Here is a 144,179-nt window from a genome sequence, read left to right as displayed (position 1 = left end):
ATTCATATGATGCGGGCTATGAATTGAAATTAATAGTATATGCAGGAGGACATGAAAACAGAGCGGCTGAACGGCATTTCGGCCCTCCACGAACAGAAAAAAATAACATTCGCGATTGGCGGGCTTGTAAAGAAAAACTGAATGCAAAATGGCCAAAACCAGAAGCTGACGTACTGAAATGCATTCAAGGACACCATAAAAATGGCATTGGAATTAATACAGAAATGATTGAAATATACGCTCGTAGGCTAGCGCTACAATGGATTTTAACAGAGTTTAACGGTGGAGTTGTTTGTCACCTCAGGTTTATGAAGCGTCATGGAATTAGCAATCGAACCAAAACCAAAATATCTCAGAAAATGCCACAAGAGTGTGTAGATAAAATATTCTCTCTCCATCGCTTCATTATTCAGCATTGGAAGAACGTCAGTGTGGAACTAAGCGAAATAGCGAATATGAACGAAACTCCTCTAACATTTGATGTGCCCAGTAACAGAACTGTTGCCATGAAAGGTGCTAAAACTGTTGCTATAAAAGCAAGTGGACTTGAAAAAATGCGCTACATTGTTGTCGTTTCGTGTGATGGTACTAAACTTAATCCACAGATCATTTTCAGGCTCAAAACAATGTTAAAACCTTATGAAATACCACGAGCTGTTGTTTTTTCACGTGCATAACGAGGGGTTGGATGGACGAGGCTGGTATGAAATTATGAAGTAACAGAGTGTGGAAGAGAAGGAGAGGTTCTTTATTGAAGAAGAGTTCTCTTCTTGTGCTAGATCAGTTTAGTAGTCATTTGAAAAATTCTGTGAAAGAGAAATTGAGGCACGGAAATACAGAGCTTGCTGGTATTCCGGGAGGACTTACTTCACAATTGCAACCTCATGATGTCTCAATTAATCAACTATTTAAAGTGTATATGAGAGAGGAAAGGAACAAGTGGATGATGGCTGAAACACAACCTGAATTCACTCTGAAGGGAGCTTTAAAACGACCTGCAATCAAACGAGTGTGTCAGTGAATAAAAAGGTATTGGTCTAGAGTGAGAGAAGACATTATTGTTGAATCTTTCAAAGAGTGCGGCATAAGTAACGCTCTCGATTTCAGTGAAGACCATCTTATATATGAAAAGGACAAGGGCGACGACGACGAAGAAGAAGGAGAAGGAGAAGAAGAAGGAGAAAAAGAAGAAGAAAGTCCAGATGAAGTTTTTCAGGGATTTTAAAGTTCAGTTCAGTTTCATAAACTAAAAACTAAACTAAAAACTGTTTTTTTAGTCTCACTTTGGAATCAAATAATAAAAATGGTAGAAATGTTATTTTAAAAAAAATTGCTTAAAAATTAAGGTGCGGCTTATACTCCGTAGCGTCTTATAGTCCGTAACATACGAGATCTTTTATAAGACAGTAACGCGGTGCCAGTAATCCTGTGGCCAGCAAGACCCTCGAATCTGTCACCGACATAGCATGCGTGTGACCAGCTTCGACATCAATTGTGTCCCAGTGTCAGTACTTAGGGTTTCTAGAGCCAATGAAGACAGCTGATGAGCCAGCTTGGCTATGCAGCGGATGCAACGGCCTTACAACACCCTTCCCAACCGAATCAGTAAATGCTTACAGGGCACAAGGGGTGTGTGGTCTTACTGACGATACAAGGGGTTTAAGGCCTTACTGACGGGTAGGCTCATACTGTCATGTTCTTTGTAAATTTGACCCAATTTTGTAATCACAGAGGCAACTTCACATACTCTTTCAATCCGTTAACTTTCATTTCATTTTATCTTCCCCTCTGACTGCTTCATTTATCAGGCAGTAACTTACATGACCTACCGAGCATTCTTTGGTGGGGATAAGAAGGAGTCTTCAAGTTACAATTATTGCTACTTGCTTGCGTACTCACAGCCAAAAACCCAACTTCCGTCACCAGTGATCGTCTTGTAGTGGTTCAAGCTGCCTAGGACTCATGCGCGATTAGGTTCTGATCGTCTTGATGCAGTCTTCTCATGTTCAGTCCTTGTGACAGAAGTCCATTCTTAAGGAAATGTAGTTCATCCACGAAGGAAATGTCTTATAAGGCGCGTGTTCGACTGATTCTTGAATATTATTCATCTATCTGCGATTCCTACCAGATAGACTCACAGAGGAGATACAGAAGATCCAACGAAGAGCGGAACGTTTCGTGACGGGATCGTTTAGTCGGTACGAGAGCGTTACGAAGACGCTCAACAAACCCCATTGGCAGACGTTACAAGAGAAGCGCTGTGCATCAGGAAGAGATTTACAACTGAAATTTCGAGGGAAGAGTCGGACAACATATTACCTCCCCCCCCCCCCCCCCCCGGCCCACATACGTCTCGCATAATGACCACGAGGAGAAAATTCGAGAAATTAGAGCCAATATAGAGGCTTACCGACAATTATTCTTCCAAACCGTCATTCGCGAATAGACAAGGTTGGAGGGCTCAGTTAGTGGTAAAAAAAGTACCCTCCACCACACACTATTAGGCGGCTTGCGGACTATGACGTAGACATAGCACATTTTTTTCTCAGGTCTCGGATGGCCTGTCTACAATCTTACGGAATCAGATCCGTCACTTTCTGAACATTTTCTGGTGTGAGCCCAGTTGACGGCCAACCGGAATCGTTACCATCCTCAGTCGATGTCTGCACTTTTTGAAACGCTTATAGCGCTCGTCTCCAAAAGCTTGAGTCATCGTTTGTCGCGATTCAGCAACGGTTTTCCCAAGTCTAAAACAAAACTTTGATCAAGCTTCTTCCAGCTCAGCCGTCGGAAAATTACAATTTCACGAAAACACGACGCTGTAAATGTGCTCACCAACAGGCAGTTAAAAGAAAGGGGTAGAATGGCAGAGTAGCTCCGCATAAGCCACGTTTTTGTAGTGGTGTAAAGAGCCACTGGACAATATACAGGGTGGTCCATTGATCGTGACCGGGCCAAATATCTCACGAAATATGCGTCAAACCAAAAAACTACAAAGAACGAAACTTGCCTAGCTTGAAAGGGGAAACCAGATAGCGCTATGGTTGGCCCGCTAGATGGCGCTGCCATAGGTCAAACGGATATCAACTGCGTTCTTTTAAATAGGGACCCCCATTTTTATTACATATTCGCGTAGTACGTAAAGAAATATGACTGTTTTAGTTGGACCACTTTTTTCGCTTTGTGATAGATGGCGCTGTAATAGTCACAAACATATGACTCACAATTGGTTCAAATGGCGCTGAGCACTATGCGACGTAACTTCTGAGGTCATCAGTCGCCTAGAACGTAGAACTAATTAAACCTAACTAACCTAAGGACATCACACACATCCATGACCAAGGAAGGATTCGAATCTGCGACCGTAGCGGTCGCTCGGTTCCAGACTGTAGCGCCTAGAACCGCAAGGCCACTCCGGCCGGCGACTCACATTTAGACGAACAGTTGGTAACAGGTAGGTTTTTTTAATTGAAGTACAGAACTTAGGTACTTTGAACATTTTATTTCGGTTGTTCGAACGTGATACATGTACCTTTGTGAACTTACCATTTCTGAGAACGCATGCTGTTACAGCGTGATTACCTGTAAATACCACATTAATGCAATAAATGCTCAAAATGATGTCCGTCAACCTCAATGCATTTGGCAATACGTGTAACGACATTCCTCTCAACAGCGAGCAGTTCGCCTTCCGTAATGTTCGCACATGCACTGACAATATACTGACGCATGTTGTCAGGCGTTGTCGCTGGATGACGATAGCAAATATCCTTCAACTTTCCCCACAGAAAGAAATCCGGGGACGTCAGATCCGGTGTACGTGCGGGCCATGGTATGGTGCCTCGACGACCAATCCACCTGTCATGAAATATGCTATTCATTACCGCTTCATCCGCACGCGATCTATGTGTCGGACATCCATCATGTTGGGAGTACATCGCCATTCTGTCATGCAGTGAAACATCTTGTAGCAACATCGGTAGAACATTACATAGGAAATCAGCATAAATTGCACCATTTAGATTGCCATCGATAAAATGGGGGCCAAATATCCTTCCTCCCATAATGCCGCACCATACATTAACCCGCCAAGGTCGCTGATGTTCCACTTGTCGCAGCCATCGTGGATTTCACGTTACCCAATAGTGCATATTATGCCGGTTTACGTTACCGCTGTTGGTGAATGACGCTTCGTCGCTAAATAGAACGCATGCAGAAAATCTGTCATCGTCCCGTAATTTCTCTTGTGCCCAGTGGCAGAACTGTACACGACGTTCAGAGTCGTCGCCATGCAATTCCTGGTGCGTAGAAATATGGTACGAGTGCCATCGATGTTGATGTAGCATTCTCAACACCGACATTTTTGACATACCCGATTCTCGCGCAATTAGTCTGCTACTGATGTGCGGATTAGCCGCGACAGCAGCTAAAACACCTACATGGGCATCATTTGTTGCGGGTCGTGGTTGACGTTTTACATTTGGCTGAACACTTCCTGTTTTCTTAAATAACGTATATATCCGGCGAACGGTCCGGACACTTGGATGATGTCGTCCAGGATACCGAACAGCATACATAGCACACGCCCGTTGCGCATTTTGATCACAATAGCCATACATCAACATGATATCGACCTTTTCCGCATTTGGTAAACGGTCCATTTTAACACGGGTAATGTATCACGAAGCAAATACCATCCGCACTAGCGGAATGTTACGTGATACCACGTACTTATACGTTTGTGACTATAACAGCGCCATCTATCACAAAGCGAAAAAAGTGGTCCAACTAAAACATTCATATTTCTTTACGTACTACACGATTATGTAATAAAAATGGGGGTTCCTATTTAAAAAGACGCAGCTGATATCCGTTTGACATACGGCAGCGCCATCTAGCGGGCCAACCATAGCGCCATCTGGTTTCCCCCTTCAAGCTAGACGACTTTCGTTCTTTGTAGCTTTTTCGTTTGATGCTTGTTTCGTGAGATATTTGGCCCTGTCACTATCAATGGACCACCTTGTATATTGTCCAGTGGTTCTTTACACCACCTCAATCGCCTCTTAGCATTGACTACAATAACGTTGTGGCTTACGCGGAGTTACTCTGCCGTTCTACTCGTTTCTTTTAACTCCCTGTGCACAACCATTGTGCTACCTGGACTGCTGGTAATATTTTGGAACTGAAGAGTAATTCCTACCGCCAATTTCGTGCGTTTCTTAGAACCACCTTCCGCAATCTTGCGCGGTACTCGTCCGTCTGTGCATGTGGCCTGCCTGCTCTTGGTTTAACTGCGGTTCTTCCTTCGCATTTCCACTTCTTAGTCTCACCACCAACAGTCTACAAGGGCAACTTTAGAAGAGTTGAAATGTCCCCGACTGACTGGATATTCAGCCTACATCCAATGGTTAGTCTACATCTACATCTACATCCATATTCCGCAAGCCACCTGACGGTGTGTGACGGAGGGTACTTTGAGTACCTCTATCGGTTCTCCCTTCTACTCCAGTCTCGTATAGTTCGTGGAAAGAAAAATTGTCGGTATGCCTCTGTGTGTTCTCTAATATCTCTGATTTTATCTTCATTGTGTCTTCGCGAGATATACGTAGGAGGGAGCAATATACTGCTTGGCTCCACGGTGAAGGTATGTTCTCGAAACTTCAGCAAAAGCCCGTACCGAGCTACTGAGCGTCTCTCTTGCAGAGTGTTCCAATGGAGTTTATCTATCATCTCCGTAACGCTATCGCGATTACTAAATGATCCTGTAACGAAGCGCGCTGCTCTCTATTGGATCTTCTCTCTCTCTCTGTTCTATCAACCCTATCTGGTACGGATCCCACACCGGTGCGCAGTATTCAAGCAGTGGGCGAACAAGTGTACCGTAACCTACTTCCTTTGTTTTCGGATTGCATTTCCTTAGAATTCTTCCAATGAATCTCAGCCTGGCATCTGCTTTACCGACGATTAATTTTATATGGTCATTCCATTTTAAATCACTCCTAATGCCTACTCCCAAATAATTTATGGAATTAACTGCTTTCAGTTGATGGCCTGCTATATTGTAGCTAAATGCTAAAGGATATTTCTTTCTACGTATTCGCAGCTTATTACACTTGTCGACAATGAGATTCAATTGCCATTCCCTGCACCATGCGTCAATTCGTTGCAGATCCTCCTGCATTTCAGTACAATTTTCCACTGTTACAACCTCTCGATAAACTACAGCATCATCCGAAAAAAGCCTCAGTGAACTTCCGATGTTATCCACAAGGTCATTTATATATATTGTGAATATATACTCCGCTGCGGCACACCTGAATCACTCTTACTTCGGAAGACTTCTCTCCATTAAGAATGACATGCTGCGTTCTGTTATCTAGGAAGCCTTCAATCCAATCACACAGTTGGTTTGATAGTCCATATGCTCTTACTTTGTTCATTAAACGACTGTGGGGAACTGTATCGAACGCCTGGCGGAAATCAAGAAACACGGCATCTACCTGGGAACCTGTGTCTATTGCCCTCTGAGTCACGTGGACGAATAGCGCGAGCTGGGTTTCACACGATCGTCTTTTTCGAAACCCATGCCGATTCCTACAGAGTAGATTTCTAGTCTTCAGAAAAGTCATTATACTCGAACAAAATACGTGTTCCAAAATTCCACAACTGATCGACGTTAGAGATATAGGTCTATAGTTCTGAGCACCTACTCGACGTCCCTTCTTGAAAACGGGGACAACCTGTGCCCTTTTCCAATCCTTTGGAACGCTACGCTCTTCTAGAGACATACGGTACACCGCTGCAAAAAGGGGAGCAAGTTCCTTCGTGTACTCTGTGTAAAATCGAAGTGGTATCCCATCAGGTCCAGCGGCCTTTCCCCTTTTGAGCGATTTTAATTGTTTTTCTATCCCTCTGTCATCTATTTTGTTATCTACCATTTTGTCATCTGTGCGATAATCTAGAGAAGGAACTACAGAGCAGTCAACGTTAGAAGTTGCAAAACTCTCCTGATCGACTCATCCTGTCGTCACTGCTTCGTCTATCTACATCTGCCTGGATACCCTGCAAATCACATTTAAGTGCCTGGCAGAGGGTTCATCGAACCACCTCCACAATAATTCTCTATTATTCCACTCTCAAACAGAGCGCGGAAGAAACGAACACCTAGATCTTTCCGTGCGATCTCTTTCCGTTATTTTATTACGATAGTCCTTTCCCCCTATGTAGGTGGGAGTCAACAAAATGACTTGGCTTTCGGAGGAGAAAGTTGGTGATAGAAATTTCGTAAGAAGATTCCACAGCAACGAAAGACGCCTATGCTTTAGTGGTGTCCACTCCAAATCCTATATCATGTCAGTGACACTCTCTCCCCTATTTCGCGATAATACAAAACGTGCTGCTCTTCTTTGAGTCCTATCTGATAAAGACCCTCGACCGCGCACTGTTACCCCAAAAGAGAACGGACAAACATAGTGAAGCCAGTCTCTTTAGTAGATTTGTTACATTTTCTGTTCTCCCAATAAAACGCAGCCTTTGGTTTGACTTCTCCACAACATTTTTTATTTGTTCTTTCCAATTTAAATTGTTCGTAATTGTGATTCCTAGGTATTTAGTTGAATTTACGGCCTATAAATTACACTGATTTCTCGTGTAACCGAGGTTAACGGAATCCTTTTAGCACTCATGTGGACGACCTCACAATTTTCGTTATTTAGGATCAATTGTCAATTTTCACGCCATTCAGATATCTTTTCTAAATCTTTTTGTAATTTGTTTTGATCTCCTGATGACTTTATTAGTCGGTAAACGATGGCGTCATCTGCAAACAACTTAAGACGACTGCTCAGATTGTCTCCCCAATCGTTTATATAGATAAGGAAGAGCAAAGGGCCGATAACATTACCTTGGGGAACGGCAGAAGTCACTTCTGGTTTACTCGATGACTTTCCGTCAGTTACTACGAACTGTGATCTCTCTGACAGGAAATGACGAATCCAGTCACATAACTGAGACGATATTCCATAAGCACGCAATTTCACTACAAGTCCCTTTTGTGGTAGAGTGTCAAAAGCCTTCCGGAAATACAGAATCAATTTGAAATCCCTTGCCGATAGCCCTCAACACTTCGTGCGACTAAAAAGCTAGTTGTGTTTCTCAAGAACGATGTTTCCTAATTCCATGTTGACTGTGTGTCAATAGACCGTTTTCTTCGAGATAATTCATAATGTTCGAACACAATATATGTTCCAAAATCCTGCTGCACATCGACTTTAATTACATGGGCCCATAATTTAGCGGATTAATCCTTCTACCTTTCTTGAGTACTGGTGTGACCTGTGCAACTTTCCAGTCTTTGGGTATGGCTCCTTCGTCGAGCGAGCGGTTATATATGATTGTTTAGTATGGAGCTACTGTATCAGCGTACTGTGAAAGGAATCTAACTGGTATACAATCTTGACCGGAAGACTTGCTTATGTTGAGTGGTTTAAGTTGCTGCCCTACTCTGAGATTATGTACTTGTAACAGTAAGTTACTCATGATAGCAGCTGTTCTTCATCCGATTTCTGTAATATTTACCTCATCTTCTATGGTGAAGGAATTTCGGAAGGCTATGTGTAACATATCTGCTGACAACACAGTACCCTCCGTTTCCTTTTATACCTGCGGGACAATTCCATATCACTACGTGGAACAGATAGAGCAGATGTACACGTAGAAGGAACTCGTTATGCACTACTGGAAGACTTCCCTCTTGCTCTTACTTTTATCCAATGCCCATTTACGGAGCACGAACACCAGATACCAGTAAAGAACGTACAAAAGCGCTTTTTTGAAACATTATGAGTGGGCTTTCGTGGGATAATTCCCATCTGTCTCCAGCGTCTGCAAGTTCAGTTTTGTCAGCATCTCTGTAATACACTCCCATCGGTCCAAAAAAAAAAAAATTAAAAAATATAAAAAAATTGTCACCGTACTTCAAAAATGTTCAAATGTGTGTGAAATCTTATGGGACTTAACTGCTAAGGTCATCAGTCCCTAAGCTTACACACTACTTAACCTAAATTATCCTAAGGACAAACACACACACACCCATGCCCGAGGGAGGACTCGAACCTCCGCCGAGACCAGCGCACAGTCCATGACTGTAGCGCCAGAGACCGCGCGGCACACCGTACTTCCTACGCTTCTTTGTATGCCTTCAGTACGCCCCGTCAGTCCTGTTGGTACGTATCCCACAAACTTCGGGAATGCCATTTTGTCAAATAAAGACATGTTAAATGAAATAAATTGTTGATAGAGTACAGCAAACAGCCACGAATTGGTTTTTGGTTACTTCATTTCAAAAGTACCGTTACCGGTTTCGAATTTTTCACAATCCATCATCAGACGGTTTTTTCATGCTTCCATTAAAACAAATTATACAATGATTTTCCTGTGAGTTGCCATGAAATGTCCATCTGGCGCCTTTGTTTTTGCAGTTTGGCATGGCAACTCACAGGAAACCAATGTATAATTTGTTTTGATGGAAACATGAAAAAAACCGTCTGATGATGGATTGTGAAAAATTCGAAACTGGTAACGGTACTTTTTAAATAAAGTAACCCAATACCAACTTGTGGCTGGTTGCTGTACACTATCAACAACTTGGGCAGTATTCTAGGATGAGTATCACGAATGTTGTGTAAGGAACCTCCGTTGTAGAACGACTGTATTTCACCAGTATTCTACCAAGAAACCGATGTCTGCCATGTCGCCTACTCAAGACTGAGACTATGCTATAATCCCATCTTATATTAATACAAATATTTGCAACCAGATATTTTTATGAGTTGACTGATTTCAGGTACGATCATTGGAATTGTAGTCATAAGATGCTACATGTTTCTCATTTGTTAAAGTGCTTAATTTTACATTTCTGAACATTTAAAACAAGGTGCCAAAGTTTCCGGGACTTTGACGTCTTATCGGGATCTGACTGAATATTCGTGCAGCTACCTTTAGACAGTACATCATTGTAGGTAACTACACCGGTGGCCAAAATTAAAGCAACAAAGGGAAATTTTGCAAGGTTGCGTTTATTTTGCCACAAAACAGTATAAAAATATGATAGTAAAGTAGAAACATTGTAAAGAATACGGACTGTAATCAGCCTCAACCTGCATAACGGTAGACAAAAATGTTCTTCGTTTTTTTTCCCAGCTTAACGGATTTGCACACACTTTCTGACATCTTGTTAATGTACTCATTATGGGGTGTGACCATCTCTGGCAACAATAAAGGCCTGACAACGACGGGACATGCTGTAAATGATGCCATCAGTCTCATGTTGAGGCAATAACGGCAATTCTTCCTGCAGAGATGCTCACAAGTCTTGGAGAGTGGTTGTTGTATGCTGACGTGATGCAACGCGTCTCCCTAGCGCATCCCAGATATGTTCTATGGGATTCGAATCGTGAGAGCTAGCAGGCCACGCCATGCGTGCAGTATCCTTACGTTTCCAAAAAAACATAACCCCTCATGCTCTACGAGATCGAGCATTATCGTCCTTCAATAATACGAAGTCTGGCCTTACAGCACCTCGCAACAACCGCGCATGAGATCCCAAGATCTCCTTACGCTACCTGACAGCAGTTAAATCTTGCTGATTCACCCTTACAATTTCGTGAAGAGGTATTCGCGTGGTCAACATTATCCCTGCCCACACCATTACGCGTCCCCCTCGATATCGGCCTCTTTCCACGATTTTTGGTCCCGAAATCGTGTTCCACGTGCCCTCCAGATGTGAATCCGTCGAGAATCGCTCTCTAGACCATATCGGGACTCATCTGTGAAAACAACATTGGTCCACCGTTCGACCATCCAGGTGGAATATTGACGGTTCCACTCTAGACGTTCGCTTCTGGAAAGACAAGTCAGAGATCAACAGACAACAGGTCTCCAACAATAACAGCCATTCTGCTGAAGCCTTGTGTACACCATTTGCCTCGATACAACTCGTCCAGGGGATGCTGCGAGGTCAGACACCCTTACATCCAAATAACGGTCCACTCTTTCTGATGTCACACGCGGTCGGCGCTCTCCTAGTCTCCGCGATACTGTTTTGGGCTGTATAAACTGTCGCGTCATCCGAGAAACAGCAGAACGATTCACATTAAGCGGTCGGGCACATCAGCTTCCGACACTCCTGCTTCCATTTTTCCTATGGCCCTCCACGGCAGAGAGCCTGTAGACGTCTTTTCTGTGCCATACTGCGCCGTCTGTGACTGAGTGCACAGCGATTCAGGATGCGGTACTGTCATGCAAACACTATTCCGCTTGATATGTGCCCTGACTTCATTGCTGGCGTGGTTGTCCGTTCATCAGAATGCCATATTCCGTGCAGAGCACGATCGTAACGGTATCAGTAGACAATTTGTATGATTATACCGTGAATTAGATACGGGACGAGTAAATAGTAGTTTGTTGCTTTAATTTTGGACATCAGTGTACATCGCCTGCAAAAAGACGCGTTACTTCAATACCTCTCGATGACTTTCCACGCAAGAGAACGTACTGTGTCCGCCCTATCAACAAATCCTCAGTCCAGTCATAAATTTCGCTTGGTACCCCATATGATCGTACTTTTGTTAATAAGCGTTGGTGTGATACAGAGTCACATGCTTTTCGGGAATCGAGAAATACTGCAACTACCTGACTGGCTTCATCCATGAGTTTCAGCATCAAAGCGCGAATTGGTTTCCGCACGACGAATTCATGCTGGCTGACATCGAGGAGATCATTCTTTCCGAGGTACCTCATTATGTTTAACCTCAGAATATGTTCGAAGCGTCTACAATAGATTAATGTCAAACCTCTTGCACGCTAATTATGTGGATCTATTCTGCAACCCTTCTTGTAAACGAGTGTGACTTATTCTTTCCTTCTAATATCGTTCACAGTTTTTTTATTCGAGAATTAAAGCAGGAGGAAGCTTAGTCGTCGATTCTGTATCGAATCTGACAAGAATTCCATCGCGCCTCACAGCTTTTTATCTATTTTAGTAATTTCATCTATTTCTCATTGCCGATGACCTTAAGATCCCAATAACTCACCTTTGCAGAGTGTACACCTACATGATTACACTGCTATTCACAATAAAGTGGCTGGCAGAGGGTTCAATGAACCACCTTCAAGCTGTCTCTCTAACACTCACTCTCGAAGGGCGCGCGGGCAAAACGAGGACATAAATTTTTCTGTGCGAGCGCAAATTTCTCATATTTTATTGTGATGATCATCAGGTCAGTATTCCTAGATCATCCTTTTGTAAACTAACACTTCTACACGGAGTTTCCGTTTAGCATCAGGGAAAGCATCTTCATTCCTCAAGATCTCGCTCTACGGGAACACCGTAGCATCGAAAACGTCGGTATGAAACATTCTCTCAGCAGCCGTTGTTTAGGTACTTTTTGGAGTATGATTTTCGTCGATGTATACTTCAGCTCTAAGATTAGGATGTTAACTAGATGCTGTCCCTCCATTACTGTGGGTAAAACGTAACGTTTCTATTACGCTCCTGAAGCCGACTTCCTCTACAGTCTACCTGGAAATCCAAATACGCGATGTATATTACAGTGTATTTGACGACAGTCACTTTTTTTGTACACCCGAGACATTTCTTGAGAAGCGACGCAGTTGCCTAGCAACATTATTTTTTGCTGAACGAAAATTAAAAATCGACGAGAATGTCGCCATTTATAAATTCTTAAGTGACTGGAGCTGATGTCTGCCAGTATCGGAATTCTCAGTGGGTGAGTTCTTACGAAATGATCTTCTCTATGTCCGTAGTTACGTTCATTTTCATAAGAAGTAATTCTTGTGTCCCAAAACGGTTACGTAAACGCCTTGGTCTCTTGCTGCTCCTTTTAAGACACAAAATACGCCAAAATAGTTAAAACAAATGGCAGCTACTCGCTTCTGTCACCCTCAGGATGCATATGTCATTCGCTGACAAGCTCTTGTTTCACATTACTGACTATTTATTTGTGGCCGTGTGGTTCTAGGCGCTTCGGTCTGGAACCGCGTGACCGCTACGGTCGCAGGTTCGAATCCTGCCTCGGGCATGGATGTGTGTGATGTCCTTAGGTTAGTTAGGTTTAAGTAGTTCTAAGTTCTAGGGGACTGATGACCACAGATGTTACGTCCCATAGTGCTCAGAGCCATTTGAACCATTTGACTATTTATTTAGCATCTTAAGATAAATTTCTATGAATAAGGTACTAGTAAACATTTTTTTCGCCAGTTTTTCTTGCATATATTTCACATGCTTATAGATCTGTTTTTGGTTATAGTTATGTGTTAGTACATAAATATACGTTTTAAAAACAAAATAACATAAACTGGTACACATTTTTGAGTCTGCTGCAATACGCGTACCATGAAACTATTACGTCTCGTTCAATATTTTTGTTTCATCTGAGAAAAAGTCATTGAATGAAGAAAAAGGACTTTCTAAGAGGAATCATATTAACTTCTGTTTGAGAATGTATCCCAAACTTCATATATTTGAAAGTAAACTGGTACACATTTTTGAGTCTGCTGCAATACACATACCATGAAACTATTACGTCTCGTTCAATATTTTTGTTTCATCTGAGAAAAAGTCATTGACTGAAGAAAAAGGACTTTCTAAGAGGAATCATATTAACTTCTGTTTGAGAATGTATCCCAAACTTCATATATTTGAAAGTAAACACTTGTATACTTTTATTGTCATACAACTGACGCTACTTTTGGGCCGAATTACTTTATTCTGAGATACTCCTAGCTTCACGCAGTTTCTTGTCGAATGGTGTGTATCCAAACTTTTATTAATTTTGCTTCTTTTGCAGTATGAATACTTTATTTGCAAACATTTCAATGTCCTCGAATTTCTATACCATAGCTCACTCCAGCATTAAAGTATGAAAAGTTTTCCATTACGAGAATCTTGGCAAAAACTTTTAAAACATGTTTAGGAGTTATATCTATCTCTGCACTAAAAAATATGTTCACGATTTGATATTTAATTACTGCATCATTGTCTACTGTTTCTCATATTCTGCTTTGTATCATTAAGACAATTTTGTATCAGAAGTTTAGGTGCCGTAAATTGCCGTTCACTGTGTCTTCCATATAAGTGAGATGATATTTCATTTATTATCGCCAAGGTAGATATTTCACGACACCGTTAAATACATAATTCTTTCGAATCAGTCAGCGGTTCAGTATTACTAGAGAAATACAAGTAGCATGATACATACAAATAACACAAATTCTCACTAGTTCACTGCCGATACATAGGACGTTCGGAGCCTCCCTATATCCGTAGGTTTCTTAAGTATAAAAGCCGACTGCATATCGATGACAAAAGATGCTACTGATAACAAATAGACGTTTGGTATTCGTTGCAGACACAGTGCATTTCAACACACCATAAAATTCTCATTCCATTATTCTCACATTGTATATGTACTCTTTGAGCGGATCTTCAACTTCCTCACCAGTAGAACTTCCACATTTCCGTCACATTCGAAGACCTATTCCGCAGGTATTAATACGTTTTGCAGTGTTGCACTCGCAAAGCCCCCAGTAACAAATAAGAATTCTGCATCTATACCCCGCAAACCACCTATCCTGTTTCATTCGCGTGTGGGGCGTGTGAGGGACTATTGGCGATAAACCTCAGTATGGAATTAAATTTCTCCGAATTTCTCGTCGCGGTCAGTTCGCGAGGCATATATAAAAAGGAAGTAATATGGTGGCCAATTCATCTTGGAAAGTACGCTCCAACACGTCCTACAGTAAATATCACCGTGATGCACAACGCCTCTCTTGCAGCATTTGCCACTGGAGTTTGTTGAGTATCTCTGAAACTCTCTTGCATTTATTAAACGATACCGCAACGACACGTGCCTTTCGTTTCGTCGTTGTATCTCCCCCCCCTTCTTCCCCCCCTCCTCCCCACCCCCACCGCGCGCCCTCGGTCTCTACTTTTAATCAGACCTGGTAAGACGCCATTTCTAGATAAACTATATTTCCTTAATGTTCATCTAAAAGATCTCAGCCTGACCTCTCCTTTTCTCACTCCTTGTTGCATTTAACCACTCTGCTTGAGATTGCGCCTATGTACGTCTATGTACCTTACGTTTATTACTATCTCATTAGTCTTGACAATAAGTCTTCCACTATGTCTCGAACCATGTTTGACACTAATGATTACACTTGGGTTGGACGCCAAAAAAATATATTTTCTTTATTTTTCATTCCTTATAACGCGTCTCGGTATCACCATCATCAGATCTGTGGTATCAAACTGTAGCATATGATAAAGTTGAGAAAATATTTTTACAGCGACGTAGTGAAGCTGAGTTACATACCTCACCTCCATAGATAGTACCTCGTCATTTTATAAACATTCCTTCATGAAGTCAGTTCGCATACTAACTCAAGCCGTATGGCACGTTACAAGGTAAACATCTTTGCCACTACGTGGCGTTAGCGACTTCTTCAGTCCTGACTACAGAAGAAGGTAGCTACAATACGTTACTCGCTTGATTCAACTATACGTAAACTTAAAATAATTTATACATGTTATGTCGATTAGAATAGCGTATTGCGACCGAAAAAGTTTTGCAGTATGTTAAGCGTCATTGCGTTGACACTACAATTTTACCAAAAATGAAAACGTAGTAAGGTGCGTCTATTTCTCAATAATTTGGCGGCGCACATCGATGGTCATCATGACATCTATCAGGAATACATTTTGCTTGTTGGTGGAGATAACAGCAGTTGCATTATTAATTTTACACTACGTGATGAAGTATTTCTAACCCTAGCAGTGTTTTATACTCATTAGGCCTTTTTCTCCAATCATATACCGGCGTCCCGTTATGTTGTCGTAAAAAAGTTCCTAATCCTTTGTTTCTTTTTAAAGTTAATTTCTTGTTTCTCACTGTAATTTGATGTCTTATGACAACAAGGTGCATACTGCTTTACATTACTTTTAATTTTATGCTCCGTGATAGAGTTTGTTTCAATCCTGGTAGTTTTTTACATCCGCCACGCCCTTTTTCAAGTGGAACAGGGCAATCAAGTATGTTGTAGTATTAAACACTCCTGGTTCCTCCTTCCTACTTTTTTAAAAATTATTTCTTGTTATTCACTTAACTTGATGTCTTGCGATAGCACTGTGCGTACCATTTTTATATTTCAATGAGCCTAAATTAATTCTTTTGAATATTTAGACATGTAGATAAGATCTGCATCATGATGACTATAGCTTGTCGTGTGTCCTGTGGCTGCTTGCGTTTTCATACTCATGCCGCACTCCATCATTGAGTTGCGGTATGTCACTGAGTTATCGTGATAAAATTAATGCTTTTGGTCCTTTCTTCCCATATTTCGTACTGCTACGTTTTGTCTTTCACTGCCACGCACGCTGTACTTCGATCGCTTGTTAAATCATTCCTTGTATTGTTTTGAACATTAGGTTTTATCTTGTTTACACGTACCTCTACAGAGCTGTATACGTACTTTAAAGATAAGTTTTGTTATTCGCTATCACTCATGATGTACTTACATGACTTGTTAAAATACTGTTTGGGACCGATGACCTCACCAGTTTGGTTCCTTATGAATTCACACACATTTAAAATACTGTTTGTATCATTTTCAACTTTAGCTTTCATATTTGTTTGCATAAATCCGTACAGAATCGTATACGTATTACCTGATATGAGGCTGGTTGTAGATTGTAAAATTTTAATGTAAATGCAATGATATATCACATACTACGAAATTTTTTTATTGCATTGACGTACGTTGCATAGATAGTGTTCAAACTACATATGACTGAACTGAGCGAGTAACATAAAACGTATATATCTTCTTTTGTCATTGAAAATAAAAACGTCCTTAACGCCACTTAGTGGTAAAGCTGATTACCTTGTAACATGCCTTCTGCATGAAATAATTTACTCACTAACTTCATGAAGAAATGTTTACGAAATGACACGATATTATTTATGAAAGTAAGGCATACTGATCAGTCAGAATATTATGACAACTTTCCTGATAGTCCGGCCGGTGTGGCCGAGCGGATCTAGGCGCTACAGCCTGGAACCGCGCGACCGCTACGTCGCAGGTTCGAATCCTGCCTTGGGCATGGATATGTGTGATGTCCTTAGGTTAGTTAGATTTAAGTAGTTCTAAGTTCTAGTGGACTGATGACCTCAGAAGTCAATTCCCATAGTGCTCAGAACCATTTGAACCATTTGAACCTGGCGGATAGTCGGTGTGTCCACCGGATAGCAGAGCCAATGAGTTGTGGCACAGAATCCATGGCGCCTTGGTAGACCGCTGGAGGGAGTTGGCACCACTTCTGTTGACACATAAGTCACCTGACTCGCTTAAATTCCGGGGAAGAAGGCGATGAGCTCCGACGCCACGTTCAATCACATCCAAGATGTGTCCGATCGGATTTAAATGTGGCGAGATGGAGGACCAGCACAACAACTGTAACTCGCCACTGTGTTCGTCGAACCACTCCATCACACTCCTGACCTTGACATGGCGCATTATCCTACTGAAAAATGCAACTGCCGTCGAGGAATAGGGTCGTCACGAAAGGGGTGTACGAGGCCTGCAACCAGCGCCGCCATTGTGCCTTGGACGAGCTCCACTGGGCCAATGGATACCCATGTGAATTTTCCTACTGAATATAACGGAGCCGCTGACAGCTTGTCTCCGTCCCACAATACAGGTGTCAAGGAGCTGTTCCCTGGAAGAAGACGGATACGCGCCCTCTCATTGGCATGGTGAAGAAGCTATCGGCATTCATCAGACCATGCAACACTGTGCCACTGCGCCAACGTCCAGTCAGGTGCCCATTTGAGTCGCAGTTGCTGATGTCGCGGTGCTAACACTGCCACATGCATGTGTCGTCGGCTGCGGACGCTCATCGTCAGGGATGTTCGGTGCACTGTGTGTTCAGACACACTTGTACTCTGACCAGCATTGAAGTCCGATGTTAGTTCCGCCACGGTTCACAGCCTGTCCTGTTTCATCAGTCCGCCCAGCCTACGACGTCCATCTGTAATGATGGATGGCCGCCCAACCCCAACGACGTCTGGACGTGCTTTCACCCTGGTTTCTCCACGTGTTGAAGACACTCATCACTGCACTCCTCGAACACCCGGCAACTCGTGCACTTTCCGAAATGCGGAGCCTTCAGGCCATCACAATCTGCCCTCAGCCAAACTCAGATAGATCACGCGCCTTCCCCATTGTACGCACGGACAGCACACTCACTGCTACTACATTCGTTCCCCGCCAAGTGACGCTGCTATCGACTCGACGGGATTATATCGATAGTAGGTCTGTGTTCATAATGTTCTGGCTGATTAGTGAATAATCACTATGCATGCTGTAACTAATCTAATGTCGTCCCCAAGATACCTGTGGGAGCGATATGTATGGGGTTTTAGTATATTCCTAGAGTCATCCTGTAAAGCCGGTTCTTAAAATCCTGTTAGTAGACTTCATCCGAGACAGTTTCCATCTATCTTCAAGAGTCTGTCTCAAAAATGGTTCAAATGGCTCTGAGCACTATGGGACTTAACATCTATGGTCATCAGTCCCCTAGAACTTAGAACGACTTAAACCCAACTAACCTAAAGATATCACACAACACCCAGTCATCACGAGGCAGAGAAACAAGAGTCTGTCTGTTCAATTCTTTCAACACCTCAGTGACACTCTCCCACGGGTCAAACAAACCTGTGACCATTCGTGGTGCCCTCCTCTGTATACATTGCTAATCGTACGGGTACGAATCCCGCACACTTGAGCAATATTATAGGATGGAAAATTTTAAACATGGCTGCGAATCAGCAACTGTATAAATGTGAAGAGGTTTAAAAAATAAGCCAACAAGTTGCAAACCAAAGGTTTTTTTAGCCCTTCACCTAGGTTTCGATATTAATAAAAACATTTTCTTCAAAATGAGTGGGCCGGCCAGAGTGGCAGTGCGGTTCTAGGCGCTACAGTCTGGAGCCGAGCGGCCGCTACGGTCGCAGGTTCGAATCCTGCATCGGGCATGAATGTGTGTGATGTCCTTAAGTTAGTCAGGCGACTGATGACCTCAGTTCTAGGGGACTGATGACCTCAGAAGTTAAGTCGCATAGTGCTCAGAGCCATTTGAACCAAGCCAAGCCAAAATGAGTGGGCCCTGTATATACGGTTACAAACTATTTTTACACATAAACAAAATATTAATAACAAAAAATATTTGTGAGGTAAGCATACTAATTTCTTGTCTGCCGACGGTAGCTTATTGGTCAGCGTGATGGATTGTCAATCCTCTGGGCCCGGGTTCGATTCCTGGCTGGGTCGGGGAATTTTCTCCACCCAGGGACTGGGTGTTGTGCTGTCCTCATCATCATCCTATCATCCTCATCGACTGCAGGTCGCCGAAGTGGCGTCAAATTGAAAGACCGGCACCCGGCGAACGGTCTACCGAAGGGGGGCGCTACCCATACGAATAAATAAATAAATAAAACTCACTTGTTGTCCATCCCCAGTAGCTGAATGGTCAGCGTGACGGATTGTCAATCCTCTGGGCCCGGGTTTGATTCCCTTCTGGTTCGGGGAATTTTCTTCGCCCAGGGACTGGGTGTTGTGCTGTCCTCATCATCATCCTATCATCCTCATAGACTGCAGGTCGCCGAAGTGGCGTCAGATTCAAAGACCGGCACCCGGCAAACGGTCTGCCCGATGAGGGCCCTAGCCATAAGAATAAATAAATAAATAAAACTCACTTGTTACATTACATGGTAATACATTACACTAACTGAAGCCGAGCGACTTTTGTCATGTATAAAACTGATACTAAAACCAGAAACATCACATGCCACGGTTTAAGACAGTTCCCAGATTATACTCAACGTAATTCAGAATAGATACAGAAATGTATTAGCCCATTAGTAAAGGATCTTGTCTACATAAAACTATAACAGGAGTCCAAAGAATAAAATATCTGAATAACGTAAGTATTCACCATACCGGAGACAAAGACCAAGTGTTCAAAGGTAGAGGCTCAAGTGGTAGGATAAAATTGGGGGCCGGCCGCGGTGGTCTAGCGGTTCTGGCGCTGCAGTCCGGAACCGCGGGACTCCTACGGTCGCAGGTTCGAATCCTGTCTCGGGCATGGGTGCGTGTGATGTCCTTAGGTTAGTTAGGTTTAAGTAGTTCTAAGTTCTAGGGGCCTTATGGCCTAAGATGTTGAGTCCCATAGTGCTCACAGCGATTTGAACCATTTTTTTTTTGAAAAAATTGGGGTGTAGAGGGCGATAAATACAAGCGCGTACGAATTACGCCTAGCTTGTTTTAAGTAACAGCTTTTTACATCATAGTAAGAAAGAAAATTTCTTCTTCAAGGTTAATAATAATGCAATACGTTTACAGATATACAGTTCGTATAAAATCTCTAATACATTTTCTGACAAAGTAATAATGTACCCGGGTTCCCGGGTTCGATTCCCGGCTGGTTCAGGGATTTTCTCTGCCTCATCATGACTGGGTGTTGTGTGCTGTCCTTAGGTTAGTTAGGTTTAAGTAGTTCTAAGTTCTAGGGGACTGATGACCATAGAGGTTAAGTCCCATAGTGTAATGTTGTTGCATTAATTTGTGGTGTAAGCGGTGCTGATATTCAATACCATAAAAGTGGGTTAAAAGCTGTGAGCTATGTGAGGAAGTTAACCTTGCATTACTGCGCAACTGTTTCACCAGGTATCCAGTCTAGCTTACCAAATTCCCAACGAGACTGACATTAATTATAATCTTTTAGTACTCATCTTACCATAACTGGTAATATATATATATATATATATATATATATATATATATATATATATATATATATATATATATATATATATATATAAAGACAGTTTAAATAAAAAGAAATAAATCAGCTTATATTTGGACATTTATTTTAACATTGATCATTGTTCCGTTAAAATTTCAGCATATCAAACTTGATTCATAACTAAACTGGTGCCTTATTTAGGATTGTGAAAATGTGAGTTTGTAATTTTACGGAACACATCAAATAGGGAGCCAAGATTGGGAGACTACATACAACACTGCATTCATAAAATAGCACACGAAGAACGTTGAAACATATCCAAGAGGAAATCAACCACAACCAACCGATTCAATTTTCACCCAAAGAACTTACGTTCGTAGCGCAATCCTGTCCGTCATGAAATTACCACACACTGGTATACTAAATTCATACTAACTCTCTGGGAAATCTTCCCGAAAAGAATAGCTGAGGGCTACTTTGATGCTTACACCACATGCTTCACGTGGTCAACTTGGCTTACACAAAGAGTGTAACTCCACAATAATTTTGATAATTAAAATAAATTACATCGAAACGCAATTTACAAAAGAAAAACCTCGAACTGGTTACTATCGTCTTACTATTAACCTGATGGGTCAAACAATTGTATAAGCACGTGGTACTGGTCTCACAAAGTACACCCCACGTGGATTGAACATAAAGAAAAGTTGCTATATTGAAAAATATTGTCAAGACGAGACGTTATAATCTCAATCACATTCGCATTTAAGATTGATGATCTTAGTTAGAGTTACTGATCGACACGTGGTTCCACTTTACTCACAAAGTAGTTACAAAGCAACTACCGGAAGATATTCTGAACTTCACACTCGAATTACACTGCGTTGCAATTTAAGATAACATTAGATATTTTAGAGCTAAACCTGAAATAAAGGTGATTAAATATTCAGTTAGGCTGAACTTAAGAAATCCATTGTCCTACGGACTTAGCCGACACGCGCTTAGCCGGAGAGCTTACCACTTCAGACGCTCGCCGCGGACAGACTGACCTGCGCTCCTACCGAGCGTGCTTCCCAGATACAAACGGAAGTGACCAGAGAGACAGCTTCCTATGCCAACATGACAAGGGATGGACAGGAACATACTAAGAATGGAAACCTCTCTGCTTTTAGAAAGCGTAGCTACCTGTTCCGACGTTGGTCCTACTGTTCTCTAGCAGACAGGCTTGTCTGCTACCATCAAGCATGCAACTAGAAATTCATCCTCTCACACAGAAGGGAAGGGGGATGACAGTATCTTATCATATACAGTATATAAAAGAAAGCGGATGTAGGTTCCGTATGAGACTGTGTGACATGAATTACATATAAACTGTGTTTATAGTGTAGTAGTGTGACAGCTCGTTCTTGTTTATGTGTAAAAGTAACACGTTTCACTGCTCAGTCTCCTCCCAGATAGAAAAACCACAGTAAATTTAGAAGAGGAATTTATGCCGTAAATGACAACAGATTTAAGAAATTAACATGAAAGGAATCCAACAGAGACCTTTCAATAGTGCTCAGAGCCATTTGAACCAATAATGTACGTATAATTCAGCATGCAGAAGCTAGAATTACAAAGGACCACTGTTGTAAATACGTTGGAGAGGAAGAGCAAATATGAGCTAAAACAACGTCACTACAAAAGAAAATTCTGCTTAATACTGCGGAAGCTTAAGCGCTAAGGAAAAATTGGAATCCATTGGGCCCTATATACATTCAAGCACCAAAGAAACTGGTATAGGTTGGGTTGTTTTGGGGAAGGAGACCAGACAGCGAGGTCATTGGTCTCATCGGATTAGGGAAGGACGGGGAAGGAAGTCGGCCGTGCCCTTTGAAAGGAACCATCCCGGCATTTGCCTGAAGCGATTTAGGAAAATCACGGAAAACCTAAATCGGGATGGCCGGACGCGGGATTGAACCGTCGTCCTCCCGAATGCGAGTCCAGTGTTTAACCACTGCGCCACCTCGCTCCGCAAACTGGTATAGGTATGCATGTTCAAATACAGAGAGAGATACTTAAACAGGCAGAATATGGCGCTGCGGTCGGCAAAGTCTATATAAGATTACAAGTATCTGTCGCAGTTGTTAGATCGGATACTGCTGCTAAAATGGCAGGTTATCAAGATTTATATGAGTTTGAATATGGTGTTATAGTCGGCGAACGAGCGACCAGACACAGAATCGCGGGGTAGCGATGAAGTGGGGATTTTCCCGTACGACCATTTCACGAGTATACCGTGGATGTAAGGAATCTGGTAGAACGTCACATCTCCGACATCACTGCAACCGGAATAAGATTCTGCAAGAACGGGACCAACGACGACTGAAGAGAATCGTTCAATGTCACGGAAGTGAAGCACATCTAGGGTGCCTTGCAACGTGCTCTTCAGAAGAGATCTCCGCCCCCTCGTAATCTTACAGATTTATGGACAGCCCTGCACGATTCATGTTGTCAGTTCCCTCTAACACATTTTTAGACATTAGTCGAGTCCACGCCACGTCGTTTTGCGGCACTTCTGCGTGCTGGTGAGGGCTCCAGACAATATTATGCAGGTGTACCAGTTTTCTTGACTCTTCAGTCTACATGCGCATAAGCTCTACGTCAAGTAACGTAATTTTACATTAAAGCAAAATGAAAATGTCTCATAGAAAGCCAGTAATAAATGCAATAATTATGGAGGTATACATCAAATATAACATTATCTGTGAAGCATTTATGCGACAGAGTGCTACTGTACGTAAATTTAGCGAGTAGAAGATGAGAATTCTATTACAAAAAATTCCTTTTGTTACAATAACGTGAAGGAAAGAGTGAAATGGATAAAGTTGCATCGTCCGCAGCTCGTGGTCGTGCGGTAGCGTTCTCGCTTCCCGCGCCCGGGTTCCCGGGTTCGACTCCCGCCGTGGTCAGGGATTTTCTCTGCCTCGCCATGACTCGGTGTTGTGTGATGTCGTTAGGTTTAAGTAGTTCTAAGTTCTAGAGGACTGATGATCATAGATGTTAAGTCCCATAGTGCTCAGAGCCATTTGAACCATTTTTTAAAGTTGCATCACAACATAAAAATGAGAAGCTTCTGCTTAACTGTACGGTGGCTTACGCAGAGAAAATATAAACCATATTACGAAATACAAGTTTTTGGAATACAATTGTAGGAAAATGTGCTAAACAGGCCACGAAAAATGAAACCCAGTGATGTGAAATGTCAGTAGCTCAGCAGTAGAGAGGAAGTACTTCGAGGAAAACGGCACATTCGTCGATGTTAGAAGAGATTGGTAAACATGGATCATGTGACCGTGCGCAGCAGTTAAAAGCCGTCAAGGAAGTGCTTACTCGCGAGTTGCAACTGATCGTTCAAAATATTACCGTCTCTCTTAGCAAGATGTCCATAAATTTCAAGTTCTTCTAATAAATACAATTTCCAGCCTTTTATTTCTTTTCGTAAAATTACGGTTTCTTCTATTTTTCTTCTGAGAATGGTCATAAATAAGTAAATGTTCAGCGAGAGAGGAATTATGAACTTTTCCCACTTTCTTAGCCAACAGGTGCTCCTTATATCTGGCTTTAATAGCTCTACCAGTATGCACTACATAATAGCTAGAGTAATCTTAACAGACGATTTTATACACGCCTGAATCTGTAAAAGGTTCAGTTTTTAATGTATGTACTAAATTTTTCTTTAACTGTTGTTAGTAGAGAAGGTTTGTTAGTAGAGAAGGTTTGTTAGTAGAGAAGGTAACTTTACAACCGTATTTTCTAGTCAGAAGACGGCCAATCCTGTAGGACATATTACCTAAAAATGGTATCGAAATGAATTCGCCATTTACCTCTTCATTCCTATTCCGTTTCTTGTCACTTAGTAACAAAAGGACAAACAAAAATTTTTCAACACTAAGTATCTGGTCGACTACGTCTTCTCTAGAAGCATTATTGCAAGCAATAGTCTTAATCAAATTAACTTCTTTCTGAAAATCATATGGGGATCGTGGGGTTGTTAAAGCAAGAGTTATTGCTGAATGAAAAGAACACAACTTTTATCATCTGCGAAAAGTCTGAGGTTACTATTACATTGTCGGCAAGATCACTAATGTACAGTATGGTCAGAAAGCGACCCAACACACTTCTCTGGGACACATCTGAAGTAACTTCTACATCTGTCGATGACTATCCATGCAAGGTAAATTGCTGCGTCCTCCCTATCAAGAAATACTCAATCCAGTCACAAATTTCACTTGACACCGCACACGTTCATACTTTTGATAATAAGCGTAGGTATGGTATTGAGCCGAATGCTTTTCGGAAATCGAGATGTCCTTTATATACCTGACTGCCTTGATCCAACGTTTTTAGGCCGTCATGTGAGGAAAGTACCTGCTGCTTTTACGAAGTCCACGCAAGTTGGCGTAGAGGAGGATGTTCTGTTCGAGATACTTCATTATATTTGAGCTCGGAATATGTTATAAGATTCCACAAGAGAATCTCAACGACGTTGGAGAGTTGTTTTGTGGATCACTTCTGTCTCCCTTATTGAAGAAAAGTGTGACATGTGCTTTCTTCCAGCCACTGGGCACCTTTTTTTCATTGAGAGACATACGGTGGACAATAGTTAACAGTGGGGCTAACTAATCATATTTTGGTTATTGAATCTTACAGGGTTTCCATCGGGTTGAGATTTCGTTCGGTTTTAATTATTTAATCTCTTTCTCAACGACACTGACACTAATATGAATAAATTGGTGCACTCCTGAGTGTTCGTTTGTAAAGGAACATTTGAAAACAGAGTTAAAGATTTCTGATTTTACTATGCTACTTCCAATTTCAGTTGCTGTTTTGTGTATGAGTGACTCGACACTACCTTTGGTACCACTAACAACCTTTATGTACGACGAGAATTGCTTCGGATTTCGTGAAAGATTTTTCGTCACTATTCTGGTACGGTAGTCACTCAAGGTTTCACCCATTAATCTCATGACTGCCAAACGCGTTTCATTCAGCATCTTTCTGTCTGTAGCCCTATGTGTTTGTATGCAATACGTTACATTTATTTACAGTCATGTTCATATTCACAGAACATTTACATTACTATGTGCTGCAGAATCGATTAGCATTTGAAACATATCGGCCCGCGGGTTCGATGTCAACATCCATATCGTGACGCAACACGACCTACCGGTAAAATGTGTCTGGGGCTCTCGCCGTCGCTATGAAGCGAATGTAACGGATCAGTGTGCTTGAGCAGACGTGCAAGATGTCTCGCAGACGTATGCGAGAATCGTACCGCCAAATCTGCGAATCTGAAAGAGGGCGCATTACTGGCATGAGAAAATGTGATGCATCCATCACGGAAATTACTGCCGAATAGCATTGCAGGACAAATCTGCGTCCTCCTCGGCCCTGGTGCAACACGGAACAGTACACCGTCAGGGTTGACAGTCCACAGTCCATCACCGTTTATTACGGCATGGGTTACGTGCGCGTCGTCCACTTCTCCACCTACACTACTGGCCGTTAAAATTGCTACACCAAGACGAAATGCAGGCGATAAACGGGTATTCATTAGACAAATATACTATACTAGAACTGACATGTGATTGACTGCATTTTCACGCAGTTTGGGTGCATTGATTCTAAGAAATCAGTACCCAGAACAACCACCTCGGGCCGTAATAACGGCCTTGATACGCCTGGGCATTGAGTCAAACTGAGCTTGGATGGCGTGTACAGGTACAGCTGCCCGTGCAGCTTCAACACGATACCACAGGTCATCAAGAGTAGTGACTGGCGTATTGTGACGAGCCAGTTGCTCAGCCACCATTGACCAGACGTTTTCAAATGGTGAGAGATCTGGAGAATGTGCTGGCCAGGTCAGCAGTCGAACATTTTCTGTATCCAGAAAGGCCCGTACAGGACCTGCAAAATGCGGTCGTGCATTATCCTGCCGAAATGTAGGGTTTAGCAGGGATCGAATGAAGGGTAGAGCCACGGGTCGTAACACATCTGATATGTTACATACACCGTTCAATGTGCCGTCAATGCGAACAAGAGGTGACCAGGACGTGTAACCAATGGCACCCCTTACCATCACGCCTGGTGATACGCCAGTAAGGCGATGACGAATACACGCTTCCAATGTGCGTTCACCGCGATGTCCCCAAACACGGATGCGACCATCATGATGCTGTAAACAGAACCTGGATTAATCCGAAAAAATGACGTTTTGCCATTCGTACACCCAGTTTCGTCGTTGAGTACACCAATGCAGGCGCTCCTGTCTGTGATGCAGCGTCAAGGGTAACTGCAGCCATGGTCTCCGAGCTGACAGTCCATGCTGCTGTAAACGTCGTCGAACTGTTCGTGCAGATGGTTGTTGTCTTGCAAACGCCCCATCTGTTGACTCAGGGATCGAGACGTGGCTGCACGATCCGTTACAAACATGCGGATAAGATGCCTGTCATCTCGACTGCTAGTGATACGAGGCTGTTGGGATCCAGCACGGCGTTCCGTATTATCCTCCTGAAGCCACCGATTCCATATTCTGCTAACAGTCATTGGATCTTGACCAACGCGAGCAGCAATGTCGCGATACGATAAACCGCAATCACGTTAGGCTACAATCCGACCTTTATCAAAGCCGGAAGCGTGATGGTATCCATTTCACCTCCTTACACGAGTCATCACAACAACGTTTCACCAAGCAACGCCGGTCAACTGCTGTTGGTGTATGAGAAATCGGTTGGAAACTTTCCTCGTGTCAGTACGTTGTAGGTGTCGCCACCGGCGCCAACCTTGTGTGAATGCTCTGAAAAGCTAATCATTTGCATATCACATCATCTTCTTTCTGTCGGTTAAATTTCGCGTCTGTAGCACGTCATCTTCGTGGTGTAGCAATTTTAATGGCCAATAGTGTAGGTGTAAACACGGTTAAAAGCTAAGTGGTATCATAGATTTCCGTAACTAAGTGAAATTCCGTAAGATCCTGCCTTATTACAACCTGTGGACATGCTCGATCTGTCATTAGATAGGTGTGCGACTGTGTTCATGTAGCGGCGAGTTTCAGCCTCAGTCCTGTTACATGTACAGCTACTTGCTCCGTAGGCATCTACATCTTCATCTACATGATTACTCTGCAATTCACATTTAAGTGCTTTGCAGAGGGTTCATCGAACCACAATCATACTCTCTCCACCATTCCACTCCCGAACAGCGCTCGGGAAAAACGAACACCTAAACCTTTCTGTTCGAGCTCTGATTTCTCTTATTTTATTTTGATGATCATTCCTCCCTATGTAGGTTGGGCTCACCAAAATATTTTCGCATTCGGAAGAGAAAGTTGGTGACTGAAATTTCGTAAATAGAAAAACGTCTTTGCTTTAATGACTTCCATCCCAACTCGCGTATCATATCTGCCACATTCTCTCCCCTATTACGTGATAATACAAAACGAGCTGCCCTTTTATGCACCCTTTCGATGTCCTCCGTCAATCCCACCTGGTAAGGATCCCACACCGCGCAGCAATATTCTAACAGAGAACGAATGAGTGTAGTGTAAGCTGTCTCTTTAGTTGATTTGTTGCATCTTCTAAGTGTCCTGACAATGAAACGCAACCTGCGGCTCGCCTTCCCTACAACATTATCTATGCGGTCTTTCCAACTGAAGTTGTTCGTAATTTTAACACCCAGGTACTTAGTTGAATTGACAGCCTTGAGAATTGTACTATTTATCGAGTAATCAAAAATGGCTCTGAGCACTATTGGACTTAACATCTATGGTCATCAGTCCCCTAGAACTTAGAACTACTTAAACCTAACTAACCTAAGGACAGCACATAACACCCAGCCATCACGAGGCAGAGAAAATCCCTGACCCCGCCTGGAATCGAACCCGGGAACCCGGGCGTGGGAAGCGAGAATCAAACGGATTTCTTTTGGAACTCATGTGGATCACCTCACACGTTTCGTTATTTAGCGTCAACTGCCACCTGCCACACCATACAGCAATCTTTTCTAAATCGCTTTGCAACTGATACTGGTCTGCGGATGACCTTACTAGACGGTAAATTACAGCATCATCTGCGAACAACCCAAGAGAACTGCTCAGATTGTCACCCAGGTCATTTGTATAGATCAGGAACAGCAGAGGTCCCAGGACGCTTCCCTGGGGAACACCCGATATCACTTCAGTTTTACTCGATGATTTTCCGTCTATTACTACGAACTGCGACCTTCCTGACAGGAAATCACGAATCCAGTCGCACAACTGAGACGATACGCCATAGGCCCGCAGCTTGACTAGAAGTCGCTTGTGAGGAACGGTGTCAAAAGCTTTCCGGAAATCTAGAAATACTGAATGAACTTGAGATCCCCTGTCGATAGCGGCCATTACTTCGTGCAGAAGTATCATGATCCCTTGAGACGTTTTCATTTTACATCTTTTCGCTCGTTTCCTTTTGAATGATCCTAACCGGTGTCCAATTGGGGCTACAGTCTGTCGTGCACCGCTTCGGTCTCCTGGGAGCTACAGGTGTCTTGTTCGGTGTGCTTGCTGTTGGCAGTGAGTCAGCCCGGGACAGTGACGAAGCACGCGCGCTTGTCCGGCAGGGACTGGAGGGGCCATGGACAAAATGGCGCAGTCGGCGGGTCTGGGGCAGTCGCCCAGCGAGATGGCGGTGCTGGCGGAGCGCGGCTACCAGCTGGGCAAGAAGCTGGGCGAGGGCTCCTACGCCAAGGTCTACGTGGCCGAGTACCGGCGCACCGGCAGTGCCGACACCCCGCAGGTGGTGGAGAAACTCGCCTGCAAGATCATCAACACAGCCGACGCGCCCAAGGACTTCGTCCGCAAGTTCCTGCCGCGCGAGCTCGACATCATCGCGCGCCTCCACCACCCGCACATCGTGCACATGCATAGCATCTGGCAGGTCAGCCAGCACTCCACTTGTCGGTCGCCGCACTCACTGGCATTGCCTACAGCAGTAACTATCCCCACACGCTTCTCGCTGAGCTGTTTCTGCACTGCACCTACGATTTCTAGTCCTGAACATAGGTAAGGCGACGGGGTGGAGGCTAGGAGCACTTGCACACGCACTTTAATACGGTACCTAAACGCACAGTCTAACATATCTGTTGCAACACTTGGTCTCATTTCTGTCACCCACGGCGATAGCAGCGCCCCAAGTGGCCATCAAGCGACATTTATGAGTACGATATTGGCTGAGAGCGAATATTAACGTTTATACAAATGAAATTATGCAATTTTGAAGACATTACTGGTCTCATACAGACATGATTGCATGTGTATAAACTGAAGTGGCAAGCGAAAATTTGTACCTTTTTCGGGAATCGAACCCGGATCTTCTGCTTACAGGGCAGGTGCGTTAGCCACTAAGCAACCCTCGCACAGTGATTCACACAACTGCTGGCACTCGCTACTTCAGTTGGTTGGTTGGCAGGTTGTTGTTTTTTTTTTTTTTTTTTTTTTGTGGGGGGTGGGACAGTGGACCAAACAGTGAGGCACGGAGGTCATTTGTCCGAGCGGATTATGGAAGGATGCGGTAGGAAGTCAGCTCCGCCCTTCTAAAGGAACCATTCTAGCATTTGCCTGAGGTGATTTAGAGACATCACAGGAAACCTAAATCAGGATGGCCACACAAAGGTTTGAATAGTCGTCCTCCTGAAAGGGGGGAAGTGTGCTAACCACTGTGCCACCTGCTTCATTCTATACACATTAGATCATATTTTTATGAGACTAGTAAAGTCTCTGAAATTGTGTCATTTCATTTCCATAGGTACCTGCACCTGCATTTTAAGCTGGGTTCCCCATTTACATTTGATGCTGAGGTGCTATTCCAGAACTTGGAGAGGCTCGGGAATTCTGTTCATGTGTAAAGGGGGAATTTCAAGTGGACTGGCATGGCACTGAGAATTTGGATCAAGGAGCGAGGCCTTCCAGGGTAATCCCTGCAGCTACACTATGTGATCAAAAGTATCTGGACACTCCCAGAAACATACGTTTTTCACATTAGGTGCATTGTGCTCCCACCTACTGCCAGGTACGCCATATCAGCGACTGCAGTAGTCATTAGACATCGTGACAGAGCAGAATGGGGCACTCCGTCGAACTCACAGACTTCGAACATGGTCAGGAGTAGTGGGGCAACCTTCGTACGGCCCCACTCTCCATTGTTGCCAAATTTATTCAAGATGGCGGCGATGACGTCATCCAAGACGGCGGCATGTCGACTTGGCAACAGTGCATGGCGTCATCCAAGATGGCGGCTTTTGGCAGGAAAATAGGCCAATTGGGCTATGTCCACTAACCTAACCCCAAGAAAAAATTACGGGAATTTCGAATTTTGGCGGGAAAATAGATCAATTGGGCTACGTCCACTAACCCTCCAGAAAAATTTGACACCAAATTCAAATTCCAACAAGATAATGCGTGCAAAACCGTACTTCTCTTCATTATTATTCATTATTAACATTCATTACCATTTATTATTATTTATTATCATTTACTATTATTTATTATTATTATTATTTCTTTCCTTTCTCAGACGTTATGTCTGGTTAAAAATGAAAAGTGACGCAGACCTTGATCAAGCGTGACTTCCTTTTAACTGTACGGTATATGTTACATTGCATTTAGGAACTTTCGGATAATTGAACATGTATCAATAATTACAGATTTCTGTAGTTGTATATATACATTTGGATGTAGGTGTATTGTGTTGACGTACTGGTGGATATTGTGTGGTATGACTCCTGTAGTTGATAGTATAATTGGTATAATGTCAACTTTATCCTGATGCCACATCTCCTTGACTTCCTCAGCCAGTTTGATGTATTTTTCAGTTTTTTCCCCTGTTTTCTTCTGTATATTTGTTGTATTGGGTACGGATATTTCGATTAGTTGTGTTAATTTCTTCTTTTTATTGGTGAGTATGATGTCAGGTTTGTTATGTGGTGTTGTTTTATCTGTTATAATGGTTCTGTTCCAGTATAATTTGTACTCATCACTCTCCAGTACATTTTGTGCTGCATACTTGTATGTGGGAATGTGTTGTTTTATTAGTTTATGTTGTATGGCAAGTTGTTGATGTATTATTTTATCTACATTGTCATGTCTTCTGGCGTATTTGTATTTGCTAGTATTGTACATCCGCCTGTGATGTGATCTACTGTTTCTATTTGTTGTTTGCAAAGTCTGCATTTATCTGTTGTGGTATTGGGATCTTTAATAATATGCTTGCTGTAATATCTGGTGTTAATTGTTTGATCCTGTACTGCAATCATGAATCCTTCTATCTCACTGTATAGAAGTATATTGCCTTTTCTTAGCCATGTGTTGGATGCGTGTTGATCGATGTGTGGCTGTGTTAGATGATACGGGTGCTTGCCATGTAGTGTTTTCTTTTTCCAATTTCCTTTCTTCCTATCTGTTGATGTTATGTGATCTAAAGGGTTGTAGAAGTGGTTATGAAATTGCAATGGTGTAGCCGATGTATTTATATGAGTGATTGCTTTGTGTATTTGGCTAGTTTTTACTCGTTCTATAAAGAATTTACTTAAATTGTCTACCTGTCCATAATGTAGGTTTTTTATGTCGATAAATCCCCTTCCTTCTTCCTTTCTGCTTAATGTGAATCTTTCTGTTGCTGAATGTATGTGATGTATTCTATATTTGTGGCAATGTGATCGTGTAAGTGTATTGAGTGCTTCTAGGTCTGTGTTACTCCATTTCACTACTCCAAATGAGTAGGTCAATATTGGTATAGCATAAGTATTTATAGCTTTTGTCTTGTTTCTTGCTGTCAATTCTGTTTTCAGTATTTTTGTTCGTCTTTGTCTATATTTTCTTTTCGTTCTTCTTTAATATTTGTATTATCTATTCCTATTTTTTGTCTGTATCCAAGATATTTATAGGCCTCTGTTTTTTCCATCGCTTCTATGGAGTCGCTGTGGTTATCCACTATGTAATCTTCTTGTTTAGTGTGTTTTCCCTTGACTATGCTATTTTTCTTATATTTGTCTGTTCCAAAAGCCATATTTATATCATTGTTGAATACTTCTGTTATATTTAGTAATTGGTTGAGTTGCTGATTTGTTGCTGCCAGTAGTTTTAGATCATCCCTGTATAGCAAATGTGTGATTTTGTGTTGGTATGTTCCAGTAATATTGTATCCATAATTTGTATTGTTTAGTATGTTGGAAAGTGGGTTCAGAGTAAGGCAGAACCAGAAAGGACTTAATGAGTCTCCTTGGTATATTCCACAATTAATCTGTATTGGCTGTGATGTGATATTATTTGAATTTGTTTGGATATTAAGTGTGGTTTTCCAGTTTTTCATGTTTAGGAACTGTATCAATTTAGGATCTACTTTGTATATTTCCAATATCTGTAGTAACTCTCAAAAGCTTTTTGGTAATCAATGTATGCGTAGTGTAGCGACCTTTGTTTAGTTTTAGCTTGATATGTCACCTCTGCATCTATTATCTGTTGTTCTTTACATCCTTGTGCTCCTTTGCAGCAGCCCTTTCGTTCTTCATTTATAATTTTGTTCTGTGTTGTATGTGTCATTAATTTCTGTGTAATGACTGAAGTTAATATTTTGTACATTGTTGGTAGGCATGTTATGGGGCGATATTTTGCTGGGTTTGCTGTGTCTGCTTGATGTTTAGGTTTCAGATAAGTTATTCCTTGTGTAAGTGTATCAGGGACTCTGTATGGGTCTGCAATGTAACTGTTAAATAATTTAGATAGATGTGAATGTGTTGAGGTGAACTTCTTTAGCCAGAAATTTGCTATTTTATCTTTTCCAGGAGCTTTTCAATTGTGTGTAGAATTATTTGCTCAGGTGACTTCATGTCGCAAAATTATCACTTCAGGCATTTGTGGTATCATCTTGTATGTGTCTGTTTCTGCTTGTATCCACCGTGCATATCTGTTATGTTGTATCGGGTTTGACCACATGTTGATCCAGAAGTGTTCCATGTCTGTTATGTTTGGTGGATTGTCTATTTTAATGTGTGTGTTATCTATTGTCTGGTAAAATTTCTTTTGGTTTGTGTTGAATGTTTGGTTTTGTTTCCTTCTATTTTCACTTTTTTTGTATCTTCTGCTTCTTTTCATCTAATTGCTCTATCGCTTCTTGTTGTGAGATTTTACCTAACCTTTTTCGTTTTTTGTCTGATATTTCATTTCTTATAAATTGTGTTAACTGTCCGATGTCTTTTCTCAATTTTTCTATTCAGATCTGTAGCCTGTGTTGCCATGCTGGTTTTGTGGGTTTATTCTGTGTTTTGGTTGGTTCTGATCTCTGCCTAGTGTGTATATTTAGTGTAGTGAGTGTTCCTACATAAACCAGTAGTTGTAACTCTTCCATAGTTGTATTTTCATTTATTTTGTTGTGTATGATTGTGTTGATAGTTGTTATTGTTGTTTCGACTTGTGGGTTATTTGGTGGTCTACGCAAGAAAGGTCTAATGTGTGTATTTGTGTCTTTGGATTCTATATATGTCAGCTGAAATTTTTCTTCTATATCTAACATGTGTGTCACTTCGTGTTCTATTTGTGCTTGTTCTGGTGGCTGTCTTAAGATTTCGTTTTCCTCTGATTGTTTAATTGATGCGTGATGTTCTTTGTTTGTTTGCTCTGGGATGTTTGAGTCCATTACTGTATTTTCTTCTTCTTTTGATTGCACATTATTTTGTTCCCGTATTTGTTGTACTTGTTGTTTGATGTTTTCTAATTCTGACTGGGGTATCCTGTTATTTTTTATTATTACACGGATCTGATCAGATTAAAAAACTTAATTCTGGGTTGTGTTGGTTCCTAAGTTTGTTGCTTGGTAATAACAGAACATGAGGTGTCGGTTAACTTCCTCTGATCATCTCATCCTCTGTCTTTGTTTTCCTTCTAGAGTAGTTGCAGGAAGCATATCCTGTAAAATACCTCTATTTGGATTTAAATCATTTTCCATGTGGCTAGCAGTGTCGTTACCATTGTGGACGGGCATAGGGTTCAAGCGTCGTCCCCGACCATGACAGCACTTGTCCGAGGCTTGATTAGTTCTGTCTTGAACCAACTAATCACACTAAAAGGGGAGTTAGTCCTATTAGTGGTTTGTTCTTTTCGTCGCCTTTTACGACTGGCAGAACATAATGGGGGCCTATTCTTTTCCCAGGCCTCCATGGGGTTTATTATTATTATTATTATTATGTGACCGAGAACGCCGTGCTATACTTTTGGCGCCAAAGTTTGCTCAATAGCTAAATCCGCCATGAGTGTACAAGAGCACGTTTGCGCCACGATACCCCTCGCTAAGTTAGTTGACTCTCTCTCGCGCATGCGTTATAGTCGGACACGCGCCCCGCGGACGTCCGACCGCTTACGTCACACACCCTCGATCGCCCCCTCCGTACACGTGACGGACATAGTTTTCTGTAAATATGCTAACACCCACATCGCCTACCTAACCTATCAATTATCTAAGTACTTAATTCCACTTCAATTTTAATCATATTAAATAATTCAATTTACAATATCATATACATATGCAAAGGTGTTCAGCTACCTACTTTCAAATACTTTTAGAGGACCAGACCGCAACCTCTTCCTAGCAACCCTCACCGAGTTTGAATTCTGTCAGTAAAGAAACGTCACTTGCACTTTCGCTACCAACCTAAGAAAATTGTGCTTAAAGAAAAGGCACTTGTACTAATCTCATCCACCCGACCAGCACTTCCTCCTAGAATCAGGCCCCAAGTGTGAAATCTGCCAGTAAACATAGCTCACTTGCGTCTTCGCTACCAACGTAAGAAAATTGCTGAAAACGAAGTGTACCTCCCCCACCACTTCCTAGGGGGCAGCTGGTAAAAGGACTAAACCCGCACTAGGCTGATGGAAGGACGAAGGAGTGTACTTTATTTATTTGGGGGCAATTTATTTAGCAATGGAGTATATGCATTACAAAACACACGCTCTGACATGCCGCACACCATACAGACCTGCAAACCACTAGCACATAACTCATTTGTCCGCAGCTCGTGGTCGTGCGGTAGCGTTCTCGTTTCCCCCGCCCGGGTTCGATTCCCGGCGGGGTCAGGGATTTTCTCTGCCTCGTGATGACTGGGTGTTGTGTGATGTCCTTAGGTTAGTTAGGTTTAAGTAGTTCTAAGTTCTAGGGGACTGATGACCAAAGCTGTTAAGTCCCATAGTGCTCAGAGCCATTTGAACCATTTGAACCATAACTCATTTATAAGGCTCTAGACACAAGCTTGCTAATTCTAAACAGTTAAAAATAAGGCATAGCACAGCTTATAGACATGCGAACTGCTCGTAAATAATGCAAAACATTTACGTCCAAACACCCAAACAACTCCTACTTTTCGCAAATAATTTCAGTGCAGACATGCAAACTGCTCCTAAATAATACAGCAGTATGATGTGTAGACACGCTAAGTACTCGTAAACTATTCAAATAGCGCATATGAAGGCCTACCGACCCAATTCCGAAATAATGCAATCAACGTGCACAAGCATAGTACAGTGAGTACACAGGAGGGAGCAACAAGTAACGTATACCTCCATACACGCGCACACCCCCTGCTCGGATTCCGCAAACATGAAGTGGCGGCACCTCCCTCATACGTAGCACCTGTGAAATTCCTATCCAAACACGTGCTCACCTACACACACGTGCTGATGTGATCGGGTGGGACTGCAACCCCGAGCTTCAGCCGAACGCAGGCCAAAGTTGTATATGGGCGCCGTTAATGACCGAGCTTTTACTTACACACACAACGCGCACTCCAAGCAGAGCCACGCGCGTTCGGCCTTCCTCACTCTAACTGCTGTCCAGCGAAAACGCTTCAGAATTCCATTCCACAATAGCAGAACCTGCTTTCCCCCCTTTGCAATTCTAACGGCCCATAAGTGACGACAGACTGATGCTTCACCAAACGCGCCACGACCCCTGCAAAGTGAGGCAGCCACAGCTTGCACCAGCCAGCCGCCGCCACCGAACACCGGTGAAAGTTGCATTTCAAGCAGCGCTCACACCAGACTCATATTCGAGGCATCTCCAGGTGCCTCTCGTCTCTGCTGTTGAATGCAAGGCCTGTTGACACACACACACACACACACACACACACACACACACACACACACACACACGTGGCCATCCTCTCTACTCATCCCATAACATAAGCAATAGTTACTTTACAATCCAATATATACAAAGCCTACACAGTGTAAGCCACAGGAACTTTGACAATATCAACTACATGCCCCAATGCTCTCCATCCGTAAGGAAGCACTGTGAACCTACTCTTTCTTACTACACACGTGACACTCAGCGGTAATCAGCCCTTCTACATCAACGACGGAAGTCCCTCTCAGAACTGTTCCACAAATTCGGCGATCGCTTCCCCTCAACAAAAATGCGTTACTCTCTCTTCTTCTTTGCCTGCTCGCTTTTTTTCAACAAACATCTACAGACTCATAGACTACAAGAACACACCAAAATTTTTCGAAGTACAGCATCCTGTAAACCACTGAGTAACTAGAAACAAACAGACCAAAAAAATGATATTCGCACTCACGAATACCGAAGTCGTTGATGTCATTATACTTACAGTTACATGTTGCGATCGCAGTCTCAATTGATTGGCATTTGACAATGCGCTAAGTGTCGGAATTACACTCTCTTGACCCCTGTTACTCTGGAAATATCTCTACCGTCCTCACGACTTCCTCTCTACTCATCACATAACATAAACAATATTAACTTTACAATGCAATATATACAAACGCTACACAATGTACACCACATTAACTTTGCAGTACAGTATATACACATTTGACACAAAACAGTGCACTTATCCAGTATATCTCTACAACATGCGAAGAAAAACATCCTATTCCTACAGCGTCTATATAACGCAATGCTCTCCAATTCTAGGAAAGCACTGTCAACCTACTCTTTCTCTCTACAGACCCGACACTCAGAGCTAATCTTCCCTCATACATCAGCAGACCTAAGTCACCCTCAGAACTCTTTTACAAATTCGGTATCGTTGCCCCTCAGCACAAACGCCTTACTGTCTCTCCTTCCTTGTCTGTTCGCTTTTCTACAAACATCCTCAGTCTCATAGACTGCAAGAACATATGTACTTTCTCGATAATATTACGCCATTTTAGCTGTGCTTCTCAATATCATGCACTAGACTACACCTTACCAATCACTAGTTCATAATAATTCCCAAGATATAGACTTCAAATTAATTGTCTACAAAAGCCGAACTTTATCTATGTGCAGCATGCTGTAAACCACTGACTTACTAGAAACAAATATACGCAAAATGATATTTCCACTCACGAATACCGGTCTCAGTCATGTAACATATTCGAGATCTTGGCTATAATTTACACATCAACTAAGGTCTGTCCCAGGTCTAGAGAACAGACAAGCATGTATCCAACACACCACAATCGATCTTCATTCAACTAAATAAAGGAAGCAAATGTGCAGAAGTAGTCAACTGAACAATCTACATCCCATCGAATAATACTCCAACGCAAATCAATCATCCTCTCAAATTATCACTTGATCACCAAAGCCGCCCAACACATACTATTACTTCACTATTCGGTCGTCTAGAGGACATCTGAGTTAACTCTTACAGATTGACGCATTCCAACAGGTCTCTGCATTTGGACAGCTGCTCCAGTTATTTATTATTATTTATTATCATTTATGACCATTTACTATTACTTATTATCATTTATTATTTATTATTATTTATATCATGCGCGTGTGTTCGCCACGAGGTCCGGAGTCCAACTGGGTTACTACACATTTCCACCAGCAAAGGGCCTTATTCGAGATGTCCGATTTTGGTAGAGAGTTTGAATTTTGGTGGAAGATCATACAATTAGTCTACCTAACAAAAATGGCTCCAAGTTCAACTGTGTTTAGCTCCTATCACAACCACCAGAGCGCTCTGTCATCACGTAAGTTGATCTCGCAATTACCATTATTCAAGATGGCTGCAACCAGTGCGAAACGTGTCACCTTTCCCGAACCTGCATGCAACTTGGCTTGAGTCACACCCTACACATCGTTCAGCTGATCCCATTTCCAGATCTTTGCGCATCTGATGTCTGCAATTTAAGTCGGAGAAAGACATATCCATTACCTTCTGCAGCCTGTCTAGAAACAGAACGACCTCAGTTACTGCAACAGGACCTTGTCTTGACCATTCGCCAGAAATGCGAGTGCTGCCAGCAGCATGTCAGAACCACATATCTATCCATCTAAACAGCCATCCACTCAGCCCCAGAACCAGCACGCCGAAGTGGGATCTCTCTATAACTGCTCTCCAGCTATTGTCTAACGACATTAACTGCATAAATGGATTCCTGAATAGCGCAGATCTCTATCCCCCCCCCCCCTGCATCTCCATCTCGACATGTAAAGAATGTCTCTCCTCCAGCCAGCGAACCCGACGTCATTCACGCTGCGCTGACAATTTCCACTCACAAATCTTAAACACTCGCATATATAAATGCCTATTCACTCCTGCCAAAACTCACTTAATAATAAAAAAGCATTTTTCCATTTCTAAGCATAGATTAGTATGCATTTAGAACAAATAGACAAACATAATTCCAAGCAGAAGTCATACATATGATTAAAAAAAAATGACCTCAATTTAGTTTATCCAGCATTTATTTAGATGTGCTAATGATACAGTAGTAGATGAGTCGTGTCATCCACTCGCTCATTCCTTCAACACACACTTTCACAGAACTTTTTCTACTTATATACCACCCACTCTCTTATAATAATTTTGTACAACCATTTACTCCCCCACATACAACCCAGCTCAATAGAACATAATAATTCCTTTTTCCACAGATAGTCATATTTGGTGAACAATTAAATATACTAAATTATGCATACATGTAGTCAAATAAGCAAATACTTTTACCGACATACAGACCCCTCTCACTGAGGATAAGGCATTTAATATTATATACTTAAACACAGACCAATGATAACAACATTCCGACACGCACCTTGGCCTTGTAATAAAGATACAATTCATTTTCCTATACGGTACACAATCCCCATTTTACATCAGAGCACCCTCAGTCGACCCAAGTCGGTCTCAGAACAGTTCAGCTAATTCGAGAGACTTTTCCCGTTGGCAGAAACGCGTCAGTCTTTCTGATCAGAGCCTGCTCCCATTTCTACAGACATCTCCTGACTCACGTATTAGAAGACCAAAAAATATTTTAAATATAATATTATAAAATTCACCACGTACTCGTCGATATTAAGCACAGTTCTAGTACTTTAGTGTGCCATAGACCTCTGACTAACTAGAATTCCTGCCCTGCACAGACATTAACACGGGCTGATGCACGGCCTCTCACAGGAAACTACGCCTTGCACCTTGTAAATCATATTCTTACAGTCGATACGATAACATTAAACCATTTTAAATAAAGGACAACCACAACACAAGGAAACTAGAAGAGCCTGGTGGCGTTGTGGCGACTTTCCAAACTACGCCCCGAAAGTGATTGACGGCCTCTACATTTAAACTCATATGTCGCAATGACCCAATAGTTGATAACTCTGCGTTCCATTTATAGTGATTGTTCATTTTGCATACAAGTACGGGATCATCGTTTTCAGTGCTAGCAACCCCAGAAGTTGCGGTCCATCAACAAAAATTTGTACCCCAACTCAAAGAAGCATTGTCAATCTATCATTATGTGGTACCCAATGCACGGATGGGCTGCATAAGACACCACCGATCTACTGTAATATTATCCATCACAGCTGAAATCGCGAAAAATTTTACAGTAAGTCCAACACCGGCCAATCATGTGACAGCATGTTCTCCTAATTTCAGTATCATAGCTAAACGATACCTCCTCTGCTTTGCAAGTATCATTGCGAGCATTGATAGATCACTGCTCAATACGCCCATTCCCACTTAATTCTCGAACACATAAAAACGATCAAAGTATACCAGACAACGATATACATATTTCTAAGGCCTCGTGCATAGTACACGATCAGTCTCTCTGCGTATGGCGGTCACAGAGCAATCTCGCCCTCTTACGTTAAAAGATCATCCTCACCTCGGCATTGACCATCCTACCCAATTAATCCTCAACCGAGCAGACGAATATAGCTACACTTCACCTCTCTTGACTGAATAGAGCTTTCCTAGTCCTAACCCCTCCAAGTGCACCACATTTCTCGAGATGTAACCAATCGACATTAACTAAAAGATTACACCACATTTGTCATTGTTTAGGCCGGCCATTGTGGCCGAGCGGTTCTAGACGCTTCATTCTGGAACCGCGCGACCGCTACGTTCGCTGGTTCATATCCTGCCTCGGGCATGGATGTGTGTGATGTCCTTAGGTTAGTTCGGTTTAAGTAGTTCTAAGTTCTAGGCGACTGATGACCTCAGATGTTAAGTCCCATAGTGCTCAGAGCCATTTGAACCATTTTGTCATTGTTTAGTTTCCTAGCGAGTCTGGGAAGTACGGAACGGTACATTAAAGGAAAGTTAATTTATGATTCTCTTGTAATGTACAGGCATTTGCTGAGTAATGGCGTTTTCCTTTAATAACAAAAGATTTTCCTTAAATAGCAGAAGACACGACCTTTTTGCAGAAAGACGTCGTATATGTACCCAACAAAGCAGAATTTTGTTCGCTTCATTTCAGTCAAATTAGTTCACGAGGAGTTTAGGAAACCTATATGGAATGTAAGAACTACATTATTTAACGTACTAAATAATCCACCACAACTGTAGGCGAAAGAAGAATCACACAGACATGATAATAAATCGTCAAAATCAATAAAACTGTTTCCTAGCACAGGATAGACCAGTTCCACAATTGTTGCTAAATCTGAGACACAAACGGCAAGAATCTTCAACACATTAACTTTTGAAGCAAAAGTAATTACATTTAGCCGGCCGAAGTGGCCGTGCGGTTCTAGGCGCTGCAGTCTGTGACCGCTACGGTCGCAGGTTCGAATCCTGCCTCGGGCATGGATGTGTGTGATGTCTTTAGGTTAGTTAGGTTTAACTAGTTCTAAGTTCTAGGGGACTAATGACCTCAGAAGTTTGGTCCCATAGTGCTCAGAGCCATTTGAACCATTTTTAATTACATTTACAAAAATGTTAGTATATTAGAAAGGGGAGGGGACTGTAAGGGTAGGCAAATCATTAGACTCTATAAAAAATTTTAAGTGTCAGGGAAAGTCTCTATGATAATAACAGCAGACGACAGCAGAAGTACACGCTTCTCATGCATGAAATACGAGTTTATATTCTCTTGTTTTCATGGGAACAAGCTACAAATACACACATGTACGAAAGTATTTCTTCACGAATATGTTGTAGCTTGTTCCGCTAGATTCAGCTGTTTTTAACTGTATATCACGATAATTCATGTCTCTCAGTAATTTACCGACGCGTGGAACGCAAAAATAGAACAACTGTTTCGTTAAGTAAGTAGAAAATAATTAAAAACGAACATTACCCTTACGACGCATGTGACTGTCTGCTTCCTCACCGCTAGGGGTGCTAGTGTAGCTCCAGCTGTCAAACGCTAACAACAGAGACTGTCGGTGATTGTATGCATTAGGCTGTGCTGTACCTAAGACCGTATACAGACATCGATAATATCGGAACAGAAGTATCGGTATCATCTGTCTGCCAACTAAAAAGCGAGCAGGGGACTGCTAACTCTCTCCACCCAGGTGTGCGAACAGCAGCATAACGCAGTAGTATACCTAGACCTAAAAAAATATCGATACTTCCGTAATATCAGAACAGAAGTATTGATTAGTATTGTTGCAAATACAACAACCGCTCACTTCACGAAAGACACCTACCTAAAGACTGGAAAGCGGTACAGTTCACACCAAACAACAACACAGAAAAACTGCTCAACTTTAGACACACGTCATTGAATCCGATTTGCGCCACAGTAATGGAACAAATTGGCTTTGAACATTATGAATTATTACATTGATGGATAAGTTATTAGCGTTTTTTATGCTGGTATTCTGGTTGCTATAGGTCTATTTATCGAGTGTCATTTTTTAGTTCACTGTTGTTATTTGAGTTTACAGATTGTTACTTTGCCATTTGGAGATAGTGAGTGGAGCTGTGCACACTAGAAAATGGAGTATCAAGTGGACAAATTTAAATATTTACATCTACATCTACATCAATACTCCGCAAGCTACCTGACGGTGTGTGGCGGAGGGTACTTTGAGTACCTCTATCGGTTCTCCCTTCTATTCCAGTGTCGTATTGTTCGTAGAAAGAAAGATTGTCGGTATGCCTCTGTGTGGGCTCTAATCTCTCTGATTTTATCCTCATGGACTCTTCGCGAGATATACGTAGGAGGGAGCAATATACTGCTTGATTCCTCGGTGAAGGTATGTTCTCGAAACTTCAACAAAAGCCCGTACCGAGCTACTGAGCGTCTCTCTTGCAGAGTCTTCCACTGGAGTTTGTCTATCATCTCCGTAACGCTTTCGCGATTACTAAATGATCCTGTAACGAAGCGCGCTGCTCTCTGTTGGATCTTCTCCATCTCTTCTATCAAGCCTATCTGGTACGGATCCCACACTGCTGAGCAGTATTCAAGCAGTGGGCGAACAAGTGTACTGTAACCTACTTCCTTTGTTTTCGGATTTCATTTCCTTAGGACTCTTCCAATCATCGTCAGTCTGGCATCTGCTTTTCCAACGATTAATTTTATATGGTCATTTCGTTTTAAATCATTCCTAATGTCTACTCCCAGGTAATTTATGGAATTAACTGCTTCCAGTTGCTGACATGCTATATTGTAACTAAATGATAAAGGATCTTTGTTTTTGTGTATTCGCAGCACATTACACTTGTCTACATTGAGATTCAATTGCCATTCCACCATGCGTCAATTCGTTGCAAATACTCCTGCATTTCAGTACAATTTTCCACTGTTACAACCTCTCGATATACCACAGCATCATCCGCATAAAGCCTCAGTGAACTTCCGATGTTATCCACAAGGTCATTTATGTATATTCTGAATATCAACGGTCCTCCAACACTCCCCTGCGGCACACCTGAAATCACTCTTACTTCGGAAGACTTCTCTCCATTGAGAATGACATGCTGCGTTCTGTTATCTAGGAACTCGTCAATCCAATCACACAATTGTTCTGATAGTCCATATGTTCCTATTTTGTTCATCAGACGACTATGGGAGACTGTATCGAAAGCCTTGCGGAAGTCAAGAAACACGGCATCTACCTGGGAACCCGTGTCTATGGCCCTCTGAGTCTCGTGGACGAATAGCGCGAGCTGGTTTTCACACGATCGTCTTTTTCGAAACCCATGCTGCTTCCTACAGAGTAGATTTCTAGTCTCCAGAAAAGTCATTATACTCTAACATAATACGTGTTCCAAAATTCTACAACTGATGGACGTTAGAGATATAGGTCTATAGTTCTGCACATCTGTTCGACGTCCCTTCTTGAAAACGGGGATGACCTGTGCGCTTTTCTAATCCTTTGGAGCGCTACGCTCTTCTAGAGACATACGGTACAGCGCTGCAAGAAGGGGGACAAGTTCCTTCGCGTACTCTGTGTAAAATCAAACTGGTATCCCATGAGGTCCAGCGGCCTTTCCTCTTTTGAGCGATTTTAATTGTTTTTCTGTCCCTCTGTCATCTATTTCGATATCTACCATTTTGCCATCTGTGCGACAATCTAGAGAAGGAACTACAGTTCAGTCTTCCTCTGTGAAACAGCTTTGGAAAAAGACATTTAGTATTTCAGCCTTTAGTCTGTCATCCTCTGTTTCAGTACCATTTTGGCCACAGAGTGTATTTCCGACATACTCCTCTGTTTGAGTTCAGCCGAAGGGCGACAGCAGCAGAGGCAGCCAGAGACATTTGCTCCACGAATGGAGATAACGCCACTGACCAGAGCACGGCAAGAAAATCGTTTCCTCGTTTTAAGGAGGATCGTTTTGACATTGGTCACATTCTACGTTCAGGAGGACCTTCACGGTTTGGATGAAGATCGTTTAAACGCTTTAATCTACAGTGATCCATGTCAGTGTACTCGATAACGGCAAATGTTATGAATTGTGATTGTTCCACGATCGTGTGACATCTGCATGCCATGAGGAAGGTGCAAAAATCGGGTATATGGGTACCGCATGCTCTAAGCCAAAACCGGCACGTGGCCATATGTGCATCCTTGCTTGCCCCTCATCAGATGGTTCGTGAACAACACCAACCATTCCTATTCTGGTAACAATAAATGGTGTCTTTATGCTAACGTAAGGAAACTAAAGGAATGATTGAGCCCAAACAAAGCAGCAACTGCCCGTACAAAGAGCTGCGTGCATCCACAAAAGGTAATGTTATGCATCTGGTGGAACAGTGACGGTGTGTTGTACTACGAATTGCTTCCCCGAGGTGTAGCCATTACTGGTGACATTTACTGTCAATACCTGAGGCGTCTTGCAGAGGCAGTCCGAGGACAACGACCAGGAAGACTGAGTGAAGTGATGCTACTTCACGACATCACCCGCCCGCATTCTGCTAGACTGACACAAGGCACTATAAAGGAGTTTGTGCTGTGAAGTCATTCCGCACACACCTTATTCACCCGATCTTGCGCCCTCAGATTTTCACCTTTTCCGCTCTCTATCGAACAACCTTCGAGGAACTACCTTTCCTGATGAAAACGCGCTCCGAAAATTGCTCGACGACTTCTTGGCCTCAAAATCAAGTGATTTCTGCAGTTGCGAAATCTAAAAGTTACCACAGCGTTGGCAGACTGTCGTAAATAGTGAAGGATGATATATTACTGATGACTAAAGTCTTTGTTTTCTGAGCCGGCCGTGGTGCCGATGGTTCTAGGCGCTTCAGTCCAGAACCACGCGACTGCTACGGTCGCAGGTTCGAATCCTGCCTCGGGCATGTATGTGTGTGATGTCCTTAGGTTAGTTAGTTTTAAGTAGCTCTAAGTTCTAGGGGACTGATGACCTCAGATGTTAAGTCCCATGGTGCTCAGAGTCTTTGAAGCATCTGTTTTGTGCATCTGCTGTGTTTAATAACCTTATGGAAAAACGCTACGAACATTTGCTCGATCCAAATATTTATATAATACACCTAAAGGTGCGTTTTCTCCTTTATTGCTATGTGGGAGGGGAGGGGACTGTTTAGCGGTACAATATGGCTGCAGAAAGTGAGGCGGACTGTATGACGTTCAGGGATTCGGAGGGCCTTACAGAATTTTCGTGCAAACATTTGCTTAGCAGAGGACTGGTCGGATCAAGACTTTGTACATGTTGAGGATAATGAATATCGGCAGTGTAGAGGAGATAAAGGAGATGAGAGGGGCATAGCTTTCGGGTATACAGGTGGTGGGATAGATGATACGATACTGGACAATGTTAATAGTAGATATCCCGGCGGAGGTTCGAGTCCTCCCTCGGGCATGGGTGTGTGTGTTTGTCCTTAGGATCATTTAGGTTAAGTAGTGTGTAAGCTTAGGGACTGATGACCTTAGCAGCTAAGTCCCATAAGATTTCACACACATTTGAACTTTTTTTTTTTTTTTAGTAGGAGATAGGTGTCCGCCCCGATAGCTGCGTGGTCAGCGTGACAGATTGCCGTCCTACGGGCCCGGGTTCGATTCCCGGCTAGGTCGGGGATTTTCTCCCTTCAGGAACTGGGTGTTGTGTTGTCTTCATCATCATTTCATTCCCATCCGGCGCGCAGGTCGCCCAGTGTGGCGTCGTATGTAATAAGACCTGCACCAACGCGGCCGGACCTGCCCCGTAAGGAGCCTCCCGGCCAATGACGCCAAACGCTCATTTCCATTTTCCATAGTAGATAGGAGGTATGAAATAAGGTGGACATGTTTAACTGAAAGTCCATATATCTAGAGTTTGAATAGGAGATCAGACTACTTGCTCTACATGGTCATACGCTTTCCCTAGGTCTGGGAGTATAAAATTAGCACGTTTGTGATTGTTCAGCTGGTAAGATAGGAGATGAGCTAGGTACACGAGCTAGACATCAGGAAATAAGTTGGAACGGAAACCACACTGGCTGACAGGAAGGAGGTGATGTTGGTCCAGGTGCTGATGGATGCATCGGAAAAGGATTGCTAAACAATGAGCTGAGGCTAATGGAAGGGTAAGAGGAGATAACTGTAGGGGGTTTGTGTGGCTTGAGAAAACGTAGGATTTTGGTGGTTTTCCACTTTTCGAGATAGTAACCTGTGGAGAGGAGAGTATTATAAATGTTGCGCGGGTGACTAGAAAGAAGAGGTCGCATCCTTTGAGTTTTTCGATAGGTCGCAACCCGGTGAACTGTTGCTTTTTTTTTGTGAAGTACATGCGCTAACTCGTGACTGATGTATCGTGGTGTGCTCACGCGAGCTACATTTAACGGCAATGTGTGGCCACAATATTAGCGCAATGTGGTTGCGATACACAGCAATATTGCGGTATCGACAGGCAATATTGCTCACGAATCAGCCTGTTGCAGGTACCTGCCCGAGGTCTTGTCGGCGTCTATCCACCAAGTGTGGAGAATGTTTCGCATTGCCGGGTAATATCTACTTCTGATCTGAAATGAAATGTCGTGTGACGAGGGCCTCCCGTCGGGTAGACCGTTTGCCTGGTGCAAGTCTTTCGATTTGACGCCACTTCGGCGACTTGCGCGTCGATGGGGATGAAATGATGATGATTAGGACAACACAACACCCAGTCCCTGAGCGGAGAAAATCTCCGACCCAGCCGGGAATCGAACCCGGGCCCTTTGGATTGACAGTCTGTCGCGCTGACCACTCAGCTACCACGGGCGGACACTTCTGATCTTATATGTGAGAGTCTCGCTCTCACTCTCAGCCCTCCTTCTTCGTCGTCACGTCCACAGCGCTGCTGTACTAAGTCGAGAAATGTGTACTTCGCTTCATTCTAAAGATGCGCCGCATATCTAGAGACACTCAGTTTGTTTGTGTTTCCAAAACTGTAGAAGTGGGCGTAAGAGGCAATAATTAATTCCGTAAATGGGATGCGTACGTCTACGACCAGAACTGTGGAACGCAGAAAGTAATACACGGAAGTGACACAAGAGCCGTCATTAGCACTCAGGTCTCATGTGAAAAGGTTTCCGACGTGATTATGGCCGCACGACCGGAATTAAAAGACTTTGAATGAGGAATGGGAGTGTCAACAGAGGGCCGAGAATACCACATTCCAGGCATTACATCTCACCATGGACAACGCACTAGTCGACGGCCTTCACTTAACGACCGAGAGGATCGGCGTTTGCGTAGAGTTTTCAGTGCTAACACACAAGCAACAAGGCAGGAAATAACCGCAGAAATCAATGTGGGACGTACTGCAAACGCATCCGTTAGGGCAGTGCGGTGAAATTTGGCGTTAATGGGCTGTGGCAGCAGACGACCGACGAGAGTGCCTTCTACAAACGGCATGACATCGCCTGCAGTGCCTCTCCTGGGCTCGTGACCATTTCGGTTGGACCCTACACAACTGGAAAACCGTGGCCTGGTCAGATGGCTCCCGTTTTCAGACGGTAAGAGCTGGTGGTAGGGTTATATTGAGGCGCAGACCCCACAAATCCCCGGAACCAAGTTATCAACAAAGCACTGAGCTAGCTGGCAGTAGTTCCATAATGGTGTGGGCTCTGTTTACATGGAATGAGTTGCGTCGTCTTGTCCAACTGAGCTGATCATTGACTGTAAATGGTTATATTTGGTCATTAGGAGACCATTTACAGCCATTCATGGATTTTATGTTCCCAAAAAACGGTGGAATTTTTATGGATGCCAATGCGCCATGTTACCGGGAGACAATTGTTCGCGATTGTTTTGAAGAACATTGCGGACAATTTGAGCGAATGGTTTGGCCACCCATATGACACGATAGTGGACACAATCGAGAGGTCACTTCGTGCACAAAAATCCTGCACCGGCAACACTTCTGCAATTGTGGACGGCCATAAAGGCGGCATGGGTCACTATTTCTGCTGGGGACATCCAACGACGTGTTGAGTCCAAGTACATTGGGTTGCTGCACTACTCCAGGCAAAAGGAGCTGCGACACGATATGAGGAAGTATCACATAACTTCTGTGACCTCAGTATGTGTACAAAGATTGAAATCTGAAACAGAACATTCTGCTACTGTCGTAGTAGAAGATCAGCAGTAGTGCAGTAAAACTTCGTTGCACATAGATTCCTAAGACTTCTAAACGTTTCTGACGCTGCATTACATGTATTCCCGTGTTCGGAGCAGCAACGTCTTAAGTGTTTCATATTTTTTATTGTCTGTTTGTCACTATTTTTCATTTCCCATATGTCTCTTCGTAGGTTTAATCCATGAAATTCATAATTCTATCATGGAACTGGTGAGGACAAAAATTTGATTTTTATTTCAGGCAAACTAAATGAATGAAAGGTGTCCGTATCAGCTACCTTTCAAGAAAACATTATTTGTAATGATTAATTTTGCTTCACTTGGTCCAGCAGATTGATTTTCTGCTATTTGCTTATAATCTAATCATTCCGGAGAGAACGATTTTTATATCGTATCAGCATCCTATGTTACTTTTAGCCATAACTAACCACGGTTTGCTCTGACATTTATGAATGGTGGTTATTTGAGAGTGTATGTGCGATCGTAGAATGAGTATATCTTTCTTGGTTCTCGTTGCAAAAGCGTCCGAGAACCTCTGTAAAATTTTTAGCATTGAAATTTGGCATGTGGCGTGCCCGGAATGGAGATTACTGTTCGTCCAGCTGTTTTTTAAAAAATCGTCCTTTGATTGGTCAGTCAGACCTACATGCGAACTGTAGCATTTTCCACGGCCTTTTGTTCGAATTTTTGTTCGGCAAATTGGTGGGAGGTTGATTAATGGGCGCTGGAATTTTCGGCAATCACCTAATTAGGGAAAGCGTTTGCCGCTGTGGGGTATTTATTCGTGACGACCGGCTGGCGGCCTCCAATACTCAGGTAGGTATTGTTTGACGGTGTGGAAGGTAACACGTGCTGCTCTTGAGTGCATTTACAAAAAAACGTTTAGGTTGGGAATCCAGTTAATCGTTTAGATTCGATATGTAGATAATCCTTGATGTTCTCGAATACTGTTATCAAGTGAGTTATATAGCTAAATTTCGCGTGCGTAAATTTCGTCGGTTTTCAACTTCGTTTTTAGAAGAGTGATTTGTTTCACATTCCCCACTTTCGGTAGGATTTCTCCAGTGTGCTTTCTTGAGCAGAATGAAATGTCACATGCCAGGTTTGACGACAACCGCACGCAGTTCGTAGGAATTACGGGTGAATTTGTCTTCTAGTGTCTTTCTTCCACTGCTATAGCGAGAGCTAGCGTTTTGGTGCGTTGACAAGAGCAACTGTGGCCTACCTTTCTAATGGCACGATGATTTGGTGACATAATAATGCCTATAGAATTTGCTAAGAAATCAACCTTCAAAAGGAACCATAATATTAACTGATTGCTAAAACTCAAGGAGAGTGTACCTCGCATGAATAAATCTTCTTTTTTCATTGAGTTTTGTTCTCTAGCATTTTCGCCTACGTGCATCCCACCGCTCCCTCCTAACTCCTGTGATCAGTGTGATTAGTGAGAATAGCTCTCCTGCTTGAAAAACGTCTTTTAAAATTATCAGTGTAATTCCTTCCCTGATAGTCATACTGAAGTCGTTTAGTCAGATCCTGTTGCGCCTTTTACATAAATCCTGATGTCAAATCTCATTGCATTCTCTTAGGGGCTTAACACGACATTGCACTCGGTAGAATTTACGAAAAGAGAGGCACTGCCTGCTCTTGATTTGAAACACAATAGCCCCAAGAAACTCATTAGATATGACGAAATATGTGTCCAGTATTAGGAAAAACACTATGGTCCAGAAAAAGTGTTATACACCGAAGAGCCAAAGAAATTGGTACACCTGCCTAATATCATGTAGGGCCCCCGCGAGCACGCAGAAGCACCGCAACCGACGTGGCATGGACTCGATTAATGTGTAAAGTAGTGCTGGAGGGAAATGACAGCGAGAATCCTACAGTGCTGTCCATAAATGCATAAGAGTACGAGGAGGTGGAGATCTTTTCTAAACAGCACGTTGCAAGGCATCCCAGATATATTCAAAGTTACTCATGTCTGGGGAGTTTGGTGGGCAGCGGAAGTGTTTAAACTCAGAAGAGTGTTTCTGGAGCCACACTGTAGAAATTCTGGCCGTGTTGGTGTCACATTGTCCTGCTGGAATTGCCCAAATCATTCGGAATGCACAGTGGACATGAATGGATGCAGGTGATCAGACAGGATGCTAACGTACGTGGCACCTGTCAGAGTCGTATGTAGAAGTATGAGGGGTTTCCATATCACTACAACTGCACACGCCTCACACCATTACATAGTCTTCAGCTTGAAGAGTCTCTGCTCACATGCAAGGTCCATGGATTCATGAGGTTGTCTCCATACCCGTACATATCCATCCGATCGATTCAATTTGAAACGACACTCTTCCGACCGGGCAACATGTTTCCAGTCATCAACAGTCCAGTGTCGGTCCTTACGGTCCCAGGCGAGACGTAAAACTTTGTGTCGTGCAGTGATCAAGGGTACACGAGTGAGCCTTTGATTCCGAGTGGCCATATCGATGATGTTTCGTTGAATGGTTCGCACGCTAACACTTGTTGATCGCCGAGCATTGAAATCTGCAGCAGTTTGCGGGAGGGTTCTATTTGTGTCACATTGAACGATTCTCTTCAGTCGTAGATGGTCCCGTTCTCGCAGGATCTCTTTCCGGTCGCAGTGATGTCGTAGATTTCATGTTTTACCCGATTCCTGATATTCACCGTTCTCTTGTGAAATGGTCGTACGCGAAAATCCTCACTTCATCGCTACCTCGGAGATGCTGTCCCCCATAACTCGTGCGCCAATTATAACATCACGTTCAAACTCACTTAAATCTTGATAACCTGCCATTGTAGCAGCAGCAACCGATTTAACAACTGCGTCAGACACTTGTTGTCTTATATAGGCGTTGCCGACCGCAGCGTCGTATTCTGCCTGTTTACATGTGTTTGTATTTGAATAAGCATGCCTACAGCAGTTTCTTTGGCCTTTCAGTGTGTCTAATTAAAAGAAAAACGGGCATCTTTTATGACTTCGTCGATTCCTTCCAGAAGAGTGTCGCGAACACCTAATATGAAGACATATCGATGAGAAGCAGGCCTACAGTTTAAAGAGATACATCAAACTTATTTGTCAATCACCAGTGGCCAAAACTAAAGGCGATTGCCAATTTGGTTGTAAATGGTGTAGAGTCTGGTATCGGTCTTATGCACTGATTTCGGACGATACATTCAAACTCGTGTTTCAATATTCTGGGAGTGATATCTATCCAGTATCAGTTCACGAATTAAAGTTCCGGAAACAATTGTCTTAAATAAGAACGCATTCACTACGCTCAATTTCTGCTTTCCACGCTAACTTTTTCCTTTTGGAATGCAAATGCAGGCGAGCTTGATTCACTTCCAGTAGCTCACTTTCGTCTATTTAGCTGCCCTTGTAAACATATCCTGGCCTTGAATGTTTTGCCGGAAAAATCGCCCGACAACTGGTGTAATAATGCCAGAAATATCGCTGCAGTTCATGCGGCCGGAAATGTTAGCTGGCAACATTGCCGTGGTTCGTTGTCGACAATATGCAATTTTCATAACCCTTGTAAATGTACCTGCAGATTTATAGTTCCGACCATAGGTGGGGGGAGGGGTGTTGGGAGTCAGAGATGAGGGGAAGAGGGGGCAGGAGGGCATGGGGAGTGTCTACTTGTCCCGTCCTGGAATGTGGGGTAGAGAGTTTTTTTTTCATTATGGAATTCGCCCACATTTCTAGATACGATTATCTGCGATTGTGCTAATCTGTGGATCTGTCGAGGGTGAAGGGAAGTATTGTGGCTTCAGTTATCACTACCAAATTTGTATTTGTTTGGTTGCCACTTTGATCTTGGGAAATCTTGCCTTTTCCTTGGCGCACCGATGGTTTCGTCTCTATCCTGCAGTGAAGATGGATGTGAAGATTTACATAACATTGCCAAAATAGAGTCCACAGTCTATACTCTGTCCTTTGTAGTATGTCTGGGGTGGAGGAGGGTAGAATAGATTTAGCTGGGTGTTAACAGGTGAAGATGATGTCGTGCAAGTGAACTTAATTCACAGGTAACAGTAATTTACCCATTGCACAGACAACGCGTATTTCTTTTCCTGCTTGCAGAAGAGGTTCGTATGCTGTAATTTTACTGTTAGGGACTGTATCCCTCATGGAATAAGGTAATGCCTCCCTAATGCCGTTGCTCAACACAAATTTGTCATTGGAGAACAAGTACCCGAAGTTTATTACAGAGTTTAGCATATTCAATAGTGTGGGTAAAGGGTGCTCTGAATTTGACTGAAGCAGTACACAAGAAAGAAAGGCACACACACACACACACACACACACACACACACAACACACACACACATATTCGTTCTTGAGGAAACGTAATTACATCACGTTGCTCTACTACAGTTAGTAGCCATTGTCATTGTATCACTTTAAGAAAGCCCTAACCCGTGTGAAAGCAATGGACATTACTTGAAAATTACTAAAGAAAATTTTCGACAGGAATAATCACAGGCAATGATGGTCGACATGAAACACAGTACATACGTAATAGAGGTGAAGTGGCATACTTTTAACGAAAATTGATACAGATTTCACCACACGGGAAAACAGAATAACAGACGTAAATAACGTTCACGTTTGACACAGGTCAGATTCCCATCATAAAGGTCGATATCCAGCTCTCAGTGAGGAACAGGCCCCAGTCGGACACTACTGCACATTTTCCAACTGTTACCAAACAATTGAGAATTTCTTGGGGGATATTGTATCCCTGCTCTCTCAAGGTGGTTTTCAGTTCTTGCACGGTTGGGGGAGGGGGTGTTCATTGAGACACACATCTGCCAACAGCATCCCACGCTTGCTCTATAGGGTTCAGGTCTAGGGTACTCTGACCGTTCCATGCGTTCAGTATCTTCACTCCCCAGTGTACCCAACAACTCATAGGTATTGTCTGGGAAGGCATTGTCGTCCATAAACAGAAAGTTGGGTCCTATCGCACCCCTAAACAGATAAACACCAACCAGAATAGTCTCCCTGCAGTACCACTGTGCTGCAACGGTACCTCGGTTAAAGATATGCAACGGTGTTCGGCAGTTATGCATAAATGCCTTCCTACATCATAATGCCTGGGCCATACCTATGACGTTGATGAACATTCTGTGGTGTGTAACGTGTTCCCCTCTCTCGCTCCACTCTAACTCGTGACCAGAATCACTTGCGGCAGTGAAGCGGTATTCGTCGGAGAACATCACTTCGGAGTACTGTTGGTGACTCCAACTAACATGCTCCATGGACTAACCAACTCTTTCTCGACAATGACATGATGCGAGTGGGATAATTTAACAGGCTTGCGAGAGTATAAACCAGTCTATTATAGCCGCCGCAAAATGGTTCTCCCAGAGGCACATGTACCGGTAGGAGTGAGATGTCCGTTTCTTTTCGCCACTAGGGCCACGTATCGCCCTCTTGCGGTGTGGTGGTTCGTCAACGACCACCAGCGTGTTTTTATGTAGCATTTCCACCATCAGCGGCTTTTTTTAAAGGCGATATGACACTTTTGAACATGTCCATTACTGTGGCCACAGCAGTAACACTTTGAATCATACAATGAAGGCTTTCACGACCGGATGGTACTGTTGTTGACAATTCTTCCGGGTTATATGACCGTGGTCTCAGCAGGACCAGCCATACCTCTGAGGATGTCCAACGTAGTATTGGACGAAACGTTAGGAATAGAAGAATTCCATGGACCACGGCCATATAACCCGGAAGAATTATGAACAACGGTAATATTTTGATCGACTTTAAGCCGTCTGAAAGCTCGTCCACAATCCTAAGCACTCAGATTATGTCTTGCAGACATGTTGCCGTAGCTCACAGAATGCCGCACTAATTGGTTCCACACCAACCGTCGTCAAACACCGTACTGCATGACCTGTCGAATACACAGAGAGCGTTCGTGCACACACTTGGCACAAGTTAACACGTCCCAACCTCTACATTTCCTTTTACTGTCATTGGTCCATTGTTCCGTAGGAATTGGCAGTCGTTCGTCGGCAAATGTCAATTGTTTGTTAGCAACTGCCCGGCAGTGTTCCATACCGCAAGGGAGTGCAATGACGGGGCGGCTCACCACAAGGAAGCTGTTCACATGTCGTCTCACCGGCGGCGAAGACGGACCATGGACGATCGCGGATGCAAACATAAGTCAGCTGAGGACTGCCGTAAACTGTACGAATATACGAATATTGCGAGAAAATGACGGGATGTTGGTGGTTTTATAGAATCGTGGTTCGGATTTTCCGTTGTCGCGAGACCCCCACCACCTGGCTCCAGTACCAACACAAGTATCCGGGTTATCAAGGGTCAGTTACAACAGCGGTGGGCAAACTTGCCTCGAGAAAGGATACAACGGCCTTACGAAACCCTTCCCAACGGAACCAGTGCCTGCATCCAGGCCAGAGAGGGTCAAAAATCATACTGATAAATGGGCTCATACACTGGTCAGACAGAACATTATGACCACCGACCTACTATCGATGCAAACCTGTCCAGGCGATAGCAGCATCACCTGGCGAGGAATGACTGCTAGTCAGACACACGCACGGTATATTTAGTATCGGCGAGCCTGTTGTCTGTGTATGGAATAGAGAAGGCGCGTGATCTGTCTGAGTTTCACCGTAGGCAGATTCTGATGACCTGGAGGCTCGACACGAGCATTTCTAAAACTGCGTGACGCGTCGGGTGTTCGACGAGTGCTGTGGTGAGTGTCTTCCAAACGTGGCGAAACCAAGGTGAAACGACGTCCAGAAGTCGTGGTGTTGGGCGGCCACCCCTCATTACAGATCTTGGACTCATAGGCTGGACAGACTGGTAAAACAGGGCAAGCGGCGAACTGTGGTGGAACTAACATCAGACTTTAATGCTGCGCAGAGTACAAGTTTATCTGAACACACAGTGCACCGAACATCCATAACGATGAGCCTCCGCAGCCAACGACCCATGCGTGTGTCAAGGTTAACATCACGAATTGGCAACTACAACTGAAATGGGCACGTAACCATCGGCACTGGACGTTGGCGCAGTGACAGAGCGTTGCATGGTATAATGAATCCCGATATCTTCTTGATCATGCCGATGGGAGGGTGCGAATCCGTCGTCTTCAAGTGGGACAACTCCTTGACACCTGCACTGCGGGACGAAGACAAACTGGTGGCGGCTCTATTATGGTCTGGGGAACATCCACGTGGGCATCGATGGCACCAGTGAACCTTGTCAAAGCCTCTATGACGGCTTAAGAGTATCGTACACTGGTTGCAGACACGTACACCCATTCATGACGATCATGTTTCCTTATGACAAGATAATACGCCATGTCACAAGGGCAGGAGTGTGATGAAGTGTTTCGAGGAACACACTGATGAGTTGCACTTGATGTGTTGGCCCCTCAACTCGCCAGATGTGAGCCCCATCGAACACATCTGGGATGTGATTGGGCGTGGCATAAGAGCTCATCGCCTCCCTCCACAGAATTTACGGGAATTAGGAGACTCGTGTGTGCAGATGTGGAGCCAACTCCCTCCAGCGACCTACCAAAGCCTCACTGCTTCCATGCCACGATGCGTCTTCGCTATTGTCCGTGTCAAAGACGGACATACCGGCTATTAGATACGTGGTCATAATCTTCTATCTGATCAGTGTACTGTCAAGTTATTTGTAAATTTGACTTTATTTTGTGGTCAGTACAATAATGTCACATGCCGTCTAAATGCACGAACTTTGATTTCGGTTCCTGATTCCCTCCTGCATGCGTAATTTTTTTTTCAAGCGTTATCTTATTCATTTTTTCAATTATACAGAGGCGTGTAGCACGTTTTAAGGTCGGCAACATTGGCCCTATGCACGTAACTGACTCTACATGTGGCTTCTTAATGTATAATAAACTTGTATTTTGAATTGAAGTGTATTTTCCATTTTAAACAGACACATAAGTCGTTCACATGGAGAAAACTCTGCTGCATCAGTGTATAATTGAACTAGAAGTGTGAGTGCTACGTATACAAATACGAAACAAGCAAGTACAAATTACAGAACAAAACTAAGTTCACTTAACTATTAATTGACCGTAAATATACGAGTCGGAGATCTTGCTAGATAAAGGAATCGTTGTTTTGCAAAAGGCAGCAGCAGCGGTCGAAAAGAAGTGAACAAAAAGGTAGTGTTAAGCCAACTGCAGATGGATGGTAGCCCGAAACGTGTATTGGTGTAAATCAAGCTATATGTAAAATGCCTGATTTCTGTATTTCTTCAAGCAGTCTGATTCACAGCCGCGGAGCACAACCAGCATTTTCATGGATAAATGCGGTTGGATTGGTGTCTTACAAACGATGTCATATGACAACCGGTGTGATTGAATTCCTTGCCACAAATATATAGGGAAACGTACATATACACTACAAGGTCTAAAGTGATTTCTGAGGTATCTAGGTGCCTTGAAGGGTGCTGACTCTTAATATGATTTGCGACGATAAATTAGAAACCTCGTGTCATAAAACAACGATCATTGCCGTATAGACAAATGTTCACGAGACACGTTACCACGAAAGATGACATTACAGGCTATATAGCTTGTTTTTTAAAAAGAAATTTTCACCCTAAAATTGTTAGAACTTAGTAACCAAGGATTTGTAGTATGTTGACATGTGGTACATGTGGTGTAATGTGAACTGGTGTGTAATGAATTATCTGCATATCACTGATGTGTATGTCACACTTGAAACACATCTTGTAATTCTGTAATCGGTTCGTGTTCAAAGTAATGCAATTAAAACTCAAATATTGCTTACCCAATTAGCTTTATTTTCCACCCACTCCACGCTACAATGATCTAACAACAGATTAACTACTGGCGTCCTTAAACTTCAGTTAGGCTGCCTCCAGGTCACTGACCGGCTCACGCCGCCTGTGCGGCGGGGCGGGATTTGTTTGTGCAGTCTGCAAATTAAAATTCACCTGCCTCAGAACGGCGTCTGCTCGATGTCCCTTTACTCGGAAACGTAGATACTTACAAGATGGTGTAAAAGCAGCGTTGATAAAAAAAAACACCACCTAATATCTACAGTTACTGAGTCCACGCAACTCTAGTTATGAAATAAAGCTCTGTAGAAAATCTGTTATTCAATTTTATCGGGCAGTAAGAAGACGGATTTGCTTCTGGAAAGTTAGAAAGTAATGTCCGAAATTTCCACACAATAATGTTTATTTTGTCCTTGATAGCCACAGAAATGGTACTATTCAGTACACATTTAAACTATTGGCTATTTTCTTACAGTTCACAATTCATACTCCAACGGCCTTGCCGCAGTGGTAACACCGGTTCCCGTCGGATCACTGAAGTTAAGCGCTGTCGGGCTGGGTTAGCACATGGATGGGTGACCATCCGGTCTGCCTAGCTCTGCTGGCAAGTGGGGTGCACTCAGCCCTCGTGAGGCAAACTGAGGAGCTACTTGATTGAGAAGTAGCGGCTCCGGTCTCGGAAACTGACATACGGCCGGGAGAGCAGTGTGCTGACCACATGCACCTCCATATCCGCATCCAATGACGCCTGTGGGCTGAGGATGACACGGCGGCCGGTCGGTACCGTTGGGCCTTCATGGCCTGTTCGGGAGGAGTTTAGTTCACAATTCATACACACATTTCACTCGCACAGCAGCCAGAAATCTGTCCAAACCCGCCGGCCGGTGTGGTCGTGCGGTTCTAGGCGCCTCAGTCTGGAACCGCGTGACCGCTACGGTCGCAGTTTCGAATCCTGCCTCGGGCATGGATGTGTGTGATGTCCTTAGATTAGTTAGGTTTAAGTAGTTATAAGTTCTAGGGGACTGATGACCACAGATGTTAAGTCCCATAGTGCTCAGAGCCATTTGAACCATTTTGTCCAAACCCGAACCGAACTAAACAACGTTATCACAGTCTTTAATTTCACCACAGATTTGAGTTATTACATTCGGTCCTTCTTGTGGATTTCTAAAAAAGAAACTGCTCGCCACAAATACTCAGTGGCTGAGTACTGAAACATGCCACGCAGATACTATGAAGGCCAAATTTTCACACCTGAATATCTTTCCAACTAAACAATTCCAAAACTTCCAAACTTCGCTGAATTGTCCGTAACTACATCAGCGTTTGTCACGACACGTATCAAACGCGAGAAAGTCAATATTCCTTCATTTTACACATAATGAGAAACATCACATTTAACATGTCCTTCCGCGACCCAAGCTGGTGAGTGATTCCCTTCTTGCAGCCTCACTCCCAGTATAACTATCAGGTAACGAACGGGAACCGTCTCAATTCTGATTGGCTGATCATACTCGCTGCCAATCAGAATGCTCGCTCATGATAATCCTCGCGCCAAAAATAGGCTGCACCAATCTTTATACACAGACACATTTGTGTCAATCTGACATGCAAATATTAAAGTAATGTTTAATGGACGGAAACGGAAAGGCAACAATTCTGAAAATATTCTTTACATAGAGACTTCATTCCAGCTGACTTTCTGGCTGCTCTGATACAATAGCAATCACACCTAGAATATGTCAGCAGCAAAGTGGGGTAAATTCCCTTGGATCATTTTACTACAACAGGCTTGTGTAACTCTTGCCAGTTACTTAAAACAGTATATAATGCAACATTTAAATCTGACGAGTTCCCACGTACACATTCTCATTTACTCACATTTATTCCCACAACAATATTAGACACAAATAATAATTTTGTCTGATTTTTATACTTCGAAAAGGAAAAATAATTGAAGTTTTAATATGAGAATCTCAGTTAATTAATTCTGCACACTGAGAGTTCTTATTATGTTTTTTTTAATGATACCAAAAGATAAACTATGATATTTTCCTAACTGAATTTAGTTCCCTAAGTGTCGGTTTTTGACTTTTTAGTAATTTTTTCTAGCTCTGAAACTATGATAGTTATAATGGTGAAATTTTTACTCAATCTTCTCCTGAATAATAAAAGATAGTGTACCGATTTTGAAAATGATTCAATAATGTTTAATATCATTTATTTAGGTTCATAGGTGGCATGAATATACAGTCGCTCGAAGTGACACCGGAGCCGTTCTCACGCTGCAGTAGCAGCAGGTGTACATGACTCATTGAAAGGACATAACTTGCGGTTTCCTTCACAGCCTCCGGCTCCAAAACTGCAGGCTCTATAGCAAAGAATGTTACCGCGCATTAACTCGCGACGTTACAGCCTGGAATTTAGTTTATTACGGACGCATAGCAGCATTGCGGGTTGACTAACTCTCAGGCGAGCAGCTATTCGTTTCCTGTCTAAGGAAAGTAATTTCGGCGGTTACGCTGAGGATAAATGGCTACTACGAACGCAACCTTTTTTTAATGCTCCTTGTGTGATTCTTCTTTACATTTAAAGTTTATTCATGGCCAGAGTTACAAGTTCTAATCAGTTGTTTCTTTCGCCTACATGCTTCGTTGTGTGGTGAGTTGTTTTGGGAACGTTTGCATCTACGCGAATTTTCATCGTTTCATCGCGTACAGTTTCCATGTTATTTTTGGTTAAATATTTCAAGTTAGTTTTGTTTAACGTAGACTGAAAGGCGAAAGAAGTGAAGCACTCGGAGGGGAAGGAGGAAATGAAATGATATTTCACGGGTTGAGTCGGAATGTAATTCAGCAATTAAAAAATCGAGTCAAATTTACAAAGAATTTGGCAGTATGAGCTATTTCATCAGTAAGACGTTGCCCCTCTCTGGCATGTGTGTATGCACTGATTTGCTTGGGAGGTTGTCATAATGGTGCTGTTTCCTCTCCTGAAGTCAGCTGACCCAGCATGTTGTGACTGGTTCTTGAAATCCTGAATACTGGCTCTGGTTCGAAATTGACGTCCGAGCAGCTCCCAAAAGCTTCCTATTGGAGAAATATTTGGGCAGCCTTGTGGCCACGGAGTACGTTAGCACCACGCAGACAGTTCACTGAGAGATATGCCGTGTGTGGACGAGCATTGTCCTGTTGAAGAATTTCACCACAATACTGTCGCATCAGAGGTAACACATGAAAACGCAGGATTTCCTTGCTTCCCAGTTACGACACCACTGAAAACGCAGACATTTACGTTGTGGTGTTAATGGCAGTCTACACAAGGGGCATTAATTCCCTAGTCCAGTTACTGCTAGTCTCTGACAATCGTACATGCTGGTACAGAATGTTTCTGGGGGTCCATTACTTGTTCTTGGATAGCAGGCACGTATGTGAAAAGGTTGCGATGCAGCTGGTCACAGGATGTCAGTCCTTCCTTGTATTCGTCACATGTGGTCGATCGTAAATTTGATGCGAGTATGTCTGCCCTCATGTTTAGATGCGGTCCAACATCGGACCACTGTCACATCCGAATGCCGTACAAATCTGGATATTGCAGTATTCTATTAGCTGGCTAACTGGAGATCCACAATTAAGCCCCTATCAAACGCCGTGTGCTGATAACGCTGACTAACACGTATACGTGGAATGTACGAGTCCTTCAATGAAATCACTCAAAGTCAGACGTTATTCACGTCCATTATATGTCCTAATAGGAACTCTTGTCATTCATTTACGCGCCGATGATGTATATGTGTACGAAGTTACATTGACATACAATCATGTTGTCTAGGTGCTTTACTTTTCTGCATAGAAACAAAGGCGTAGCACTTCACTTTACTGAAGGTAAAGAGAGTGAAGAGGGTTGTTGGAGGACAGGTGTCTTGAAAAGAACATGGAGAAAAAGTCTTGAAAAAGATTTGGAGGGAGGAAGACTCCAAACTAAGTGCTTGCAAAGGGAAAAGAAGGCTAGGCAGAGCAGGGAAGAGGGAATTCAGAGGGTCTCTTATATGGAGAAGGAGAGCAGTGTTCTGTTAAAGCTGGAAGGATGGGTAGATTCAAGAATGAATTTCATCGACAGGTAGTCGGAGGCGATTAAAGTTCAGGTGGGACCGGATGTAGGAAGTGATTAGCTGTAAATTTAGTGGGAAGTGCAGGTATGGCTGAAGACGCGGGTGAAGAATTTGGAATGGGGCGATAGGGTGGTCGGTGTCAAGATTATGGAGCGTGTCTAGTACCTGAAGATGTTCAGTGTGGGAGAAGAAAAGGGGAAATTAAAATAACATACAGGACTGTGGTGGAGTGTGGTAGACGGATACTGGAGACGAGGCAGGGTGCACGGTTTTCGAGAATTTTGACTAGTAGAATTTTGGTGAAGCAAAACTTTAGGCGACGCTGACATAGGCTTTCTAGGTGTGATGTATGGTGTAGCAGTGCGATGTCCATGTTCGGCCATTTAGTGGGTTCAGTATACAAAGTGTATGTAAAACCTTTTCTTGATTACAAAAATTTACTTCTAAATAACTGCGCTATATACAGCTGTGCCGTTTGTTGCAAATGGTAGTTTAATTCGTAAGGGTTCTATGGGTGTACTTCCACATGTGCTCCGTCCGCTGCCCTTAGATCGTCTAGCCGATAGTCAGTATCACTTCATGTCTTTGTCAACATCTCCTCCTTCACTGCCTCTACAGCATCTCTTTCGTGCCATAAGAGTTTACTCATAAGAAACAATTCCATTATCCTCGTTTTGCTTTTGTTGATGTTCATCTTATACCCTTCTTTCAAGACACCGTCCATTCCCTTCAAGTGCTCTTCGAGGTCCTTTACTGTCTCTGGCAGAATTACAATGTCATCGGCGAATCTCAAAGTTTTCATTTCTTCTCCATGGATTTTAATACCTACTCCGAACTTTTCTTTTGTTTCCTTTATTGCTTGCTCAATATACAGATTGAATAACATCGGGGATAGGCTACAACCCTGTCTCACTCCCTTCCCAACCACTGCTTCCCTTTCATGCCTCTCGACTCTTATAACTGCCATCTGGTTTCTGTACGAATTGTAAATAGCCTGTCGGTCCCTGTATTTTACCCCTGCCACCTTCAGAATATGAGAGAGAGTATTCCAATCAACATTGCCAAAAGCTTTCTCTAAGTCTACAAATGCTATATTACCTTATCCTTAAAGTAATCCCACAAAACAATCAGGAGGGGTTATGTTTTTTGAACATGGTGCCCATGATGTTGAACAGTCTCTACTGATCCATTTTTCCAGATACATTTCATCCAATAATGGGTGAACAAATAATTCCCAGTTCGCTGGTGAACTATCTTGTTTAGACACTACCCTCGGTTGAAATTCATGTAATTGAGGTGTAACGTAAAGCTACAAGATGTCCAGGTAAACTGCTGCCATAATGGTAGATTCAGTGAAAAAGAGCGATCGAATAATACTGATAAAATTCTCTCGAGCTTCCAGCCACTTCAAGTGGTTTAAAGTCCTAGATCTTTAGACCGAGTACTCCTTGGCCATTGTCTAGTGGTGACTGTCAGACAGTGATCACTTAACAATGGGCGAGCAACACTAGTCCGAAAACTCGTAGATTTTAACCGGCTTGACATGGCCAGAAGCTCGAGAGAAATTTGTTCAATGCACATCGCCGCGAAATTACGCGTACGCATATCGATTGTAGGCAATGAAAACCTCGTGACTCCATCTGTCTCTGAAACCTCGTAATTCCAGTAACCTGTACTTCCAGAATCAAGGAGAGACTTATGAGTGCATGAATTTCTCTAACTTATCAATAAATAGGCCTCTACTATACAGTTACACATGTAGGAACTTTCTTTATCACTTTATACTATTTTGTAAGAAACCGTTTTCGCTTAAGCTGCAAAATTTAACAAAATGGAGTTACGAGGTTTTCAATACCTACCATGGATATGGTCCAATAATAGTTTTGTGCATTAATGCACACCACACATTCACTTTTGGTTACTTATCTGCTGTATTACAATATGTAGGTTCTCCGATCCCCAGAGACATTGATATTACGTCTGTTTACTTTCCGCGAAATGTGAAAAATCACTTCATCCGAAAAATAAACTTTATTAAGGTAGTCATTGTCTGCATTGATTGGTTTCAGCTTGTACCTAGCAAACTCATGTCTGGACCTACGCACGAGGTGCACTTTTTGTGCCTGGAAATGCAACTGTTTGTGTGAATTCTTCACCATAGTGCTCTGAGGTATACCTGTTCCTCTGGAAACACAAATCGTCCATTTCTGCGGACTGCATTAGAATGCTGTAAGCGAGATATCAACAATGCCGTCGCTCACTCAAAATCTACCGCTTCGTCCTTTGTCACCAGCACTGCCAGTCTCCTTAAACTTTTCCTACCACAGTATGGTGCTCTTCACGTCTGGCCGATCTCGACTATGATGTTGTTGTTGTTGTGGTCTTCAGTCCTGAGATTGGTTTGATGCAGCTCTCCATGCTACTCTATCCTGTGCAAGCCTCTTCATATCCCAGTACCTAATGCAGCCTACATCCTTCTGAATCTGCATAGTGTATTCATCTCTTGGTGTCTCTTAACGATTTTTACCCTCCACGCTGCCCTCCAATACTAAATTGGTGATCCCTCGATGTCTCAGAACATGTCCTACCAACCGATCCCACCTTCTAGTCAAGTTGTGCCACAAGCTCCTCTTCTCCGCAATTCCACTCAATACCTCCTCATTAGTTATGTAATCTACCCATCTAATCTTCAGCATTCTTCTGTAGCACCACATTTCGAAAGCTTCTGTTCGCTTCTTGTCTAAACTATTTATCGTCCACGTTTCACTTCCATACATGGCTGCACTCCATGCAAATACTTGCAGAAACGACTTCCTGACATTTAAATCTATACTCGATGTTAACAAATTTTTCTTCTTCAGGAACGCTTTCCTTGCCATTGCCAGTCTACATTTTATATCCTCTCTACTTCGACCATTATCAGTTATTTTGCTCACCAAATAGGAAAACTCCTTTACTACTTTAAGTGTCTAATTTCCTAATCTAATTCCCTCAGCATCACCCGACTTAATTCGACTATATTCCATTATCCTCGTTTTGCTTTTGTTGATGTTCATCTTATACCCTCCTTTCAAGACACTGTCCATTCCGTTCAAGTGCTCTTCGAGGTCCTTTACTGTCTCTGACAGAATTACAATGTCATCGGCGAATCTCAAAGTTTTCATTTCTTCTCCATGGATTTAAATACCTACTCCGAATTTTTCTTTTGTTTCCTTTATTGCTTGCTCAATATACAGATTGAATAACATCGGGGATAGGCTACAACCCTGTCTCACTCCCTTCCCAACCACTGCTTCCCTTTCATACCTCTCGACTCTTATAACTGCCATCTGGTTTCTGTACAAATTGTAAATAGACTGTCGATCCCTGTATTTTACCCCTGCCACCTTCAGAATTTGAAAGAGAGTATTCCAATCAACATCGTCAAAAGCTTTCTCTAAGTCTACAAATGCTAGAAACGTAGGTTTGCCTTTCCTTAATCTTTCCTCTAAGATATTGGCACTTCAAAACTGTTGTTGAACTATAATATGCGAGAGTATTTCACGAAACATCAGAACACAATGCGCTTTCTCCTGCATAGTGACAGCAGCACTCCTGAATTACGCTGCCTGCAACAAGAGAGAGAAAGAAAACAAATCAGACGCCCTCAGATGACATGTAGAAGTGTATCCATAAATGCTACCATTTGCATAGCCATGTGGCAGTGCGTTCTGTAAAGGGCAAAAGTCATGACAGGACACAAAGCCAGACGTGGAGCGCCACGACAGTATCAGGCCGCACTGGAGTCAGCCAAGTTGCCGGTCAGCGACCCACGTGCTGAGTGGACTGATACCTGTTCCGCATTGCAGTCTACCGCGTGACGAAATCAGACCGGCCACTGGGAAACACTGACCCACTGGTGGTTATGGCAGCCGACCATTGGCTCTATTCCAGATGATTTGACACGACATGCAAATGCCGCAACCACTGCAAATTCAGCAGGTAGCAGAGCATGTACATCCACTTGAACCAGCTGTCAGCACTCGAACAGCTGGACAGTAATGTGACGTCATCCACATGAGCCGTTGCCTGCCACCGAAGCATCTGGGCAGTAGGACCGACCCATACCTAGCCGTCCGGAGTACGACGTGAGGGTCTAACCATCTTTGACCATCTTTACCCTCATTGGAGTACCACCAGAACCCCTCTACATTCTAGGTGCTGTAGCGTGACACAGCAGAAGTTTTGGCAGCAGCTGCTGCCGGATGTAATTTTCCCAACAGTTTCTCAACTGTTAAACCACTTCATGAAGAATTTGACAACACAGCCTTACACAGTTATCATCCAATTTCCTTACTAAGATCTTCTTCCAAAATATTCGAAAAAGAAATGTGCTTGAGAATAATAGCACACTTTGGAAACATAATACGTTTGTTTGATGGCCATCTTCCACAACAATTGTCAAAATTAATTACAAAAGTGGAGTGTAAATAACCCTAACACAGCTCAAGAAATACTGCAGAATTTCAAAAACTGCGAAGTGTATACGTGAAACGAAGTCTTTCGACATCAACCACTGCTAGCTAGGAGGGAAGGAGCAGTAGTATGGAGAATATGTAAGGAAACATTGTAAGTTACTTGAACTTCAACTTTATAAACAAAACGCTGTTTTTAATCTAAAACAACCAAAAAATGTACAAACATGTGAATCCAGTTCGCAGAATAACCAAGGAAGATACTTTATAAATGAAAGCAAAACATGTCTGATGTAAAATTCTCTTTCATTAAGTTGCAGTGAACTGAAGATGGAAAAACCAATACTAACAGATTAAGTGAAAACAGTTACTTAGCATATCACAGAGTGGAGTCCAGAAAGGTTACTCGACTGACAATGCTATCTATACATTCACTCATAAAATAGTACAAGCCTCAAGTAATAATATATCACGAGTCGGTATTTTTGTGATCTTTCCAAGGCATTTTATTATGTATATCATGTTAATGTCTTAGAAAAACTCAAGTTTTAGAGAACTGATGACTTTTTCACAGCTGGTTTGAATCATTCTTAACAAACATAATCCAAAAAGTCGTACTGAATAATTCAGATAAAGGGAAGCCCACAGGGTTCAATTTTGGGTCCACCCCTATTCCTTATATATGTGAATGACCTTCGAATTAACATTCAACAAACAAAATTGATGCTCTTTGCAGACAATACCAGTGCTACAATAATTCATATTAGAGAGAAAGCAACAGAACAGTTGGTAAATGATATTTTCAAAACTATTATTAAGTGTTTCTCTGAAAATGGACTCTCCCTAAATTCTGGAAAAGACACCAAATCTGTTCTGTGCAACAAATACAAATAAATGATGTAACACATGAGCAGGATTCAGTAAAGAGGGCGGAATGCTCCAAATATTTGGGTGCGCATATTGATGAAAGCTTCAACTGGAAGAAGCATATCACTGAGCTTCTCAAACAGTTAAGTTGAGCTACTCTTGCTCTTCATATAATTACTAATCTTCAAAATAATCGTATCGGTATCCTGACATATTTTGCCTATTTCCACTCAATAATGTCTTACAGAATAATTTTCTGGGGTAACTCATCATTTAGAAAGAAACTATTGATTGCAGACAAGCAAGCAGTAAGAATAATATGTGGTGTTCACAGACGTCATATAGCCACCTCTTCAAGGGGCTAATCATTTTAACTGCTCCGTCACAGTACATATATTCGATAATGAAATGGACCATAAATAATGTATCACAATTTGAGAAGAACAGTAATTTCAATACCTACAACACCAGAGGGAAAATCAACCTCTATTACATACTGTTAAAGCTGCCAGTGGCTCAGAAAGGATTTCAATATGCAGCAACAAAAATCTTCGATCATTTTCTCAATAACATAAAATGTTTTAGATACAGCGAAGCAAGTTATAAATCTGATTTAAAATCATTTCTCATGGACGACTACTTCTATTCCATTGACGAATTTCTATAAAAAAAACTGGTAGCTAGTAAAAAAGAATAAAAAATCGTAGTTGCATCAATAGGATTAAAATTAAAAATATGTTCATTTACGTTAACACTATCATGTATACATATCTTGTAAACTGTCTCGTTACATATCATTATGATAAAAAAGAATCGTTCAAAGATGTCATGCCATGCCATGCCATGAGATCAAGGAATACCACATCGATTATTCCGTAAATGGACATTGCGCACCACACAGTCATCCGTTGAGGGTGAAGAGTCGCGAAATGCGGGTTCTCATACCCCAAATGAGCCAATTTTGCTTATTCACGATCCCATTCAAATGGCCCCATCACTAAACCAAACCAAACATATGCATACTAATTCTCATCATGCCCCGTCTCCAAACGTGCAATTTGAACGTCCTAATGCAAACCGTTCAGAAGTTATGAAGATTTTATTTCATATAGCTCAGTAATTGTCCCCCTGTGTTAACGTGTGGGTGTATGTCAGTTCAGCCGGTGAGGGAAGTAGACTTCCTTGTGCTGTCTGGTAACGTAATGCCAACCTTGCTAAACTTCTCCGGTGAGGCTTGGCGAGGAGCATAGTTTCGAGTGAAAGCGCTCTCGTTTGTTTCTAAGCGAAATGTTGGTAGTGAGATCCACCCAATTCCCTTAAGTAAAGTTTTGACATCGGCCGCAGTTGGCTGGCATATCTGAACGATTCACAGGTTCTTCTCTGCGTCCGAAAGCGTTTGTCGTTCTTGTGCCTCCCCGAACCATTGGGTATCCACACCTACTCGTTTAAAAAAACGGGTCCTCAGGGAAATTACCAGTGGCTGGCGTCTTGGGAAGCTCAGTCTTGGCCGGAACGCCGATGTGATAACAATGGGTGTTCTTTCGAAAACAGTTCGGTACGTTTTGTGCTCCGGTTAGTGAGGGCAGACACTTGTCTTCAGTTACGAAACTGCCTCCTTAAATTCGCTATTTGTGCGGGAGTGTTTTTCGTTTCGAATCGTGAATTTTTTTTTTAGTAATTCTTACGATTAATGTCTGTATTTGAGTCTACCCTTTGTTTGTATCAGTATGGGTCATGTACCATCAGCACTGGTGTTTCTTTAGACTCACCGCGCCTTTATTTAGAAGTAGTGCTTTATTCAATTTGAGAACGTGACAGTACTGATGTAAATGAAATACCTGGTACAAACAAGTTGGTGATTTCGAGTAACATGCCTCGCTCAGAACCTAGTTAAAGTCTACATGATCTAAGTCGGAATTAGTCACCAACGACTAGCTTGTAATCCGGAAGTGAATTTCGTTTTTCGATCACGAGATCTGAATTTTGTTCATCGTGGACTTGAGTAGGGATTTTTACGCGGTTCAACCACCAGATGTGCGAAAAGTGAAGGTACCACGTTTAGAATGCCTTTTAACGAATTGGATTAATAATTTCACGCAACATGAACCCCAGTATGTGTAATGATTTTCAGACATTATTGAATTACGGAATTTTGTAATTTAGTGGAGAAGTTTTGACTTCGACTTAAGCCCTTTTGTAGCAAAACCATTCACTGCGGTGTGATTAAATGGTGGTGGAGGAAATTTTATTTCTTTCTTTTACTATTTTACGTGTGCCTATTTCAATATTAGTGCAAGATTATTTTCCCTTTTTGTGTGAATTTTCAGTTGTCAGGTAATCACTTCTGAGATCATTTGCGCTGGTGTTTCCTTGTACAGGAAGTAGACAAAAATATGGAAACTCCAAAAATACAACACATTACGATGCCTAATATGGTGTAGTAAAACTGTTGGAATTCAGAACAGTTTCGAATCGTCTCAGAATGGATAAATACAGGTCCTGTATGGTTTTCAAGGGAATCTTATGCCATTCTTCCTGCAAAATAGTAGCAAGTTGTGTTAACGATGGTGGAGGGAGATAGCAATCAGGCATCCTTCTCTCCATAGCAGACCACAAAGGCTCAATAATATTGATAACTGGTGACTGTGACGGTCAGGGAGATGCGACAATTCACACCCGTGTTCATAAAACCGGTCGTGGACGATACGAGATGTGTGAACAAGGGCCCCGTCTTCTTGGAACACAATATCACCACAGGGGAACAAACATTGTACCATCACATGGACCTGATCAATCAAAATGGTCACACAGTCCTCCGCAATAATGCGACCCACATGTGGACCATGGAATAGCATTATATGGCTGCCAAAAACCGTCATTTAACCCACGCCATGTTACACTCCCGTGACGTAAGTCGACCAGAGCTTGGCAACAGTGTGTAACAAGACTGATCCGCATAATTACTTTCTTCCATTACTGCATAGTCCAGATTTTATGACTTCGGGACCACGTTTTTCCGCTGAGGGTATTTGCATCAATGATGAGTGGTGCTGGAATTGCAGTTCGCCCTGCAGTTCCCTGGTTTTGGAGCTCCATTCGTGTTGTTTTGGTGCTGACATGGTTGGCGAGTGTGATATTCAGTTCTGCAGTGACTTTTGCAGTTGTCGTCCTCTTATTTTTTCTCACAAACCTCTTCAATGACCATCTGTCACTGCCACTAAACACAATGGACATGAATGGATGCAGATGATCGGACACGATGCTTACGTACGTGTCACCTGTTACTCGTATCTAGGCGTAGCAGGGGTCTCATATCACTCCAACAGCACACGCCCCACACCATTAAAGAGCTTCCACCAGCTTGAACTGTCTCCTGCTGACTTGCAGGGTCCATGGATTCATGATGTTGTCTCCACACCCGTACACGTCCATCTGCTCGATACAATTTGAAACGAGACTCGTCCGACCACGCAACACGTTTCCAGTCGTCAACAGTTATGTGTCGGTGTCGACGGGCCCAGGCGAGGTGTAAAGCTCCGTGTCGTGAAGTCATCAAAGGTACACGAGTGGGCCTTCGGCTCCGAAAGCCTATATCGAAGACGTCTCGTTGAATGGTTCGCAGACTGACACTTGTTGATGGCCCAGCATTGAAATCTGCACTTCTGTCACGTTGAATGATTCTCTTCAGTCGTCGTTGGTCCCATTTTTGCAGGATCTTATTCCGGCTGCAGTGATGTCGGAGATTTGATGTTTTACTGGATTCGTGATATTTACGCTACACTCGTGAAATGGTCGTACAGGAAAATCCCCACTTCATTGCTACCTCGGACATGCTGTGTTCCATCGCTCGCGTGCCGGCTATAACGCCACGTTCAAACTCGCTTAAATCTTGATAACCTGCCATTGCAGCAGCAGTAACATATCTAACAACTGTGTCAGACACTTGTTGTGTTATATAGGCGTTGCCGACCGCAGCGTCGTATTCTGCCTGTTTACATGTCCCTGTATTTGAATACGCATGCATATACCAGTTTCTTTGGCGGTTCAGTTTAGCTCTGGAGATTTCTGCAGTTCTCGCTCTGTGGATCCGTCTCCACATTTCAGCTTTGGAGTATGGTTTTAAGATGTGTGTTTGGACTGAAAGCGGTCACCAATAAATATGATTTGTGCGATCCAGACTGTTTTTCTACGTATAATTTTAAAGAAGAGGTTTTTAGAAGAAGCGGTAACCATAGCCAATAATTGATTTACCTCTGTAGCTCTACCCTTTAGCTGCCGAGTAGTCTAGTTCTGGGAGATGACTACGGGCCTGGGTGCGTTTCAGCGGCGCGCCAAGTACTTCATCTTCATGCGGTTCGCGGAGCGCGGCGACCTGCTGGACTTCGTGCTGAAGAACGGCGCCGTGTCGGAGGAGCAGTCGCGCATCTGGCTGCGGCAGATGGCGCTCGCCCTGCAGTACCTGCACGAGATGGACGTGGCTCACCGCGACCTCAAGTGCGAGAACGTCCTCATCAGCTCCAACTACAACTGCAAGCTCGCCGACTTCGGCTTCGCCCGCCGCATCGTCGACACGGAGGTAGGCCGACGGAGGGTCAGCAACTGCCGTGGGACCTTCTGAGCACCTGAGTCTACTGCTTGTCCAGACGTTCAGGACTAAAACTGTATGACACCACCGTCCACAAATCCCAACGATCCCTTCTGTTCCATCTCTACCACTTTACTTTCATGTAAGGGACAGAGAAACTCATCGCAAACTATATATAGACAGTGGGCAAAATAAAACTCACCCGGAAAGTACACTACTGGCCATTACAATTGCTACACCACGAAGACGACATGCTACAGACGCAAAATTTAACCGACAGGAAGAAGATACTGTGATATGCAAATGATTAGCTTTTCAGAGCATTCACACAAGGTTCGCATCGGTGGTGACACCTTCAACGTGCTAACATGAGGAACGTTTCCAACCGATTTCTCATACACAAACAGCAGTTGACCGGCGTTGCCTGATGAAAAGTTGTTGTGATGCCTCGTGTAAGGAGGACAAATGCGTACCACCACGTTTCCGACATTGATAAAGGTCGAATTGCAGCCTATCGCGATTGCGGTTTATCGTATCGCGACATTGCTGCTCGCGTTGGTCGAGATCCAATGACTGTTAGCAGTCGGCCGGAGTGGCCGAGCGGTTCTAGCCGCTATAGTCTGGAATAACGAGACCGCTACGGTTGCAGGTTTGAATCCTGCCTCGGGCATGGATATATGTGATTACCTTAAGTTAGTTAGGTTTAAGTAGTTCTAAGTTCTAGGGGACTGATGACCACAGCAGTTAAGTCCCATAGTGCTCAGAGCCATTTGAACCATTTTTGACTGTTAGCAGAATATAGAATCGGTGGGTTCAGGAGAGTAATACGGAACGCCGTGCTGGATCCCAACGGCCTCGTATCACTAGCAGTCGAGATGACAGGCATCTTATCCGCATGGCTGTAACTCATCGTGCAGCCACGTCTCGATCCCTGAGTCAACAGATGGGGACGTTTCCAAAACAACAACCATCTGCACGAACAGTTCGACGATGTTTGCAGCAGCATGGACTATCAGCTCGGAGACCAAGTTTGCGGTTGCCTTTGACGCTGCATCACAGACAGGAGCGCCTGCGATAGTGTACTCGACGACGAACCTGGGTGCACAAATGGCAAAACGTAATTTTTTCGGATGAATCCAGGTTCTGTTTACAGCATCATGATGGTCGCATCCGTGTTTGGCGACATCGTGGAGAACGCACTTTGGAAGCGTGTATTCGTCATCGCCATACTGGCGTATCATCCGGCGTGATGGTATGGAGCGTCATTGGTTACACGTCTCGGTCACCTCTTGTTCGCATTGACGGCACTTTGAACAGTGGACGTTACATTTCACATGTGTTACGATCCGTGGCTCTACCCTTCATTCGATCTCTGTGAAACCCTATATTTCAGCAGGATAATGCACGACCGCATGTCCTGTACGGGCCTTTCTGGATACAGAAAATGTTCGACTGCTGCCCTGGCCAGCACATTTTCCAGATCTCTCACCAATTGAAAACGTCTGATCAATGGTGGCCGAGCAACTGGCTCGTCACAATACGCCAGTCACTACTCTTTATGAACTGTGGTAACGTGTTGAAGCTGCATGGGCAGTTGTACCTGTACACGCCATCCAAGCTCTGTTTGACTCAATGCCCAGGCGTATTAAGGCCGTTATTACGGCCAGATGTGGTTGTTCTGTGTACTGATTTCTCAGGATCGATGCACCCAAATTGCGTGAAAATGAAATCACATGTCAGTTCTAGTATAATGTATTTGTCCAATGAATACCCCTTTATCACCTGCATTTCTTCTTGGTTTAGCAATTTTATTGGCCAGTAGTGTACTTCAGTTGCCTTAAGATAGGCAGCCCAACATACATCATCTGCACTTGGAGATGGATGGAGTATGATGGGTTGCCTGTCTCAGGGTAACTGGCAAGTGGAGGGCATGACGCTGGGAGCAGGGATTTATTTCGAACTTTGTACACCTTTTAGTGGGCCATTAAAACAATACTATGTGCAAGTAGTAAGGTGCGCTACTGTGACAATTCCGAGAAAATGGCAAGAGAAATTTTTACGCGGCTATTATGTAACTGATGTATCTGTACGTAGGTATTGCATGTTATAGTTCATGGTGGTCGAGTGATCTGCTTTCGAGCTTAGCAAGACGAACGTGTATGAGGCGACGGTTCGACTCCGGCTCACACTTATTTGCTACTGTATTTGTTTCGTCACTGGTCATATTATTTAATCTATATGACATTTGAGAAGTAATATAGTAAAAAAGAAAACCACGTGTATTTGCAATTAAGTATTTGAGTGAAGTTTCAATCTATGTTTTCCATGTCTGTAATGACAAATACTATCCTGTAACATGTGATGTCGAGGGAACATCCAACGAGTAACTGTACATTTCTCTTGTGGTCTGCCTCATTGTTACTTTCTGTATTATTGATTCTGAATAACGTCATTCCCATCATTATTTATCGAAGTTTGACTTTGGCTTTCCAAGCCTGTCTCTGGTCGTTGAAAATGTAATTACAAATAGTAACTAGCCAAATAACATATGAAATTCACCACAACTTCATGAAAATGCACATGGTTTTTTCCATATATTACCTCTCAAATGAAGACTACACGGAAAGAAGGCGTTAAGTCCAAATCTCACGAAAATGAGTCAGTGGTATCATTATGAAGTTCATCAGATGTCCTTTCAGATGGGTGAACGTAAATGAATGCGATGGTTATAGTCACGGAGTTGTAGCCAGATTAAAATATGGTACACACGGAGAAAACGGGTCAACTTCGTCCAATACACCGACAGAAAGGGTGAAGTCCAGCAAGTGCGGATTTATGAGCTGTATTGATTTTTTCTCTGCTTTTATGGAAGTCTCATTTTTGACATTGTTAAATCATTGTTGATCTTTCTTATGTATTGTCTAATCTAACACAGAGCAGATTTGACATTAACTCCTATTCTTTGTGGTGTGGTGGAACTGAATTTCGTGCCGTGATTTGTGCTAACACACAGCGGCCTTGACAATCCCTTCAGCGCATTGTGGTGTGGTATATAGAATTGAATTTCGTGTAAAATCCAACTGAGGTCGGTGTTTCAATTGGTGATGGAATATCCATAGTTAAGCTGCAGTGGTAAGTCTAGAAAAAGACAGACATATGGTAGACAATCTTAAGTATCTTAAAAGCTAAGAACAATGTCACATGAAATAGGAGATCATTGTAACTGTAAGAAGAATTGTACTGATTTGCTAACTGATACAGAGAAGTCTACATTAACATTTATTTTCAATTTGCTGAAGGACTGGAACAGAAGCTACTTTGTGTGATTATACATTTCATTATAATGTCAGAATAATGAGAGAGAATACTGGGACGATTGTCTGTTTGTCAAAAGGCCTTTATATCGCTGCATGGGATTTCAAGGAAAAGATTAGAAACTATCAGGAATTCCTTAAAAAATGAAAGCATGGCGCCAGTTGATGAACAAGGGAAACACGGAAGCCAATTTCATAAACTTTCAACAGAAACAGAGCAAAACATCTACGTTCACATCAAGTCATTTAAAGGACAGTCCAGTCATTGCAGCATAAATAAAACACACAAACTGTATTTGCCTGAAGAACTCACGATCAAGAAGATGTTCAAGATGTTTCAAGAGACATATTCCACTTGTTCCGTATCATATGAAACTTATCGTAAACTATGTAATATGAAATTTAATATCTCATTCGTTTTCCCTCAAAGTGATACATGTGATACTTGTGATAAGTTTTCTGTAACTTTCAAAGCTCTAAAGGCACAACTCACACATGCAACAGACGAAAAGGAAAGATCAGACATTCAAAGTACCATTAAGAGAGAGAAGACTGAATATGAACTGCACCGCCGTAAAGCTGATGCATTCTATCAACGTACAAGACAATCTCGACAGAGAAGCAGAAAGTTTACAAACACAGAATCGATATGTATGGATTTCCAACGAAATCTTCCATGTCCAAACATCAGTATCAACATTGTCTATTACAAGTGACAGCTTTCTCTATATCTGTATTTAACATACATCTGCTCTCAGACAGTAGTGCAGTGTTTTATGTTTATCCTGAAACCATAGGGAAGAAAGCTTCAAATGAAGTAGTTTCTTACCTGCATCATTATGTTACTTCGCTTCTGGATCCTGAGGTTAAAAATTTGGAAATCTTCTGTGATACATGTGGTAGTAAAAACAAAAACTACACCCTTTTCGGGTTCATCCATTATCTTGTCCATCATGGAAAGCGATTTGAATCAATTTGTGTAACCTTCCCAGTAAGAGGACGTAAAACAAAAGCTGAGCTCCCAAAGGACAGGAGAGACATTATTAAAGATGCACGTGCGAAACCCACTCCTTTTCATGTTGTTGAAGTTGATGGCTCCATGATACGTGACTGGACTGATTTCTTGCAACCAAGATACCGACCAAACTGTTCATTCTCATCGCGAATTATTAAGGAGATGAAGATAGAACGTCACCATCCAAGACTTATCATACATAGTGACACTTAGAACGGATCTTGGATCACATCAGTTGTTACTGCTCCTGCTGGACAAATGGAAGAGGAACCAGAAATTACAGAAGGAGAGTTTTCGTTCCCTTCACTCTGTTACGAAGGTAGGCTGGTAAGGACTTTAGTCACACTAAGTAAATGAAACTAGATCATATCAGCGTGTGAAATTGCAGGTCCTGCTTTATTATAACAAACCTATTGAGATACCATGCTAATAAGAGGTCGCATGTCCAATGTTTCAGAACTGCTACCTATCACTAAGGGAAAGTATCGTGATCTGCAAGAACTGAAGGTGTTCTGTGGCAGAGGGGCCCAAGAGTATTATACAAATATTCATATCCGGCACTGAATTTGCAAACACGTTTTGTGTTATTAGTTTGTAGCAAGAAAAACGTGAGAAATGAAGACTGGGGTTATAAAAACTGTGATTTCTGCTGATAACTGAAATTACGTCCTTTTAATTATATTTTTAATATATGTGTTATAACCATTCATTGATTGATTGTTTTAGTTGTATACCAGGTGATTTAAAGATACAAAAGTTGAGACTTGGGCTTATTAATCATTATAATTTACATGAGTTCAGTGAAACGAAAAATGGAATATTGATAAACAATATTGTTCCTAAAAGCTGATTAGACATGAACATCCTGTCCAATAATGACTAGACTTCAAAGATGAATCAGTCTCTGTCAAGGGACCTGCAAGGAAGTTTTATAGTGAAGTGTCATCCCAATATCACATTACATTTTGACTTATACAATCTAATTAGTGCATTATACAAAGAAATTAAAAATAGTCACTTAGATAAAAAGACATACAGGATCCAATTTTTAATAATATCTTTTTCCACTTTGAAGGAATTCTAAAGAAAAGGTCGTTGAATGTACTGTATAAATTAGAAAAGAATATTTCAATTATCAATGAAACTGTAACATTTTAAATTTTAAAATTGCTCTCCTGAAAAATCTATAGAATGGACTTAACCCCTTCTTTCCGTGTGGTTTTCAAATGTCATATAAATCAAATAAAGTGACCAGGCATGGAAAAATATGGATTAAAAAAATAATTGGTAGCTAGATTCCAACCGTTGCTTTGTCCACGACCCTCCTGCTAAGTGCTTACTTAACCACAATGCCTTCTTACAGCCCATACTTTTGATACATCAGTTACATAAGAGACATGTAAAACTTCTCTTGCGATTTTCTCGAACTGCCAGAGTAGTGTTCCTTACTACTTGCACATTATGTTGTTTTGATGGCCTACTAAATTTGCACAACTTTTGAAGTAAATCCATCATTCCAGCATTCTGGCCTTCCCTTGTGGAGTAAAGGGTCTTTCATTAGGAGTGACACGTTTTTTAAAATTTGATGCATAAACAAATATGAATAAAAATAGGAATGGGGAGGGTAAACTGGCTGGGATGATAAAAAAATCTTTAAAGTGGTGGGAGGTATTGAAACTCATGGGAATACTTCTTTTTTAGGCTAAGATCAGTGCCCAACCATCCAACATTGATTGAAATTGAGCTTAATGAGAAGTTAAGATGGGCAGGAACTAGAGATGTTAAAATATTGCAAGATTCTCATAACAGTACAGTAAAAAATAATGTTAGTATATTGCATCAAAATATCAGGGGATTAAAAAACAAAGTAGATGAGCTTCTTGTTTGTTTAGAATACTTAGAAACTGAGAGTGGAATAGATGTACTATGCCTGTCTGAACACCATGTAGTCACAAGTATGAAAATGGTAAAAGTAGGTGAATATAAGCTTTCAGCACATGTAAGTAGAGAAGAGTTGCCACATATGTTAAAATCTGTCATAGTGTGAAAAATTTGGAAACTGCCACATATGTTAATATCTGTCATAGTGTGAAAAATTTGGAAACTAAAATTTTTTTGCATAGAGCCACATACAGAAGCATGTGCATGTGAGCTTAAACTAAATAATGGCACTTTTATAATTGTAGCTGTGTATAGGTCCCCATTGGGAAATTTTCCACTATTTTTGAAAAATTTGGATTCTTTGTTGTGCTATCTGTCAGACAAAGGAATGCAAATTAGTGTTTGTGGGGATTTCAATGTAGATTTTCTGAAAGAATCCGATAGAAAACTTGACCTTGAAGTATTACTTGGTTTTTTCAATTTGATGTCAGTTATTAATTTTCCTACTCGGGTGTTACAGGAGAGCTGCACACTGATAGATAATGTTTTCATACACCAACATAAATTTTATCAAATAAAAGCTTTTCCTGTTAAGAATGGTCTGTCTCATCATGATGCACAGCTTGTTACAGTATATGATACAGCTCAATACAGTAATGCAGAACAGCCCTCCAAAATAGTGCATTCAATTAACAATTTAACTATTGAAAATTGTAGGGAAAACTTGCAACAGTTAGACCGGGATGAGGTGTACAGGGAACCTGATGCCAATTTAAAATTTAACCTATTTAATGATACCTTTGTGAGTATATTTGAAAACAGTTTCCCTAAGAAAACAGTGAAACATAATTGGAAGAAACCATGTATAAAGCCATGGCTTACTAAAGGGATAAAAATATCTTGTAAACAGAAAAGGGAAATGTATCTTATAATTAGGAGGAGTAATGATCCTAAAACAGTGAAACATTATAAAAACTACTGCATTGTATTAAGAAAAGTTATTAAAAAGTACAGAAGTATGTTCAGTAGGTCTGAGATTAGCACATCTGATAATAAAATTAAAACAATTTGGAATATTGTTGAAAGGAAACAGGGCAACTGAGAGCACAGAAAGACTGTATTTCTATAAAAACTCAATGAAATATTTGTTAAGGAGCCAGAAATAGAAAACATTTTTAACAACAATTTTTAAGTGTTGTACAGAAAATAGGATCCAGCTATTTATTAGAAAATGTAAGCAGGATATGGAAGAGGCAATACCTACGCAATTTGATAAAACTGAAATTCAACCCACCTGTCCTACTGAAATCAGGAAAACAATAAATTCACTCAAAAGTAAAAGCTCACACAGAATTGATGCCATTTTCAACAGAGTACTAAAAGCCTGATCCCAAAACATAAGTAGGATTCTCAGCCACATATGTAGTAGCTCAATGAAACAGGGCATTTTTCCAGATAGATTGAAACATGCTATTGTTAAACCATTGCCAAAAAAGGGGATAGATCAGATGCTAACAACTACCACCCAATCTCACTTCTAACAGCTTTAACCAAAATTCTTGAAAAAAGTAATGAATTCAAGAGTACCATCACATATTTACAAAAATGAAGTACTAACAAAATGTGAGTTTGGTTTTCAGAAAGGCTTTTCAACAGAAAATGCTATATGATTTCACTGGTCAAATATTAAAAGCATTGAATAACTGAACGAACATCACTCAGTGGGATATTTTGTGATCTCTCAAAGGCTTTTGATTGTGTAAATCACGAAATTCTTCAGTATTGTGGTATGAGTGGGACAGTGCACAAATGGTTTATTTCATATTTAACTAGAAGAATGAGGAAGGTTGAAATTAACAGTACAGATAGTCTGCAAAAATCAGTAGAGTCTTCTAATTGGGAAGGTACCAAGAATGGTGTCCCACAGGGTTCAGTCTTGTGTCCCTCATTGTTCTTAATATATGTTAATGACTTGCCACTCTATATTCATGAAGGTGCAAAGCTAGTTCTTTTTTCTGATGACACAAGTGTAGTAATCACACCCAACAAGCAAGAATCAGCTGAGGAAATTGTAAATAATGTCTTTCAGAAAATTATTAAATTATTTTCTGCAAATGGACTCTCACTAAATTTTGAGAAAACACTGTTTATACAATTTGTGCAGTAAATGGCATAACACCATTGATAAATATATACTATGAACAGAAGTCTGTTGCTAAGACAGAGTATTCAAAATTTTTGGGTATATGCATTGATGAGAAATTTACTATGAAGAAACACATCGATGATCTGCTGAAACGGTTAGGTTCAGCTACTTATGCAGTTAGGGTCAATGCAAATTTTGGTGATAAACATATCAGTAAATTAGCCTACTATGCATATTTTCATTCATTGCTTTCATATGGCATCATGTTTTGTGGTAATTCGTCATTAAGAAAGAATTTATTCATTGCACAAGTCGTCTAATCAGAATAATAGCTGGAGCCCACCCAAGATCACCTTGCAGAAATTTATTTAAGGAACTCGGGATATTCACAGTACCTTCGCAATACATATATTCACTTATGAAATTTTTCATTAATAACCCAGTGAAGTGCATACCTACAACACTAGGAGAAAAGGTGAACTTCACTATTCTGGATTAAATCTCACTTTGGCAAAGAAAGGGGTGAATTACGCTGCCACAAAAATCTTTGGTTATTTGACAAATAGCGTTAAAAGTCTGAATGACAGCCAACCAACATTTAAAAACAAATTAAAAGAATTTCTGAATGACAACTCCTTCTACTCAATAGATGAATTTTTAGATATGAAGTAGTAATTAAAAAATTAATTAATTACTTTGTGTAAAGAAAACTTATGGTAAAGTGACACGTTCCACATCATTACGAAATGTTGCATTCATGATCTATGGAACAAGGATTAATGTATGTATGTACCATTCAACATATCACAGTAAATTGTGCTTTATTTTGAAGCTCAGACATTGCAGTTACGTTATGAACACAACACTGTTGAAAGTCCATCACGGCTTTGAACACACTGACGCACATGATGGCTCCAATTGTCAATAACTCTGTCCGACATTAATGGCCTTATGTCTGCGATTGCCTGACGAATGTTTTTCTCCAAATGTTCCGCAGTTTGTGTCTTGTCAACATAGACCTGGACTTTGATTTAAAGCCAAAGAAAAAAATCCGTGGGTGTTAAATCAATTGAGCTGCCATTTTGGTAAAATGTCCACACACTCCGTCACTCGGAGGTGCGTTAATATGACACGTCCAGTGCCATATAACACAGACGTGGCTTTACGATAGCAAGTACCAAATTTAAAAAAAGGAACACTTAACTCCACTGAGGTGTGAAGGAGCCGCGACTTCCAGGATTCCAAACCGGGCTGTTATTACCTCCAATCCATACAGGCGGCCTTCGAAGTGCCGTAAAATTTAAGCTCGCCGAGTAGGCCGGGAACGTAGCGACCAGGTTGCTCGCGGCGTTCACTGCTCTTCCCGCGATTTGCCGCTACCAGTCCTTAATCCAGCTGACAAGGCTTGCCTCCGACCGAGTCGCGGCTTCTCGAGGCCCGTACCGGACAGCAGGAGTCCCTTCAAAACCAACAACTTGCGAGACACGTGCCCTACAGCTAACTACAGTAGAGCCCGCCAAATACCAACAACACACGTCTCGACCGAAGACCCTAGTTCTCGACATATGGTCAGGGTCGATATTGGCATCCCAAGTAGTTAGTGGTGCCAGCGGAATGCCATGCCCGACAAAATTAAAGCCGCCACGGCTCAAGCGTTTTAGACATCCCTCTTGAAGACGCATCAACGTTAGATTCCATGTTCGGTTGCTCCGTTTTCTCTAGGGTGCAGATTCCATTGGCTCGAGAATTTAACGTCTATGATGACATTACGTATGACACACAGCGCACTAGCTTGTACGACTGGTGGGTATAAATCATCACTGCTCTGCAATTCACTCCAAAGTGATTATCAGAGTCTTCACAGAATCACTTTCACATTATTTCTCGACTGTCCGTTTCTCTAACAATGCGTGGGACAAATTAACACTTAAATCTGTCGATGCGAACCCTAATTTCTCGTATTTTATTATGATGATCTCTTCTCCCTATGTAAGTGGGCGTCAAAAAAATATTTCCAGATTCGGAGGAGAGAGTTGGAAGATGAAATTTCGTGGAAAGATCTCGCCGCAACGAAATACGGCTTTGTTTCAGTGATGCCGCGCTGGTTCACATACCATATTCGTGACACACTTGTCCTCATTTCTAAAAAAAAAAAAAAAAAAAGAAAATGTCTTGCCCTTCTTTGAACTTTTTGGATGTTCTCCGTCAATCCTGTCCTTGTAAGGATCCCACTCCGCGCAGCAATACTCTACCACTGTGTCTTCTAAATCTTTTAAGAACAACAGAAGACATATAACAATTCCTTGGAGACGTCAAATATCACTTCTACATCTACATCTACATCCATACTCTGCAGCCATCTCACGGTATGTGACGGAGGGTACTATGAGTACCTCTATCGGTTCTCCCTTCTATTCCAGTCTCGTGTTGTTCGTGGAAAGAAAGATTGTCGGTATGCTTCTGTGTGGGCTCTAATCTCTGTGACTTTATCCTCATGGTCTCTTCGCGAGATACACGTAGGAGGGAGCAATATACTGCTTGATTCCTCGGTGAAGGTATGTTCTCGAAACTTCAACAAAAGCCCGAAACCGATCTACTGAGCGACTCTCTTGCAGAGTCTTCCACTGGAGTTTATCTATCATCTGCGTAACGCTTTCGCGATTACTAAATGATCCTGTAACGAAGCGCGCTGCTCTCCGTTGGATCTTCTCCATCTCTTCTATCAACCCTATCTGGTACGGATCCCACACCGGTGAGCAGTATTCAAGCAGTGGGCGAACAAGTGTACTGTAACCTTCATCCTTTGTTTTCGGACTTCATTTCCTTAGGATTCTTCCAATCAATCTCAGTCTGGCATCTGCTTTACCGACGATTAATTTTATATGGTCATTCCGTTTTAAATCACTCCTAATGCCTACTCCCAGGTAATTTATGGAATTAACTGCTTCCAGTTGCTGCCCTGCTATACTGTAGCTAAATGATAAAGGATCTTTCTTTCTATGTGTTCGCAGCACATTACGCTTGTCTACATTGAGATTCAATGCCATTCCACCATGCGTCAATTCGTTGCAGATCCTCCTGCATTTCAGTACAATTTTCCATTGTTACAACCTCTAGATATACTACATCATCATCCGCAAAAAGCCTCAGTGAACTTCCGATGTTATCCACAAGGTCATTTATGTATATTGTGAATAGCAACGGTCCTACGACAATCCCCTGCGGCACACCTGAAATCACTCTTACTTCGGAAGACTTCTCTCCATTCAGAATGACATGCTGCGTTCTGTTATCTAGGAACTATTCAATACAATCACACAATTGGTCTGATAGTCCATATGCTCTTACATTGTTCATTAAACGACTGTGGGCAACTGTATCGAACGCCTTGCGGAAATCAAGAAACACACCATCTACCTGGGAACCCGTGTCTATGGCCCTCTGAGTCTCATGGACGAATAGCACGAGCTGGGTTTCACACGATCGTCTTTTCCGAAACCCATGCTGATTCCTGCAGAGTAGATTTCTAGTCTCCAGTAAAGCCGTTATACTCGAACATAATACGTTTTCCAAAATTCTACAACTGATCAACGTTAGAGATATGGGTCTATAGTTCTGCACATCTGTTCGACGTCCCTTCTTGAAAACGGGGGTGGCCTGTGCCCTTTTCCAATCCTTTGGAATGCTACGCTCTTCTAGAGACCTACGATACACCACTGCAAGAAGGGGGGCAAGTTCCTTCGCGTACTCTGTGTAAAATCGAACTGGTATCCCATCAGGTCCAGAGGCCTTTCCTCTTTTGAGCGATTTTAATTGTTTCTCTATCCCTCTGTCGTCTATTTCGATATCTACCATTTTGTCATCTGTGCGACAGTCTAGAGAGGGAACTACAGCGCAGTCTTCCTCTGTGAAACAGCTTTGGAAAAAGACACTTAGTATTTCGGCCTTTACTCTGTCATCCTCTGTTTCAGTACCATTTTGGTCACAGAGTGTCTGGACATTTTGCTTTGATCCACCTACCGCTTTGACATAAGACCAAAATTTCTTAGGATTTTCTGTCAAGTCAGTACATAGAACTTTACTTTCGAATTCATTGAATGCCTCTCCCATAGCCCTCCTCACGCTACATTTCTCCTCGCGTAATTTTTGTTTGTCTGCAAAGCTTTGGCAAGGTTTATGTTTGCTGTGAAGTTCCCTTTGCTTCCGCAGCAGTTTTCTAACTCGGTTGTTGTACCACGGTGGCTCTTTTCCATCTCTTACGATCTAGCTTGGCACATACTCATCTAATGCATATTGTACGATGGTTTTGAACTTTGTCCTCTTCAGTTTCAATCGATGACTTCTCATCCATTACTGCTAAAAGTGACCTTTTTGACAGGAAATCACGAATGCTGTCGTACAACTGAGACGATTTTCGGTAGGCACGCAATTTGGATACAAGCTGCTTGTCAATAACGGTTCCAAAAACCTTACGGAAATCTAGAAATACGGAATCATCATCAGACCACTATCTTAAGCGCCCATTATTTCGTGCGTGTAAATGCCTCTTTCTGTTTCACAAGAACGATGTTTTCTGAATCTGTGCTGATATATCGTTTCGTTCGAGGTATTTCATAGCGTTCAAACACAGCATATGTTCGAGAATCTTACTGCAAAGTAATGTCAGTGAAAAGTGTCCTTAAGGGAAATGACATTGTGACGGTCAAAAAATTCTAATTTTTGTATTACAGAATTCGAATGTATATACATTGAAGAATTATTCCAAAAATATTATGCGCGAACTCCAAAAAGTAACGATTCTGTGAGCGTTTGATGCGTGCACAACACGCAACGCCATTGCCACAAGTCGTTATCTATGCAATCACCAATGTTTATGTCGATTTGAGTAAACCTGATTTGCGTTGTTTGGCAGGCATTAATTAAAACGTGAACGAAAGTTTCAATAGTCTCATTAGGAGATACGCTCCAATAATAACATCCACCCGAGGTGAAATTCTCAACGTTGCTTCAAATTTGGCCGTATGTCTATTCAATGTAAGGCATACTGCAATAGTGCACGTGGCAAATGCCCTTCAAATCAAAACCGGCGATGAAATGCTCCGATTCCGTGAAGGTAGAGACGCCAGCGGCGCTGCGTTCAGCAACGAAAAGGGCTTCGAGGACGAAAATGAGGGCTTATCGGGTCAAAATAGCAGAAAGCGGCGATCCGCTATCCGCTGCGATACTTATTATGGACGAGGCATCGACGATATCCCGTAAATTTCAAGCTTTGCTCCTTTTTTGTGTGATAAATACCTGTCAAACTTTAAACGGTATTTCTCAGAAGCATGTTTTTCGGCATGGTTGTCGTCCTCACGATACAATTCTCATCCGATTTTAATGACTTTTGGGCTCCCTTGAAGCAAATTGAACTCTCTTCAGTTCTTGGTAGCCGATTATTTTAATGTTGATATTTACTATTTTTTTCGGCCGAAGAAGAGGGGTCAAAAAATGGCCATTTTTTTCCAAATAACTATAATTTCGCATTTTTTGGCAGATCTCTATGATGAACTAAAATTACATCTGTAAGGACCAGGGTGATACGTTAATTACATGTTTCACACAACCATAACAGGAGTTACAGCGACAAAAGTCCAACAACCTCCTTTCAGAGCTGCCTCGGGAAAATCACAATCACACAGTTAAGATATTAATATTTTTCAATAAAAAATACCAATAAACACTTCAATGTATGCTTTATTCATTTCAGCCAACCCCATTTGTCTACTACATTCCAGTATGGAGAGAAAAAAATACCTGAATTTGAGCAATATTTTCGTCCATCACCCCGTCGAACCCCCTTAATCAGCTTCTACATCTACATCTTCATCATATCCCGCAAGCCACCTAATGGTGTGTGGCGGAGGGTACTTTCGGTACCACTATCTGATCCCTCCAACCCTGTTCCACTCGAGAATATTACGTGGGAAGAATGATTGTCGGTAACCCTCTGTATTGCCTCTAATTTCTCGAATTTTCACCTCGTGGTCAATAGGCGAGATGTATGTGGGAGAAATTAATATGTTGTCTGACTCCTCCTGAAATGAGCTGTCCCGAAATATCAGTAGTAAATCTCTCCGTGATGCACAACGTCTCTCTTGTAACGTCTGCCAGTGGAGTTTGTTTAGCAGCTCCGTAACGCTCTCTCGCCAGCTAAACGATCCCGTGACGAAATGCGCCGTTCTTCATTGGATCTTCTCTATCTCCTCTATCAGTCCTACCTGATAGGTATCCTAGATAGATGAACAATACTCAAGAATCGGGCGAAAAAACACCTTATAAGCCACTTCCTTCGTGGCTGAGTTACATTTTCTTAAGATTCTTTCGATGAATCTGAGTTTTGTGTCTGCTTTTCCCACTATCTGTTTTATATGGTCATTCCACTTAAGTCGCTCTGGATAGTCACGCCTAGATATTTTATGGCAGACGCTGTCTCCACCTGTTTGTCATCAGTAGTGTAGCTGTACAGTAGTGGATTTCTTTTCCTATATCGCCAAATGTTACATTTATTTACGTTCAGTGTCAACTGCCATAGTCTTCACCATTCATCATTTCTCTGCAGGTCGTTCTGCAAATTCTTACTATCTTCTGGCGTTGCTACTTTGTTATATACAACTGCATCATCTGCGAATAGCCTTAGAGAACATCCGACGCATTCTACTAGATCATTTATCTACATCTTCAACAGCAACGGTCATATCACACTTCCCTGTGGTACTCCGGATATTTTGTATAAATCTGTCGATTTAGTTCCGTTAAGAGCGACGTGTTGAATTCTATGTGCAAGTAAGTCTTGAATCGAATCGCAGGTCTGCTCCGATACTTCGTAAGCTCGTATTTTTTTTTTATTAAACGGCAATGCGGGACGGTGTCAAATGCCTTACTGAAATCAAGGAAGACAGCATCAACCTGAGCACCCTTGTCCACTGCGCTGTGGATGTCATGGAGGAACAGAGCGAGCTGGGTTTCGCAGGATCTATGTTTGTGGAATCCGTTTTACTTTTTATAGAGGAGCTGTTCATTTTCCAAGAACGTCATAATTCTTGAGCATAAAACATGTTCCATAATTCTAGAACAGATTGACGTCAACGACATAAGTCTACAATTGTGTGGATCTGTCTTACGGCCATTCTTAAAAACGGGAATGACCTGCGCTTTTTTCCAGTCGTTAGATTCCTTTCGTTGCTCAAGCGATCTATGATAAATTACTGCTAGAAGTGGAGCAAGTTCTTTCGCTTAATATTTATAGAATCTTATATGTATCTCATCCAATCCTGAAGCCTTCCCACTACTAAGCGATTGTAGCTGCTTTTCAATTCCGCGATCGGTTATATCAATATCTGCCATTTCGACGTTCGCACGACGATTGAAAGGAGGGACAGTGTTACGATCTTACGCGGTGAAACAACTTCGGAAGAACGAATTCAGTATTTCGACCTTCTCTCTGTTATCTCCCGTTTCCGTGCCGGTGTGGTCGCTGAGAGAATGAATAGATGATTTTGACCCACGTACTAATTTTACATACGACCAAAATCTCTTAGGATTTTTACTCAGGTCGGTTGAGAACGTCTTACTTTCGAAAACATTGAACCCGTCTGTCATTGCTCTCCTTACGCTCATTTTCGCTTCGTCTAGCTTTTGTTTGCCAGCTAGGTTTTTACTTCTCTTGAATCTGAGATGAAGTGCTCTTTGTTTACGTAGCGCTTTTCTAACACGCCTATTAAATAATGGTGGATCTTACCCATCCCTTAAAACCTTACTCGGAACATACTTGTCTAGGGCATATTGAACGATACATTTGAATTTTTTCCATTTGTTCTCCACATCTTCGTCCTCAGCACCGAATATTTTATGCTGGCCGACCGCGGTGGCCACGCGGTTCTAGGCGCTGCAGTCCGGAACCGCGCGACTGCTACGGTCGCAGGTTCGAATCCTGCCTCGGGCATGGATGTGTGTGATGTCCTTAGTGTTGTGGGTTGGCAGGAGAGCCAACACCGGTTTACTAGAGGAAGCCGAAAGGCACGCGTTATAGCTCACGCAGGCTGGAGTGAGGTCTGCAACAGGTCAAGGAAATTAGACTTTAGAAAAAACGGACGTAGCTGGTGGAATATTTAACTTTAATCCATAAATGGTGAACATCGCTCTTGACGGTACGTATATTACAGCATCAATAGTAACTGGTAATGGCGCCTTGCTAGGTCGTAGCAAATGACGTAGCTGAAGGCTATGCTAACTATCGTCTCGGCAAATGAGAGCGTATTTTGTCAGTGAACCATCGCTAGCAAAGTCGGTTGTACAACTGGGGCGAGTGTTAGGAAGTCTCTCTAGACCTGCCGTGTGGCGGCGCTCGGTCTGCAATCACTGATAGTGGCGACACGCGGGTCCGACGTATACTAACGGACCGCGGCCGATTTAAAGGCTACCATCTAGCAAGTGTGGTGTCTGGCGGTGACACCACACTTAGGTTAGTTAGGTTTAAGTAGTTCTAAGTTCTAGGGGACTGATGACCTCAGATGTTAAGTCCCATAGTGCTCAGAGCCATTTCATATTTTATGCTGACTGCTGAGATATTCTGAAATTTGTATCCTGTCACGCTTGCTGAGCAAATATATTTTCCCATCTTTCTTAACAATCCTTGGAGGACCTGTCGTCATAGATGCTGTCACAGCCTTATGATCACTGATACCTTCCTCTACGGTAACTGATTCGATAAGTTCAGGTCCGTTTGTTGCCATGAGGTCTAGGACGTTACCCTCACGAGTTTTTTCTCTATCTGCTCTAGGTAATTTCCGGACTAGACATCCAGAATGCCACATAATTCCCTGTCTGTGGCACCACTTTTGATGGCATAACACTCCCAATCTATACCTGGCAAGTTGAAGTCACCCCCCATTACAACGGCTTGATCAGGAAAAATACTGATGATATTCTGGAAGCTCTGCTTGAAGTGCTCTACAACTACAGATCCTGCCCCAGGTGGTCTATAAAAGCATCCGATCACCATTTTCGACCGATCTTTGATACTCAGTTCCCCCCAGATTAATTCACATTCAGTATCCGTGATAACCTCGCTAGGTTTTATCGAATATTTTACTGCAATAAACATGTCGCAATCACTGGCGACTAACCTATCCTTACTATAAACATTCCAGTTTGAACTTAGGATTTAGTTGTCATTGACGTCTGGCTTCAACCAGCTTTCTTTTCCCAATAGTATCTGTGCATTATAACTTCAATAAGCGATACTCATTCTGAGACCTTACCTTGGATGCTCCTGCAGTTTACTAATATCATATTAATCTTTTCTATCTCTGATCTGTGAGGACAAAGATTCTCTGAGGTCACTGTGGCTGATTTAACAAGAAAATCGTGTTTGCTCCCAAGGGAGCTTCTGCTTCGTCTCTTGTGTACTGGTGTGCCTGTGCAACTTTCCCGTTCTTAGATACAGATCTTTCGCCGAGCGAGCTGTTGCAGATCATTGTTAAATATGAAGGTAATACAGCAGAATACTCCGAAAGGCACGCATTTGGTATACGTTCTGGACAGGAAGACTAGCCTTTATTAGGTAACGTAAGTTGCTTCGCTAGACCTAGGGTATCTACTTCAACACTAGGTGATCAAAAGTGTCCGGACACCTCGCTGAAAATGACTTACAAGTGCGTGGCACCCTCCACCGGTAATACTGGAATTCAATATGGTGTTGGCCCACCCTTAGCTTTGATGACAGCTTCCACTCTCGCAGGCATACGTTCAATCAGGTGCTGGAAGGTTTCTTGGGGAATGGCAGCCCATTTTTCACGGAGTGCTGCACTGAGGAGAGGTATCGACGTCAGTGGGTGAAGTCTGGCACGAAGTCGGCGTTACAAAACATCAAAAAGGTGTTCTATAGGATTCACGTCAGGACTCGGTGCAGGCCAGTCCGTAACAGGGATGTTATTGTCGTGTAACCACTCCGCCACAGGCCGTGCATTATGAACAGATGCTTGATCGTGTTGAAAGGTGCAGTCACCATCCCCGAATTGCTCATCAACAGTGGGAAGCAAGAAGATGGTTAAAACATCAATGCCGGCCGAAGTGGCCGTGCGGTTAAAGGCGCTGCAGTCTGGAACCGCGAGACCGCTACGGTCGCAGGTTCGAATCCTGCCTCGGGCATGGATGTTTTTGATGTCCTTAGGTTAGTTAGGTTTAACTAGTTCTAAGTTCTAGGGGACTAATGACCTCAGCAGTTGAGTCCCATAGTGCTCAGAGCCATTTGAACCAAAACATCAATGTAGGTCTGCGCTGTGATAGCATCACGCAAAGCAACAAGAGGTGCAAGCTTCCTCCATGAAAAACTCGACCACACATAACACCACTGTCTCCGAATTTTACTGTTGACACTACACACACTGGCAGATGACGTTCACCGGGCATTCGCCATACCCACACACTGCAATCGGATCTCCACACTATGTACCGTGGTTCGTCACTCCACACAATGTTTTTCCACTGTTTAATCGTCCAATGTTTACGCTCCTTACACCAAGCGAGGCGTCGTTTGGCATTTACCGGCATGATGTGTGGCTTATGAGCAGCCGCTCAACCATAAAATCCAAGTTTTCTCACCTCCCGCCTAACTGTCATAGTACTTGCAGTGGATCCTGATGCAGTCTGGAATTCCTGTGTGGTGGTCTGGATAGATGTCTGCCCATTACACATTACGACCCTCTCCAACTGTCGGCGGTCTCTGCCAGTCAATAGACGAGGTCGTTCTGTACGCTTTTGTGCTATACGTAGCCCTTCACGTTTCCATTTCACTATCACATCGAAAACAGTGGACCTAGGAATGTTTAGGAGTGTGGAGATCTCGCGTACAGACGTATGACACAAGTGATATCCAATCACCTGACCACGTTCGAAGTGCGTGAGTTCCGCGGAGCGCCCCATTCTGCTCTCTCACGATGACTAATGACTACTGAGGTCGCTGTTATGGAGTAACTGGCAGTAAGTGGCAGCACAATGCACCTAATATGAAAAACGTATGTTTTTTGGGGTGTCCGGATACTTTTGTTCACATAGTGTGTGTTACTTGTACTTGTGCTAGCGTCCGTTATTGATTTGACTTCTGAAATACTTACTGCATCTCCTTTGGTGAAGGAATTTCGGAAACCGTGTTTAGTAACCCATTTTAGTAGTGCTGTCATCGTTAACTTTACCACTGCTATCATACAGTGAAGCTATTGACTGTGTGTTGCCGTTTATGTACTTCACGTGCTCTTTGGAGCTTCTGCCAGATTTCGAGATAGCGTTTCATTGAGCAAGCTGTTAAAAGCAGCTAGCATTGTTTAAGATCGCCCTTTCAACTTTCTATGAAACATCACCAGCCTTGGAGCTTTTATGTTTTTTTCATAATCTGACATGCTTTCCAATGCTTCTATCACAGTGTCCTGATCTATTTTGTGTACCATGGAGGATCCGTTCCGTCACTCATTAATTTGCTTGGTACGAATCTCTCATTTGCCGTCAACATTACGAGTCCCCAAAAAAGACATAATTATTTTGTAAAAGATTTATACTTTCAAATTGTTTACAAAACAACCTTATCCCTTTCAAAATACTCTCCATTACAACTAATACATTTGTCCCAACGGGGCTTCCACTGTTCGAAATATTTTTTGTAGTCATCAGTCATCATTAGAAATGGCTGACAGCTCCTCCCTCGTTTTTGTCTTGACTTCTTCAATGTCGTCAAATCGGTGTTCTTTCATGGCCCTTTTCATGCGTGTAAATAAGAAAAAGTTACACGGAACCATGTCAGCATATCAGACAAATAAGGTGCGTGGGGCAGCGAAACCATAACATCTTTGTCCAAAAACTGTCTAACAGATACGGCTTTGTGTTCTGGTGCGTTGTCGTGGTGGTAGAACCAACCTCCTGCCTGCCGTAAATGCCCGCATCTCGTGGTCGTGCGGTAGCGTTCGCGCTTCCCACGCCCGGCTTCCCGGGTTCGATTCCCGGCGGGGTCGGGGATTTTCTCTGCCTCGTGATGGCTGGGTGTTGTGTGCTGTCCTTAGGTTAGTTAGGTTTAAGTAGTTCTAAGTTCTAGGGGACTGATGACCATAGACGTTAAGTCCCATAGTGCTCAGAGCCATTTGAACCATTTGAACCTGCCGTAAATCGGGTCTTTTCTTACGAATGCCGTTGCGCAATCTTCTTAAAATTTCCAGATAAAAGGTTTGATTGACGGTCTCACCTGGGGAAAAAACTCTGAATGAACTACGATCTTGGCACCAAAAAAGCAAATCAACATTGGGTCGATGTTTGATTTGGTCTGACGACAGTTTTTTGGGCGGGGTGACGATGACGTCTTCCATTGTATTGACTGTTGGTTTGTTCCTGGGTCGTAACCATAGCACCGTGACTCATCACCAGTAATGACCTTTGACAGAAAATCTGGATCCGTTTCAAGCTGCTGTTTGAAAGCACGACATGCTTCAACTTGACGTTCCTCTTGATTGTTAATCAGAACCCGAGAAACAAACTTGACACCAACCCTTTTCATTCCCATATCTTCCGTCAAAATTCACTGAACCGTGCTCCAAGGTAACCCACTGATCTGTGGTAGTTGATCAATTGTCCATCGACGAATGGGAGCAGAAGCTCTCGAATTTTATCAATATTTTCGCCGATTCGGGTTGTTGGTGAAAGTCCAGAACGAAGTCTGTCACCAGTCGGCATGTCGCCATTTTTAAGTAGAGCAAACCAGTCGTACACTTGACTTTTTCCAATAGCGTCTTCTTGGTAAGCTGTTTACAACAACAAAACAGTTTCAGCAGCATTTTTACCCTGTAAAAAAAAATTCACAGTTGTAAGTTGTTCACTCAAACTTGCCACCACAAAAACCGGAAGAAGAACAAAACAGCGCTAGCAAATAGAGTCATTTCAGATGAACAGGACTAGCCAGGGCCGGCCTCGGTGGCCGTGCGGTTCTGGCGCTGCAGTCCGGAACCGCGGGACTGCTACGGTCGCAGGTTCGAATCCTGCCTCGGGCATGGGTGTGTGTGATGTCCTTAGGTTCGTTAGGTTTAAGTAGTTCTAAGTTCTAGGGGACTTATGACCTAAGATGTTGAGTCCTATTGTACTCAGAGCCATTTGAACCATTTTTGACTAGCCAGGACGACAACACAGGCGGCACTGAACTGGCAATGAGTTACGCTATACACGCATACCGACAAAAATGCATACTACACAAGCTCTCCCCACTGCACAGTCATTCCGGTTTGTTTTGTGTAACCCCCTCTTGTTGTTGTTGTAGTCTTCAGTCCAGACACTGGTTTGATGCAGCTCTCCATGCTACTCTATCCTGTGCAAGTTTCTTCATCTCAGAGTAGCTACTTGACCTACATGCTTCTGAATCTGTTTAGTGTATTCATCTCGTGGTCTCCCTATACGATTTTTACTCTCTGCTCTGCCCTCCAATACTAAATTGATGATCACCTGATGCCTCAGAACATGTTCTACCAACCGATCCTTTCTTTTTGTCAGGTTGTGCCGCAATTTCCTCTTCTCCTAAATTCTATTCTGTACCTCTTCGTTAGTTACGTGATCTACTCAACTAAACTTCACCATTCTTCTGTAGCACCACATTTCGAAAGCTTCTATTCTCTTCTTGTCTAAACTATTTATCGTCCACGTTTCACTTCCATACATAGCTACACTCCACACAAGTACTTCCAGAAACGACTTCCTGACATTTAAATCTATACTCGATGTTAACAAATTTCTTTTCTTCAAAAACGCTTTCCTTGGCATTGCCAGTCTACATTTTATATCCTCTCTACTTCGACCATCATCAGTTATTTTGCTCCACAAATAGCAAAACTCAATTAATACATTAAGCGTCTCATTTCCAAATCTAATACCCCCAGCATCACCCGATTTAATTCCACTACATTCCAATACCCTCGTTTTGCTTTTGTTGATGTTCATCTTATATCCTTCTTTCAAGACACTGTCCATTCCGTTCAGCTGCTCATCCAGGTCCTTGGCTGTCTCTGACAGAATCACAATGTCATTGGCGAACCTCAAATATTTTACTTCTTCTCCATGGATTTTAATACCTACTCCAAATTTTTCATTTGTTTCCTTTACTGCTTGCTCAATATACAGATTGAATAATATCGGGGATAGGCTACAACCCCGTCTCACTCCCTTCCCAACCACTTCTTCCCTTTCATGCCCCTCGACTCTTATAACTGCCATCTGGTTTCCGTACAAATTGTAAATAGCCTTTCGCTCCCTGTATTTGACCCCTGCCACCTTCATAATTTGAAGGAGAGTATTCCAGTCAACATTGTCAAAAGCTTTCTGTAAGTCTACAAATGCTAGAAACGTAGGTTTGCCTTTCCTTAATCTATCATCGAAGGTAAGCCGTTGGCTCAGTATTGCCTCACGTGTTCCAACATTTCCACGGAATCCAAACTGATCTTCCCCAGGTTGGCTTCTACCAGTTTTTCCATTCTTCTATAAAGAATTCGTGTTAGTATTTTGCAGTCATGACTTATTAAACTGATAGTTCGGTTAATTTCACCCATGCCAACACCTGCTTTCTTTGGGATTGGAATTATTATATTCTTCTTGAAGTGTGGCGGTATTTTGTCTCATACATCTTGCTCACCAGATGGTAGAGTTTTGTCACGGCTGGCTCTCCCAAGACTATCAGTAGTTGTAACGGAATGTTGTCTTCTCCCGGGGCTTTTTTTGACTTAGGTCTTTCATCTCTGTCAAATTCTTCATGCAGTATCATATCTCCCGTCTCACCTTCATCTACGTCCTCTTCCATTTCCATAATATTGCCCTCAAGTACATTGTCCCTGTATAGACCCTCTATATACTTCTTCCAAATTTCTGCTTTCCCGTCTTTGCTCAGGGCTGGTTTTCCACCTGAGCTCTTGATATTCATACGGTTGTTTATCTTTTCTCCAAAGGTCTCTTTAATTTTCCTGTAGACAGTATCTATCTTACCCCTCGCGATATATGCCACTACCTCCTTACATTTGTCCTCTAGGCATTCTTGCTTAGCCATTTTCCACATCCCGATCTCATTTGTGAGACGTTTGTATTCCTTTTCGCATGCTTCATTTACTGTATTTTTATATTTTCTCCTTTCATCAGCTAAATTCACTATCTCTTCTGTTACCGAAGGATTTCTACTAGCCCTTGTCTTTTTACGTACTTGATCCTCTGCTGCCTTCAATATCTCATCTCTCGAAGCTACACATTCTTCTTCTACTGTATTTCCTTCTCCTGTATTTGTCAATCGTTCCCTAATGGCCTCTCTGAAACTTTCTATAACCCATGGTTCTTTCAGTTCATCCAGGTCCCATTTCCTTATATTCCTGCAGTTTGCAGTTTCTTCAGTTTTAATCTACAGATCATAACCAATAAATTGTGGTCAGAGTCCACATCTGTTCCTGGAAATGTCTTACAATTTAACACCTGGTTCCCAAATCTCTGTCTTACCATTATATAATCTATCTGAAATCTTCCAGTGTCTCCTGGCCTCTTCCATGTATATAACCTTCCTTCATGATTCTTAAACCAAGTATTAGCTATGATTAAGTTACGCTCTGCACAAAATTCTACCATGCGGCTTCCTCTTTCATTCCTGTCTCCTAGTCCATATTCACCTACTACTTCTCTTCCTTTTCCTATAATCCAATCCCAGTCCACCCTGACCATTAAATTTTCGTCTCCCGTAAGTATCTGAATAATTTCTTTTATCGCATCATACATTTCTTTAATCTCTTCTTCATTTGCGGAGCTAGTTGTCATATAAACTTGTACCACTGTGGTAAGCGTGGGCTTCGTGTCTATCCTGGCTACAATAATGCGTTCACATTGCTGTTCGTAATGGCTTATCAGCGCTCCTATTTTTTTTTTTTGTTATTAAATCTACTTCGGCATTACCCCTTTGTATGTTGTATTTGTAGGCCTGGATTTACCTGATCAGAAGTCTTGTTCGTCCTGCCGCCGAACTTAACTAATTCCCACTGTATCTAACTTAAACCTGTCCATTTCCCTTTGCAAATTTTCTAACCTGTCTGCCCGATTAAGGGATTTGACATTCCACGCTCCGATCCGTATAACACCAGTTTTGTTTCTACTGATAAAGACGTCCTCCCTCATGTCTTTGAATTTAAGCCACATCTGACCTACACTTACATAGTTAGTGTGGAAGAAATGGAGACCTTCTCTTAGGAGGGTGTCATGAGAATTTTTATCTGTTTTTTGAAAATGGATACACTTGTTGATTATAAATAAAGTTAAACTTTGAAACCGCTGCAGAAATAACACCACTGGTCAGAATGACGTCAAGTTGCAACGGAATGTTATCGGAGAAGGGGTAAAACGTATGGCAGAAGACAAAAAGTTTCAAAATGTAGCAATAGATGGCACTTTAAGCATCATAATATAATAGTGGTCGTCTACAAATGACAAATGAATCATACAACAATGCCTAAGGTGTAAGTCTGATGTTAAATAAACTGTATTACTCAGTGGGCATGGCTGTACATGTGTGATGCTGTTAGTTACGTAAGTCCATCCACCATTGGAAGGTCATATCGCATCGGATGGTGAAAATCAGTTTTCTATTGTCATGAGGCCAAATACCGCGTAAAAAGCGTCACTAAATCGGTTTTTAACTATCCTGAGGCGAAAAACCACATGAAAAGCATCAGTCACATCGGTTTTTAACTGTCCTGAGGCCAAAAATCGCATAAAAAGCATCAATCAAAATCAAATCGGATTATTAATTTCCGTGTGACTGGCGGAAAACGTTTTCAATATGCTGTCCACCGTTTTCTGCAACAAATTGAAATCGAGGAAGAGCATGTTCACAACTGATCGAAGTGTTCCCGGGGTCACGTTCAGAATGTGTTTCTCAATGCGTGCCTTCAGTATAGCTAATTTTGCAATCGGAACACTGCACAGAGCATCTTTCAGATAGCCCCACAGCCAGAAGTCACACGGATTAGGATCAGGTGATCGGGACGGCCAGGCTGTAGGGAAATGGCAGCTGATAATTCTAGTATTTACGAAGCGACGCTTCAGCAGCTCCTTAACTGGATGTGCAATGTGCAGAGGTGCGCATCTTACATAAAAATGATCCCATCCACACATCCACGATGTTAGAGAGCTGGAATGACGTTGTTGCGCAAAAGACACTCAGAGCGCTTTCCAGTGACGGTACAGGTAACAGGACCGGAGGCACCTGTCTCTTCGAAAAAATATGGCGCTATGATAAATGATGCCGTAAATCTGCACCACACACAGACCTTTTCAGGATGAAGTGGTACTGGTTGATTTGCGTGTGGATTTTCCGTTGCCCATATTCGACAATTCCGCGTATTGACATATCCTTTCAGATGAAATTGGGCTTCGTCTGTCCACAAAATCTTCCACGGCCAATCATTGTCCACTTCCATGCAATCAAGAAATTCTAAAGCAAAGGTGTACCTTGCTGGCAAGTCAACAGGAAGCAACTCGTGCACATGGGTAATTTAGAATGGATAGCAAAGAAAGATGTTTCATAGGGTTTTACGCACCGTGTTCACGGGTATGTCCAATGTTCGGGCAATTCTCCGTGCACTACACGTTTGCACACCACCACTCGTCTCCTCCTGTATTGCTGTGGCCACTTCTTGCACTGACGTCGAGTCAGTTCGTTTCCTCTCTCTGCCAGGTTGCACACCAAACGAACCCGTATTTTCGAATCATTTTCTGCAGAGCCACGGAAGCCATCGGACCAACGCCTTTTTTCAAACCCTTCAGTGTCCGGAACTTCTGCAGAGCGATGTGTGCACAGTCATCATTCTTGTATTACAATTTTAAAGCAGAGCACGATCCGGTATTGAGACAGTCATGGCGAACGTCGCAGACGCGAGAGGAGGAATAGCCGTGACCCGGCGTTTTTATACCAACTTCAGTGGGTCGTGCGCTTGACAGGTGTTTTCATTTACATATTCTCACACATACAGCGCCACTATTAATCAATTTTCACACAGTTTTTTTCTTCTACCATACGTTTTCCTCCTTCTCCGAAATTATTGCGTTGCTTTTTATAGTCATTCTGACCAGTGGCGTTATTTCTATAGCGTTTTGAAAGTTTAACTTGAATTATAATCATCCTGTATTTTGCTTTTATCTTTTGTGGATTTGGATGTTACAGTATTCAGACTCGCTACAACGACCTTGTGGTAACAAATCCTTGTGTCTTACATGATGCTGCCCTTTTGCTCGAGATTATTTGTTTCCAAGAGGTCGCCTATGTTTTCATAATCATTCGCAGTTCGAGTAGGCGCATGAATTTATTGCTCATAATAATTTTCGGAGAAAACATCCAATAATATTTCCGACGATGTTTTTATGCCTACCACCAACTTTTAACGTGTATTTTACCCAAATGTTAAGCGTAAATTGAAATCGCCTGCAGCTATAACTGTATGAGTCGAGTATCTATTCGAAACGGGACTCAACTATTCCTTGAACCCTTTGTGGAGCGGCGGGTGGAATTAATTGTTTATATAAAAAAGTAGAATGTAATGTAGAAAAGATACATTTCCCGGCCGATTAGCAACATATGTGGGGCGGCGGGTGGAATAATTGTTATTATAAATGTTCCTATTATTTATTTAATGCTGTTGTTTGCCGTTCTCAACACTGGCTCTCTAACTACAATATTGGCAACCAGAAAGTGATTAGCAAAACGTGAAGCCTGTAATTAGAATTCCTAGTGCCCACTTCATATGAGAAATACACTTATAGTTACAGCTTATAGCTCTGAGGAATTAGGAGATTGTCTGGGATTCATAATCAAAAACGATTCTGTCTAAAATGTTCACTATACTCTGAAAGTCACAGACCAAAAAAAGAATCCACACAATCCAACCACCAGAGCAGTTCAGAGTCTATTGCGCTGATACAACTATAACTGTTCAAATTAAATGTTTAAGTGAATGCTCGCCATAATTTGATGATAATGCTCATCAAACGCCACGCTAAATAATGGTAGAATGTCTGTCCTGCGACGGCACGTGAAAATACGACATACACAAACTGAAGATAGATCATTAAAGTCATCTCAGAATTAACACTTCATTCGAAAACGATTTCATGGTTACGTGTATCACGAGTAACTTATTACGGAATCTGAGGCTGTTTATACCAATGATACCGACGCGACGCGACTCCCGGCACAGGTGGTGTGCTATTCAGCGTCTGGAGAGAACTGGGGCCTTTTTTTCTTGCGCAGCGTTCTTATATATAAAGCCGCGCTGCGGACGGCTAAGGGAACGCCTGGTCAATTCCGCTCTCCCGACTAGCCGCTGGGCTAGTAATGCACCACTTTAAGTTATTGAATAAATCATCGCTTCCTTTGCTGATGGCCGATGAAGCTCTCAATTTAAATGTGCATTCAGCACACAGGTAAGTAATCATAATAAATGTCTGACGTGGCTAAGTCAAATATTTTGGGCGAGAGAATTAATTTAATTACACTACACGCAGTAGACGAGCTCCGAACTTGCGCTTTGGAGATACGCTATCGCTATAATTTTATAGTTATTCAACTGAAACTTCTCACATCTTTATGATTATAGCGGATCTCCCTTCTACTTAAATTTAAACATCCTAGCCTTATTTATTAGCCTACTTAATCTATCTTGCTTCCTTAATTTCTAAGACAAAAACCAGAAAATCATTAATTTCAACTAAAATTTTAATTTGTGAGATCCAGAAGACTGTTTCTACTAAATTATTATGAAAAAGGAATCTAAATATAAATTTTTAATTTTCTAGCTCTTTTCTGTTGCGCCAATGATTTTTACAGAAACACATCCAAATTTCGAAAATGATTAAAGTTATTGAACTGATATTCAACACATATTGATTTAGTATTACTCCTGACATGCTAGAAACGTTTCAGGTTATTTACTTGATTTTTAAAGTATTGCGCAACATTTATGACGTCAGAGCTAGTTACAGCGGACTAGGCTGGCACACAGTGGAAAGACTGATGTGAATTTTATACGGCGTGAGTAGGCTGCTTCCCTACACCTTCAGTAACTATATCATCAGATTCGAGGTGTAAATATGTCGCCAGGAAAAAGGACATAAAATACAATTTGAAAACATGAGAGTCATGCATCATTACACTGGGAGTGCATTCTAAAGAAGGCAGCTGAGACTGGACCAAACCGAGACAGTTTTAACGGATATCAGTGGTAAACACTTAGTAGAGCAAGGGGTGGGCAATGGATACTCAGCGAAAGTGAAGACGGACGCTTGGTGCTTGTAGGGAAACGGAAGCGATAGTTTCAGTCGTGATGTCAGTCCCTCGCGCCACTTGATGTCCAGATGAAGATGGCGGAGACGCTGTCGAAAGCTCTACTGTTTTATTCGAAATTACGCGACTTACATTACTGGCCACTAAAATTGCTACACTGCGAATATGACGTGCTACAGACGCGAAATTTAACCGACAAGAAGAAGATGCTGTGATATGCAAATGATTACCTTTTCAGAGCATTCACATAAGCTTGGCGCCAGTGGCGACACCTACAACGTGCTGACACAAGGAAAGTTTCCAACCAATTTCTCGTACACAAACAGCAGTTGACCAGCGCTGCCTGGTGAAACGTTATTGTGATGCCTCGTGTAAGGACGAGAAATCACGTTTCCGACTTTGATAAAGATCGGATTGTAGCCTATCGCGATTGCGGTTTATGGTATCGCGACATTGCTGCTCGCGTTGCTCGAGATCCAGTGACAGCAGAATATGGAATCGGTGCGTTCAGGAGGGTAATACGGAACGCCGTGCTGGATCCCAACGGCCTCTATCACTAGCAGTCGAGATGGCGGGCATCTTATTCGCATGGCTGTAACGGATCGTGCAGCCACGTCTCGATCCCCAAGACAACAACCATCTGCACGAACAGTTCGACGACGTTTGCAGCAGCATGGACTATCAGTTCGGAGACCATGGTTGCGGTTACCCGTGACGCTGCATCACAGACAGGAGCGCCTGCGATGGTGTACTCGACGACGAACCTGGGTGCACGAATGACAAAACGTCATTTTTTCGGATGAATCCAGGTTCTGTTTACAGCATCATGATGGTCGCATCCGTGTTTGGCGACATTGCGGTGAACGCACATTGGAAGCGTGTATTCGTCATCGCCATACTGGCGTATCACCCGGCTTGGTGGTATGGGTGCCATTGGTTACACGTCTCGGTCACCTCTTGTTCGCATTGACGACACTTTGATCAGTGGACGTTACATTTCACATGTGTTACGACCCGTGGCTCTACCCTTCATTCGATCCCTGCGAAACCCTACATTTCAGCAGGATAATGCACGACCGCATGTTGCAGGTCCTGTACGGGCCTTTCTGGATCCAGAAAATGTTCGACTGCTGCCCTGGCCAGCACATTTTCCAGATCTCTCACCAATTGAAACGTCTGGTCAATGGTGGCCGAGCAACTGGCTCGTCACAATACGCCAGTCACTACTCTTGATCAACTGTGGTATCGTGTTGAATCTACATGGGTAGCTGTACATGTACACGCCATCCAAGCTCTGTTTGACTCAATGGCCAGGCGTATCAATGCCGTTATTACGGGCAGAGGTGGTTGTTCTGGGTACTGATTTCTCAGGAGCTATGCACCCAAACTGCGTGAAAATTTAATCGCATGTTAGTTCTAGTATAATATATTTGTCCAATTAATACCCGTTTATCATCTGCATTTCTTCTTGCTGTAGCAATTTTAATGGCCAGTAGATTTCATTCTGTCTTCATTGTCATTTGCCTAATTGTGCAGGGGATTGCCCTCTTTTGAGCAGTTGTTCCCACGTGTTATACGTGGTGGCGACCATTGGCGTTTCTGTCAATTTGCAGGGTAAGCCGATTCTAAGCACCACGTACTGTGGCTCACTGGCGTACGCGCCGCCAGAGATCCTCAAGGGGACTCCGTACCACCCCAAGGTAGCCGACATTTGGTCACTTGGAGTCATCCTGTTCGTCATGCTCAACAAGGCGATGCCCTTCGACGACACGAACGTGAAGCGGCTGCAGGAGCAGCAGATGGCGCGCCGGTGGAAGTTCCGCTCCAAGGTGGTCAACATCCTCAGCGACCAGGTCAAGCGGCTCACGACCTCCATGCTGGAGCCCGAGACCAGCAGGAGGGTCAACATCCAGCAGGTGAGTTGCCAGCGCCAAAAATGACATCAGCATACTGGCAATCCGTACGGAATCCTCGAGCCACATTTTGATGGAACTACAAAATTATTTCCTGGACCGGCTGCCTAGCAGTTGCACCTGAGAATAAAGGTTTATATTTGAAGGAATGGGGTTCATATCCCCATACACGCGTTCTGATTCACATTTACTGCGGCTTCCCTACACAGTCATTAACAGCTGAATTGGGCACCTTGTTATCAGCCTGTTGTACACACCTTTGCCCTGATGACTGTGACAGCTAGCATGGCACCGACTCCACGAGACACCAAAATCATTGTGATTAAAATTCTTCTGGGTTTTATGCCACGTTATTGCTAAAAACTAACAACAATATTAAAATGAAACGGACGTTTTGGCCGAATTTCAACGGCCTTCCTCAGGGCACGACTGGTTTTCCAAGGGGATAGGTGCTTCTATTTATTACAGACTATCGATGTCTGACGTCACTGTTGTAAAACTTTTAATTGGTCCTGTAATATGATTGGCTGGTCATGACGTAACGGAAGATGGAAGGAAAGAGGCTATTCGTGGATGTCCATGTCGTCAACGATTGGTAGCTGTCCGCCAATCAGCGTTCGGCTCCTAGTCGGCAAGTTTTCCTCCTGGTGTGCGCAGAAGTGGACTGACAGTTGCTCAAAGCTGTTTGTGCAGATACGTCCGTGTCCCGTGTAGCTTCTGCCCCGCGACCGCTCGCGGCCCGTTGGACTGGGATGGCCGGCAGCCAGGACGCCGGGAGTTTGTAGCCATCTTCTCTGATGATGTTATCAGGCTGCTTAATAATTTCGATCGCCTCCAGTATTTTGGGTTCTCGCATCCACGATTCTTTCGCCAGTACTCGGGCTTATTGGAACCTGATAGGTTGTCCACAGTCAAGGTGATGTTCCGCGATCGCCGATTTATTATGTTGTTGTAATCGTACATAGCGTTCGTGTTCTGCTACTCGTAAGCTGACAGGTCTCCCTGTTTCTCCTATGTAGGTAGCTCCGCACTCTCACCGTAGTTCGTAAACAACTGCAGTGTTAAGATTGTTGACTACATCCTTGGTGGAACTTATCATTTCGTGGATCCTGTGACTGCTTCGAAAAATTGGTTTGAAACCTCGTCGGTGGAGGACGTTGCCTAGCCGTTCACTGACGCATTTTACACACGAGAGGAGCTTCCACTGATACACTTACCAGTCTTCACAAGGCGAAGTTCTTAACATAATTCCAGGAACACCGCCACTGGTCGTCCAAAGCATGGAAAAAGGTCACACGGAGTGATAGGCAGTAGTACCTGTTGGTAGACACCCACGGCACTGTTCAACTGCATCGAGGACCAATCAGCTGATGCATCCTTCTTGCCAATAAGAGACCTTACAGACTGGTGGTGGCGATATTCTTGTGTAATACATGTCCACGTGGGGTGGAAAGGGGCCTCTGGAACACCTGCCATCATCTATCACAGGCGAACAGTACAGGAACCTACTGTCCGATCACAGGAATCCTTTCGTTTGTTTGCAGCAGCCCAGAGCCGTTCAGTACATTCAGTAAGACACTGTACCACGGCATCACTCCCTGATTGTGTCAGAATTGTTGGAGCAAATCTCTACTGATATGAGGGAGTTTGCATGAGGGTACCCGGCGCTACTGACACACTTCCAGAATAATACTCACGACTTCAATCCGGCTGTGATCAATTTCAGTGAGTTTTGGACTGCAGATTAGTGCTCACAATGGATACTGAGGATGGCCTAACAATGATTTTGATATAGGAACGAAGGCTTCCGCGGCCGGTGTCATAGTGATTAAAATTCCTCTGGGTATTATGCCGCGTCATTGCTAAAAACTAACAACAATAATAAACTGAAACCGACGTTTCGGCCGAATTGCAACGGCCTTCCTCGGGGCACGACTGGTTTTGCATGGGGATAGGTGCTTCTATTTATTACAGACTATCGATGTCTGACATCACTATTGTAAAACTTGCGTGGGCCGGTTCTTTGCTGTACGCAATAGTAAGTGGACGGAGCTTGAGATCACCAACAGTTAGTTGGCGAGCGATTTGCCGCAGTGTGTGGCGCTGATAAAATTCTTAATCGTCGATCATGACCTTTGTCATCTACACGTGATTGATCAAGTCAGCTGAAACAGTCGGTAGCATTGGTTCAAATGGTTCAAATGGCCTTGAGCACTATGGGACTTAACTTCTGAGGTCATCAATCCCCTAGAACTTAGAACTACTTAAACCTAACTAACCTAAGGACATCATACACATCCATGCCCGAGGCAGGATTCGAACCTGCGACCGTAGCGCGGTAGCATTTCCCCACAATCTAGACATTCACGGATAACCCTTTACAATACTGCACATGAAAAGCCCAGTATATGCTCGATCTCAGAAATAGAGTGTTCGACGCATTCGACAGCAACGATCTGGCTGTGTCGAATGCTCTGATATCGCGCTTCGCCGAGCGATGGGGAGACCTCGTTAAGACTCTAGACTAGCTTTTAAGGAGACTGGATTTCACGTCAACTAAGCTGACAGTTGATGGTTGGAGAGACAACATCACAGTTACATGTAGTCTGCGTAAACCAGTTACGTTGGCCACTGATGCATCGTGTATGCAGATGATCTTAACCCCTTCAACATCAGCTAAGGCCTGAAGGTAGTGTACCGAAGCACCGAAACTGGTAGCCATACAATAAATGACTTCATAAGGACTGCTGTTGGTGTTTCATTTTCATACAACGGCGAGAGGCCGTAGTCCCCCAGACCTCCAGTCACAAGGATGGACGTACAACAATATTTAAGTTCTGTCTGATTCTACTAGGTGACTGAAGGCAAACACCGGGATGGTTCTTAGAGAAAAGACAAAGCCAATTTACTTCCACTCCTTCGCCAACTTGTCCTCTCTCTCTCTCTCTCTCTCTCTCTCTCTCTCTCTAATGGCTTTTTCGTCAATGTGTCGTTGAGGCCAAATCTTCCTTCCACTTTTGCCCTGAGTACTTTGCCAAATTTGCGCTTGATTGTCTCACGGACATCTAGCGCAGTATACGAATGCACATTTACGCTGCAGTATGCACTGACGAAATTCTCTCGGCATCAGGTATACTCTAACAAGAAGAAAATAAATAAAATAAAATAAAATAAAAAATGAAAGTAATAAATAAATGAAAGAACGACGCAACACGAAGAAATTATGTGAATGTGATGGAAAACAGTAGATGTGATGCACGTGTATAGGCAAACGAGTCACCATAGTTTCAGAAAAATTGAATGATTTGTTCAAGAGAAAGACGTTCAAAAATTGGGCAAGTCACTGACACGTTGATCCAACTCTAGCCCTTGCTCAAGCAGTTACTCGGCTTCTCACTGACTGATGGAATTGACGAATGCCCTGCTGAGGGATGCCGTACCAAATTGCGCCCAATTGGCGCATTAGACCTACATCTACATCTACAAGGATACTCTGCAAATCACATTTAACTGTCTGCCAGAGGATTCATCGAACCACATTCATAAATCTCTATTATTCCAATCTCGTATACCGCGCAGAAAGAACGAACGCCTATCTCCTTCCGTGCGAGTTCTGATTTCCCTCATTTTATCGCGGTGGTCATTTCTCTCTACGTAGGTCGGAGTCAACAAAATATTTTCGCATTCGGAGGAGAAAGTTTGCGATTGGAATTTCGTGAGAAGATTCCGCCGCAACGAAAAACGCCTTTGTTTTAATGATGACAATTCCAAATCCTGTATCATTTCAGTGACACTTTCTCCCCTATTTCGCGATAACGCAAAATGTGCTGCCCTTCTTTGAACTTTTTCGAAGTACTCCGTCAGTCCTATCTAGTAAGGATCCCACACCGCCCTGCAGTATTCTAAAAGAGGACGGACAAGTGTAATGTAGGCAGTCTCCTTAATAGATCTGTTACATTTTCTGTGTCCTGCCAATAAAACGCAGTCTTTGGTTAGCCTTCCCCACATTTTCTGTGTGTTCCTTCCAATTTAAGTTGTACGTAATTGTAATTGCTAGGTATTTAGTTGAATTTACGGCCTTTAGATTTATCGTGTAACCGAAGATTAACGGATTCGTTTTAGCACTCACGTGGATGACCTCACACTTTTTGTTCTTTAGGGTCAATGTTTATTTTCGCGCCATTCATATATCTTTTCCAAATCGTTTTGCAATTTGTTTTGATCTTCTGATGACTACTAGTTGGTAAACGACAGCGTTAGCTGCAAACAACTAAAGACGACTGCTCAGATTGTCTCCTCAATCATTTATATAGATAAGAAACAGCAAAGGGTCTATAACACTACCATGGGGGACGCCAGAAATCACTTCTGTTTTACTCGATGACTTTCCGTCAGTTACTACGAACTGTGAGCTCTCTGACAGAAAATCACGAATTCAGTCACATCACTAAGACGATATTCCATAAGCACGCAATTTCATTACGAGCCGCTTGTGTGGTACAATGTCAATAGCCCTCCTGAAATCCAGAAATACGGAATCCATTTGAAATCCCTTGTCAATAGCATTTAATACTTCGTGCGAGTAAAAAGCTAGTTGTGTTTCTCAAGAACGATGTTTCCTAATTCCGTGTCGACTGTGTGTCAATAGGCCGTTTTCTTCCAGATAATTCCTTATGTTCGAACACAATATATGCTCCAAAATCTTGCTGCATATCGACGTTAATGATATGCGCCCATAATTTAGCGGATTACTATTACTATCTTTTTCGAATATTGGTGAGACCTGTGCAACTTTCTAGTCTTTTGGTACGGATCTTTCGTCGAGCAAACGGATGTACAAGGTTGTTAAGTATGAAGCTATTTCATCGGCATACTCTGAAAGGAACCTAACTGGTATACCGTCTGGACCAGAAGACTTGCTTTTGCTATGTGATTTAAGTTGCTTCACTAGTCCGAAGATATCTACATCTACGTTACTTATGTTGACAGCTGTTCTTGATTCGAATTGTGGAATATCTACGTCCCCTTCTTTTGTGAAGGCATTTTGGAAGGCTGTGTTTAGTAACTCTGCTATCGCGCGGAGACGGCATTGATTGTATTTTGCCTCTAGCATACTTCTCATACGATCAGAATCTCTTTTGATTTTCTGTGGTCTGTTCCTTTGATCATCCTTCTCTAGCTGAACCAGTGTTCATTCTCTATCGATCCCACCAGTGTCAGGACATTAGAGCCAATCCTGAATTCATTACTTTCCTTTTGAAATAGCAGTTAATGATTGTTCACAATTCTAAAGTGGTTTAGGACCGGCCGACACATCCTGTACAATTCCTTTATTGCATGATAAAAAAGAATAGATCCTTTCAGTTTTGGTTCCATTCGATTTTAGCCAACCCCACACCGTATTTATTTTCTTTTGGAAGTAGGTGTTAAAAACGAAATTGTTGCTTTCTGCGAATTCTTGTACCCCGACATTTCTGTTGTTAAATCCACAGTCTTGCAATGGAGAATCGTTCATTAGCTTTTCCGATTATTAGTGTTAAAGTTCACCATTATCAACTCGTAGTACGATTTTATTATCACCTACAAATATTCATAAAGCTCTTCGGTTTGTTCATCAGGATATCAGTGCGCTGGTGCATCAACTAAACTGATATTCATGAAACATATTTTATGTATTTTTGAAACAAGTCTTGCTAATCTGTCTGAATTTATTATAATTCTTATTTTTAGATTGGTTTCAGTCTTCCTGTATACCATAAAGCCCACTATTGAATTTCCTCCCTGCTGTATTCCTCTGTAGTGAAGCACATGTCCTGAGGCTAATAGCATTTGGACTTCGGTTTTGCACTTCTGATAACCCTCTTGTATCTCAGTTCATCTTATTTCAATCCTCTTCCAACTCAACTAAACTCTCTTCTATTCCTAACTTTCTTCAATTTATTGTCTCTACATAAGAATTAATGCAAGCATTTAGGTTTAAGCAGTCCATGTTATTGTCTGTTCAGCTAAACTTCATGTGACTGGGCGTGCTCTGTGATATGAAGCCATTGCCGGACTTTCCGCAATTCACTAATTTCCATATTCTTAATGCTGTTTTGTCTAAATTTGACATAGTGAGACAGTGGCTGTGTACAATTAATGTAGGTTGATTCTCAAAAGAAGAAGACAGCAACCAACCACCATTTTGGAATATTTGGAAAATACAATCCTGCAACTTCGCAACAAAATCGCGCGGAAGTTTCCATGTAAGTACCATAACCACTTAACCTCGCATATTTATTTACTCTGTATTTCACCGTTTGGAGGTTAGTTACGTTCACATAGGGCGCTTCTAACACTGTTTTCTACCATAGTGCACCAACACACCAAGAACATTTCGCCACAGTTAAAGAATAAAAATCGAAAACTGACGATTATGTAAAGTGTATCTTAAAAAAAAAAATCACGTGAACAGCCTTCTGATGATGAACTTCTCAGTTCGAAACCGGTTACGGCGCTATTTATTTAAATAAATAGCAGTATTAATAGTGGTTGGTTGTTGTCTTCTTCTTTATAAGAATCAACCTACGTTAATTCCATATTCTTTTTTCACATTGGCCAGAATAATGACGTCACAGGAACTTAAGCATGGCAGCGGGGCCTCCGAGAACGTAACAATGCTACCTTTCCTGCCAGCGTTCGAAGAGTTTGCCAGTGTGCTCATAGCAATCTCAGTTTAGGTCTGAGTGCTTCCAAGCGTCGGGGTCTGGTGAACATGACCAGCTGGTGTGCTTGTCAGGCGCCAGCAGGGGCCTCAGATCTCCAGTAACGTTTCGATTTAGCAGTCAGTCTTTCTATTGACTGTTGGGTCCCCGTTCAGGATCAGAGTCGAGGAACGTGAGTTCAATGTTCGTTATAAAACAAATCTTCAATCGTACAAGATCAGCGAGTGCATTCCTCGCTCCTTTTTCTGAATTCTTAACGTAACTAAGCGTCGTGTTTGGCCACTCTGCACATTGATAAGGCCGTCGCAGCGAGAACAAGAAGTTGAGGTGTGCATCAGGCTATTAGTGCGTCACCTCACCATGGAAAGGTTGTAGGACAATATAAAGGATCTTAGAACCTAAGTCAAGACTAATACTAACAGATACTTATTTTCTCTAACAAAAACTAACAGAGAACAAAGTTCTCTAAATCTGAAATCAGATTAAAAAAATGATGCTAACACTGTGGAGAGATACCAGAAAGTGTGGAAGATTGTATGCAGAAAGCGCAATACGATCTGCTCGTCTGTAGAATCAAAGTTGATAAGATGTCACAAATTATAACCAAGTTAACGGACACAAATTGTGTACGAAAGTAAGCAAGTAAAGCTCTGCTAAGAATAAGGATCGCGCTGCCGCAATTGCAACACTTAATATTTCCCTAAATTCAGCAAACCGTGCGCGCCCATCAGCATCAAATGGCAGCCAGTAGATAAGTGACCCTTACGGTGGGCAGCAACACTGCACAACACTCTACTTTCGAAAAAACTCTATACGGTGGGCATGTCTAAATGATTTCGCCAATATGGCAGATGAGAATATCGCTTATTTCACGAAAAAACGGGAGAACCCTACAGAAAGTATCAACTCTTGGTGCACAGAACCCACCTTGACAAAAATGAGTCTGGTACTAGGATGGGGCAGCCTCCCAGAGGTTGGTTGAATTCTTCATGCCGAGCACAATGGTGAGGCGACTCTGTTATATTGGGTACACCAAATTTTACGCTGGTTTTGCAGCGTCTTGGTGTGTCCTCCTTTTGATGTCTATACAGAATAGGCAAAAATGCTGTGCTCAGTTATTCTCTGGGGATGGCAGTTGCGGCACGGTGCCTTCTGCTCAGGGCCAGGAGAGGAGCCGGCTCTGCTGGAAAATCTCGAAGCAGGCTGCAGCCTAATTTCTGCGAAAAACGCCCTGCTCCCAGGTGACCTTCACCCTTCCTAATGAGATTCGCCGACTGCCTCCTGCCGACGAAGACGACACAGAGATCACTCCAGGAGAACACCTTCCTAGTGAGAAAAACACAAAGCTTTCCTCCCAGCAAATGTGACCAGTGCACCCTAAATAAAATTAACAACGTGGTGACAGTAATGTCACAGTGTCACGTTTATTACATTTAGATCACAATCTAGCACAATTCGACTCACAAAGGAGTCAACAGCTGGTTGGTGATCAACCCACTTATATTTGTTCCCCATAAAGCAATGCATCAGTACCGTTACCTTGTACTAGCACCTACATAATATAAACACCTGGATTAGAGATTATAGCCCACACCACTCTCCCAGAGTCCGTACCAGAATAGTATGTATTTTTATGACTTTTCACACAATACATATTGTTGTTCTTTTTCACATTGTTTAAGAATGTTCGCTCCTGCAGGAAGCTCTGTGGGTCAAAACTAGAAGAAAAGTTCGTATAATTACATACCCAGAAACCAACACCTATTGAGATATGGGGCCAATCTGTCTACGACAATGGTAATACCATTACAATGCTCAATAACGCTTCCTCTTAGGGAATGAATATTTGACTCTAGGTATTGTTGCTTTAAATAAAAATTATAAAATTGTCTCTGATGTACTAATCAGATACAAAATAACATTATGTTGATCGTAGGTGCAGCAAACCTAAATAATGCGCACCAACTTCAGGCAGTCAAGTTTAACAACCAAGTTAATTGTTGCCAGTTTCACACAGAATGTCATAGGTTGGTGATAGATTCTACGTAATTAAATGGACTGGAATTCATCTCCAGCTCTCAGTTTAGTGGTCTGTAAGCTCACTATATAAATAAAATACATGAAATGTACGGAAATAACAATTGGTGGTCACAGTCAGATTTAATCAAACTTCACACTATCACAAACTTCACACTATCACAAATAAATGGTAGTCTAATCACCATGATATCGATAAGTGACGGAAATAATGTTCCCACTGGCAAACTGAGTTGAAAATTAGACTAATGGCAATTAACTCAAAGTCCAGATCGGTATCACCTGGTAAATTAAAAGTTCTGCTGAGCAGGTAGCAGAAATAACACAGAGTCCTCACCGTTGCAAAATATCTTTTAAGCCCCCAGCGTACCCCTCCCCAGAACCTCCAAGTCTCTAAATCACTTGATGACTTTACGCTATCACCATCCTCTCTTACGGCTTTTTACATACAAATGCAATTAAGAACCTGAATGTGCCATCAGATGTGCATTAAACATCTAAACAAAACTGATACGTTACATTTAATTCTACATGCAGTAGTTTTCCCACAGACTAATTTCAAACGATTACAAATTTTAGGAGCAGTAATAAAAGTAGTTCTTGATCTCTGTGCTTTCTCTAGCTACAATACAGACAGGAGTGGCACCACTGTCTTACAGAAATATTCCTACTCTTTCCACAGATGCAATCAGAATTTACATAGCTCGTATTTGTTTCGAAGTAAGGGAAAATATATGAAAATGTATACACAATTAATTAAAAACGATGAATATAAATATAAATCGTAGAAACTAAATGTTTTAGGTGGTGTGTAATCAAGTCGTGCACCACGTACTGCCAAGCTATAAAATGATAAGCCGATTTAATAAGAAATTCAATTAAAAAGTCTCTTATAGGTTGATCAATGACGTTATGAAACATATGAATAGCTCAGTCGTTTGGCATCGATGATCAGTACAAATTCTAAGCTTAATTTCTTTCGTGTGATAAAAGTTGGAAAAGTTATTAATTATTTACTGGATTTCAGAGAAACAAACGTCCTTGACGCTGTACCTTCCCACTCACACTACCCGCAGAGAATATCTACATACCAACAGAATCATCTTTACTTTCTCTTTAACGTAACATATCGTGCTTATCTGTGTCTGTAATAGTTTGCGCTGCAAATGTGCAAGCTGGAACAATATACACTGATAAACCAAAACGTTGTGGCCACTGCCCAGAGCGACGTTGGATGGCGTTTTGGACACGTGACAAAAGTGCACTGAAGCGCCAATGAAACTGGTACAGGCATGCACGTTCAAATATGTACAAAAATATGTAAACAGGCACAATACGGCGCTGCGGTCGGCAATGCCTATATAAGACAACAAGTGTCTGGCGCAGTTGTTAGACTGGTTACTTCTGCTACAATTGCAGGCTATGAAGATTTAAGTGAATCGGAACGTGGCTTTCTAGTCGGCGCACGAACGATGGGACACAGCATCTTCGAGGCAGCGATGATGTGGGGATTTTCCTGTACGACCATTTCACGAGTGTACCGTGAATATCAGGAACTTGATAAAACATTAAATTTCCGACATCGCTGCGGCCGGGAAAAGAGCCTGCAAGATCGGGACCAACGACGACTGAAGAGAATCGTTCAACGTGACAGAAGTGCAACACTTCTGCAAATCGCTGAAGATTTCAATGCACAAGTGTCAGCGTGCGAACCATTCAAAGAAAAATCATCAATATGGGCTTTCGGTGCCGAAGGCCCACTCGTGTCCCCTTGATGACTGCACGATACAAAATTTTAGGCCTCGCCTGGGCCGGTAAACACCGACATTGTACTGCTGATGACTTGTTACATGTTGCCTTGTTGGACGAGTCTCGTTTCATATTGTATCGAGCGGATGGACGTGTTCGGGTGTGGTGGCAACCTCATGAGTCTGAAGACCGTGCATATCAGCGGAGAACTGTTCAAGCAGATGGAGACTATGTAATGGAGTGTTGTGTGTGCAGCTGGAGTGATATGGGACTCCAGATACGTCTATATGCGACTCTGGCAGATGAGACGCACGTAAGAATACTATCTGATCACCTGTATCCACTCATGTCCATTGTGCAATCTCACGGATTTGGGCAATTCCAGCAGGACAATGGGACACCCCACACGTCCAGAATTGCTACAGAGTGGCTCCAGGAGCACTCTTCTGAGTTTAAACACTTCCGCTGGCCACCAAATTTCCCAGGCATGAACATTATTGAGCATATCTGGGATGCCTTGCAACGTGCTGTTCAGAAGAGATCTCCACTCCTTAGTACTCTTACGGATTTATGGACAGCCCTGTAGGATTCATAGTGTCAGTTTCTTCCAGCACTAGTTCAGACTCCATGCCACGTCATGTTGCGGCACTTCCGCGTGCTCGCGGGGGCCCTGCGCGATATTAGGCAGGTGTACCAGTTTATTTGGCTCTTCCGTGTGTGTAAACGGAGCAGACACGGACGAGGAGCACCCGAGAGAAGATGTGGGCTGTAAGTGGGGAAAGCCATTGCGATAAGCTACTTTGACAAAGGGCAGATTATCATTACACAGAGTTTGTGAGCGAATATCTCGAAAAAAAGCAAGTTGGTCGAATGTTAAAGTGCAGCTGTCGTGAGCATCTACGGAAAGAGGAAAGAGGTAGAAGGACAGTGAAACTGCCACTACGCGCTGAATGGTTGGACGTCCACGACTCCTCACAGAACGTGGGTTCCATGAGCCTTCACAGAACATGGGGTTCAGAGGCTTGTCTGTTCCGTAGAGTATGATAGATGGTGATCTATGGCACCTCTGTCGAAAGATCACTGTGCTAGTCCACGCACAAGTATTTCCGAGCATACCGTGCATCGTACGTTATTGAACATGGAGCTCCGCAGCAGATCTCCCCTACGTGTTCACATGTTAACCCAAAGACATCGACAGTTACGGCTGCAGTGGGCACGAGACCATCGGGATTCGAGCATCGACCAACGAAAACGTATCGGATCTTCGGGTGAATCAAGTTTTTGCTGCAGTAGGAAGACGGTCGTCTCTACTAACGGCGTCATCGAGGTGAACGGCCGCTCGAAACGCGCTGCGCGCCAGGGACGCAGGCTGTTCGGACCAGAATTATGCTACGGGAGACATTCTTCTGTGCTCGTGTGGTACTTGTGGGAGTAATAGAAGACACGCTGACAACTGCGAACCACCTACAACCCTTCATGCTTGATGTCTTCCCCGACAGCGTATCATCGTTCAGGTGTAGAAGTATGAAACCGGAATTTGGTTGCAATAATTATCTGAAACTGATAAACAATATTTCATTCAAAATAATTTACATTGCTATTTATACATTTCTCCCACATCTCCGACAGGCTATGAATGCCACGCCAAAAAAGCAGTCCTTTTGAAGCGAACCAGTCAACGAGCCATTTTCGCTCATGTTCATACGATCTGAAGCGTTGTTCACCAAGAGCGTGTCCCAGTGATGCAAACAGATGATAATCGGACGGAGCCAAGTCTGTAGAATAAGCCGCATGCCCTAGCATTTCCCAACTGAACGCCTCCATGGTTTGCCTGACCCGTTTTGCTTTGTGTGATGGGACGTTGTCATAGAGCAATATGATTTTTGTTGCCTTTTTCCATATTCCCGTCATTTTACACTTAATGCTCGATTTAAATCGATCATTTGCTATTGGTAGCGATCAGTGTTAACGGTTTCACCAGGTTTTAGTAGCTCATAATAGATGACACCCTTCTGATCTCAACAAACACAGAGCGTTGTCTTCTTTCCAAAGCGATTTGGTCTTGCAATGGATGTCGATGGTTTGCCTGGAGTCTTCCATGATTTACGATGCTTAGCATTCTCAAAATATATCCATTTTTCACCACCTGTCACTATTCGATGGAGAAACCACTTTCTTTTGTACCAGGCGAGCAGCATTTCACAAGTGGTCTTTCGATTTGCTTGCTGTCTTCCATTCAGTTCATGCGGAACCTATTTTCCCACTCTCTGCACCTCCCCCATAGCTTTCAACCGAAGAGAAACGGCTTTTCGTATCACATTCAGTTGTTCCGCGAGTTTCTGTTGAGTTTGAGTATCGTCTTCATCCAATAAGGCCTGCAATTCGTTGTCTTCGAAGTTTTTCGCTGGTTTCCCAAGCTCGTCGTTTCTCACATCAAAATCACCACTTTTGAATATTTTGACCCACTCGAAACACTGTGTTTTCCCAAAGAGCATATTCGCCGAAGGCTTAGACAAGCATTCGATGCGAATCTGCAGCAGTTTTATTCAATATAATAATAACAGAAAACCACTACTGTCTGCAAATCGTAGTTGGTAGGCACAAAACTCGACATGTTTACGGGTTTTAAACAGATACCGGTGTATGGAACCTGGGTTACTGTGTGTTGACATTCGTCATCAGCTGTTACAAGAAGCAGATGGCACTGCAGATGCGGTCTCACGGGCCCTACACTGACAGCTAGAACCATGTATAGGGAAATTCCGGTTTCATACTTCTACACTTGATAATTGTCCGTGTCTCGGAGCCAGAACCGTGTTACAGTGGTTTGAGGAGCATTATAGTGAAGTCGCTCAACAGGTTCGCCTCATGTGAATCCTATGGAACTCACCTGTTTCGCTATCGGCCGCCATCACCTAGTACGCAAATCGGGGGCCAGTTATTTATGCGAATTACGCGCCCTGTGGGTAGACATCTAACGCCACATACCTCCACAAACCTACCAACAAACTGTCGGGTCCCTGATACGCAGAATCAGTGATGTATTTCATTCCAAAGACGGACAAACAAGCTATCGAGCAGTGCGTTATCTAGTGCTACTTAGTATCACGTGAGCTCCCGAGGCCCACCGCACGGCGTCCATGGAGACGAGGCGCACGCCAGAGTCTTCATGTCGAATCAGTGCTCATGTATCGTATTTTTAAAATGTGACTACGCCTACTCAGGCTGTTTTAGTTTTATTTATAGACCACGCTCTCTTAGACAAATTATGGGTTCAGGCCAATTATGGATTCAGGCCTTCTGGAGAAGGCTCGGTTATTTGGGCTGAAACCTAGGTAAAGGTTGCTTTCATTACCGCAATCGAGGCCGATAGTTTCTTATATATTATTTTAGAGTACTGCGTCCATTTAACAGCAAGTGAACGCTTCCGCAAGGACCAAATATTTAGACTCCAAATGGGGCTAATCCCATGAACTTTATTTAGTATGCTCAAGCTGGGAACAATGATCATTCACACTTTTCAGGCCGTCAGCTGAGCCTATTTCAGAGTGATTCAGGGTTTGTGGGAGAAGGATGTACGCTAGGGTGACAACATTCATACGACACCTCGTAATATTTTGCCGGCCGGAGTGGCCGAGCGGTTCTTGGCGCTACAGTCTGGAACCGCGCGACCGCTAAGGTGCTCTGAGCACTATGGAACTTAACTTCTGAGGTCATCAGTCCCCCGCTACGGTCGCAGGTTCGAATCCTGCCTCGGGCGTGGATGTGTGTGGTGTCCTTAGGTTAGTTAGGTTTAAGTAGTTCTAAGTCTAGGAGACTAATGACCTCAGCAGTTAGTCCCATAGTGCTCAGAGCCATTTGAACCATTTTTGAACCTAATATTTTGACGTTCAGGACTAAAACTGTATGACACCACCGTCCACAAATCCCAGCGATCCCTTCTGTTCCATCTCTACCACTTTACTTTCATGTAAGGGACAGAGAAACTCATCGCAAACTATATATAGACAGTGGGCAAAATAAAACTCGCCTGGAAAGTACACTACTGGCCATTACAATTGCTACACCACGAAGACGACATGCTACAGACGCAAAATTTAACCGACAGGAAGAAGATGCTGTGATATGCAAATGATTAGCTTTTCAGAGCATTCACACAAGGTTGGCGTCGGTGGTGACACCTACAACGTGCTGACATGAGGAACGTTTCCAACCGATTTCTCATACACAAACGGCAGTTGACCGGCGTTGCCTGGTGAAACGTTGTTGTGATGCCTCGTGTAAGGAGCAGAAATGCGTACCACCACGTTTCCGACTTTGATAAAGGTCGGATTGTAGCCTATCGTGATTGCGGTTTATCGTATCGCGACATTGCTGCTCGCGTTGGTCGAGATCCAATGACTGTTAGCAGTCGGCCGGATGTGGCCAAGCGGTTCTAGCCGCTACAGTCTGGAATCACGAGACCGCTACGGTTGCTGGTTTGAATCCTGCCTCGGGCATGGATATGTGTGATGACCTTAACTTAGTTAGGTTTAAGTAGTTCTAAGTCTAGGGGACTGATGACCTCAGCAGTTAAGTCCCATAGTGCTCAGAGCCATTTGAACCATTTTTGAACCTAATATTTTGTTGGGCGTTCTTTTGCCCGGCATAGTGCAGTAACTCGACGTGGCACGGATTCAGTAAGTCGCTGAAAGTCACCTGCAGAAATATTGAGCCGTGTTGCTTCTGTAGCCGTCCATAATTGCGAAAGTGCTGCCGGTGCAGGACTTTGTGCACGTACTCGATTACGTCCCGTGAATGTTACATAGGTAGGCAAATTATTCGCTCGAACTGTGCAGAATGCTTTCCAAACCAACCGCGAACACTTGTGGCCCGGTGACATGGCACACTGTCATCTATAACAATTCCATCGCTGATGGCTGTAAATGGTTTTCAGGTAGGCGAATGTAGCCATTTCCAGGCAGTGATCGGTTCAGTGGACCACAGATCACAGCCCATTCCACGCAAACACAGCCCACACCATTATGGAGCCACCACCAGCTTACACAATGCCTTCTTGACAACTTGGTTTCGTGGGCTTTGCGCCGCACTCGAACTGCACCGTCAGCTCATACCAACTGAAGTCAAGACTCATCTGACCAAGCCACAGACTTCCAATCGTCTAGGGTCCAACTGAAATGGTCACGAGAACAGCAGAGGCGTTGCAGGCGATGTCGTGCTGTTCGTAAAGGCACTCGCTTCGGTCGTCGTCTGCTGTCACAGCCCATTAACACCACGTTTCGCCGCGCTGTCCTAATGGATACGTTCGCGGTATGTCACATGTCGATTTTTGCCATTATCATTGCTTGTCTGTTAGCACTGACAACTCAGATGCCCTCGGTCGTTAAGTGAAGGCGGTCGGCCACTGCGTTGTCCGTGGTGAGAGCTGATACCTGAAATGTGTTATTCTCGGCACGCTCTTGACACGGTGGATTTCGGAATATTGAATTTCCTAACGATAACCGAAATGGATGTCCCATGCGTTCAAAGTCTGTTAATTCCCGCCGTGCGGCCGTAATCACGTCGGAAACCTTTTCACATGAATCATCTGAGTGTAAATATCAGTTTCACCATCGCCCTGCCCTTCTATACCTTGTACACGCGATACTACCGCTAGCTCTATACGTGTGTAATGCTCTCCCATGACTGTCACATCAGTGTCTACCTCCAACACGGGAAGAAGGCAGCGTTATCATCTTTACACTACATGGAGAGTTCTCCAGTAGTTCTTTCTCTTTTGTAAAAACATTCACTTCCGACACACATCTTCCTATTTTCTGGGTTTGGTTTCGTGCGATGAAGACTATATAGGTAGCTACCAATATTATAAGTTGTGTTTTACGGATTTTCTCGAATCACGACACTGACTGGATACACTCAGCAATTTTTAATACGTACCTGTCATCTGGATGTGCTCTGAATGGTTTCCAGTGTCTTTTTTTTAAATCGAAATAACTCTCAAAAAATTTAGTATGCTGTGACGTATGTACTTTATAATTTACAGTCAGACAAAGCTAAGTGTTCTCTGAGCCAAAACGGCAAGGTGCCATCTTATAGTAAAAGTTTCATACACGTATCGTTGTAGTACCGAATTCCACCACTAGGAACTTCAGAAGACTGAAAATCAAAACGGTGGATTTCACAGGACTTGCTGAATAAAGTGTGGCAAGAAATTGACTTCTGATGCGACATTTTCTGTACGACAAATGACAGTCAGATTCAGCCAAAATGAAAGTTAAAACTAGAAGTTAAAGCGAATGTATGGGATGAAACAGCTGTATCAGGGGAAAAAGCACAGTCGTGTAGATCACCACACATGAAGTCTGTAAATAGTATTTTAAGTTATTGTTACACCGCACAAAAGCAAAAAGTGTCAGAATTGTCTATAACCGATACAATATCATAAATGTAAAATAAGTAGTGCAAACAAAAATATATACATATTCCAGGCCACTGACAATGATTTGCAAAGAACAAGGTGCTATACCTCGACTATCTTCTCAACAAAATTCTGTATCAAATTAAAGACCTTTTAAAATCATCCTACATTATAAAATTGGAACTCATAAACTAAAACAACACTGTGGTATGATTTTCTGTCAATCAGAACACAAATACCTATAAATGTATCCATCATTGATATTATTGATGAACACACATCTTTTTTTCCTGCTATGAAAAAGGTTCTATTAATTGCTCTTGCTTTGCTGCAACTACACACGCAATTGAACGATCTTTCACTACTCCACTGAGAGTAAAAGTAAGACTATGATCTACACTGAGTGAAAACAAGCTGTGTGAGTTGTACAAGCTAAGTGTTCACAGAAGAAAAGTAATTGAAAGACTTGATTTTATTGACTTAGTCATTGACAAATTTAGGCAACAGTCTTGGCGATTGTTATTCATCTTCAAGCATGGTCAAGTGAAATACAACATTTTCTGTAGTTTCGTATCACATACAGTACTTCATGGTTATTCTTTTCTTCGTCAGCTCTTGTTAGGAAAACAATCAGTTATTTGATTATTTCTAACTGTAATTTGTAAGCGTTTATTTGATATGATTCAAACTGCATTTTTGTGAATGTGAAGACATGTATTTTTTGAAAGCCAAGTTTTAGGTAACAGCGTATAAGCATTTATAAAAATTTGTTCTCTGCATTTTCACTTTCCAGGAAGTTTAGTCAAAGGCTACTCATCACTGTTTTGTTTATACCCCTCAGTACTCTCATTTCTGCTTCAGAATTTTCCTATTCAGCATCAATTCAACATTATTAGTATGCAAATAAAAATATCTTTCTAAATATTTTACTGCTATATTTTCCAATTTATTTATTATTTTATTGAAGTTATATCAAATTTCACCGTAAAAGGATAAATTTTAGATCATCAACCTAAAAAATGTGACACATGGGTAACCATTTTAATAACACAAAGAAGTTTACTTTGAAGATAAACATGAAAGCATGCTTACCTTTGAAGTATCAAGGTAAACTACCTATAACAAATATTGAGTGGATGCTACGGTATGTTAATAATTGTTAATTTACGATTGTCTAACCACAGCTGAATGAAATATGAAACGAATACCAGTTTACACGCACACACACACACACACAAGCAAGCAAACAGATCACTGATATCATGAGAACACATTCAACAGTAGGCGATACCATTAAACTGTTGGCAAGACCATCCAAAAATATCAAAACGAGTGTTCAGTTCCTACCGCTGTGAAGAGTGACAATAGAATTTCAAATGACAATTATCAGACCAAGAACAGCTGTAACAAGGGAAAAAAGCACAGTCGTGTAGATCACCACACATGAAGTCTGTAAATAGTATTTTAAGTTATTGTTACACCGCAGAAAAGCAAAAAGTGTCAGAATTGTTTATAACCTATACGATGTCATAAATGTAAAATAAGTAGTGCAAACAAAAATATATACATATTCCAGGCCACTGACAATGCTTTGCAAAGAACAAACGCGAAACATGCATGGCACAAAACTTATATTTTATTCAGTTGTGATTAGACAGTTACAAATTAACAATTATCAACGGACTGTAGTAGGAGGACGAGTCTACAGATGTGTGTGTGGTAGCCTCTCCTAGTATGCCCATCGATCACGTCATGTCCCTCGTTTCAGTACTGAGTGCACAGTGAGCACATAGACAGGCTTAGACAACAGGGTCTTCCTCCAACCATGAGTGTGGCTGAGAGAGTTCGCCTGATTTCATGCAACCCACATAACATATCTGCCATGCATCTCCTTTTTCATGAGAGTTCTCGGCCATACACTGCAGGGGCACTGAAGACGCTCCTGCAGCATCTTCTATGGCAAGTGCTTGGTCATCCACCATACAGCCCGCACTTGGCTCCCTCTGAGTTTCCTTCCTGCTCACAAGAACCGCTGGCTACGAAGACAACATTTTGACACAGACAACGAGCTGCATATCAGCATAGAGAATTGGCGGAATTCACATGTAGCTGCCTTCCATGAGAAGGATATTAGAAAGTTGGTACATCGCTGTGCCATATGTTTAAGTCAGAGCGGGGACTATGTAGAGAAGTAGATGGAAGAGGTAGCTAACTGTTGCAAATGAAACATTATTGTTTCCACTGTGATTTCAATTTCATGAGCGGTCAGTTCTTAATAAAAGAATAGTTCTTGTACACTCTAAGACAAAAAGAGAGAGACACACCACGAATGAATTATGAGAATAGAACGAAAATCGGCAGTACATGTACAGCCAAACACATGATATTTCAGAAAAATTGGATGATTTATTCAAGAGAATGAGCTTCACAAATTGAGCAAGTCAACCACGTGTTGGCCCAGTGCTGGGTCTTATGCGAGCAGTCATTCGTCTTGGCATTGATTGACAGAGTTGTTGGGTGTCTTCCTGAGGGATATTGTGCCAAATCCTGTCCAATTAGCTCGTTAGACCGTCAAAATCTCGGGCTTGTTGGAGTGTTGTGCCCATAATGCTCCAAAAGTTCTCAGTTGTGGGGATACCCGGTGACCTTGCTGGCCAAAGGAGGGTTTGGAAAAAACGAAGAAAAGTAGCAGAAACTCTCGCCGTGTGAATGCGGCCATTATCTTGCTGAAATGAAAGAATAGGGTGGCTTTCCATGAAGGGCAAATAAATGGGTAGAATATCGTCGCCGTATCGCCAGCATGCGACAACCAAATGGATCCTGCTATGAAACGAAATGGCACACTTTACCACCACTTCTGGTTGACGGACCGTGTGGCGGGCGACAGTCAGATTGGTATCCACCACCGTCCAGGGCGTCTCCAGACACGTATCTGGCCTGGGATCTCATTGACTAGAGTAGAGTTGTCGTCAGTGATCAGTCCCGTTTCGAAACGAGCCCCAATGGCCAGCAAGGATGTGTTTGGAGACGCTCTGGTTTGTGGTGGGATTCCAACCTGATTGTCGCCCCCGTATAGCCTGACAACTAGGAGTGATTGTCTGTGGTGCCATTTATTTTCATAGCAGGACCTCTTTTGTTGACGTCCGCCGTATCCTTACAGCATAGTGGTAGGTCGACGAGATTCTACGACCCAATTTATTGGCTTTCATGACAAACCATCCTAGTCTTAAATTTCAGCGAGATAAAGCCCGCCTGCATGCGGCCTAAGTTTCTACTGCTTGCCTTTCTGCTTGCGAAACCCTAACTCGGCCAGCAAGGTCGCCAGACATCTCCCCAACTGAGAACGTTCAGAGCAAGGCTCTGCATCCAGTTCGGGTTTTCGACGATTCGACAGGATGTGGCACGATATCGCTCAGGAGGACACCAGACAACTCTGAATCAATGCCTAGCTGAGTAACTGCTTGCACGAGAGCCACAGGTGGACAGACGCGTTACTGAATATGAAAGAGCAAACCGTCTTAGTTGCAAAACCGGATTTTTTTTATTTTATTTACCCTCCAGTGACACGTCTCGCCTTACCCAAGGCATTTGCAAACTGGCTGGCAAAATATGGTGTTAAGCAAGTAGGATGTCGTGCATACAGATATTCAAGCAGATAACCGCTGTGGTCAGAATTTGAGAAAGCTTGTGCGGTGTATGATATACACTACTGGCCATTAAAATTGCTACACCAAGAACAAATGCAGATGATAAACGGGTATTCATTGGACAAATATATTATACTAGGACTGACATGTGATTTCATTTTCACGCAATTTGGGTGCATAGATCCTGAGAAATCAGTACCCATAACAACCACCTTTGGCCATAATATTGGCCTTGGTACGCCTGGGCATTGAGTCAAACAGTGCTTGGATAGCGTGTACAGGTACAGCTGCCCACGCAGCTTCCACACGATACCACAGTTCATCAAGAGTATTGACTGGCGTATTGTGACGAGCCAGTTACTCGGCCACCATTGACCAGATGTTTTCAATTGGTGAGAGATCTGAAGAATGTGCTGGACAGGGTAGTAGTCGAACATTTTCTGTATCCAGAAAGAGCCGTACAGGACCTGCAACATGCGGTCGTGAATTATCCTGCTGAAATGTATGGTTTCGCAGAGATCAAATGAAGGGTAAAGCCAGGGGTTGTAACACCTCTGAAAAGTAACGTCCACTGTTCAAAGTGCCGTCAATGCGAACAACAGGTGACCGAGACATGTAACCAATGGCACCCCATACCATCACGCCGGGTGATACGCTAGTATGGCGATGACGAATACACGCTTCCAATGTGCGTTCACCGCGATGTCGCCAAACACGGAAGCGACCATCATGATGCTGTAAAAAGAACCTGAATTCATCCGAAAAAGTCCTCGTAGTGCATGCTGCTGCAAACATCGTTGAACTGTTCGTGCAGATGGTTGTTGTCTTGCAAACGTCCCCTTCTGTTGACTCAGGGATCGAGACGTGGCTGCACGATCCGTTACAGCCATGCGGATAAGATGCCTGTCATCTCGACTGCTAGTGATAGAGGCCGTTGGGATCCAGCAAGGCGTTCCGTATTACCCTCCTGAACCCATCGATTCCATATTCTGCTAACAGTCATTGGATCTCGACCAACGCGAGCAGCAATGTCGCGATACGATAAATGAAAATCGCGTTAGGCTACAATCCGACCTTTATCAAAGTCGGAAACGTGATGATACGCATTTCTCCTCCTTACACGAGGCATCACAACAACGTTTCACCAGGCAACGCTGGTCAACTGCTGTTTGTGTATGAGAAATCGGTTGGAAACTTTCGTCGTGTAAGTACGTTGTAGGTGTCGCCAGCGGCGCCAACCTTATGTGAATGCTCTGAAAAGCTAAATCACAGCATCTTCTTCCTGTCGGTTAAATTTCGCGTCTGTAGCGCGTCATCTTCGTGGCGTAGCAATTTTAATGGCCAGTAGTGTAGATGTTAAATAGTTCGGAAAGCGAGCCTGAAACACATGCAAGCCCCAGTAGATTGTTGCCCTTGTGTAATTTATGCATGTACCATCTTCTGTATTAGACACTGCACAAGGTTTTTCAAATTGTATCACGGAGATTTCCTACTGGGATATTTGTATGCACGGCATCCTATGTGCCCTGCACTGTATTTTATCAATCAATCTAAAGATGCCTCGTAAAAGGTGAAGCGCGTCGTTGGAAGATAAATAATCCAGTTTTTCAACCGAGACTGTTTGTTCTTTCATATTGTTGCCAATGGTTGTGAAATGTTTCTTTATTATTCCTTTTAGTTTGATTTTGAACTCACACTGGCTTGGTTCGTTAGTTGTAACTTTGCTGTTGTTTAGCTTTGGATGACTTTGTGCATTTTTAACTGCGAGAGAAACCAAATATATCTGCCTGCGAGATTACAAAATAAATCCTTAACTATTAATTCCTTTAATTAAATAAAATGGTCCCTCTGCTTTAACGATGTGCCTAATAATGCTGTTCACGAAATGGTCCCTGTGCATTGATGATTTTCGTAGCAAACTGACCCTGAAATGAAAATATCTTACCTCGTACTGTAATTGCTTGGAAAGGAGGTGCTTACTGATCTCTGTGCGCCAGGCTGCAGATTTCTAACTGCAGTTGCTGAGAGCTATTTTATACACATCAGTGAGAGAGAAAATGACTGATCCAGGATATGGACAATGCTCTTGGGTGAAGTATTCTTTTAAGAAACTGTTTTTAAACTATCTGATACGTTATTATCTCTATGCAAATCGTGTTACAACACTCATTAACACTGACAAAGGGCAACATTCATACCAAACTCTTACTCTCACAAATCTTAGAAGTATCATTAATAAACATTAAAAATATCTTACAGTGAAAATTACACAGACCTTAGTGAAATATTTAAAGTTCGCCGATGTGGATGTCTCATTCAACAATGATTCTAACTACTCGGTGCCGATAAATAAAATATTACGTTCATTCCTCTTCATATTCTTTTCATTCTGAAACACTAATCAAATCCTTTTCGACAGTTTCACAATGTTGTTGTTGTTGTGGTCTTCAGTCCTGAGACTGGTTTGATGCAGCTCTCCATGCTACCCTATCCTGTGCAAGCTTCTTCATCTCCCAGTACTTACTGCAACATACATCCTTCTGAATCTGCTTAGTGTATTCATCTCTTGGTTTCCCTCTACGATTTTTACCCTCCACGCTTCCTCCAGTACTAAATTGGTGATCCCTTGATGCCTCAGAATATGCCCTACCAACCGATCCCTTCTTCTACTCAAGTTGTGTCAGGAACTCCTCTTCTCTCCAATTCTATTCAATACCTCCTCATTAGTCATGTGATCTACCGATCTAATCTTCAGCATTCTTCTGTAGCACCACATTTCGAAGGCATCTATTCTCTTCTTGTCCAAACTGTTTATCGTCCATGTTTCACTTCCATACATGGCTACACTCCATACAAATACTTTCAGAAACGACTTCCTGACACTTAAATCTATACTCGAGGTTAACAAATTTCTCTTCTTCAGAAACGCTTTCCTTGCCATTGCCAGTCTACATTTTATATCCTCTCTAATTCGACCATCATCAGTTATTTTGCTCCCCAAATAGCAAAACTCCTTTACTACTTTAAGTGTCTCATTTCCTAATCTAATTCCCTCAGCATCACCCGACTTAAATCGACTACATTCCATTATCCTCGTTTTGCTTTTATTGATATTCATCTTATATCCTCCTTTCAAGACACTGTCCATTCCGTTCAACTGCTCTTCCAAGTCCTTTGCTGTATCTGACAGAATTACAATGTCATCGGCTAACTTCAAAGTTTTTATTTCTTCTCCATTGATTTTAATACCTAGTTCAAATTTTTATTTTGTTTCCTTTACTGCTATAAAGATTGAATAACATCGGAGATAGGCTACCACTGTTTCCCTTTCGTGCCCCTCGACTCTTATAACTGCCATCTGTTTTCTGTACAAATTGTAAATAGCCTTTCGCTCCCTGTATTTTACCCCTGCCACCTTTAGAATTTGAAAGAGAGTATTCCAGTCAACATTGTCAAAAGCTTTCTCTAAGTCTACAAATGCTAGAAACGTAGGTTTGCCTTTCCTTAATCTTCTTTCTAAGATAAGTCGTAAGGTCAGTATTGCCTCACGTTTCACAAGACTCAGACACAAATATTTTTATTTAAACACAGATGCAATTAACTTTACGTCTACATTGCCAAAATTCCTCTGCTCGGCGTCTGTCTCACTACGCGTCTAACGATTGAACTCCCGCGCTCCTTGCTGCCAAACAGCGATGACAAAACAAAACACATCTTCCAGCGACACAACTACTCTCACCAAAGACTGCCCGCGAACAATAGGTGATTCAAAATTGTCGCTTAGCACTTGAGACATCCCAAGTATGCACAAATTCCAGAAATGCAAAGAACAAACTGTCGACTGACCAGTTTCAGTTGCTCTATCACACCGCCATGGACTGGATAAGGTGCTACATATCACTGATTTCCTCACTCTATGAAGCTCTTTCTGTTGAATAAATCATCCAATTTCCTGAAATTGTAATCATCTGTTAGTCTGCAGACGTACATTACATCTAACAGTTTCCGTCACATGTGGATAAATTTTTCTTGGTGCGCCCTTTCGTCTCTCTTAGAGTGTATTACACGGAACTGAGGACGAAAGAACTACAAAAGTTAAAGATTTGATGGATAACTCCGTTGTGTGGGATGTAATAAGAAATGGAAATTTTACAGCCCTGCCCCCACCCCTCAGGAAAAATTTCTGCAAATGGCCGATGGTGTTAGGTAGGACTGTTGATAAAATGTTGATACATCATGACAATCGAAACCCTCAGCTGCAGACAGGTGTTGTTGATATACCTCAATGGGGATAGCTGAAAATACGTGCCCCGGCCGGGACTAACCCGGGATCTCCTGCTTACATAGCAGACGCTCTATCCATCTTTTTTATTTATTTCTTTGTTGATCTCATTATGTTCTATTTTAATCAAAATATCCACGGGTGTACTGCCGGTCTACAGTGTCCAACGGGCACAATATTTCGGCCATCATACATGTCGCCATCATCAGGTAAACTGACGGACTGAGCTCCTGTGAACGTGCCGGCACGGAGACCCGTACGCTATGGCTGCTCAGAGGGAACTGGGTTCGGTCGCGGCGGCGGCCGATTTAAATACCCTCGGCCCGCGGCGCGCTCCCTCCGCCGTTCGCGCCCCGCGCCACGGTCTCGCGGTGGAACAGATTGCGACGGCGTCTGAGATGACGTCGGAGTGATGGCTCTGTCCGCCGTGGTCGTCACAACTATACGTTTGCTCGATTTACTCTTGATTAACCCAATCGCTGGTTCCCAAGCCTTGCTAAGATTATAGCCACAGTCACGGTTTATGAGGTCGTCATTGGTGCGAATTTCGATGGCCTCTGTAACAACGCTGTCCCAGTATCTCGACGTATGTACCAGAATCCTCGTGTGTTCATACTCCATAGCGTGATTTTCCGACAAACAATGTTCAGCGACCGCCGACTTGCTCGGATACATCAGTCGAGTGTGCCTCTGTTCACGGCATCGATCCTCGACGGCACGCATCGTCTGACCAATATACGACTTGCCACATTGACACGGAATCTGGTACACGCTGGCCTTCCTCAAACCGAGGTCATCTTTGGCGCTCCCCTCCAGTGCACGAGTTTTATTCGGAGGACAAAACACAGTTCCGACCCGGTGTTTCTTCAAAATGCGGGCGATTTTCCCCCAGAGTGCGCCTGTATATGGAATAAACGAAGTGCCTACCTCCTCCCTCGTGATTTCATCCATCTCTACAGGTTGTGCTGTAGTGGTTGGGTGGAGAGCACGTTGAATCTGCCGCTCTGAGCACCCATTTTTTCGAAATACAGTTCTCAGATGTTCCAATTCCTGCGTCAGAGATAGTGCGCGCCCTATGTACTAGAGTTTTAAGTACCCCATTCCTCTGTGAAGGGTGGTGGCAGCTGTCTGCGTCCAAATACAGATCAGTGTGCGTTGTCTTCCGATACACCCCATGACCTAGGGTGCCGCTCAGCCCTTCTCTTGACTAAGACGTCAAGGAAAGGTAATTTACCCTCCGTTTCAGTCTCCATAGTGAATTTGATGTTAGGGTGTATGGAGCTTAGATGTGTAAGGAAATCAAGGAGTTTATCCATACCATGTGGCCAGATGACGAACGTGTCGTCCACGTTACGGAAAAAAGCAAGTATGTTTCCATTCGGATGAACACCAGAGGCACACTCGACTGATGTATCCGAGCAAGTCGGCGGTCGCTGAACATTGTTTGTCGGAAAATCACGCTATGGAGTATGAACGCACGAGGATTCTGGTACATACGTCGAGATACTGGGACAGCGTTGTTACAGAGGCCATCGAAATTCGCACCAATGACGACCTCATAAACCGTGACTGTGGCTATAATCTTAGCAAGGCTTGGGAACCAGCGATTGGGTTAATCAAGAGTAAATCGAGCAAACGTATAGTTGTGACGACCACGGCGGACAGAGCCATCACTCCGACGTCATCTCAGACGCCGTCGCAATCTGTTCCACCGCGAGACCGTGGCGCGGGGCGCGAACAGCGGAGGGAGCGCGCCGCGGGCGGAGGGTATTTAAATCGGCCGCCGCCGCGACCGAACCCAGTTCCCTCTGAGCAGCCATAGCGTACGGATCTCCGTGCCGGCACGTTCACAGGAGCTCAGTCCGTCAGTTTACCTGATGATGGCGACATGTATGATGGCCGAAATATTGTGCCCGTTGGACACTGTAGACCGGCAGTACACCCGTGGATATTTTGACTATCAAATACGCCGGGAGAAACTCAAGAATCACATGTTCTATTTTGTTCGTTGTATATGTTCGGGGCGGACGTCTCATGACACCCGTTCAGTTTGTTAGTTGATCCGTTCACTCAGTTTTTTTTACTACAGAGAGTAACTAACCCTCTGACCGAACACGCTGAGCTACCGTCCTGGCAATCCAGCTGAGCAACCGAGGACACAGATGAATACCGCGACTGCAGGGATTTATCCCTTGCACGCTTCCCGTGAGACCCACATTCCCAACTGTCCACAATCTACATTCGTAATGTTCCTAGTAGATATTTGCCCATCCACTCATTACTCGCGCCAACTAAGGTGACGATTCCCGTAAGAGTTCGGGCAACCTGTGCGCATTCGCACGAACGAAGATCAATGGCCGGGTAGCCTTTAAGTATATGGAGAAAGTAACTGTTCTCGAAAGAACAGATACCATTGATGACCGTGCAGCTTCTCTAGAATGAATGATAATTAATCGAAATGCTCACAGGTTGCCCGAACTCTTACGGGAATAGTCACCTTAGTGTGCGCGAGTAATGGGTGAATGGGCAAATATCTATTAGGTACATTACGAATGTAGATTGTGGACAGCTGGGAATGTGGGTCTCACGGGAAGCGTGCAAGGGATTAGACCCTGAAGTCGAGCTATTCATCTGTGTTCTCGGTGGTTCAGATGGATAGAGCGTCTGCCATGTAAGCAGGAGATCCCGCGTGCGGGTCCCGGTCGGGGCACACATTCTCAGCTGTCCCCATTGACGTATATCAACAACACCTGTCTGCAGCTGAGGGTTAGTTATTTATTCTAGAGGAGCTGCACGGTCATCAATGGTATCTGTTCTTTCGAGAACAGTTACTATCTTCATATTTTGATACCTCGATGTAACAATATTTTCTTCCAACAGATGTCGATATGTATCGACGATAGCTTCTTTACAGATATATCGATAGGGAAAGAGCAATATCTGGTGCCGATATTTTTATTTCATTTTTTCTTTTTCTTTATTTTGCAATTTTCGATAAATATTTGAAGCTGTTTTTTTTAATTGTAGTAGAACATAGTTTTACTTTCACTGTGTGAAGGAGTCTTACTATTTTTTGAGATTTTATCACGTCCAGTCTTTCTCTTTCCCTGTGTGCAGCAAGTATAGATGGCAAAAAAGAAGAAGTCTGATTGCGCTACGGGGTGGCGGTGTGAATGGGATAATAAGAATCCCACTGAGGAAATATAACATCAGTTGCGTTAAAAATGGTTCTTAACGCGAATGGTGTGCTATTACTTCACATCGGCATTCTTCAATCGCAGTAACTGAAATTATGAATAAAAATCTAAATGACAAGACTGGTCTTTGCGGTTGGCGGAGACGTGGGAGGGGAAATACTGACATAATCGGCGCTCGGCGCTACCAACACAAACTGCAACGTTTAGCTTCACTACGCAAATTTGACACTAAGACGGCTAGGTCAAAAATGGCTCTGAGCACTATGAGACTTAACATCTAAGATCATCAGTCCCCTAGAACTTAGAACTACTTAAACCTAACTATCCTAAGGACATCACGCACATCCATGCCCGAGGCACCAGTCGAACCTGCGATCGTAGCGTTCGCGCGGTTCCAGACTGAAGCGCCTAGAACCGCTCGGCCACACAGGCCGGCACGGCTAGGCCACTAGCGTTTGTAGAAATGAAAAAAGACGAGGAAGTCGACATGAAATGCTGCGGACAAATCCGATATGCGACGAAACCGCAATATTGCATTTAAATGGAGGGGTGAAAAGTTATAATGTGAGAATATGCGGTACGGAACAACCACAAAAAGTTGTGCAACATGACAGGCACTCTCCAAAATTAAATGTGTTTTGTCCACTTTTCACGGGAGAATGTGTATAGTCCCTTTTTCTTTGCTAAGTACACTGTTACAGGAAGCACATATCTCGATATGCTTGAGAACTTTCTTTTGCCACAGTTGGAGACTGATTCGAACGACTTCATTCATCAACAGGATGGTGCGCCGCCACATTGGCATCTGGAAATGCGGGAATTTTTAAATCAAAGGTTTCCTGAATGATGGATCGGTCGCACTGGACCAAATGATTCAGCCTTACTTTACTGGCCTCCAAGGTCACTGGACCTGATTGTATGTGATTATTTCATGTGGGGGGGGGTCTATATAAGACGCTGTTTATGTGTTACGTTACCAACAACAATGAATAAACTGAGACATCGCATAACACCAGCTGTGGAAGCTGTAGCTCAAGACATGGTCGCCGCTGTGGGAGTAGTTTGAATATCGCATAGACATATGCTGTGCATCTCAATGGGGGCACATTCAATATGTATAATGTTGTTGTGGTCTTCAGTCCTGAGACTGGTTTGATGCAGCTCTCCATGCTACTCTATCCTGTGCAAGCTTCTTCATCTCCCAGTACGTACTGCAGCCTACATCCTTCCGAATCTGCTTAGTGTATTCATCGCTTGGTCTCCCTCTACAATTTTTGCCCTCCACGCTGCCCTCCAATACTAAATTGGCGAGCCCTTCATGCCGCAGAACATGTCCTACCAACCGATCCCTTCTTCTATTCAAGTTGTGCCACAAACTCCTCTTCTCCCCAATCCTATTCAATACCTTCTCATTAGTTAATGATTTACCCATCTAATCTTCAGCATTCTTCTGTAGCACCATATTTCGAAAGCTTCTATTCTCTTCTTGTCCAAACTATTTATCGTCCATGTTTCACTTCCAGACATGGCCACACTCCTTACAAATACTTTCAGAAACGACTTCCTGACACTTAAATCTATACTCGATATTAACAAATTTCGCTTCTTCAGAAACGCTTTCCTTGCCATTGCCAGTCCACATTTTATGTCCTCTCTATTTCGACCATCATCAGTTATTTTGCTCCCCAAATAGCAAAACTTATTTACTACTTTAAGTGTCTAATTTCCTAATCTAATTCCCTCAGCATCACCCGACTTAATTCGACTACATTTTGCTTCTGATGATGTTCATCTTATATCCTCCTTTCAAGACACAGTCCATTCCGTTCAACTGCTCTTCCAAGTCCTTTGCTTTCTCTGACGAAATTACACTGTCTTCGGCGAACCTTAAAGTTTTTATTTCTTCTCCATGAATTTTAATACCTACTCCGAACTTTTCTTTCGTTTCCTTTACTGCTTGCTCAATATACAGATTGAATAACATCAGGGAGAGTTTACAACCCTGCCTCACTCCCTTCCCAACCATTGCTTCAATATGTATGAAAAGGTACGAAAAAAAAAACATTTTTGAGTTTCCCGTTCATCAGAAAACAAAATTCATTGTATATGTTTATTAGTTTCAGAAATATAGAAATATGGTAATATAGACGTGATTCTTTCATATACACCCTGTATTTACAATGTGCACCTGATTTTTTTTTTTTTTTTTTTTTTGCTGGCACTCTGGTATTTCTTGCACCGATATGTCAATATATCGATAATTTTTCTCGATATGTCGTGGGCTGACGATGTTTCTTAAATATCGATATATCGGGTACCCGAAGTTTTTAGAAATGTCTACTGTCCCAGAGTTGGGTGCGGGTACAGTAGTGTGGTACTTCGCTGTGCGCAGGTGCTGAAAACGGACTTCTTCGCGATGGAGCTTAAATATCGATATATCGGTTACCCGATGTTTTTAGAAATGTCAACAGTCCCGGTGTTGGGTGCGGGTACAGTAGTGTGGTACTTCGGTGTGCGCAGGTGCTGAACGCGGACTTCTTCGCGATGGAGCCGCGCCTGATGCAGCTGACGCCGGACGAGAAGAACGCGCTGTTGGAGGCGCGCGCTTCGCGGCGCCGGAAACCCGGCGGTTCGATGGAGATCGCTGCGGCGGTGGCGGCCAAGGAGGCGGCGCGCGCCGCGGAGGCGGGGCTGCCCGAGGTGCACATGCTGCAGGCGCCCGTCGGCTCCTCGCCCAACTTCGCCAAGCACTCCACCATGGCGCCCAACCTGCGCGCCCCCGAACACTCCGAGTCCTCCTCCGTCTCGCGCAGCGTCAAATAAACACTCTGCCCAAACAGCAACGCACGCCGCGTCCTCTTCATTCCCGTCACGCCCCACGCACTCCGACGTGAACGCGAGCCGATGACCGCGTACTCTGTGCGAACAAAAGCATCCGCAATCTCGCTAAGTAACGCCCGACTGACCGCCGGCTGTCACGAGAGACGGACCTGCCACTACGAGGGTAATTCGGACAAAAACCTTCAGTGGTGCTACACCGAAGAGCCAAAGAAACTGGTACACCTGCCTAATATCGTGTAGGGCCCCCGATACCACGTAGAAGTGGCATGGACTCCACTAATGTCTGAAGTAGTGCTGGAGGGAACTGACACCATGAATCCTACAGAGCTGTCCATAAATCGGTAACAGTACTTGGTGGAGATCTCTTCTGAACAGCACGTTGCAAGGCGTCCCAGATAGGCTCAATTATGTTCATGCCTGGGAAGTTCGGTGGCCAGCAGAAGTGTTTAAACTCAGAAGAGTGTACCTAGAGCAACCCTGTAGCAATTTTGGATGTGTGGGGTGTCTGATTGTCCTGCTGGAATTTCGGAAGTCCGTCGGAATGCGCAATGGACACAAATGGATACAGGTGATCTGACAGGATGCTATCGTACGTGTCACCTGTCGTCGTATCTAGACGTATCAGCGGTCCCACATCACTTCAACTCCACATGCCCCACACCATTACAGAGCCTCCACCAGTTTGAACAGTCCTCTGCTGATGTGCAGGGTCCATGGGTTCATGAGGTTGTCTCCATACCAGTACACGTCCATCCGCTCGATACAATTTGAAACGAGACTCGTCCGATCAGGCAACATGTTTCCAGTAATCAACAGTCCAATGTCGGTTTGACGGACCCAGGCGAGGCGTAAAGCTTTGTGTCGTACAGTCATCGAGGGTGCGTGAGAGGGCCTGCGGCTCCGAAAGCCCATATCGATGATGTTTCGTTGAATTGTTCGCAAGCTGACACTTGGGCCCAGCGTTGAAATCTGCAGCAGTTTGCGGAAGGGTTGCACTTCTGTCATGTTGTACGATTATCTTCAGTCGTCGTAGGTCCCGTTCCTGCAGCGTCTTTTCCCGGCCTCGGCGAGGTTATGGTTGTTTTGTTTGCATATGAAGTACCACTCCACTGTGCCTGTCTGACTTCAGAATGCGCCAGAGGTTTACGTGTAGTTGAGGAATTGGGGTTCTCTGCGTGTTTTCTGTGTGTACGTTTGTGTTTGGTGTTTTATGTGTGTGTTATTGGTCCCTAAAGAGGCGTGCAAGGATTAATTCTGGGCGTTTGTGAGAAGCTTCTGGTGGTTCGTTTTCTAAATTTTGTATGAGAAAGTGGGGTGAAGTTTGTATTGTTTCGTAAGATTTTGTGGATTTGTCTTGAATAAGTGTGTGCATGGTTGTTTGGCCTAGGTAGTCTCTTACGTGTGTGTTGGGGACTTATCTACCAGCGACTGAGATGACACGGAAAACTTTGTCCTGGGGACGTTGCAGACGGGATAGTTGTATGTCTGACCCCATAGACCATACCTCCGAGCCATACTGGATGACTTGAAGTATGAGCTGGCGCCAGAGGAGGAGTTTGCACTGGATGGTTATTCCGTCGCCTTCCAGCAGGGGATATAACTTACAGAAGATGGCGCAGCCTTTGTTTGCTGCTGTGGTGAGGTGCCTGTTGCATGATACGCGTCGATCAATTTCGAGGCCCGGGTAAATAACTGAATTTCTCCAAGTTATCTCTCTGCCGTCAGTGGTGAGCTGGCGATCAGTGAGCTTGATTTTAGGGGTGAAATACACTCATGCTCATAAATTGAGGATAACGCTGATACATGGTGGAACAACGCTCTGGTGGGCGGTTTGCGGGTTTCATTCACCTCGGGGTATGACCATGCAGTGCAGTCCACATACGCAGAGGTGTGTTGGAGCATGTCAGAGTACGGTGCAGCGAGTACAGACATTTTCAGAAGTGCTAATGGTGACTGTGTGTTAAAAATGGCTCAAAGAACACATATTGAGGATGAGTCCAGGTATAGTCTGAACAGTGATTCTCGACGGGTTTTCATTTGGGGTGAACCAGGAATCAGATACCAACCCAATGTCCTTGATAGGGAGCTGTATGGAGGTCGTGGTTTGATGATGTGGGGCGGGATTATGATTGGTGCACGTACACCCCTGCATGTCTTTGACAGAGAAAATGTAATAGGTCAGGTGTATCGGTACGTCATTTTGCACCAGGATGTCCGCCTTTTCAGGGGTGTTGTGGGTCACACCTTCCTCCTGATGGATGATAAGGCACGGCCTCACCGAGCTCCCATCGTGGAGGAGTACCTTGAAACAGAAGATATCAGGCGAAGGGAGTGGCCTGCCTGTTCTCCAGACCTAAACCCCATCGAGCACGTATGGGAAGCTCTTGGTCGACATATCGCTGTACGTCTTCAAAGCCCTAGGAGAATTCAGGAGCTCCGACAGGCACTGGTGCAAGAATGGGAGGCTATACCCCAGCAGCTGCTCTACCTTCTGATCCAGAGTATGCCAACCCGTGGTGCGGCCTGTGTACGTGTGCATGGTGATCATATCCCATATTGATGTCGGGGTACATGCGCAGGAAACAGTGGCGTTTTGTAGCACGTTGTGTGGCACCACATTCTGCAATTATCCTTAATTTATAAGCATGAATGTAGATCGCCTGGCAGTTGATAGGATTGATCTTTATTTTCCAGCTGTTGCACCACTGCGTTATCTTATCGAAATGTTGGTGGAGGTGGCGGTGTATAAGGAGGAGGCTGCGACTGCTTCTGTATATGGCGGTGTCATCCGCATAGAAAGCAATCTCTCCGCCATTCTGTCTATGGATGTCATTCGCATGACCTGAAACCGAACCTTGCGGAAATCCTGTCGCAAACCATCGTGTCTGGCTGGACTTCCGTTCCTTACGAAGAACTGACTCCTGTAGGGAAGGAGTCTACGATCCAGGTTATGTGAACTGCGCATCGTATCTGATCTAGTTTGTAGATTAGGTTATCGTGAGAGACGCGCTCAAATATGTCCAGGAACATTGCTCCTGTTACTTCTCTCCTTGCCCTGACCAGACGAATTTGTCCTACCAAGCAATTTCCGGCCGCGGCGATGCCGGAGATTTAATGTTTTACCCGATTCCTGATATTCACGGTACACTCATGAAATGGTCGTACGCGAAAATCCCCACGTCATCGCTACCTCGGATATGCTGTGTCCCGTCGTTCGTGCGCTGTCTATAACACCGCGTTCAAACTCACTTAAATCTTGATAACCTGCCGTTGTGCCAGCAGTAACCGATATAACAACTGCACCAGGACCTTGTTCTCTTATATAACTGTTGCCGACCGCAGTGCCGTATTCTGCCTGTTTACATATCCCTGTATTCAATACGCATGCCTATACCGGTTTCTTTGGCGCTTCAGTGTATAATACACGGGGCACCAAAAAAGAATCATCCGATTTGGCACGTCAATATTTCTGAAACTAATAAACATATACAAAGAATTTTGTTTTTCGATGAACGGGAAACTCAAAAAGGGTTTTTTCATACATTTTCATAGGTGTTCAGTACGTCCCCCTTGGGATGCACGGCATATGTCAATGTGGTATTCAGATTGTTCCCACACGCATCATGAGTTACAGCTTCTACAACTACTGTTATGCGATGTCTCAGTTCATTCATTGTTTTGGTAATGGAGGCACATAAAAAGAGTCGTATAAACACCACCACATGAAATAATCACTTACAGTCAGGCCCAGTGACCTTGGAGGCCAGTAATATAAGGCTGAATAATTTGGCCCAGTGCGACTGATCCATCGTTCAGGAATCCTTTGATTTAATAATTCCCGCACTTCCAGATGCCAATGTGGCGGCGAACCATCCTGTTGATAAATAAAGTAACTCGATCAGTCTCGAACTGTGGCAAAAGAAAGTTCTCAAGCATATCGAGATATGTGCTTCCTGTAACAGTGTTCTCGGCGAAGAAAAATGGATCATACACCTTTTAGCGTGAAAGTGGTCATAACACATATAATTTTGGAGAGTGCCTCTCATGTTGTATAACTTCCTGTGGTTGTTCCCTACCCCACATTATCACCTTACGACGGGACATCTTTCCATTTAAATGGAATGTTGTCTCGTCACTATACGCTAAGGATGGAAGAAAACATCCTCCATCTCGGCAAGAACGAAATTACAGAACTCCACACGTTCCTGTTTGTCACCCTCACGAAGAGCTTGCAGTCGCTGTATTTTGTATGGTTTCATGTGTAAACGTCGACGCAACGCAAGCCAGACGGACATCGGGGGCATGTTGAGCTATCGAGCTGCATGGCGAACTGATTTCTTCAAAAAATGGTTCAAGTGGCTCTTAGCACTATGGGACTTAACATCTGAGATCATCAGTCCCCTAGAACTTAGAACTACTTAAACCTAACTAACCTAAGGACACCACACACATCCACGCTCGAGGCAGGATTCGAACCTGCGACCGTAGTGGTCGCGCGGTTCCAGCCTGAAGCGCCTAGAACCGCTCGGCCAAAGCTGCCGGCTAGCGGATTTCTGCGGAGACTTTGTGAAACCACGGCGGATGCGTTCGACGTGTGTGTCAGACACTCGGAGCCGCCGGCGATTTGTCTTTACAGAAAGGACCATAACTAGTACGAAAGTAACGCTGAACAGCTATTACTGACTCGCACTGCGTAAAACGTAGATCGCAAAACTCTTCCTGTTGTGCTGACACCACTTTTAATACATAGAAGTGAAGTGGGCGCACACTGCTGCTACCTAGTGGGAACCATGTAAAATTCTAGAGCTTGCTCTTTTCAACAGTCAGTTGTTCACAGACATATCTCAAATAACATATTCGTTATGATTTTTTTTAAATCGGATGATTCTTTTTCAAACACCCTGTATTTTTAATCGTAACAATGAACAAAAAACGTACGAGGTCTGTTCAAAAATTCCAGAACATTCGTAATTTCGCGCCAATGGTGTGTTGGAGCGAAATGCATACCTGCACACGCCTGTGTTTAATGTGTAACTGCCGGAAGATTCATTGATGCATGTCTGTTAGTTATTGCCCAGTGCTGTATCGAGCGGAGAGTTGTGTCGCACAGTTTTCGAATTTCTAAGTGGACAGAGGAGCTACGTATCTGCACTAAATTTTGCGTGAAACTCAAGGAAACCTTTACAGAGACATTCCAAATGATGCAGTGAGCCTACGGTGATGAATGTTCAAGCTGTACTCGGTGTTACGAACGGTTCACACGGTCTGGAAATGGTCCGACAGAAATTAAAGATGAACCTCGTTCAGGACGGCTTTCGACGTCTACCGACAACGATGGTGTCATGAACGTCAACGAAATTATGCTTGGCAAACGAAGACTGACCGCCTGAGAGATTGCAGTAGAATGTATAATTACAGTTGGATCATGTCGTGAAATCCTGACACAGCATCTTGGAATGCACCGTGTTGCCGCCAAGTTCGTCCCACGGCTCATTAGTCAAGACCAGAAAGACCTTCGGTTCGTAATCTGTCAAGAACATTTGGACGGTGCAAATGAAACGTAACTGGTGACGAGACGTGGGTCTATGGTTATGATGTTGAGACCAAGGTTCAATCTTCATACTGGGTCGGGGCGCATTCTCCGAGACCATAAATAGCTCGTCAGGTCGAGTCAAATGTCAAAGCCATGCTGATAGTTTTCTTTGACTTTGAAAGATCATGAAATCGTGCCACATGGACAGACTGTTAATCGATAGTAGTCTGGATGCGTTGCGACGCCTGCGAGAGAGTGCGGAGGAAACGGCCTGTAATGTAGCGAAGCAATACATGGGTCTTGCATCACGATAACGCACCCGCACATTCATTCCTGTTGGTGCGGGACTATTGCACAAAAAACGAAATCACTGTGCTACATCGTCCTCCATACTCTGCAGACCTGGCCCCTGCGGACATTTTTTTTTTTATTTTGCAAAGATTAAACCCCCGTTGAAAGGTTGACGATTTGCACCGATAGACGAGATAAAGGAAATTCGTAGACGGTGCTTCGCGCGATCTAACAAGTGGTGTACCAAGACGACTTCCGGAAGTGGAAACAGTGTTGGGAGCAGTGTATCAGTTATGGAGGAGAGTATTTCGAAGTAAAGGTAAGCGTAGAAAAATTTTTTGCACAAAGTTCCGGAATTTTTTGAAGAGACATAGTCTCCATGTTGAATGCACGTCTTCCACCGCTTCAGAAGTACACTGATGAGCCATAAGATTATGTTCACTGTCCACCGCGAGATTCACTGCTGCCTGGTGGCTCTTAGGACATGTGACGCGATAAGAGAGATACATCAGAAGAATAGAGAAGAATGTGAAATTATCCCCGAGCAACTGGAAAAACGCGCAGATGACTCCAGTAGTAAGAGTGTAAAAGAACGGACCTGCAAAATTACAGACCAATATACCGAACTCGTTTTTGTTGCAGAATCCTTGAGCATATTCTCAGTTCGAATATCATAAATTTTCTTCACACTTAGAAGGTTACGTCCACGAATCAGCACTGTTTTAGGAAGCATCGCTCGTGCGAAACTCAGCTTGCTCTTTTCTCACACGATATATGAGAACCATGGATGAAGGGCAACAGGCAGATTCAGTATTTCTAGATTTTCGGAAAGTATTTGACACGGTGCCCCACTGCAGGCTGTTGACGAAGATACGAACATATGGAATAAGTTCACAGATATGTCAGTGGCTCGAAGGCTTCTTAAATAATAGAACCCAGTGAGTTGTCCTCGACGGCAAGTGTTCATCACACACAAGGGCATCGTCAGGAGTGCACCAGGGAAGTGTGATAGGACCGCTCTTGTTCTCTGTACACAAAAACGATTAGCCAGGGTGGGCAGCAATCTGCAGTTGTTTGCCGATGATGCTCTGGTTTACAGTAAGGTGTCGAAGATGAGTGACTATAGCAGGATACAAGATGACTTAGACAACTTAGACAAACTTTCCAGTTAATGTGATGAATGGCAGCTAGCTCTGAATGTGGAAAAATGTAAGTTAATGCGGATGAGCAGTAAGAACAAACCTGTAATGTTCGGATACAGTAATATTAGTATCCTGCTGGACACTTTAATTCGTTTACATATCTGGTCATAACGTTTCAAAACGATATGAGATGGAACGAGCATGTAGGGAAGGCGAATGGTCGTTTTTGATTTACTAGGAGAAATTTAGGGAAAAGTGGTTCACCTGCAAAGGAGATCGCATATAGGACGCTAGTGCAATGTATTCTTGAGTACTGCCCCAGTGTTTGGGATCTGTAACAGGTTGGATTGAAGGAGGACATCGAAGCAATTCAGAGGTGGGGTGCTAGATTTGTTACCGGTAGAGTCGAACAAGACGTCTTACAGAGATGCTTCGAGAACTCAAATGGGGTTCACTGGAGGGAAGGCGACGTTCTTTTCAAGAAACAGTATTGAGAAAATACAGAGAACAGGCATCTGAAGCTGCTTGCCGACCGATTATTCTGCCGCCATCATACACTACTGGCCATTAAAATTGCTACACCACTAAGATGACGTGCTACAGACGCGAAATTTAACCGACAGGAAGAAGATGCTGTGATATGCAAATGATTAGCTTTTCAGAGCATTCACACAAGCCTGGCGCCGGCGGCGACACCTACAACGTGCTGACATGAGGAAAGTTTCCAACCGATTTCTCATACACAAACAGCAGTTGACCGGCGCTGCTTGGTGAAACGTTGTTGTGATGCCTCGTGTAAGGACGAGAAATGCGTACCATCACGTTTCCGACTTTGTGAAAGGTCCGATTGTAGCCTATCGCGATTGCTGTTTATCGTATCGCGAAATTGCTGCTCGCTTTGGTCGAGATCCAATGACTGTTAGCACAATATGGAATCGGTGGGTTCAGGAGGGTAATACGGAACGCCGTGCTGGATCCCAACGGCCTCGTATCACTAGCAGTCGAGATGATAGGCATCTTATCCGCATGGCTGCACGGATCGTGCAGCGACGTCTCGATCCCTGAGTCAACAGATGGGGACGTTTGCAGGACAACAACCATCTGTACGAACAGTTCGACGACGTTTGCAGCAGCATGGATTATCAGCACGGAGACCATGGCTGCGGTTACCCTTGACGCTGCATCACAGACAGGAGTGACTGCGATGGTGTACTAAACGACGAAACTGGGTGTACGAATGGCAAAACGTCTCTTTTTCGGATGAATCCATGTTCTGTTGACAGCATCATGACGGTCGCATCCGTGTTTGGCAACATCGCGGTGGACGCACATTGGAAGCGTGTATTCGTCATCGCCATACTGGCGTATCACCCGGCGTGATGGTGTGGGGTGCTATTGGTTACACGTCTCGGTCACCTCTTGTTCGCATTGACGGCACTTTGAACACTGGACGTTACATTTCAGATGTGTTACGATTCATGGCTCTACCCTTCATTCGATCCCTGCGAAACCCTACTTTTCAGCAGGATAATGCACGACCGCATTTTGCAGGTCCTGTACGGGCCTTTCTGGATACAGAAAATGTTCGACTGCTGCCCTGGCCTGCACATTCTCCATTTCTCTCACCAATTGAAAACGTCTGGTCAATGGTGGCCGAGTATCTGGCTCGTCACAATAAGCCAGTCACTACTCTTGATGAACTGTGATATCGTGTTGAAGCTGCATAGGCAGCTGTACCTGTACACGCCATCCAAGCTCTGTTTGACTCAATGCCCAGATGTATCAAGGCCGTTATTAGGGCCAGAGGTGGTTGTTCTGGGTACTGATTTTGCAGGATCTATACACCCAAATGGCGTGAAAATGTAATCACATGTCAGTTCTAGTATAATATATTTGTCCAATGAATACCCGTTTATCATCTGTATTTCTTCTTGGTGTAGCAATTTTAATGGCCAGTAGTGTACATTGCGAGTAAGGACCACGAGGATAAGTAAGATACGAGAGATTAGGTCTCATACGAAGTCATGTTGACAGTCGATTCTTCCTCGCTCTATTTGCGAGTGTAGCAGGAATGGAAACGACTAGTAGTAGTACAGGGTACCATCCGGCACGTACTGTACAGTGGCTTGCAGAGTATCTATGTAGATGTAGATGTAAATGTAGATGTAGATTCTGGAGACGGCAAGTGGCGAAAATGCGGGAAGCGACTGACAGAAGCGACACTGACGAAAGCCAGATTGTTGGGTCCGGTGTCTGTGCGTGCCGGAAGCGGCTAAGCTGTTCAGCTGTCCACGTGCTACTGTCGTGAGTATCTGTGGAAAGTGGTTGAAGAATGCTCAAACGACGAGTAGGCGACAAGAAGTTGGACGTCCGCACCTCATCACAGAGAATAGTGATAGGAGGCCTGCCCGCTCTCTAAAGCAGAACAGGCGGCGATCTGTGGCCGATCTGATGACAGAGTACAGTGCTGGGGCAGGCACAAGTGTTTTGGAGCACACCATTGAGCACACAGTGCTGAACACGATGTTCCCCTACAGACGACTCCTACGTGTTCCCATGTTGACCCAACAACATAGTCAGTTATGTTTACAGGGGGCACGGGATCATCAAGATTGGACATTGGACCAATGGAATCGTGTCGCCTGGTTGGATGAATCCCGTTTTCTTCTAAGTCAGATAAATGGACGTGTTCAGATACGCTGTCATTCAGGCAAATGGCTGCTTGAAACACGCGCCACGCCACGGACTCCGGACGACGGGAGCAGTATTACGTCAGGGGGACGTTCACCTGGGCTTCCACGTGGCCGGCTGTAGTGATCGAAGACATCCTGACGGATGTGGACTACGTGAACAAACCCTTTATGCTTCATGTCTTCCTCAACAGCAATGACATCTTCCAGTACGATAACTGTCCATGTCACAAGGCCAGAATCGTGTTGCATTGGTTTGAGGGGCATGATAGTTAACTCACGTTGATGTCTTGGCCATCAAATTCGACTTATCTGAATCCGATGAAACTCAACTGGGACGCCATCGGGCACCAGCTCCGAGTCCACAAACCGACCGCCGGTAAAATACGGAAGTGTGGGACATGTGCTTAGGCATTTGATGACACAAACCTCTGGAAACCTATCAAGTACTTGTCGAATCCATGGCATGCAGAATCGCTGCTGAATTGCCTTCCAGGGGTGGACCAACATGCTTTTAAGCAGGTGGTCGTAATGTTTTGCCTCATCAGTGTATGTAGCCACCACGATGCAAGAGTCTTTTGCCAACTGTGCATCACGATTTTACCCTCTGCATCGCTTCTGAGATGCCTGCCTGCCACTGCTTCTCTGAGTACACCGACCAGATGGAAATCACTAGGAGCGTTGTATGGTGAATAAGGAAGATGTACCAGATTTACAAATTTAATTTCCTGAATAGCCTCAACTGTATTACAGGCTGGATACAGTCAGGTGTTGTCATTCTGTAGCTCCTAGAGTCAATAGTCCTCATCAGCTACTCCTGAATGCAGGGCAAAGTTGATTTTTCAGCACTTGTGAATAAGAAGTTCTGATTACCATCACTCCCCTATCAATGTAATGCTCCAAAATTACTCCATTTTCATCCCAGAAGAGAATGAGCATGACTTTTCCA

General features: G+C 43.1%; 1 protein-coding gene across 1 annotated transcript; it reads left to right on the top strand.

Moving 5' to 3' along the window:
• Window positions 1-29,535: 29,535 nt before the first annotated feature.
• Window positions 29,536-133,556, top strand: LOC126176314 (testis-specific serine/threonine-protein kinase 1-like). Its single transcript, XM_049923465.1, has 5 exons — window positions 29,536-29,838; window positions 71,805-72,056; window positions 102,400-102,702; window positions 133,254-133,400; window positions 133,449-133,556. The coding sequence occupies exons 1-5, from the start codon at window positions 29,536-29,538 to the stop codon at window positions 133,554-133,556; spliced, it is 1,113 nt and encodes a 370-aa protein (XP_049779422.1).
• Window positions 133,557-144,179: the final 10,623 nt, after the last annotated feature.

Source organism: Schistocerca cancellata, chromosome 3 (assembly GCF_023864275.1).
Source record: "Schistocerca cancellata isolate TAMUIC-IGC-003103 chromosome 3, iqSchCanc2.1, whole genome shotgun sequence".
Taxonomy (NCBI): Eukaryota; Metazoa; Arthropoda; class Insecta; order Orthoptera; family Acrididae; genus Schistocerca; species Schistocerca cancellata.
This window is presented reverse-complemented; position numbering and strand designations above follow the sequence as displayed.

Bases quoted from the DNA above. Each gene is read 5' to 3' on its own strand.
- LOC126176314 (XM_049923465.1), top strand. From the start codon at position 29,536: ATGGACAAAATGGCGCAGTCGGCGGGTCTGGGGCAGTCGCCCAGCGAG. The intron at 29,839-71,804 runs GTCAGCCAGCAC...GGTGCGTTTCAG, and splicing joins ACATGCATAGCATCTGGCAG to CGGCGCGCCAAGTACTTCAT. The intron at 102,703-133,253 runs GTGAGTTGCCAG...CGGTGTGCGCAG, and splicing joins GGAGGGTCAACATCCAGCAG to GTGCTGAACGCGGACTTCTT.